The sequence below is a fragment of the Colossoma macropomum genome, unplaced genomic scaffold (assembly GCF_904425465.1).
Source record: "Colossoma macropomum unplaced genomic scaffold, Colossoma_macropomum, whole genome shotgun sequence".
Taxonomy (NCBI): Eukaryota; Metazoa; Chordata; class Actinopteri; order Characiformes; family Serrasalmidae; genus Colossoma; species Colossoma macropomum.
The window spans coordinates 28017913-28162091 of record NW_023494784.1 but is presented as its reverse complement, the minus strand read 5'-3'; the positions used below and the strand labels follow the sequence as shown (position 1 = coordinate 28162091).

At 38.6% G+C, this 144179-nt stretch overlaps 4 protein-coding genes across 9 annotated transcripts in view; 1 reads left to right on the top strand and 3 right to left on the bottom strand.

Annotated features, from left to right (window-relative positions):
* osbpl6 (oxysterol binding protein-like 6) overlaps positions 1-14425 on the bottom strand; it is a 60921-nt gene extending 46496 nt beyond the window's left edge. For both annotated transcript variants that reach the window (XM_036567031.1, XM_036567040.1), the window contains exon 1: positions 14175-14425. The gene's annotated coding sequence lies outside the window, so the exon portion shown is untranslated. The remainder of the gene's footprint in view (positions 1-14174) is intronic.
* Positions 14426-16371: 1946 nt separating this feature from the next.
* Positions 16372-22362, bottom strand: rbm45 (RNA binding motif protein 45). 2 transcript variants are annotated; one of them, XM_036567018.1, is made up of 11 exons: positions 22308-22360; positions 21837-22186; positions 21523-21645; positions 20993-21119; positions 20779-20898; positions 20087-20263; positions 19710-19839; positions 19468-19564; positions 19149-19312; positions 18485-18717; positions 16372-16699 (listed from the first exon to the last, which is right to left on the bottom strand). In XM_036567018.1, exons 2-10 carry the CDS (start codon positions 22104-22106, stop codon positions 18525-18527), a joined length of 1401 nt encoding a protein of 466 aa, XP_036422911.1. In that variant the 5' UTR covers positions 22107-22186; positions 22308-22360; the 3' UTR covers positions 16372-16699; positions 18485-18524. The 2 variants fall into 2 exon arrangements, with proteins under 2 accessions (XP_036422911.1, XP_036422903.1); XM_036567010.1 differs by having other exon boundaries at positions 21837-22362.
* A 4658-nt stretch (positions 22363-27020) lies between these two features.
* Positions 27021-97148, top strand: pde11a (phosphodiesterase 11a). The gene is made up of 20 exons (XM_036566997.1): positions 27021-28077; positions 30277-30435; positions 49005-49094; positions 50882-51022; positions 51130-51194; positions 56593-56725; positions 58587-58662; positions 63148-63215; positions 63336-63428; positions 69110-69160; positions 77456-77602; positions 78171-78278; positions 81548-81657; positions 83527-83617; positions 84898-84998; positions 85519-85596; positions 86005-86068; positions 86221-86295; positions 87929-88012; positions 95401-97148. The coding sequence occupies exons 1-20, from the start codon at positions 27295-27297 to the stop codon at positions 95593-95595; spliced, it is 2712 nt and encodes a 903-aa protein (XP_036422890.1). The 5' UTR covers positions 27021-27294; the 3' UTR covers positions 95596-97148.
* A 3210-nt stretch (positions 97149-100358) lies between these two features.
* agps (alkylglycerone phosphate synthase) lies at positions 100359-143553 on the bottom strand. 4 transcript variants are annotated; one of them, XM_036566953.1, is made up of 20 exons: positions 143363-143553; positions 134293-134382; positions 132061-132151; positions 131618-131738; positions 131415-131489; positions 127963-128034; positions 127742-127821; positions 126411-126491; positions 125852-125977; positions 124802-124910; positions 119476-119603; positions 118602-118653; positions 115352-115428; positions 115129-115241; positions 112272-112341; positions 112103-112164; positions 110904-110993; positions 108773-108872; positions 108525-108582; positions 100359-102557 (listed from the first exon to the last, which is right to left on the bottom strand). In XM_036566953.1, the coding sequence occupies exons 1-20, from the start codon at positions 143539-143541 to the stop codon at positions 102436-102438; spliced, it is 1896 nt and encodes a 631-aa protein (XP_036422846.1). In that variant the 5' UTR covers positions 143542-143553; the 3' UTR covers positions 100359-102435. The 4 variants fall into 4 exon arrangements, with proteins under 4 accessions (XP_036422846.1, XP_036422864.1, XP_036422872.1 ...); XM_036566971.1 differs by lacking the exon at positions 143363-143553 and adding an exon at positions 142483-142685; XM_036566979.1 differs by lacking the exon at positions 143363-143553 and adding an exon at positions 140383-140486.
* Between the last annotated feature and the right edge of the window lie 626 nt (positions 143554-144179).

The window sequence follows — 144179 nt, the reverse complement described above, 5'->3', positions numbered from 1 at the left end:
TATAACATATATAACCAGACGGCTACCTTGTTGTCTTTATTTATTCTGTCCCAGACAATATGATACATTTCTTGGTGCTTGTAATATTGCAATACTAAGGCTTCGTGTTTATAAAGACAGCATATGACAAATGGATAAATACAAGCTGGAAAATATGGCAGATCTGCGGTTCGGAAACTGCTTAGATCCAAGGCCAATAGTCACATAACCTGGTGGAAGAAGCATCAACCTGAACTGCTGTGCAACACAATTCAGCTAACACAATCTGATAAATTGTCTTTCACTGTTTTTAATACATTGGGAAATGTTTATGACTGAATAAAAAGTCAAAGCAAACCTTCAACTCCAAAGCCATCTTGTGAAAGCAATAATTCAGATAACTGCATGGTTGTAAAATAACTATTTGACATGATCTTACTGTATAAAATGCCCCTATATGTACTGCTAAACGAATTCAAGAATAGGTTAATGAACTAGACTGAGGTCAAATGCTTTCATAGCTTCCCTAAAGAGGCTGCAATATTCCTTATTAAGTACTTTGTACTAATAATATATTATTAGTAGGGCCGCTGCAAGTACTCGATTAAACAAGGTCACAAAAAGTGCATATTTAAAATTCTCCTATTAGTCTTATTATATGTTTTTATGTTAATTCAGTTAAATCTATTTTACATTTCCTATTTTGCCTTTTTAATTCTAATTACTTAATTAATTGCCAATAACTGGCAGATTACTAAATTACTAATACAGCATATAGCAACAGCCCTAACTGTTAGATGTATCTATGCACTTCCTGATAGTAAATGTGTTGAAATATAGCTGCCCACACAAAAGAGGAAGTTGTAGCAGTAAGCTCGCCACACTCTAGGAGAAACCCAAAACCCTAGCAAGCAAGATTACACACACTTTAAAATGCTTGAGTCATCCTGAGTCTCTACCCTTCTTAACAACACTAATTACTGTTACTGATACTATTCCTGTAGTCTTTATACACACACACACACACACACACACACACGCTCATTAGAGATGGCTGATTCTCTGAAACGAATGGACTCACACATCAGGTGGAAGGGAGACAGTATATGACAGAACTAGAACTCCTTATTAGAAGCGCAGGCATCAAAAACTTCCCCAAATGAGAAGGAGGTGTTACTTTTAAAGACTATTTACTTTCAAAAATAAGGTCTGCTATGTCACACTTCTCTGTTCTCCAAAGAGTGTGCGGTTTGTAAGGAACTTGCAACTGTTGTACGCTGCTCAATCATTCAAATATGGTGTTCTTAGCAAGCAAAACTGATGAAACGCAAAACACTATTGTGACATATAACAATATAAATACCAAACAATTCTTCATTTTTTTGGCTATTAAAACAAATTCATACTATAATGCATATATGAAGTGCAGTGTAACACAGATTTCAACTCTAAAGATGGGTCACTGATTAATTTTGCACAGCCTAAATCACACAGCTTTTTAGAGAATTATTGTAAACTTAACACAATATTTTTTTGTAAATACTTTATATTATTTAGCAGGCACTCTTATAAAGTAATTTATTTATATTGTCCTATATATTTATATACTTATATCCTATTATATTACATCCTTATATTTATATATTTTTATTTATAATGTCCTGGAATACCCCTACATATTTCAGTATTTTCCTTGCTTCTAATACATTCAATCCAACTAAGCAGCTCTGAACCAGCCCTACTTGAGTTGAACTGGGTGTGGTAGATCAGGAAAACACTAAATTGTTCAGAATACAGGGTACTCTAGGACCAGGGTTGGGAACCTGCAAAGCAAGTGAGTATAACATTGGAAGTCTTGCCCAAGGAATCTTATTATATGGTGTACTTCACATTTATAGTCATTATTGTACTCACCTGAATGGAAAAATAAAGTGTATTCTCCAGTGTGTAAACTGGTGGTGTTATGCATTATGCTGTCCATTTATTTGAGTTTAAATAAAGGGAAATTTCCACCACTAGTAAAAACACACGCATCAGTAACTGGGTGAGTTAAAAACAGGATGCCAAAAGAATCGACTGTAATTATCATAATACCAGCATCCGACAATACTGAATATCAGATAATATATTCGTTCATTTTTTTATTTATTTTGTGTAAGTCGCAGCAAAACAGCAGTATTCCCACACATCAACATAACTGAACTTTTAAACAATGGGTGATGTCCCACATTAATAACACACTGATTGTACCTAACACGTATGAGATTGCTTTAGAAATGCAGCTGCACTGGTTACACATGCTCTGTGCAGCAGGCAGAATTATTACCAATACCAAAAGCACTTCTATGGTATGGTGTATGTTCACAGGACATTTGCACTTAGAGTCTTTTTTACTAGAGGAATTACAGTTTTGTGGCCCTGCGCCCACTAGAGCTACATTCATTTATTGATCCTTATAACAATATTCACAATAGAATCAGAATGTTTTTTAGTTGCTGTTGTTTTTTATTATTATGTGCTGTGAGCATCCTGACCAACCACAGTTCCAGATGACTGTTTCTATTGCCATAAATGTGTTCATGTAATCCAAAAAAAAATCCAACATAAATACTGAGTACTTAATCATGCAAGTCAGCCTTTATTACTGATTACTAATTACTGATTCACCAATGTGTTTGTTGTATCAAATTCACAAGGATGTTTTGTCCACATAGTCCAGCCTTAGCCTGCACAACGACCAAGCTACCCACACAACAGCCCTATAGGAAGCTAATTCTCTCCAGAGAAGGATGCAGTAATTGTAATGATTTACAGGAAGACCTGTTCCATTGGTTGTTATAATGTAGATAATGGGGGCAGTATCTCAAAGTAATGTTACATACTGTTACATACTGCTTATGGTTACAAACACATACAGTGGTAGTGTTGGCAGCAGCAGTGCTGTTAGAGCAAAAGGAACTTTATGTGGCACAGAAACAAACGTCAGAGCCAAACTGGCAAATGGCAAATGTGTTTATATGAGTACTGTGCATTGCAAGAATTGAGGGTGTGCACTGTCAAAAGTGATGCATTGAATTTACTTGATTTAAATGTGCACATAATTCCCACATGAATAAAACATATGACATCAACACAGTTATACTTGTTGTACTTTTGGCACTAATTATGTTGATGTAATGTGTTTTATTCATGTGGAAATTATGCATACTCAAGGTATTTTTTTCTCCATGTATAAGGGAGAGTCATAGTTCTGTGTAGTTCATTGTAAGAGCCTTGTGTGTGTCTCTGCAGCAGTATTGATTAGTTATGCAGTGGGGAGCAGGACCCTGTCCAGCTTAATTAGACCCAGAGGAGCTCTCACACACTGAGGAGAAAGGCTCACATTTCTTACACACACACAAACACACACACACACACACACACACACACACACACACACACACAAATATAAGATTCAGGGTTCTTCACTCAACAGGAACTCTTTTGTCACTCATAAGCATGCTTGAAACTGTTGTAATTGCCACTGAAGAGTTCTCTAAACTGTTAGGTTCATTCTGGGCTAAGTGTGGAGAAACTTCTAATGCTCTTTCGCGTTTAAGAGGACCAGTTTCATAGAAGGGTATAATAATAGCATAAAGGAGATGCTGACAGCACTAGTAAGTAGGGCTGGGTATTGCTACCACAACAAATGGCAACAGTTTGACACTGATACCAATTCCTGAACAACACTTTTTTTTTAAATATAGAAAAATAATGCCTTCTTTTAAATACAGAAAGCTATATAGAAAACGTTAGATTGCTGTTTTGTTAACATTTTACAGGTTCAGACACAGCATCATACCCAGCAGTCTCGGATTTTGGACACTGTAGCTGTCTCAAAGCTAACAATGCAGTCAAGGAATTGAGTCAAGGGCATTTCTCAGCCCTTGCATCACTAAAGGTTGCCATTTTCTAGTCTAAAAAATGTTTTTGTTTCTGAGAATTCAAAGAAGTATCCTCTAAAACATTTATGCATGGAAAAACACCAGAGTTTGCAATGAGATGTAAATTTTAATTTAATGTGTTTATACATTAAATATTTAACAGAAGATTTAAATGAATTGGACTGATTACATTCTGTAAGCAGTGAGGTGTCAGTACAGCCTGCTAAAGCCGTGAACAGGCACTAAAGAGGGGCCTTTGTCTGTCAGTGCTATCAAGGTCTCTCTTATCTTGGTTGTAACCTTCACTCAGAGACAGGTCTTGTACTGGGGTACTGTTCAGAAGCACTGTTATTTGTATTTGTTCAATAGGCTGCTTATGTTAGTAACATGATACCAAATGCCACAGTGGTTTTAATACTGGTTTTCCTTTCCTCTTTTAATAAGTCACATTTCAACGTTACAAATATTAAAGCCTAAATATTTAGGGACAGAGTTACTAAAAAAGGCGCTAATTACCAACAGTTTACTGCAGGGATCAGGAAGTGGGGGTGCTAAGGGTACTGCAACACTCCCGGATTTTAGGACTGCAATTGCTAAAAACAATAATAATAACACAGAGATCTTAAAGTTTTAATAATTTGAGCATAGCAAAGATTCATCTGTGCTTGTTTTAATGTTTATATATTTATACATACATCACAGCGAGTCGAATCGTTTTTCTCAACAGCTGGCCACTTTGACATCTACTCTTGAGACATGGAAACAGATTTGTTGTGATGTTTTTGAACTCCTTCAGTTCTATAATGTTGTGATATAGAGCTGCTTGATTAACAGGAAACAAATAAAAAATTGATCACAAAACAGCTGGCCACTTTAGGAGCACGTCACCAAAACACACGCAGGAGTTGAGGTTCAAAGAGAGAAAATATATGCAGAGATAGAGGCCAGTTCTGAACCCCAAAGCAATAATACTGTTTTTAAACTTAAACAAATTAATCAACTAATGTAATAAGGTTTTATCAACCATTATATCTCCTGCTCAGTGTGCGTTCCAGTTAAATCTCACCGTGTTACTATGAGCACAACACGATCAGTTACGACACCACACTTCAAAAATCTGATTGGCCACCACTCAGTTAATTCGCATAAAGTTCAGAGAGAGCAGAAGATGAACATCAGTTTTCTAAATTGGTAGTCATTTTAACGCAGCATGACACATTCTGTTTGATGTGAAGTATCAAAAGAATTCAAAAGGAAAAAATAACTGCAAATAATTTAGCATGACTTCATTGTTCACATCATGTATATGATGCTTAAAATTTCATCATCCCCAACTGAAAACACCTTACTGTGTCCCTGGTTTACTAACAGCTTGTGTCTGTGGTGTGGTGGCATTAATAACGAGTTATTTAGTAAGAACTTTACGGCAAATGAACACAGGTACAACTTTATAATTAACATATGACCATTGCAACATAAAACCCTCTTTGAATCGCACACCTTTTTTGTGTGGAAAAAAGCTGTGTCCCAAACTGCATAATACAGCGTAAGCTAATATGTAAAAATTTGCACCAACTTTAGAAGTGCATTAACTAGTGTAGTATATAAAATATAAAAGCCTGTGCTTTGGGATGCAGCCAAAAATGTTGTGTTATCCTTCTGTAATCTTGTTTCTAATTGTGTCTCATTAGATTGAAATAATCACTTATTTTCATGAGATTTTGATAAGTCAAAATAATGACTAATGACTAAAGAATAAGTTATTACTCTTCGAGAAAGTATATAACAAACAATTTGGTTAAAGTTTTTACTTCCTTCATCAACTTAAGAATAACATGACATGGCAGGCATCCACAATTTTTTTAGCTGAAGTCAAAAATAAATATGTGTAGGACATTTTTTGTTCTTTTCTCTGGCTCTCAGCAACAACAATGGCAGTCACGTTACCACCTACAATAATACAAGCTTTTCTCAGGCGTTAAATGACTCACACACAGTATTTAATATCAGCCTCAGTAAATCAGAATAAGTGCTTCTTTATAATAATCTCCTTCCTGTATTTTGCGCTTCATGAGGGAAGATGGCTCAATACAGAGCAGTAACCATTATTTAGACCAGTAATTCTCAGCTGTAGTTCTCAAGAGTCATTGCTCTGCAAAGTTTCATGTATTCCCCAACACACCCGTTGCAGCTCAAGAAGGGCTTGATAACCAGCTGATGAGTTGGCCCACATGTGCTGGGGTAGAGAATAATTCAAACTATGCAAGACAATGGGTCTCCAGGATTTTTAAGGTATTCTTAGTTTGTGTATCAAAGGGCATATGCTTCTGAGGAGTAGAAGCGAATGGGGGCTGGAAAAGGTTATCAGACAATTACTGAAGAACAAGCATGACTATTGGCTCACTGACGCTGAAAATACTTACTTAGGTACTGAAATTTAGTACTGAACAACAGAATTTTGCAATATTTCGATTTAGTGCACAATTTCTTTTTATTTGCCAAGTTTAACATAATAGAAAAAAAAAAAATAATATTAAATGTACCATACATTTTGCACAGGCCATTCATACATTCAGCAAATAAACAGTAATTGTGCATTAAACTATGAAGAAATGTGTTCTCTGTAGAGGATGTGTACTTATTTTCCCTTAGAAAATCAAGTGATACACACCTCTTACTGAATTCAGATGTTTTGTTCAGTCCCATTGCCCAGGTGTATAAAATCAAGCAGGTAGCCATGCATTCTGCCTTTACAAACATTTGTGAAAAAATAGGTCATTCTAAAGAGCTCATTGAATTCGAGCATGGTACCGTAATAGGATGCCACCGTTGCAATCTGTCAGTTTGTGAAATTTCTTTCCTCCTAGATATTCCACGATCAACTGTGAGTGGTATTATGGAAAAGTGGAAGCGTTTAGGAACCACAGAAGCTTAGCCATGAAGTGGCAGGCCACATAAAACTACAGAGCAGGGCTGCCGAGTTCTGAGACGCATAGTGCATAAAAGTCACCAATGTTCTGCTGATTCAATAACTGCAGAGCTTCAAACCTCCTCTGGAATTAACATCAGCTCAACAAATGTGTGCCAGGAGCTTTATGGCATGGGTTTCCATGGCCGAGAAACCGCATGCAAGCTCTACATCACCAAGCACGATGCCAAATGTCAAATGGAGTGTTGTAAACTACACCACCACTGGACTCTGGAGAAGTGGAAATGTATTCTGTGGAGTGACAAATCATGCTTCTCTATCTGGCAGTCTGATTGACGCGTCTGGGTTTGGTAGATGCCAGGAGAACATTACCGGCCTGACTGCATTGTGCCACTCTAAAGTTTGGTGGAGGAGGGATAATGATATGGGATTGTTTTTCAGGGGTTGGCCTAGGCCCCTTAGTTACAGTGAAGGGAAATCCAACTTCCAACTTCGTGGGAACAGTTTGGGGAAGGCACTTTCTATTCCAGCATAACTGTGCCCCAGTGCACAAATCAAGGTCCATAAAGGCATGATTGGGTGAGTTTGATGTGGAAGAATTTGACTATCCTGCACAGAGCCCTGACCTTAACCCCATCAAACACATTTGGGATGAACTGGAACAGAGATGGTGAGCCAGGCCCTCTCATCCAACATCTATGCCTGACCTCACAAATGCTTTTCTGAATGAATGGTCAAAAACTCCCAGACACACTCCAAAATCTTGTAGAAAGCCTTTCGAGAAGAATGGAAGTTGTTACAGCTGCAAAGGGCGGACCAACTCCATACTAATTCCTATTGATTTAGAATGGGAGGTCACAAAACCTCCTGTAGGTATACTGTGTAGGTGTTTCAATACTTTTGTCCATAGCATGTATGTACATGGATGAAGGCATGCACTTGCAAACAGTGTCACCGGTGAGTTTTGTAAAATTTACTGTTGAAACAGTGTTTGCTTTTGTATTTTAAAAATAACCATTCAAATATGAGAAAGCTTTTTGTTTTGGAGCAGTTCTGCAAAAGACTTTAAGTGTCTTCCAATATGCTCTGTCATTGCAGCCATAAGCAGCCAACTTCCCAGGATGATTAGGTTTTATCTAATGCACACTAAAAAGGCCTTGACCACAGTAACAGGCCTAGGAACCCTGAAATCTAAGAAATCACTGACAATGTACAGTGCTATATATTGTTAACCAAACTGGGCCTGCACAGCCTTATGTTCTGTCTGCTGTATTTACTCAAAAGAATTAAATTATTATTAATTCATCTAACGCATATCCTATTAACAGGCCCCCCTATAAGTCACTCACACATACAGAAACACCTGTCAGGTTTACAGTTTATAATGGTAACCGCAGGACTGAAATGATTAGACTACTCCTTGGCACAGACCTCCAACTCTCACCTTTGTTGTGCTTCTCTTGTGTTTGTGTCCGTGCTTATTAAGTGTGGCTACTAAGGGGAACACTGTTTTTGGTACTCTGAATTGAGCATGACAGGTTTGGCACCACATTAACACTCAGTCTTTCAGCAGCTGCTATTATGATATAGTGTTATGCACTAAAGTAAATTCATGTCTCAGAGCAGTATAGTTTACAGCCCAATCCAGCAACTTCTAGTGCTTCTTAAACCCTGCTCTAGACTTCTAGACTGAACATAGGTTTAACAAGCACATTCTTACGAACATTCTTGGAAAAAAAAAGGATTTGCATGATACAATGTCGTAATAAAGCAATTTCATTATATGCCCTATATATAAAACACACCCTGTATGTTGCTGGAAGCACTGTCCTTCTCTACGTTGTCATCACTGTCTTCCCATATTTGCCTATATTTGTGCGTGTGTGTGTGTGTGTGTGAGTGTCTGTCTCTCTGTGCCTATCAGTCAGTTCTGTCTGCGTATCTGTGCTCATCCTATTGCATTATTCTCCCCAGTCTCTGCCTTTCTCTCTAACAATCATTGCATGAGGTCTAAGATGATCAATTGAATCAGTGATCCCTAATTATGCCCAGAGAGCAGGCCTCCTGCCTGCCATGTTATCTTCCCACAGCCATCACTAACAGTAATTAATATGTGGAAATTAGGAGATTATCAACCTTCTTGTACAATCAAATCAATCAAACCAAGAAGACCTGAGTTTCTTCACTCAGTGGTACCTGAAAAGGGTCTGCTCTAAAAAGGACCCACTAAACTCACACTTGTGAATTGCTTCATGCTCTATTCCCAAACAAGAGGATGCCATTTGTGCTTCTGTGTGATCTCCTCTGACTACATTGCTGGGTGTTGGCTCAGAGCTAGGAGAGACAGGGTCAGATGATTTAAATTATAGATGCGCATGTGTGTGCGTGTATGTTGAGCTGGCCATAGTATTTGCCATAACTAAGAGTGCTTAGTGAGCATGTTTCTTCTGGGGGAGACCGGTACAGATGTATCCTGTTGTTTAGATGGGTGTCAGCCTGAATCAGCAATTTTTCAAACCTCTCTGAACAGAGCAGGAAGGTAGCTAAAGCTTCACATTCAAGTATGTCTGCACAATTAGCCTAATTATACATTAACAGACACTGCAGTTTAGTCCATTGCAATTAAAAAGAAACATAATTAATGCATGCACTTTAGTGGTGTCCTACAGTACTGCACTGCTTTGACAGCTTCGGTGGCTCACATGGTCTGATGTTACACAATCACACAGATGATGAGCATAAACAAAGGTATTGCACATTATTGTGTTGTCACTGGTCTAAAATAATTGATTCATGATGGATGCCTCTTGATAAAGACTTATTTAGTCATCAGAAAGGGTCAGTGTACCTGGTCTCCAAGTCTGGACTTGAGAATAGCTGCTTTAGAGCTGCCAGACTCCCTGTCTGAATGGTATGTGTCACGCTACTGTAATTGAGCCGAGAACAATGTAATCAATACTACTGTCCTCAGAGAACAGTACACATACAACACTGCAGCAGCCACAGTGCACAAGGGAAGATGGTTACTAAATGGGAAAATGGCTACTTTGCACTTGTCTAATTTTAGTTTTCAGGACAGAGCGAGATTAGGCCTACGTGGTGTTGTAAAGAGCAAGGAAAAGTGGTTTAAAAGTGTTTTTTTTATCATCACACACAGGCCTACATGTTTAGGGGTGTCCTCTTATTACTATGTAATAACTTATTTTGGAGAATTATTCATTCTTACATTTTCTCTGAGTAGAGCATAGACTACTAGAAACGTGGATCAGTGCAATCAGTGCAAAGACTGTTACGCAGGACTTCAAGAACACATATAAGAACAGAGCTTTAAGAACTGAGTTTTCCATTGTCATGATACATTAATTTGTAATTAATAAACTGCTTTTCTAACCACAGTACAGTACTTATCAACTGTATGTTTCATGACGAAGACAGCATATTTAGTCATGTTTCACTGGATTTAGTGCAGCACATTATGTGAAAATTAGAAAAAATGAAAAAAGTATTTATACTGTGTTTATGTATTTATGATGTATTTATAGATTTTGATAGTATTTTTAATGTGGCTCCATTGGTTCAAAAACATACATTCTATACATGTTCAAAAACCTGCACATAGGTAGCTCAAACATGTATTGCATGTGTTTTTGACTTCATATTCAAAGTCAGACCCAAGTTCTACTTGGACCAAATGTAAAGCTTAGGTTAAAATCAGTGAAGCAACAGCAAAACAGGCCTCCAGACCAGATTACTGCCAACATGTTTAACTTTGGGGACCTTGAGATAGATCTGCTCTCCTTCACACATAAGGTCATAACTCCTAACCTTCAAAATAACCACAGCAATTTACCTTTGTGTGCCTTTGTGCGTGTGGTAAATGATCTGATAAATGGTCTTATGAGTTTAATTGCCCAAAGTTGTACTGTTGTATTTTGTGTCAAAATCTCTATAAAATTCAAGACAAAAAAAAGAAATTTAGAAACTCTTCTTGTCTTCATATACATGTCAGAACAACTTAACCTTTCTTGGTAGTGTAGCCCAAACAGTTCACCAAAAGTCAACATTATCTTCACTTCATTGATGCGTAATTTGTGCACATTCAACGGCTTCGGGCTTTTCCTTTCAGCAGTGTTAAGAAGCAATAAACCTTTTCCATGACTCAGCAGAATTTTACTGCCAATGACAAAGCCTCTGGAGTGACAGGAAAAGCCTATTCTGTCCACCTCAGTTTCCTTCTCATGTCAGGTCACTGCTCACACCTGCACTGCCCTAAGCTGTAAACGCATCACACAGAAAATGCACTTTCTGCAACAATCAACCATAAGCTGCATGATGAACAGACATTCACGTTTAGTGTAGTGATGTTCTGAGAGACCATCACTGATGTGAATGATGATCATGCATAGTCATGCGCACAAGCAAAACCCTCTAATTAGGCCTGTCTGTTAGCCTGTCCTTTAGAGCCTGATTTGTCTAGGCTCATTAAAATGAGCAACGCAGAAACACAGTCCTGCAAATAAGCTTCACAGAACTTCTGAAAAAGCACAATACACAGACATCAATGTCTATATGTCTGTTTCACCTGCAGATGCGTAGTCCACATCACTGACTTTAATATATGTATTCAGGTTAATGCATTCCCATTAAAACATTCACATTTCTGATAATGACAGCTTCCCTATGTCTATATGTCTGTTTCCCTAATGACAGTCTTCAAAGAACTCTTGACAGTCCTACTTTTTTAATCCACCATTCTAATGTACTTGAACAGGTAATTAGTGCTCTACAGAACTTGATTCCTAGACCAGGTGTGGGTGCAGGAATGCAATTAAAACATGGCTAGGTGACAAATCACTAGATTAGGAATCTTAACCTACTGACATCTTTGTAAAATAACAAGCACAAAAAAACAATATGCAAGGAAAAATGTCACTTTGATAAAATACACAAGAAATTAATATTGAGCTACTTAATGGCAGCACATGTGGAATCTTTTAGGCTATATTATAAGGAGAAGTGAAATGTCACTGTGGTCCAGGAGCTGAGAAAACATTTGTCAAAACTATAAGCCAACTATTCTGAAACCATGATCCCCTGATCAACAGGAAGTCATATGACCAGCAGGACGAAAGATGTAAAAGGTACTCCACGCTCCTTTAACAGTGATAGTAATGAGATATAGTTAAACTGCAATAATATTAATGAAACAATAATAGTTTTTGGAACACTTCAATACTTTTGTAAAACACACTGAGAGGTCAATTTTCCATTACTACTTTTCAAAACCAATAAAAACGGGTAGCAGCAAATTGGACAATCTGTTAATAAATGCTTTTTAGAGTCAGTAATTAACCAAGCAAACAATTAATAAAACTAATAAAAATCACTTGTTATATAAAATAAAGCACTAATCTATTTAGGACTGATGGTCACACTGGTATCAAATCTGTAGGAACAAGCTGCTGATAAATGAACATTAAGCTAAAGCTTGTGCTTCAGGACCTTGCTAATGGCGATGAGTCATGCATAGCAACAATCCCACCTCATATTCAGCTGTAATATCGTGTGTGCGCGTGTGTGTCCTTTACTACGGAAATCTCTGGATTAAAACATACGTTAACATCCCCCGGCAGTGGAGGAGGGAGGGCCCTGAGTGGCTCACTTAGAATAAGCACACAGCCGGTGACTGAGAGCATTAAGCAGCTTATACACACAGCCAAATGAGTTGGGGATTTCAGTATGATACTGAACTACTGCGGCCTGCTGCCTTCTACAAGATTTTGGCAACATGACCAGTGTTCAAAAAGCTAAACAGAATAAGAGGAAGTGTTTCAATATAAACAAACCTATCCTACTAGATTCAAACAGTTCCAAAAACCCTCTGTTTGCTACAAACAGAGCTAAATACAGTGACAAACAGAAACACCGAGAGTTTATTGTTGTATGTAAACCATTACAGGTGCTGGCGATTCAATACACGTGCAATGTGATTGGTCAGACAGCCTGTGTCCATAGCGACAGCGACACTGTCCTGTGTCCTATGGCCTGGCTTACTTTACAGTAGAGTGAGCACAGTCTTTATAGAAACTGTAACTTCACACCAACATATCATCCCTGCAACTGTTCTAATCTGAGGGAGAGCATGGTGTTAATAAGAAATAATTTGCATTGACTACATTAGGACTTTCAATTGCAAACAGCCCTCATTTAAATTAGGCACAGACCGTTTCTAATACATTTCCATTTTAAAAAATAATATTATTCAGTCTGCTATTACAAAAAATGACCCTAAAACACTTCTGAATGGGAAACAGCATCAAAGTGTCATAAGCTGCGCTGTATGTAAACCTGGGACAGATGTAGTTGTTAGTAGGTATGGCTACATTCGGAGAAAACTCTCAGTCATCTAAGGACAACAGCTACTTTGTGCAATCTCATCCTAAGCCCTCTAAGTCTTTCACTCTTCTAAATGTTAGTGGGGGAAATAAAACAGTAGCAATTAGCTTTGCTGTCCTTTAATGGGCCAAAAACAAACTGCCACACTGAAAACCACATTACACACAGTTCCTCTTTATTTGCTTTGCTACCCGCTGCCTTAAGATCTGTGACCAATGCTTGGAGAGGCAGTGAACCACTAAACACTTAGGTGTCTCTCAATCCTGTACCATCTCAAGTGCTGCATTAGGAAAGCGTGGAGTCTATATTAAGCCCACTGCAATGTCACTGTTTGACCTTGGTTTTAAGAGGCCAAAAAATGCTACTGGCTGGCCAGAGGAAATGTCCACCTCTGTGATGGTACACCCTACTCGGGCATGTACATACAGTAGGGTTATCATGATGGGGAGCATGTCATTACTCACATTCTGACCACAATGAATAAAAGGTAGATATGTACTTCATGCACCCCACAACACGATCACATCCACGAAAGACAACTGACGTTACAGAGGAACTAGAGAAGATACAGATGGGTAGCAGGAAGAAACACAGGTCACCTATTACTGCCCAGTTCAATGTTAACGGGCCCAGTGAACTGCAACATTCCTGATTAGACTGTAAGTTAACCACCACTGCAATACACATCAGCAGTATGGGTTGTTAACTACTGATAAAGCTAAAAGAACAATGTGCCATTGCTCCGGATGCAATAAAATGTCCATCTGCCGTTCATTTATTCTAATCAGCTTATCAGTAGCCAGAAGACACTGGATGCTGAGCACAGTCAAAGGTAAAAGCACAGGATAAATAAATGTGTATTTAAAAACAGGCCATAGACAAAAACGAAAGCAAACGTGGTGAAGCAAGTCAAGCATCACACGAGAGCAGAAGAGCTACCTACTAACCGTTAGCTCTATTCACCATCTTCTTGGCGCATAAAAGCGATGCTGCCAGTTCCGGATGCTGTAATTAGAGGCGATCGCTTTCTTTTCTCTGTCAGCAGATATCAGCGTTTCCCCGGTTATTCCCGTTGAGCCGCATCGTTAAACCGGCGACGCTGAGTTTTTTCTTTCAAATGAGCTGGATAAAGTGAGCAGAGCGCTGTGTATGGCTGAATTTGAACGCAGCTACCGAGAGCTGCTGTTCGACGCTCCTCCCTGCGGTAAGGATGACTTCAGGGCCGAGTGAAGGCCTGGAGTGGATCATCACTCCAGATCCGAGCGTGAAAAACACGGAGCCGGGCCCACTAATCGAGCTCATCCAATTCAGGCTCATCAATTCATTTCACACACTTCAAAGGCGTGCTGCTATAGTGACTGCCCTGTCAGAGGGTCACACATTGTCGCTTGTGGTTAATTCGATAAACACATTATATCTGGCTGATTGAACAAGGGGAAATAATAGCCTCTTAGACAAATTACTGACGGGATAATCAATCATATCCAGTTTCACTGTACGAGAATTGCGTCTAATTCCGCTTTTCTTTAGTGTTATAACACTTCAGTACCGTTGTAAGTGCAAAACTTCTTTCCATTAAACAAGTGCAGTGTATACTAAATCGTTCTCAAGCCTAAATACGTTGTTGAAAGGTTAAAAAGGTCTTTTTTCATTTGATGTTCATACATTTTGAACTAGTTAGATGAACACAGCTATACAAATAATACTGGGCTTACTGTGAATACTGTGAATGGTTATACGAAAACTGAGATATAAAAAAAATCAATACTTGTACTAAAGTTACTAACATTAGTACACTACCACAAGTAACACCTGTATTGATGTTATTTGCATTTATTATTTAAATGTTATTTTCTCAGATGCCTGGTATTGAATATATATAATATTGAATTTCTTAGTAATACAGACATTTTTAGTCACTGAAGTAATAAATAAATGTAGTATAAATAAATGTATTAACATAAAACATTTGTCATTGTCAAACATTTGTTTGACAATGACACCTACATAAATTAATATAAAAAATTAAACACAATTACCCTTCTGAGTTTTTCCCCACAAACATACATAATAATTAGCCATTAAAATAATGAACTGTCACACTGTGACACGTTGAAGAGTAAGCAACATCATTTAATAAGAGCCAAATGCCAAATTTTGTTAAGTTTTTTTAAATATATATATTAGACTTTGTAATGTCAGGAAATTATATTATATATATATATATATATATAATTTCCTGACATTACAAAGTCTAATTTTGGTAACAGGAAACATGGCATCCAGTTTTTCTACTCCATGACAACTTCAGTGTTATTTGACACAAACAAAAAAAGGGGTGGGAAATTCTGTTTTTCGGTAAGAGCAAAATCTAATTCAAACTATGGAGGAAGAAAAACTGATTTCTTGACATGACAAAAATTAGATCGTGTTGAATGACTCATAAGTCATGAGTCTGCATGCTCTATGAAAAATGTTCTACAGTTCCACCAAGAACACCATTCCATATTTACATTAAGCATGGAAATCTTGATGCAAATAACCTGAAGACATTTTTAAAAACATCTGCATGATGGTGAATAAATGAATAGATTCCATTAGAGGAATGAAAGCTCATCAGGGCTCTGATGTCAGACACAAGCTCTTCCTCATTATGGCTGCACAAACACAGCATCCATCAAACATCATTAAATGACAGTTTCAATTACACTGACTGTAAACCATCTGCCACCTGGTGGAGGGCAACAAGATTTACAGAATATGCTTTATAATCTATCCTGCAAGTACAGCTAGAATTGCATAGACTGGTTTAGTTTTCAGGTTAGATGGGCAGCCAGTAATTACATTTCAAGATATTCAAATTATTGGGTTGTAATTTTAAAAAGTTAGTTAAGTCAATCAATTAAACTAAAACTTAATAGTTGCTACAGTTTTGTTATCTTAGAAATTAATAATCTCTCCTAGACTATTGCTAGGTAACTGTCAATCCTTAATAAATCCAGCAAAAAGAATATGAACATAATAGATAGATACATACAAAGTCTCACTTTGCTTCCTTATTAATCACAATACTATAATATGCAGAGAAACACTGCTGTTGGAGTAATTATTCATGCAAACAAACTTAAAATAATCACAGAGAAATTTGAGTTCTTTTTAACTTCTTTATTAAGAGTAAGACCATCTACAAGAGACATGAATATGGGTTCAACAATGTAATATCGGTGTTCTCCATGTGGGGCCTGTCAAGTTAAGCTCCGTCTTCAGAGTCCTTAGAGTTAACAACGCACAAAGGAACACAATACATACATATGGAAAAAGAAATACTGCTTTTAAGGAGACATGGCACTTGTCCCCGTAGCAAAAGCATCACAAATTATGGTATGATAGTCACTGTCCGTAACTATGAGGTCGCGTCATCGTAAAAATCCGTCCAGTCATGTCGAGGTCATGGGTCATGTCACTTAAAACTCTGTAGGAACAAAGACATCATAACCAGTTATACAAGAACACGTTCCTGTAGGGCCTGCCTTCTGTGCGTATGTGTGTGTATGTGCTAATGTTTGTTATTACTTTCAGTTTGTTCAGCTTGTTCCACTATGCAGTAACAACATTTAGCTTTGAAAAGCTAGTGAATGTTCTCATGATTGTAGTTCATGATCAACATGTACTGTTATTGTTTTATTTTTTTTTCTTCTCTGATTGCAGACTCAGGCTCTCGAATTAGTAGTGATAAACAGAACTGGCAATTGGCGAAAAGGACCCAAAATATCAAATCACAAGTTTTGTTGATCTTCTATGTGTAAATAAGTTAACATATCCTCTACAGGTAACTTAAATGTGGAATTTTTTTGCAGCCCTTAGTGAACTATTTATTTGCTGAATTTAACATATTGCACAAATGACATTTTGATGATTTCTTAAGTGATAAGAAAATAAGTACACATCCTCTACAGAGAGCACACTTTTGCACAGGCCACATTTTTTGTTTTGTTTTCTTTCCAATATCTTCTACAGAGGATGTGTTAACTTATTTTCACTTAAATAAATCAACAAAACATGTCATTTGACCAAAGGAGCCCAAACTTTTGCATACAAGTGTAACTATGGAAGAGACAAATCAGTGTTATAACATCACTGAAAGAGAATGATACCTGTTACAAGACAGGTTTTAAAGACAAATCGCTTGATTAAGTCCATGAGATGAAGAAAATTATGTTAATAAATACTGCCAACAACAAAAAACAATACATTTCCTCTAGAGGTGTTGTTGTGAGTCTTAAAGAACCACCAAGAAAGGAAAAATCTATTTTTTTTTTATTTTTTTTTGTAACTCAAGTTTTCTCGATTTTTAAGAGTCAATTTCTGATTCCATCGGCTAGCTAGCCCTTCCCCCATCACAGTATACAAATCGTGTTCTATAAATAATAGTGCAGAGTTAAAATAAATGGCCACTGAATTTTGCCAAAGTTCTCCCCTTTGGTTGTTAACTGGGCAGCCCTAACCTTGAGTGCATTGTTCTTCACCAATCAAAAGGCTGATGTGGCTTGTCCTGCTCACATAGATTTAACAAAACTATGCCTTCCCCATGTTCACACTCTCCTACATTCTGAGCAATTTAAAAACAAAAACTTGAGAGCAAAAGCTAACCCAACCAGCATAACTAAGCTAGCAAGCTACCTCATCTGTCTGTCTGCATGTCTACTGTTCATTCATTGTCCACAGGGTCATGCTAACACTGTTTGTGTGCATGCCCTGGATGCTCATCCAGCAATGAATAAGAACCTTATCTTCTTTAAGGTATTGTCACATAAAAGCTGGACAATGCTTTTGGTAAGCCATGGACACAAGACATGGTCTAAAATGTGACCTTACATAATGCTTGTTTCACTCATTTCTCGCTGCTTATGCTGTTTTGTTTATTTCAGCTGGAGTGCTGTAGCAGGCTAAGAGCACTGGACAGATGGATGCCAACGAAGCATGCTCATTCAAATACTAGGCCACATCCAGACAGTTTCCAGATGATCAGTGGTTTTTAAAGAGTGTTATAGTATATTTCTATGTTTTTTCCTTTTGAACTTGGCTGAAAGACATTTTTCTTTTTACACTTTGTTCATTATTTAGTAGTATGCAGTCTGTGTCTTGTCTCATTGTGATATTGATAATATTTGTCATGAACAAGTTTCTTAGTTGATTGTTATGATACATGGATCATAAAAGATTCCCCATAAGAGTCTTACCATGAATTATGACCTACCTTTGACTATGGCTATTTGCCAACATGGAGGCTGAGAGGGTCAGTAGGTTCTCTGCCGTTTGTGAGATTCCTCTTTAGGCGGGTCAGCGAGCATGACCTTCATTTTCACACCATTCACCACTTTCCCATGCAGTGCTGCCATGGCATCGCTTGCATGCTTTCGGTCTGCATACTTAACATAGCCAACGTTTCGACCTGGGACCAGGTACACCTCCAACAGAGAGCCAAAACGACTGCAGCAAAAAATAATAACAATAATAATAAAATAATAATAATAATGATACAATAGGCTGAAACAATTTGTTGGTTCTAACTGATCTGTTGCCCAAGCAGTGGTAAATATACCATTGATAAAGCAAAGGTACACCCTACAGCCTGGAATCAGGACCAGGAAAAGGTACATTCAATGCAGCAGCCTTTACATGCCTCAGAAGCATTTCCTCTAGCACCGTTGTCATGCAGGGTTTAAGAAAGAGGCTAAATTAGACAAATGAAAAAAGATTTGAAATATCGAGAAATGTTTCCTTTGTAACAGTAAGAGCTGGTATGTTAAATGCTGTCTGTCCTTGATCTAACAAATGAGAAATCAAAGTGGCTTTAAGTTTTGCAATGTCAGGGTTGACTATGATAAAATGATGATGCAAACAGACAAAACGAGACACACCAGAACACATCTTCCAGGATGTCCACTGGCAGTGGTGCGGGGTTGAAGATAACAAACAGCCTTTCTTTCACCACACTGTCAGGAGGAGCCAGTTTCTTATGAGAGGGGAGGACAACCTCCGTCTGCACACGAGGCTTCTGGGGCACTGATGGTGCTGCATAGCCCTACAGGACAAATTTCATTCAGCTAAATGGAGGGCCTTAAAACTGGAGGTAGCCATCAATAATACACCATTTAGGTCCCTTGAAACCTCAATCAGGAACCATTCCTGACTGAGGCTTCTGAGGCTTTTATTTTTTTTTTTTTAAGTAGTGCTTACTGCAGTGGTCTTCATTAGCTGAGGTCCAGAGGGGCCATTCCACACCATAGACATCATCTGAGCTGCCACCAACTGCATGGCCATCTTTCCTACTGGGCTGTAGAAAAGGTCAATATAAAATGGTCTGAACCTGAACATAATCTTAAATCAGAGGTGTGAAAAATTCAAGCCTGAATAAAAGATCAGGTGTCTACAAACTTTTGGACACAGTGTAGTACTGGACTCTATAAAATTTGTCTAACCTGGTCCTGTCCTCTCCATCATCAATGTACGTAACAGACAGTCTGTTTCCAGGTGGATATTCAAAACCATTCAGCTTCTCTTTAGCATACACTGCTGATCCTAGATTATTGTACCGAATCATAGCTTGTCCTGTGGATAAAGATTGTTAGGCTGCTGTGCCCACAGAAAAAAAATATAAAACAATAGCATTTACAAGAACAAACTATTAATTATATAAGGATATGCAATTTCAAATTGAAGCAAATTTCTAATGAAAACATACTCAATATAATTATGAACAGATATGCAGGATACTATTATTTCAATGCAATATCAACTGCACATCTGCCTATCCTAAGTTAAGTCATGTGAGTGAGATTGCTGCAAGCTGTGCTACCTTTGCTGAAACCATACTGGTCTCTTTGCATTTCACAGTAGTCCATCCCAGGAATCAAATCAAACAGGCCAAACACCTGTTCTTGTGTAATGGCTGCTCGTGACGACACCATCAGGCACCTTGTGATCAAGTCAGAGTTCCACACATCTCCAGCAGTGTAGCTACTCGACTCTGCACCTGTAAGATAACATAAACTCATTTAGCACTGACTTCATGCTATCTGGTTTTGGTGATGCACCATTTCAATAAAACAAGGTTTGTAAATGTGGCAGCCTTATGTAAGTATGTAAGTACCACATCTAAGATATATATATATATATTACATATATAGCTGTCTTAGGTTTATTACTTGCATTTTTTATAGTAAGTTTTGATGATCAGGTAAGAAAGCCTTTGACAACCATCTCAAACTGACAAGCTTCTCTTTTTATCACTGAATTTTACTCTGCACACTTTATGGGGCACGGTTCAGATAAAAATTATAATGAGATGTGTAAATGATAGTTGCAGAAATCAATGGTCAATTGCTCTGCACTTATTACCATAAGCCCACACAGTCTAAATCAAGGAAATGCTCAACAATCCAAGCAAATGAGTGTGCTCTAGCTCTTTGGCTAGAGATAACACATTGATGTTATACTTCCCAACCCTACAGATAACCATGAAAGTTAACTCCAGAGTTGAATACATACCAAAAGGATAGCCACTTAAGCATGGCTCACTCGCTGCATGATCTGATCTTGAGTTGCCGAAACACTCATTCTCTGCTGGTGCATTTTTTGTCCTTGGTTCAGCAAGTATGGCTCTGAATGCTAAGCAGGAAGAAAAAGATTACATGCAAATGTTCTATACATGTCATGACACTACCATTACAGTTTGTTATGTACAGTGAAGTGGAACACTTACTTTTGTCACAGTTTTCTATTGCAGTAGCAGCCTGGGAGGGTTTGTGATACCTGACGTAGCCCAAGCCTTTACTCTCCCCTGTAGTTTTATTTTTTATGATAATAGCATACTCTATATCTCCATAGGTCTATTGGGGGAAAGAACCAGGAGTAAGACAGTGAGAGAACAAAAAGTGTGCTACTATCTACAATAATTTCTGTTGACTAATAACTTCATGTATCTTCATCAGTGTAGCTTTACACATTTTCAAAGATTTCTGTTAGCCATGTGTGCCCATATGAAACCTCTGCTACTGTGACTAGAAAACTGCAAAATATATTATAAGGACTTTTCTAGATATTTACATATACATTATGTCGAAGTATCATTAAAACTATCACAATTGAGATAAATCTTGATAGGAAAACAGAGAAAGCTACGTGTAACGCCTACACAAATGTTACATAAACCATTTGAGAGGCATCAAGTAATTTGTAAATGTCATCAAACCTGATAATTGTTTCATGTAAAATCAATTGTCTGAACGATACCTTGAAAGTCTCCTTCAGATCCTCCTCAGTGAAGGTTTTTGGAATCATCACAAAGATTCTTGTTAGCTCTTCGTCCTCCACATCTCTATGGCTCCCAGAAGACCTGGACTGAGCAATGAACACCTGTTCATGCAAAGAGACAAGAGAAACAGTGAGTCAACCAACCCAGGCATTGGCTATTTTAATGGTAAATTGTAGATGATTTATCAAATCTCTCTAAATCCAACTTCGCACAGCCACAGTGTAGCCTCTCTGTATAGTCAGTGGACCCCAGTGTCGTTTAAGGGCATACATATGCTGTGAAACTTACATACCTTAATGGGTTTGGTTCCTTCAGCGAGGCATCTGCCGTGCATTTCTTCCATGGCAGTGCACGCCTGAGAGGACTTGGCAAATTTCACAAAAGACACTCCTTTCGACTCTTTTGTCTGTTTGTCTTTCACAACCCATATATCTTGGATTTCGCCAAAAGGAGAAAAATGCTCCCTGATTATGTCTTCAGTGATGGATTTACTGGTAACGAGGAACAGCCGACTATTTGGGGGTTCATCCAGATACGACGACGGCCTGTTGTAGTCCTCCATATTTAAACGGCTTTAGGGCTAGCCTTGATAGCTAGCACTGTATTTAGCCGACTGACTGCGGTTTGTTCGTTCCTCTAACTCTGCAAAATGAAAACCATAGAGCTGAAAAAAACAAAAAAACCTTAGGTCTGTATAATAAAAATTAACTGGCTTCTCGTAAACTAGCTAGCTAGGTAATTCGAAAACACTGAAAATACTAACGCTGAAGCGCTGCTGAAGCGAAAACGCTCACTGTGTATAGCTCCTTATCAGAGGCAGTTACACCAGTCTCGTACTTCAAAATAAAAGTTCTTCTCGAAAAGGTCGGTTACGAGAGAGAAAACATTAAAGTGGAAAATAAACATTTCCTACAATCATAATAAATTAAACGAAGTCAAATTATATATTGTTCATCACATCGATGTTTTTGTTCATCACAACGATCTTAAATAAAAGTCTTGCTTACTTTGTTAATTTCTAAAGTTTTTAAAAGTTTTTTAAAGTTTTACCTTTGTGTTTTTAAGGATCTAGCTATAAAAATCATTTTTTTATTGCAAAAATTTATTTTCAAAATATGTTTATGAGAGGTAAGAGAGCACGAGTACTCCACTAATTACTGTTATTATCAGTATCTTCAATCTCCAGGCTTGATTTCCCCACAGTCAACTGCTGGTTGTTGTGTTTTATGGTGGGGAAGCTTTCAGCATGAAATCAGTTTTAATTAATAAGTAGCTGGCAAACTCCATCACTGACAGTAACAATCAAGAATAAAACTGAAAGAATTTTAATGGCTCCATCAGAAAGAGAGAGAGAAAGTTGTCTTTAGTGAGCACCAATGGCGAGGTCTGGAAAGGACTTCTATGGACCTAGTCTCTCTCTCTCTCTCTCTCTCTCTCTCTCTCTCTCTCTGGTTGCATGAAGAATGCATTGTCTATGTTGCATCTGTTATTAACTGTAATATGTAACTATATGACTTACATCTTCCTTTGAAGGGAAATTCACATTAAGTTTAATTTTCTAAATAGCATAAATGTGAAAAAATCCCAATTGCAATTGTAGTACTTTATACAAAATAATTTTACAGATTTTGCCTTCAGATAGTCAGTAAAGTGAGGTCATAGCCAAAGAACTGGATTATATTTACAACAATTAATCTTTCATTACAGGGGAGCTTTACAGATGTATTTGCACCGTCTTTTTATTGGGAGAGATCTAGGCACCTACAGATCCAGGCATATAGGTCCATTGGCTTTTGCAGGGGTCAAAAAACAGTTAGAGAGATGGATAAAAATAAATAAAAAATAAGTAAATAAAACAATCAGAAAGAGACAGGGAACTAGAAAAATAAAATAAATAAAAATAACACAAGAGCCAGGGATTAACAGAAAACAAGAAAACTCAGAATCACAAGAGAGATGTCATGAAGACAAAGACTAAAAACAAGACACACGTGATCATAATGAGATGGAATGATATGGGAGGAGATAACGGGAATGTGGAATTGAATGAAGGCTTAATGAGGTTTAGGTGATTTAATACAAAAATGGATTTTAAACACCTATATTGGGGCGATTGTGTTATGGCACTAGAGTGAATATATAAAATAATTAATGTGTAGTAGCCTGGCCTGGAGCAAAGCGACTTAAATTGTCTCAAATTGTCACACTGTTACTTGCTGCATATTGTCACACTGACAGGTTATCTTGACATCAGCTATTGTATAATGGCCTACAAACTGTTTCTTTAAACATAAAAAAATAACAAAAGCCTATAAAAATATATATAAACACACTGTTTTAAAACAGTCACAAGTCAACCTACTGGTAGTCAACTACCTGCACATTCTGCATTTCTTATGTCAGTCAGCTGAGAATCATGTCCTGTCAGGTCATTTTAGTAACATTCAAAGCCATACACCTACACATATGCAGAGCTTTTCTTGTGCAGAACCTCCTTATAATTTCTGAAGAAATATGCAGCCTTTACTATACTTCTACTGACCATCTAGTCCATTTCATTGGCTGTGTCAGATTTTCTATCAGGATCTTTTCTTCTAGGATGACTGAGATGGTGAACGGCAGAACCAACACACAACACAGCCTGAGTAACAGCCAGAGTAAATGGATGATATGATGAGTTGTCAATTGTACTACATCTATAAAGGCTTTTCTCTTGTTCATTATCATGACTTTACCCAGTTTATTCATATTCAGGTGACAAAATTGTCTTTCTCTGTATGTCTTGTTTGTTTGGATAGTTTTGGAGGATGGTCTCAAATTTCACTGACACCAGTTGAATTCTTTATGATGGAACTGTCAATACTGTTACTAACGAAGACCGTCTATGAAGATTTTATTTAAGGTCTAATTGTTGAAGACAGAAAAATATCAGTGTCATTTGAAAAAAAAAAGCTACTTGCATCCTTTGCCCTTTTGGTAGCAGGCTTTTAATTAAAGGAATAACCCAACACTTTCGCTCAAACACATTTTTTGTTGCAGTTTTAAAACTGTGTTTTCAATAAGTGTGTAAGATACGGTTGTATGCAAAAGTTTGTTTAAATTATTTTCTAAGTGAGGAAAAAAGACCCATATCCCACCCCAAGCTTCTAAAGGGAATAGAATAAGACCATCATGCTGTGGTAAGACTTGATAAAGAACACGACTCAGCTTGGACTGTTTTACTGCTCCATGCTTGTTTGAATATTAAAATGTATCATCAGAGGTGAGAAGCAATAAAGAATAATAACACAATACATATGATATTTACCTTGCATGAGTTTTTCTTTCTGTTTACATATTTTATATTGCATTTAAGCAGTATACTTGCATGAGAAAATTATGTACATATTTGAATTAAGTTGATTCACTACATTTCAGTGCACATGCAAGTGAAGCATCTTACAACAAACATAACGTAAATAGACAAGAGAAAAGACAAGGCAGTCTTATTTAAATAGCATCTTTCATATGCTGTGGTCATTCAAAGTGCTTTACAAATGAAAAAATACAAAGATAATTCAAATTACATTTGGAAAAGATCTATGAAATAGAAATTAAAAACATGATTTCAAAAACAGATTTAAAAGAGAAGAAATAAAATGTACATTTAAAAACAAAATTAAACATTTAATGAGGATAACAAAGTGTCGTAAGTGTAGCAGAGCTAGCCCTCTCTGCTGAAATAGGAACCTTTTCAGCCCGGCTTTACAATTGTCTAGTGTCCACGGTATTTTAATGCTCTCTGTCTTTGCTGTTTCATTTAAGAGCAGCATAGCAGCTAAAAAGTAACTAAAATGTCGGAAGAAAAGTGATAAGGGGACATCTCTGTATGGTGATGATGGCCTCCAAATGCATCAGTACGAATAATAATCAATAGTAAATCAGTCAATGTTGTGGAAACAATTGTGTTGCAAGGCATTCTGCATTCATGTTCATACTTCTCTCTTACATGAAGATGTGAAGCTCTTACGTCTTCCTATAAAAATACTCAGCGACTGCTTGCAATCGTTCACTAAAATGTCAATAACTGTACTGAACAGAAGAAGAGTTTTCCTTTTGTGATGATGCAGGTCAAAGTTCCCACCTTAGTCTAAAACGGCAACTTCATCAACATCAAAAGAAGAGAAAAAAATGTGAATGAAAAGATAATGAAGAGTTTACACAACACTTTACAACAACAACAATAATAATGATAATAATAAACAAAATAATTAAATAAATAAAAACGTAGTACTGTAAAGCAATGAATTCCTGTTGTAATGGCTGTGATTGTAGTTTGTGCTTTAAATATTTTATTGACAGTTCTTCTTTTCAATAGGGGGCCTGTTGACACACTTTGTCTGAAATTATGTTTCTGTGGCATGAGGAAAACACCTTGAAAAAGAAATTCTGCGTTTCTAAAGCTAGCTTTCTGTTGTCTTTATGGTTCACTGCAGGTGGAGATGCTGCAACTCTCTTTCCCTTTTATAAGCCTGTAAGACCAGTACTAACGTTCATACATAGGCCTACATCAGTTTTGCAGCGGCGCTTAATTGACCAAACTGCAGTATGTGTCGTGACCACTGGAGGCCGCTAGTACTTGTGATACAGGGAATCCTTGTTCAGGGGGTTCCCAGTGTTTGTAAGCACGCCCCCCCAACCACCACTTCATCCCTCCGCCATAAACACACATTTTTCTTACTATACCCTAAATGAAAATGTTTAGCAATGTTAAGGTAAAGCAGCTAAAGAAATTCTACTTGTAACCACAGGTACCAGACACGGCTTTAACACCAGGCATATTTAAAAACAGGCTAATACTGGAGCCCAAGGAACTGGCTGTCTCTGATCTGGCTTTGGTGCCCCAGTGGTAAATTTATTCTGGAAATGTTCACATTACGTGCTGTTCTGAGTCGTGCGCTGTCACAGAAAGAACTAGTCGTGATTAAAGTGGCTCCAGCCGGGAGCGCTGTTGGATGAGAGGAGCGGGGAACACGGCGACGGACGTGAAGCCGGAGCGCTGAACAGTAGCCGTGAACGAGTCGTTCTTTTGAACCGGCTCTTTAAATTGCTCGAGTCGAGTTCACAAGTAGCCTACAAACAAATATTTTTTCTTGAGTCCGTGTTGTCTGCTGAAGACTTAGAACGCATTTGATATGAAAAAGAGCATATTATTTTACAAATTAACCAATTATAATTTTTCTTATGCCTCCCTGAACTGAGCGGTGATCTTTGGGAAAGAGATCAGAATAAAGTTGTCTTGAGTTGAATCGATGAATCGAGTCTGACGTTCGAGGAAAGAGTCGGCTCAGTTAATTGACTCGAGCTGAGCCATCGCTCCTCCGCGGCCACATTCAACGTCACCGGTGGCGCCGCTGGGTTAGAAAGAGGCGCGAGCTCCGGTCCAGTCCTGCTCGTTTCTCTCCGCTCACACGTAACGGCATCGATCATGAGGAAGCACAGCGTGGGAAGGCTGGGAGGGAAAGAGAAAAGCACAAAAGAGGTGCAGAGGCATTTCGTGCCAGGTCAGAACGCATCTGACCCAAGCGGTTGCTGAAGTTGTATGGAGGGGGCTGGTGGGCTGGGATCAGGCTACTTCACGCCGAAGACGGACTAGAGAAAGTTGGAGGCTGCCTGAGCCGCATTTCTCGCGTTGCTCGCAGCGCTGGAGACTCGCTCGCTCCAGCCCCGGCGCCGTCTCTCCTCCGGCTTCCTCAGAGAGGACCGTAAACATGGCAGTGTCCAACATGGTCTTTTCTGACGTTGAAACTTTTCTTGATAACCACCCCGAGCTGTTCGAGGACTACCTGATCAGGAAAGGGAAGTACAGCATGGTGGAGAAATGGCTCAAAAACCACCAGGCGAGTAAAAGCACCGGGAATGCCAGCGCGGAGCCGGACAAGCCGAGCGCGTGCAAGGACAGCTGGGCGAGTAAAGGCGACGGGCTCCAGAGGCGTGCGTCGCAGAAAGAGCTGCGCAAAACTTTCGCCAGGTCCAAAGCCGTGAACGCCAACAGGACGTACGACGAGCACGTCAACTCGCGGGCTCAGGAGCCGCTGACCAGCATGCGGAGGCGCGCGCTGCTCAGGAAAGCCAGCTCGCTGCCTCCGACCACGGCGCACATCCTGTCCGCGCTGCTCGAGTCCCGGGTCAACATCCCACAGTACCCGTCCACTGCCGTGGACTTCAAGTATTACCTCAAAGAGCACAACGAGAGGGAGTTCTTCCTGGAGCTGGTCAAAGACATTTCCAACGACCTGGACCTGACGAGTCTGAGCTACAAGATCCTGGTGTTTGTGTGCATCATGGTCGATGCCGACCGCTGCTCCCTGTTCTTGGTGGAGGGGACGGCCAACAAAAAGACTCTCGTTTCCAAATTCTTTGACGTGCACGCCGGGACCACCGTGCTGCCCTCCCTCAGTAACTCCGACGAAGTCCAGGTTCCGTGGGGTAAAGGGATTATAGGCTATGTGGCTGAGCACGGAGAGACTGTTAACATCCCCGACGCGTATCAGGTGCGAGAGAGTGAGATACTTCTAGAAACCTCGGGTCTCTCAACTTGTGCTTGTAGGCCCACCACATTCCACTTCCACGCTGTTACTTTCAGTCTTTTACTCTTGCCCCAGGTTGATCTTTCACTACTCCCCCAGGGGTCTGTAATTATTTGGGTGTGGCTCTCTGTATTGATTAATGAATTGATTAGTCTATCAAAAAAATCTGCTCTCCATGTTTGCTCTCTACGATCCTCCACTTCTTCCAGACTCAGCTGATCTGTTTGTCAAGTAGTGTACAAATGTATCCAATGAAAATAATCATCAAAGAGTTTTGGCAGCTGTGACTCAAGCAGATGTGAAATATCCACATGCAAGGATCAAATGTGCAACAGATGTCCATCCCAAACATCAGCGCAGTGCATGGGGTCAAGATATTAAAGCTAGAAACACTGCAACACCATTTGCATTAATCATTGATTTTCACAAATCAAGCAATATTTTGAAATGTGACTGAAATGGTCAGAGAGATTTGGTAACCCATGGCAGCAATTAACATGAAAAACAACTATGATCAACACAAATTAGCCAAGGCCCTGAATGGTAGTACACTGAGCGCTCCACTCAACATTTGAGGGAATTTAGTCAAAATTCACCAGGATTAACATAATACTGCTCCAAGAATAATAATAATAACAGCAATTATTATTATTATTATCATTATTATTTAGTCGTTTGTTTGGTTTTTGTATTATTAAGTAATGTTTGTTTCAGTAAAGCAATGGCAGCTCAAGTTGGCCAAGTGACAAGAGAAAAAAATTCAGAAGTATTCAGGTCCTGTCTGCACACCTACTGTACATGCCTAAAAATAATGGGTCTTCAAGGGTTCTTTAGTAAAGATATCCATGATTAAAGGGTTCTTTGCATCATTAAATGGTTCTTCAGATTGATGGAAAATGTGCTGTAGTTGGTTCTATATAGAACCTTTTTGAAAATGGTTCTTTATAGCACCAAAAAGCGTTCTTCTATTGTAACAAGCCTGACATTCTTTACTAAAGAACCCTTGAAGAACCACCATTTTTAAGTGTGTATGAAGTGTAATAGATACAAAAAGTGTTATACACAAGAAACAAAGAAACACAAAGATTGAAGAGGAATTCCAGCATTGGAATTTTCTGCATAATTAAACCATTAAGATTATTAGGATGTGCACAAAGTCATTCAGAGTTATTTGTGTGAAATGTTTCATTCTAGAGAAACTTACAGAGTCAGAATTGTTCACAGTGGTTGCGATAGGAACCAGACATCCGAAGTGTTTAATGCCCTTTAAAACTAGATCACAGAAAGTTATTTCACAAAATGGTTATGTTGCCTGTTGGCTGTTTTATGATAGCTTTGACGTAAGGTTTATGCATACTTTTTTTTTTAATTCAGGGCAGGGTACATGCAGAGTGCTGTTTAGCAAAATAGTAGCCAAAAAACGTATATTTCCTTATATTTCTTTATTAACTTAAATGTAGCACTATTTTGCCATTAACATTACATATACAAACTCAGAAGACACCATTACTTTAACGTTAACTGGTCATTTTGGATAGTAAATAAAAAGGCTGTATTTGTGTTGTAGACATCACAACCCCTGATTCCACCACCACTGTAAAGAAATGATAGTTGGTAAGTTTCTGTACAGTGCACCAGTTCCCATCAAACCACTCTAAATGAGTTTGTTTACATCTCGACAATTGAATTATGCATGTCTTTGGAAAAAATGGTGGAATTCTCCTTTAAATGTTCAATAAGGAACTTTGGAAACAGCACCGGGGTAATTCCATATGAAGCTCTGAGTTTACTAACAGAGAGCAGGATAATTATTTAATGTATGTTTTATTGCTTGACCTGCTAGCAAGAGTGATTCCTAATTCTGGCTTTTGTTTTAATGAGTGCAGAGATTAAACTGGGATCATCAGCTCTATATAATGCTAAAGCATTTAACTTAGATTGTATCCTGTATCTGCAAAGGATTTGACCTACATGCAGCAACTCGACAAGAGTCATGGTTCCAGCACTCTCACTTTTGAGGTTAAAGTGTTACAGTAATGAAAGAAATATTCTGTAACACAAAACACCCATCTTGAGTTACAGGCTGAATTGCCATGTCATTTAACTACATGAAATTCTTTTATCATGCTACAGTAATATCCTGTAATGTGTTTACCTGCACAGGACCATCGTTTCAGTGATGAAATTGACAAGCTGACGGGTTATAAAACCAAGTCTCTGCTGTGCATGCCTATTCGGAACAGTGATGGAGAGATAATAGGAGTCGCACAGGCTATCAACAAGAGTCCCAGCGGAGCACTCTTCACTGAGGATGATGAGAAGGTAACAGCTTTTAATCTGAAAAGAGAACATTACATGTGCAATGAGAGTAAACTGTCCAGCATCCAGTGTTCCTCACTTGTATAAAGCTATGTAGAAAAATGATTTCTTACAAACACATGACATGATGAAGTGCTGTCACACAACATGAATACACACAGAGACAAAACAGCACTGCAAGACCCAGGCAGGTGCTTCATTTATATATGATAGGTGCAGATACAGAAAAAAAGTAAGAGAGCTCTTCAGACTGTGTATGGTTGGCGTTGCACTGATGGGCAGTTGGGAGAGGTGGCTGGTCAGAGGTGGTAATGGTTGTGGTTTTAGCAGGAGCAATTAGTAGTGATTCCACCTCCTGTCCATGTGTGTGGCTGCTGTCCAAGGTCCTGGGCAGTGTTTGGTTGGTTTGGCATAGTGAGTGAGTGAGTGAATGGAGATGGAACTGCTGGTGGCATGCTGTGATACACCCCTTAGTGTCCAACCTGCAACACCATAGAGACCTGATCATGGTGCCCTACATGTGTATAACAAGAAATGCTGGATTCTGAAGGACCAGTTCAAAAGGGAGGCAGTTCTTTAGCTTTTGGCAGGTTTCTTCTGCATCTGCTTGCTTATAGTGTGATGATTCCAATTCAAAACTACAAAGGACAAGCCATGGTTTCCCATTGCAGGGGATGTTCTATAGGCTGAAGCCTGGCTCCTGGGTGATCTGGTGTTGTTCGACATTGTTTCCCTGCAGGTACAACACAACAAAATAAGGTTAGAGACAGTTTTTTTGTTTACACACAACTCTCAATCTGAGACAATGTTCATGCTTGCATTCTCAAGCTCAGAGTAAATGCAGATGACCTTTCGGGACTCCACTTTCCATCCATGTGTTACACGGTTGTCCACAAGCATGGTACTGACTTGGCTGCCATCCAAGGTACTGGGTAGGGGCATTTGGGAGGTCTGGGATGCATTTGAGGGATTGACAATGGAACAGTTGGCAGCACACTTTACAGTTTGATTTGTATTGCCTTTTAATCACTAATGTGACTCCTGTCTCCTCATAGTGTAGTATGGGATACTACATGCAGTGTCCAATGACTTATACAACCCCTGACGCTTTTACAGCTTATTTATGACTAAATTGCAGATCATTTTGAAAGAGATGAATATGTAGAATGTTTGGTTAAAGAGGAATTCCAACGCAAACAAAGTCAAAGTGATGTAAAATAGTTTATTGTTAAGAAAATTAACAAAATATATAACCTATGGTCAAACCTTATGGCAAATATCCATTCTATTTACTATGCAAAGTGACCAGTGATTCTACACGTGTCTTCGGAGCTCTTATGTGTAGTGTTGATAATGGTAAAATAGTAATAAATCTAAAAAAGAGCTTTCTTCAGGGACTGTTTTGCTTTATATAGCTCTACATGTATCTTTCTGGCATGAATGTGCTTAAAATGATGTTTTATGCTAAAACCTTATCTTAAAACTATTACACATCAGTGTCTCAGGCATCAAACAGTTCTAACAATTTCATGTAATAATCTTCTGTGATGTAGCTTTTAGAGGCATTAAATGCTTTGGACATCCGGTTCCTATCACCAACACTGTGAACAATTTCTCTGTGTAAATTTCTCTAGAACAGTGTCTGCAGAATCTAGAAATATCTTTAGAATTCCCCTGTAAAACATCTACCTTAAATCCAACCTTAAAGGTAGACAGTTGCTACTCTAACAGTGTAGTTTAATAAATGTCCTCTTCAACTCTCTATGGTTTAACTTATGAGGACAGAATTTTAAAACAAACTTTTATTTCTGACTAACTGATATTTTGTAGCTTTTCAATTTGATGAACGAAGAGGGCAGGGAGGCCACGCCAGAGAAACCATACGTATTTGTCCAGCATGGTTATGGAATCATTGTTATGGCTAATAAAGTTTTTGGAAAGGAAGACTGTTCATGAGGCATGTAATTATCTGAGAGTTAACATCTGTGAACCAGGCTAATTGCTTTCCATATGATTTACCTTTGAAATGATAGACCTGCAGCAACATGGCACTCCACCTTCCACCCTTTCATTAAAAAGAAGAAAAACTGCCTTTCATTAACGCAGACTGATTTGAGGTTCTGTAAACTCAGAAGAGGTATTTATACCCAAGAGAGATTTATCAGCTTTTAATCTACCTGGTGTTGAACCCCCTCAGAGTGCAGTGTTTAGATAAGCGCAGTGCTGTGTCTGTACACATATTACTCTGATAGGAGTGAGAGTTGAGAGAGGATCTCTGTGTTCCACAGACACAGCAGAAAGGCATTGTTTTCATCAGTGACGTTAAATGTTTAAGGCTGACTTTCTGAATGCAAATTAAGCTTAATGTGAAACTGTATTAAGTGCTGAATGAGGATTTTAGTTTAAATAGGCTTAAATCGTGTCTGTAAAGGTGGCATTCATCATACTAATACATTCCTAAATCATGAGGTTTGGCGTGGCCTTCTTATTCCAAAATGAAATTACCTGTATTTGTTAAAATGTCCACCGTTTTCCAACTATATTTTGTTTTCTTAATTGGATTCAATTGTGAAATCCCACTTTGTATTGATTATTTCAAAGATTTTGTACCATACAGTATTCCAGTTGTATTAGTCTGGATTAGTTGGACTGCAGGAATACCAACTTTGCTGTGTGATTCATGTACACTATATGATAAGATGATAAGATAGTGATGATAACAAGCCACTGCAGTAGATGTTGCCCTAAAGAATCCTTCAAACAAATCCTGAGCTTATATAACAGAAACGTTCTATCTCTTGTCCAAAGCTAAGATCAGACCAGCTCATGGTAAGATTTTGCACAAATTCAGAAGTAAATCCCATCTTATTGTATTTAGAACATCTTATCTGAAGTTAGGAAATCAATTATCAGTTGTTTTGTCTCTTACAAAGCGACTGATGAGTAAAAAAGTATACTGTTAGAAATAAAGGTTCTATGCAGATGAACTGGAAGTTTAGTAACCTCAATCAGAGAAATTAAGAATATTTCCCATGTTCAACTTTATGTAGTGTGCTTTCCCTGTGTGTTATTTCTGTTTACAAACAGCCACATGTTCATCTCTGTTTCATCTTTGCCGCCATAACTATAGTATTTTGTTTGAAATGTTTTACTGACTTTAATATACATAATGACTGGGAACTGGGGAAAAGGTGTCTTGGATTTTTTAAACTGCAGAGCTAGAAAAAAATCACTTTGACAACTGAAACCACTGTTTTACAATATGAATAAAGTAATGACATAATTATCACTAGTGAACTTGTTATGCTACTGGTCACAGTTGCCTAAATGATATAATTCTCTTTTTACCAGAATCATTAAAAGTAGAAACAGAAGCTTAAAACAAAAGTAAGGACACTGAGGTCATCTGAAAGTAAGGACACTATTTAGAAAATTCTGGCAAGTTACGATGCTTCTGTAATTCTCTTTTCCTATCTGGAGATATACAATAATGAGCTTAGCAAATGTCATTCTGCAGTAGCTGTTGTCCTAAATTCCATTATATCTGAAGGTGTCAGTGTCTAAACAGATACTATTTTAAAGTCAGGACGTTTCTGTAATACAGCCCCTGAGTTCTAATTAGGAGGGGATGTGAAATGAATCTCCTATATCACTTATCACTGTTCTGATTGTAAGGTCTATTAACATAAAATAAGAACTCAGTTCTGAAATTTCAGTTAGTGCAGAATGTTAACAGTTTTTTTTATGTTTCACTTATTTGTTGATTTATAAACAAAATATGTCAAATATTTATGTTTGTGGTACATGTATAGTTCTATAAAGTGGATAAGACTAAAAAAATACTAAAGATTTATCATGATTTTGAGCACATTATTATACGTTATTGTGCTGTAAGGTGGATTTGTATGATTCATAGCTCTCCCCAGTTACAGAAGGTCCTCTTCCTCTTTGTCCGCCTGTGTGCAAGACAACATCTTTTAGCCCAGGCCAATACCAGCTATTGAATGCATTAAATCAAACAGACATTCAGGCAGTGGTAAGCAGAAGCTGAGTGTCTTGCTGTTGTTCCTGCATTAAGACCTGTAAGGTAATTAGATATTAATTGTACTGTAGGCACTATGAATGGACAGGAGATGTATTTCTAGTTTGAAGATGCTGAGCTAGACAGATTCATCTTTTCAGGGTACGAACGAGAGAGAGAGAATGAGAGAGAGAGAGAGAGAGAGAGAGAGAGAAAGAGAGAATGTGATGCAGAAGCAGATGAAGAAAAATAGAAAGTTATGCCATATGCTGTTGGGTTTTGATGCAAAATTTACAGTTATATAACTGATTGTTTACATCATCTGACATGTAAGCATAGTTAAAATGACAATACTGATCGCAGGTCACACCATAAAGGACAGGTTACTTTCCCTTTCTCTCTTCCTCCCTGTCTCTTTGACTTTTTCTGTCACACTTATGTTGAACAATACCTAACGCCATAAATTACATAAAACTTGTTACCTTGTCTCTAACTGCCATGCACAAATGCTGTGAAACACAGATAATTCACAGAACCAGTCAGAATAAAGTGAATAGGAGAGATTGAGGAATAGAAAGATGTATCATGTCATGATAGACATCACAACAACATATAGTGTGGCACAGAGCAGCAGACCAGATGTACGAAAACACGAATGATTCCAGACACTCCTTCTAATTAGTCAATTCAGCTACTTTAAGGTGCACCCATTGCTGACACAGGCATTCAATTGTGCACACACAGCTTGTACAATCTAATAAAAGCATTGTCAATGGAATGGGATGCTCTAGGAGAGCTGCACATGAGCCTAAGGACACCATGCCTAATGCCAAAGATTGACTAGAGGGGAATAAAGCCCCCAGCATTTGCCTATGGAACAGTGGAACTGTGTTCTCCTGAGTGATGGAGCTTCATTCAGGACCTTTGGGATGAAATGAAGTGCCGTTTGTACTCCAGAATTGTAGCTTACTGTGCAGCACAGTTTCTATGCATGATTTGTAGGCTGAATGTTTACATGCTGCTTTAAGCCATCCAGACAGTAATTTGAATGTCAAGTGTCGTCATATCATTTTTTGTGTGATTTGCTGGAGAAGATTGAGGCAAGTTTGAGACCCCTGTTGCTAATCAGATATCCAGAATACATGAAACTGTGCAGGGATTTGTGTAAGTTTCCCTGTTATGTTTGTGTATATTATACATGTTATAGATATTATATTTATATTAATTCCTACAACTGTAAACATGAAATTAGTTTACTGTTTGTTTAAATAATTACTTCTATATTGTCACTGTAAAAAAAAATGAAAACATAAACATTATGTATGCATTTTTGACAAATTTTATTTTTCTACATTGTTTAAGCACAACAGCTGCCTTTTATATCGTGTGAAAAATTTATGATAAATGCCCCAACAGAAATGCTTTAAAATGACTTAAAAAAAACACCTCATTATGCTAACTTACATTAAAAGGTAGGAATGTTTTTGCTTCTCCTGTGAAGTTAGTATTCTGAAGATACATCGTAATTTTTTGGACAGTGACAATATGTAATTTTGTGTTTTACAGACTCACTAGTATCAAATAGAAGAGAGTGGGGCTCAAAATAACCCTGGGAAAAATGCAACATGGATTTTTTTATGTAGTTAACCAGGTTGAAGTAAAATGTTCTTTAAGTCATAACAGACTCATCTGTGGTTTTTCACAACAATCAAAGGGATATTTCTCAAAATACACCCTTAAGACCATACCATAAAAGTAACTTTTTTCATCATAAGGCTTTTTTTGATCACTGAGTGTAAAAGTCGAAGTATTCACATCTGTATTATTTGAATCTCTCTCTTGGTGGCTTTATATGGTACTATTGAAGCAAGTAAACAACTGAATTACCCAGCCTAACTACAGCCTCCACATGGTGGTGTTAGTTTTAATGCTGTGCTACAACTAAGCCACCTAAATTAAACAATGCCATTGAAGTTTATATTCCCCCTTAAAAATTCAAACAGTCAGTTTTTTGGAAGTTTTCATAAGCACTATAGATAAATAAAAAAATATATTAAACATATTTAAAATATGAAAATATATTAAACATATTTTAATTTTATTGTGCTAATATTTGCTGTTCTACTTTGTGGTACATTTGCTCTTCACTAGTCAAATTCATGTTGATGAATATATTTTTAGGTTTTAGGGTTGGAAAGCTTTTCTGGTCCAAACAACAACTGTATTGAAATAATTTTGTTTTGCAGCAGTTTACCAGACTTTTTGTCAGCTGTTACAACAAGCCCCTCTGTTACAATTGCACTTACTCTGCTTTCAGCTGAATAGTTCATAAACGGCTGGAAACAAGGTTTATGTTTTCAATTGTAACAGAGGTGTTTAGTGTGCTTGTATATAACGTTCTTCAAATACAGTGAGAAAATTCTTTGAAATTTGTTGCAATTTTCCCCAAACCAAAGCCAAGTATGTAAAAACATTGTGAGGTTTATGGTCAGTGACAAGGGAAAAATAAGCAAAATTAATGCTTGGGTTTCTGAGGGTTAAATGAGAGCTTGAGAGTGAGAAGAGAGACATAGGGAATGAGAGTGAACAGGGTGAATGATGAGAAAATGAAGAGGATGAATAAGCTGGGAGAGTCTAGATGAGTGAGCAGAAACAGTGACCATAGATAATGACCTGGTGGACAGCAGTATGAGAGATAGAAGAGTGAAGAAAGAGGGTGAGCTAGCTGGTGATATTACCTGTAATGGGAAACATTGGTGATAGGCAGTGTTACAACAAGTCACTCTCACTGCAGTACTTCAGCTAAATTTAATTAGCTAACTAGGTAAAACAAAGTAAATATAGCTAGCTGGATAGAGGACTCACTGGAGCAGCTAAACACAAATGGCAAAATACCATGCTAGCTTGGTAGTACTATCACTCTTGACCATCTAAAAGAAGGTCCTTTGGTAAGGACATTAGGGAAGACCAGCTTGGTAGGAGGCACCACCACAGTCACCATACTGGCACCGAAATTTTGTGTTAACAGTGCAGATTGGCTGATGGCATTATCTTCTTCTTTGATAGTCATGACTCTCTGTTTATTCTTATACTCAGCAAAGTTAATCACACATTTCAGATGTGTTGCACAGTTGAGTGAATGATGTGATGAAGCTAGGGAAAGTAAAAGAACATGATTGTAATCCGTCACACTCTGAGTGAGATTTAGTCTCGGGATTTATGTGGCTTGTGTGCAAACCACCAATCAAAAAGTCCAGACCTCCAGCACGACAGCCAGAACATCATTATGCTTTTGATACTTGAGGGTAAACTCTCATGTTGGCTTTACTTTATGAGCTCTGTCCTGCAGTGCTGTTTCATCCTGATCACTGAGACACAGAGCAGTGAATGAGAGCTGATCACAGCACAGTAGGAGCCCTCATCTACATTGATACATCACATTACTGAGAGCAGCTTCTCTCACAGCTTTGGTGCGGTGCGCTGTGAATGGGTGCTAAGAATGCCATTAATGCAGTTAGTTCATTCAGAGCTATTAGTTCAACCAGTTATCAGCTGCCTAATGTCAGCTGGGCTAGTAAATATGTAAGTCAAAATGACTGACTGTACAAATTAGCTGATATTGCATTAAGCTTTTTAAAACATGTCAGACAGTGTGTGATGGTCTTTAGTGTATTCAAGCTTTATAACACTGACAGAGGCACTGGACAGGGAAACCAGATTAGGGGGTGGGTCTATGGGTGCTTGAGCATCTGCCCCTTTGCCCCTTTATATCTGAGGTGTCCTTTATGAAAATGTTTTGTTTGTTTGCAAGACACTTGTCATGAAACGAACTGCCCAAAAATGATGTCCATAAAGGTCAACAAATTAATTATTAGCAATTCCTACATGTTTAGCAGCTGCTTTCTTTGGTCCTCCAATCACTGCTTTGCAACTGTTGTTGTCTGCCAAGCTTTCAGTTCTTGATCAGCACACTAGCCTAACAAAGTGTTTTTCAAACCCAAAAGCAAATTTAACAAATATCAGCCGTGGATTCATCTGTGTGAAAAACTTCACCATAAATTGAACAGACATCATTTGCTCAGAGGCAGGTCTGAGGCTGTTCAGTTGGTAATGTAAGGCAGTTTGACTGAATTACAAGCAAACTGTATGAAACATCCTATAAAAAGTCTGTTGCAGCCTCAGATCCCAACTGTAATTTTAGTAAGCATGATAACAGTTGGCCTTTGCTGAACCATCCAAATCTTTGAAATATGTATTAACGGAACATTAGTTACCATGAGTTGAGACTTCTGTACCGTAAGTTGATACTTTGTAATTGACAAAGTAAAGGTAGCAAATCCAGCTCAAGCGTAGTAAACGAGCAGGGACAACTAATGGGCCTTTTCATTCCTCTTACAGTGAAAGCAGTTTGTTAGCATTTAGTAGGAATTTTACTCTTTGTTTTGTAGTCATCCATTTGTTGAAATGATTTACTCTTACTCTTATTTAGACTTAACAGTGATTTCCCTAAAATTCCTGAGGAGAAATAGCATTAGACAACAAAAGGACAGATGAGAGTTTAGTTGCAGATAAACATGAGTGTTATTGTCTTGACAACTCTAAGCACAATGTGTGACTTTATTGGGATCTCTACTAAAACTTAAGATGAGACATGAGATTATCTATCTATCTAAGCAGCAGGAGGCTTAAGTAAAAGTCTGTTTTTTCATCTGATCTCGTTGTCTAGGAGAAACTACAGAGATATTAGGGAGATTTTAAGGAGAAAGTCTTCTCCTTGATTTTTTTTTCCTATGGCTTATGTCATTTATGTTAGCCCTGCTAACAAACACTAAAGGCTTAATGTCAGTTTATGAAACTTTGAAATATCTCCTGATCTTGTGTCTCTTAGCTTGTCTAATCACATTTTATTGGCTCCCAGCTGCTATGGTGAGAATCAAGATCAAATAATCAGAATTAAACTCTGTTGTGAAAGTAAAGTCTGAAAGCCTTCAATCATTGTTAACTATCAAGATGTTTTAATATTTTAATCTGACACTAATGTTGTTGAAATTGCACAGTCAACTGATGATCTCTTGAAATAATTAGAATGATACATTTTAATACATCATTATAATGATGTAATATGATGTGGTTTTGTTGTCGGATTTCTTGTTATGTTCTTCTTGAATGTCAATTGTTGCTGTAGTTCAGCAGGTTGTGCTGTAGTTGGTGTTGATCCATATGCCCCTCTTATCTCCTGCCCCTCCACATGTCTCTGCATGTCTGTGGAGGTTAACATCAGGAATCATCAAAAGAGAATAAAAGTGTGAAATGAGAGAAATAAAGGACTATGAGTGTGTATATGCCCCTCTGTGTGTGTGTGTGAGAGAGAGAGAGAGAGAGAGAGAGAGAGAGAGCAAGAGTGGCATCGATCGTCCTGTCAGAACCTGCTAATGTCTAATGAGCTATTGTATTATTTGGCACAGTAGGTCATTTAATCCCCGGCACTCTGTGACAGGCTAACAGCATCACTCACACGCATGCACACACTCACGCACACACACGCTTTTAAAGACATCTCTTTTTATCTTTTAATACTCCTACAGAGAGGCAGGTCAATGTCTTAATTTAGTGCTGAATGGATGGCTGGGACAGGCCTGAACTATATGGGTTAGATTTGTAAGGCTTTGCTCTGTTGAAAACTCTGTTTTGGAGCTAAAGAGTGGCTATCACTGCTCTTTTGGCTTTTGCCTCATCTCATGTGAATTTACAGGGATTTCCCTCCCAAAGCGCAAAATACTAGGAGGAAAAGTTGAACAATTTAGGAAAATATCTTGTTGCGATTTTTCTGATCATTATTCCAATATTACCATTATTTTCTATAAATTAAGTTCTGTTATTTTTGGCTAAGAAAACCAGCATATCCACTTTCTTTGGCTTGAGACTTAAATTCTGCCAGTTACTGCCAGTTAGGTGTGGTTGTATTGTCATGTTGTCAAACAGCAAATGGCTGTTTGGTTTCCTTTGATTGGTCTAATTCATCAGGCACTTCCATGTTATGAAGTTAAATTTCTGCGCTGAGAAATTAAGACAACAGTGTTGATAGTAAGACCTATAATAAAAATGGCAGCTCCTGCGATTTGACAATTCCCCACTTTCAAATAGCCATTTTGATGTAAATCAGATCAGTGTTTGAACCCTACAAAGAGGAGATTATAATAATGAACCACACCCATTGACAGTGGCCGATAGTAAATCTGACTGTTTCATGTAAATACTATAAATTAAATACTGTAAAGTGAATAATGTCTATTTACCTCCTGTGAAAGGTTGTGTTATTGTTTGACACTAACAGGGCTATCATTGTTTGCGCTGAGAGATATAGAATTGAGAGTTTTAAAAATACGTTTATTTATTTTCAATTAAAAATCACGTCGCCTTATTCTTAATTTGATGAAGGAAATAAAAAACCTATAACATAAGAAAAACAGTATTTGAAACTGCTATTTGATAATATTTGGTAATACGTTGGGGATATTTTACAACACTATCAAAGAGCAGGTTTTGACTAAATAAACACTTGACAATTTTCTTTTCCAAGTGATTGTTAAAAGCACATACTGAAACTCGTTGGTGATGCAATTCTTGCTTTACTAAAGCTACTCAAGTGTGCTGTGGCTCCTGCGTGCGCTGTGGCAAAAATGTCACTGTTATTTGATGCACTGCTAGAATCTAAGAGGTTACGCTCAAAATCATACTGTTCCCAAAACGACCTGGGTGCGCTCAGCGAAGTTGAGAAAGGATTTTACATTATCGCACTGTTTTCACTTAGCACGTAACTCAAGTTCAGCTCATCCCACCAGTCAAAAATGAACTTTTGATTCAAAACAGAAAGTCAAAAAAATACATATTTTCTTGAATTTCTGACATATTATGTTAAAATAATGTTATTTTCCTAAAATGATTACTTATTATGTAACAGTCACATACTTCCTCAACCAGTAATAACTCTTTTTTTTACTTAGTCATTATTTTGACTTACTAAGTCCAGATCTTGAGGAATTTTAGTCATTTAGACCTAATGAGACCCAAAATTTCTCCTACCTGGCAGAAACATATTTTTGTTTCATACAAAACTCACATGAGCCAAACGTGATAATATTGCGCTGGTCATATGTTAATTACGAAGTTGCACCTGTGTTTATTTGCATGTGTGTTCTTGGTAGATAACCAGCTAAACTGGTCACCCCCACCAGCGCAAAGTTTCGGCAGTCTGTCTGTAATTAGTGTCTCTCTTAGTAAATCTGCCCCTATATGTGCAATGTGTTTTCTCTCAGCCTGCTTATAATGAATGGAACAGTGCAATGCAGAGCATTAGGAGGATAAACTGTGGTTTCTCTGCACAGAAGAGTATAATCCAGGCCAAGCAGTCAGCCTTTGGGTATGAGTTGAGTGTATATGTGTGTGCGTGTGTGTGTGCGTGCACCGTCCCTCAGTGTATCACAGGCAGAGCTTAGTGACGCTGCTGCTCCACTGTGTTTTTATGTGCTTTTCAGTGTGCATTAGCATCACGTTAATGCACGCACTGCTCACCACTGAATTAATGATGAAATTCCCAGTGTGTGTGTATATGTAAGAAATAGAGAAACAGACAGAAACAGAGAGAGAGAGAGAGAAAGAAGAAGAAAGAGAAATGATTCTCAGAAATAATCAGTATGAGTAAAAGAAAGAACTAGAATGCACAGCTTTGAAATTCTATATTGAAAACTTCAAATGTGTTTGATGTGTCTACACACTGATACTCAGCTTTGTTTGTACTTACTGGTATGTCTCAAATCCAAGATATTTTTCATGTTACAGAAGGAATCCCCCAATGTGCTGTGTATGTGCTGTTTCCTCTCTCATTCAAAAAGCAGTGTATACTGATATCGCTTTACTCGGTCATGAAATCGTATCCACATTGCACATATGAAAGCATTTGGTGCAGATCAAAGTGTGAGTACCACCTCAGAACCCAATCTGACTCTATGATGTGGATTTTCATTTTCATATTTATGATTACTCATAGACTCACAGTCCTGAGTGATTCATAGCTGAAGTGGTGAATGTTTCCCCAGCGTTTGTTCTGCACAGCTGCCACTGTGCTCTGAAATGTACTACATTAATTCTCCTCAGGATTAGCAGCCTGGTGGGAATGGCATTACAGAGGTTTTAATGTGTAATTCATACATAATCATATTCTCTCATTTCTTTGATTAGCAGATGAGGACAGGTTGCATATCACCTATGCAAATAACTGTACGACTCCGGCATCTCAGTTGTGTATATTTTTAATTAGTTCCTTCAGTCTAAGTTTATACTGAAATGACTTTTTGTAACGTGTCAAGTAATAAGAGAAATGTATGAATACACGCAGGGTTGGACATAGATAAAAATAAGCCCTGGATTTTTTTTGCCCCAGACTGGCCACTGCAACCATCTTTGTACCCCCTTAGCTGAATACTCTCTGATCACTTTATTAAAAGCACCATACTCCTACCTAAAAACATGTTATCCCAAAACATATTATCTCTATTGTTTGGTAAGTGGCCACTAAAAGTATAATATCTTCGCAACACATCTACAAAGTTAGGTTTTACTAACTCAGCTTATTGCTAGTTGACCTTAGCTCCATTTCATATGGGCATTAAAAATTACTGTAAAATAAAGCATAAACAGTTTACCTCTTTGGCTGTACACTGCTGTAATATTGGTAACACTGTGTGTTTATTTTGACTTTTTTTTACTTATTTTACTAAGAGCATAATGGCTCATCAATTTCAAAACAGTGGGAGCACCAGGATACCAGATCAGCAGCTTGAATAATATCATCTTTAGTGATTGAAATTCTTTCTAAATTGCTGTTAACATTACTCAGCTTTCAGGAGTAAATATGTAACCTGACTGACAGATTGGCTAAAGCCTTATGTAACAGGACATCCTGCAGTTTATTCGTAGTGGTAGAATGCAATAAATTGGCCAACTTGCTAGCTTGTTAGTGGGCTCCTTTGCAGATGTAGTAGATTAACTGGGAAAAGAACAAGTAGTTACTATTAGTTCGGTGATTTTTTCCCCTCTTGTTTAAGTGTTTTTTTCTTATTTCTCTTTTTTTGGCACTCCCTTTTTCTGGTTTCTTTAAGATGTACTTCTCTTCGTTTCTCCATTTTTTACCAGTTTTGTCTGCTGTACGTTTGATTTTGGTGGTGGAGATAGGAGATTGTAATTGGATCATGTGATTGGACCACTCTCATCCTCTCTCTCTCTCTCTGGGGACGAGAGCATTGCCCGCAGATAGAGCAGCCCCCTGGGAATTCTCACTGTAGTCCTGATGGCCAAGCCATCTCTGAATACCTGTATCTGGGAAAAACAGAAAAAATAAATGAAAACAGAAACATAACATACAGCATTGCATCAGGCTCATGACCCATGTTTGAAATTATATATGTAATATGTCTGTATCTGTTCAGTACTGAATGTTGTTATCTAACTGGGAGGCACGAGGGCATCACTGTAACACTAAGATATAATTGAAGAATCAACCTCAGAGACTAAAAAAGTCTTTGAGTAAGCAATCCTAACATCCATACAGACAGTATGCAAGATGTATTTCACTGTTTGAGTAATGTTGATATATTTCTCCTTAAGACTTTTTACTTCACCGAATGTCATCTGATCTTAAGTTTAATATGATGCTTTTATATCTGGTTATGTTAAAACAAAACTTATATGACCAATGTAATTGCTTTTATAACTATGGTTGCCTGAACGCTACACTGTTGACTAGAAACACACACACACACACACACACACACACACACACACACACACACACACACACACACTCTCACACACACACACACACACACACACACATTAGTCTTTCTGTCAGATGTCACTGAACTGAGTGAGAGCACTTCCAGCAGCACGGCACTGTGTTTGTATGATTGGACTGCAGTTATGGTGATGTTGAAAAGGCTGAAATGATTTTGTGTGGGCCACCTGCCCAGAGAGTGACCCCTACAGAGCAAATTAGAGTCATTAATGCCAATCAGTGCACCTGACTTTGAGCTGATGATGATGAAACCAAACCATGACAAAGGGTTGAGTCTAGGTGGGTGTTTTTGTCTTCCCTTTTCACATTTTGCTTTTTTCCATGAGAGAAAGTTAGGAATAAATGTGCCGGTATAGACTGGCAGGAGATACTGTCACATAATCAGGGAAAATGGTTAACAATAAACCACAAATATTTATGTTTTTATTCAATTATTCAATTATTAGTTTTAGACACTCACACAAAATGACACTCAGTAGTAATAAGAGAAGCAGTGTTTGTGTAAATTAGCCCTGGGCTAGGCTAAGCAGGAAATTAGTGAGGCACTCGTGTGTAGAAGGTTTCAGGTGGAGCTGTTGTGTGGGTGGGAGTCTGTCAGTCTGTAGCACTCATCTCTGGCCTTCAGCAGGTGTTCCACAGCTTGCTCAATTTTTTCCACGCTGTTTGAAACCCAGACATTCATCAAGGTCAAAGAGCATGTGTGTTCCTCTCATTCTGAATACAAAAGCCGACAAAACACCAATTTTTTATTTTCATGTTTTATTTAAGTTACATTTCTTAAAAAGGAGAGAGAGAGAAACAGAAACAAAGAGAAAACAATGAACACACACATAAAACTTCTGGTGTGACCTACATTGTCTCTCACACAAAAACACTTATTGCTGGCCTTATCAAGCTGTTTGTCTCTTGCTTTGGTGTGTGTATGTGTGTGTGCTGCTCTTTAAAAGTAGGGCATAGGGGCCCTGAGGTTCTAACCGGCTGCTCCGTGACTGCTCACCTGTAATAGCGGCTTCTCATTCTAAGGTTTAGTTCACGTGTCAGTTTAAAAACATGAAATAAAACTCCATTAATTCATCAAGGTTCACAATGAAAAGTTTTTGTAGTTTAGAGCATGCCAGTGGCAAACATCTTGTTTTGTAAACAGTCAGTTTGAGCCACAAAAGAGAGTCACCAGTTCTTAGGAAAAACTCCAGTTCTTATATAGTAAAGTGCTTACCATGTTTAACATGTCGCCACCTAATAAGACCACATTAGTATGCACTAGCGTTGCAGTACTCAAGTCCAGTCTTGGTCTCAAGAAAATTAACGGCCTCAGTGTTATCCTGGTCTCAGCATCATTTTGACTCGGTCTTGTCTCCGGCTCAGGGTCAAATTGACTTGTAAATCGCATGGAATTCTCTCAGTGTCAATGGAAATGTGGCAGAAGTCTGGACATTCAAAGTCTGATTCAAGAAGGCTTTGTGCAGCACTTGTGGCAGTTGTGACAGCATCATGGAATGGAAGGTCTTGTTCGATGTTACTGTATGAGTCTCATTACCAGTGTTCAGCTTGTCACTTTAGATGCTCATGTAAGGGATAATCATGTGTCTGTTCAAACTGAAGCACAACCCATGAAGCATGATGAGCAGTGCTCTCACATTTCATTAGCCACGGGGTTAAAATGACAACAAACGATGCCGAGGGAATCTGTCGATAGCGCTCTCCCCAGCCAGGGTCACTTTGTTTGGTTATTAACCCATCCTTCAGCCCAGTGTCAACACAGCTCTGTCCTGGCATATAGCCTCGTCGTCCATGTAGCCTAGGGTAATGGGCAAGCACACAGAATCCAGTTAGACCAAGCCAAGCTTTTCCTTGAATCCCTGTATTCATAGACAGAGAAATATCCACACCCAGGGTCCCTCTAGTCTGGCAGGACAATAAAACTGGCCAAGCCGGAGGACTGCCCAGTTCTCAGCGTCATATGACAAGAGCTACATATTCAGCTGTGCGTGTCTACAGGTTACTGAAGTTACTCAGAAGAGGAAGCAGAATCAGCGTGCACTCCACAGCCATCGCCCTCGGAGATCTCTGCCCTTTTAGCGTGTGTGTTTAAGGGTTGAGTTAATGCAGGAAAGCTTCCATGGGCCTGGCGGCTCCAAAGAATGAAATGGAACTGTGGCTTTGTTGACCTTTTCATGTTTTAAAATATTACGGTCCTACTCACTACAGCAGACACTCGTCTGTGAATGTATTAGTCCTCTGGGAAAGGCCCAAACAAACCAACAAACGGCCAAACATACAGGTTTGCATGCAGTTGTGAGCGGCTGTCAGCAGAAGTGGAGTTAAGTGAAGCTGTTTGCTGTTAAAGTGAGATGCAGAGTCAGTTCTCTGTCAGTACAACTTGTTTTAAGTGTCTCTCAGACAGTGTGTTCTAGAATGAGGAGAGAGTTCCAAAGCACATCAAAGATAAGGCATGACTTTTCTCCTCATTAAAGACAAATCTGTTTAGTTCTTCCCTCATCATCAGCCATTTAAAGTTCACTTGGACGGCTTCAGGAAAATTGAACAAGAACAAAACAGTTCTTGAGGTTGAAATGATTTTTTTAATTAAAAATGCGTGAGAGTGAGGACAATAGGCGAGGAGAATGACAGAGTTTTCATAAAGCATACATTGCTGTCAGCTGGAATAAAAGAGACTGGTTCCTTTTCAAACATTGACGTTAACTTTGAATTCATCCCACTAAACGGAACTGAATGTTCGGATTGACTTACATTTCTGCTGATTAGAATGTGTAGGGATGCATGCACCATCTAGTTCACAAAGTCTGGGAAGAAGACCAGTTTAATTTTTGCTTTGCACTTTCTACACAAGATTCAGCATTTTAAAATACAGCCAAACCTCCTTCAGACTTCTGCTCACTGAAAAAAGCCTCTGAAAGACTCTATTCTTTTGAATGGTGGTAGAAAGCCCTTGGCTCCAGATGTCAGGAGAACAGCCCGAACCTGGGTGGTGCTGAATAATTTGAATGCTGCTCTCTATAGCTCAGATGGGCTGTTTTTAAGCATCTTGTTTCTGATGCTGTCAGGGCCATGAGCTTTTATGAATTTTAAAGATTTTATTTATTTTCTCTCTCTCTCTCTCCCTCTCTCTTTCTTTCTGTCTCTCCTCATTTTTTCTCGTGTATGTGTATCATCATTATGTGTGTGTGTATGTTTATGACCCTGTAAAAACTGAAGGGCTATTGACACAATTTGTGAATAAGCTGTTAAAGGAAGGCTAAGCGGGAGTAGCTAAAGTTAGAAGCTAGATAGTATGCATATGTGTATGAGTTTGACAGAGAGAGAGAGAAAGAGAGAAAATTATGTAATCCTGGGAGATGTAAGCTGAGGTCTCCAGTCAGTGTGACCTGTAGGATAGGAAAGTGTGTGTGTGTTAGTGTGAATCTAACACTCAGTCAAAAGGTGCCACCACCGCCACCTTCACCCTTTTTCCTTCTTTCTTTCTCATCTCCAGCCCACGCTCCCCTCATCGGTCCCTTCTCAAGCACAATGAGGCAAAATAATGTCAGATGTTTAAAGAGACTTTTTAAATATTTCATAAAAAATGACTGAATGTATTGAATCAGCAAATAGGTCAGTGATATGGGCTGAAGACATAGTGTGCTAATGGAAACACACAGAAAGGGAAATGTTTGCTGTATTGATATATCGGTGCTGGCAGATGAAAGCTAAATAGAAAAGGCCATGCTTCATAATGTTCAGTCAATAGCTCACTGAATGGGTTATTCCACAATCAGAGGAGAGTGGCTGTTAAGATTGCACACATTCAATAGATATTTAATAGCATAAACTATTACAACATCTAGGCTACAGTGTGTGCCAGACAATCAAACGTCTTTGACAAAACAGAATGATTATTCATTTAAAGAAATTAAATCCATTATGTTTAGTTATACTTTACTCTGTGGCACTGTCGTTTATGATTTTTTTTTCTTTTTTTTTTTGTAATTTCAAAAACTGCAGGTCACAGGTGGCATTTGCATGCCAGTGGGGTCTTTCATGCTTCCATTGTTTTGCTGTACTATGTGTATCGATTGGAATATTGTTTTTATGTAGAGTCAAACCTGTAGTGGAGAAGTGATTTTGCATTGTATCCCCTCTTAATTTTTTAGAATGATCTGTGATGACAAATTGCTTGTCTAATTTTCCTCATAGAAACCATAAACGGTTCCACACGGCCAACGTTGTCACTGTTGATCTGTTGCTGCTCAGACTGTTTGAACCCATCTGCGCTGACCGACACAGGAAAGCAAAGGAACCACATGATGTTTTAATCGCTATTTTCCTTTTTTTTGCCATTTAAAGTATTGATAAAGTTTTAGATTTTTTTCCAAAGATCTTGGTCTATTTTTTGTCTTTTGTCTGAAAGAAAAAGTGCCATCTTTGACCATTCAGCTAAAAATTGTTGATGTCCAAAGTTTCAGTGCATCCCTAATAAATAGATGTAACGTAAGCACATTTAAAAAAAAAATTCTTGTACGCATCACATACTGCCTGACCATTTTTCACATGCTGTTGAGCTGAATTTATCAGCTGATCAACACAGTATGAATACAGATATACTGAGTGTACAGGTCACAGTTATGCTCATTTGTCAATCTTTGTTAAGACCATGTGGACCGCCTGAGCTGACGAATGCTGACCAGTCATCTCTCTTTGCAGGTGTTGCAAATGTACCTGCCTTTCTGTGGAATCGCCATTTCCAATGCTCAACTCTTCGCTGCGTCCAGAAAGGAGTATGACCGGAGCAGGGTAAGAGCAGGCCCAGTTTCAGAATAAAAAACACTGAGGGTACATTAGAAATAAAGAGGGTGCATACATCCATTTACTTATATCCTACAATAAAATTAGCAGCTATTCAGTGTTCTGTAAAGGCTGACTTTGCCTGTCACAATCATGAAATTTTAACTGACATAAATTACCTTATAAATAATTAATCGTAATATTTTATTCATTGAATACAACTATTAAAGTACAAACCTGAAGTGGCTAAATGACTGATAAGCTATCTCGCTTCCCAGCTGCCGATACTTAGCAGCTGCCATCTGATGACAGACACAGCTCAAACTCAAACAAACATTACTTACCGCTGCCCTCTAAATGTGTTGTTGAGGTCAGCTCAAAAAATTATGATCAGGTGAATATGCAACAATTCACAATATGACCAGAAAGCATATTATACCTCCATATGATGTTATTTAGCATGATAAAAATAAATATCATCAAATTGACCACCCTTACAAAATTCAAATGGAGGTTGCAGTGCATGCTTTGAAGAACACTGGAATACACCAGTGATGAACACTATAGGATAGTGAGGGAATAAAATGATCTGAATCGTCCATCTCATTATAAACCCAGTATAGCCATTCGCCCACTGCTGACAGTATAGTTGTGTGGGTGTGTGTGTGTGTGTATGTGTGTGTGTGTATTGATCTGTAACTGCCCACATACTCTCCTGCTGGTTAGACAGTTCTTGTTTGGAAGGGTTGGGGGCAGGGTATGTGTGTGTGGGGGGGGGACATATTTGGTATGTATATGTTGCATAGGACCAGAACCAAGAGATAGTGTGTATGCACTTTTATATATTTGTGTGTGTAGTGTGTTGGTTGCATAAGGCCAGGGTTATAATTCTAACGTCTGGCATCTTGAGAGAGTCTATGACATTTCACACGTTGTTGATCCCAGAAGAAGGAGTGAACTTGATGATAAGGGAAAATAAAAGGGGAGGGGGATTATTGAGCATAACTCATTGTTTTATAGCCACTATAGTATTTTACTGGATTGATGAAATGAAGTGGATTTTGTAGAAGTAAACATACCAGAGTGGCTAGAGCATAAGATCCTGTGCATAAGACCAAACAGAACTAAGACATGCTTAAAGACTTTTAAGCCAGAACTAGCACAAATATCACTTTTACCAAAATATCATTGCTGTTGTAACAAAGCTTCTCAGAAATGGTGACTTTAAGAGAAAAGGACAAAACATTCTTAAATGTACATTCATGTAAGATTGTGAGAGATCATGTGATTTTTTATTCCAAGTCATTTTGGACCATTTGTATTGGTCCATTCATCATTTGTTTTCAAGTGTTTATAAAATGAAGGGCAGCTGATGTTCTAAAAAAAGGGATTAGAACAGGTTTTGATACAACAACAACATCAATAGGGTACTTGTTCATTTTTATGATTATGAAGTTTGATCATAACTTTGATTCTACTAAGGGTATTTTATTCTCCAAATAAATACATAGCCATCAATTTACTGCAGCTCACAGTGAAGCTGTTTCACTTTTGAGTTTTTAAAAAAATATTTGGAACATAACCCATTCTACTGACATGCTTAGTTGGACATAAACCTCAAAAATGTATGTAAAAGAATACTCTCTTACTTCTCTACTGAACCCTCTTTGAGGTCTTGTGTTCTAACAAATGCCTTCAACCTGCATCAACTCTTTAAAAAGAAATAAAGCCATCTGTCCACAAAAGGTCAGAGTGATGTGTGTGTTCTTTTAACATGCGACTGCTTGTATGTGCAGGCTCTGTTGGAGGTGGTGAATGATTTGTTTGAGGAGCAGACAGATCTGGAGAAGATTGTGAGGAAGATAATGCATCGTGCTCAAACCCTGCTTAAGTGTGAACGCTGCTCTGTACAGCTACTGGAGGACATTGAGTCTCCGGTGATCCTCTTGTCCTCTCATCTTTTTCTATCCTTTTCTTTCCTTTCCTTTCCATAGACTCCATTAACTGCTGCCTCACAGCTGCTGAAACTTTTTATCTCCTGCAGGTTGTGAAGTTCACTAAGTCCTTTGAGTTGCTGTCACCAAAGTGCAGTGCAGACACTGAGAACAGGTAAGGTCCTCAATCGTTACTTCCACACTTCTGCACCCAAAACATTCTGCCTGATTCTGCGTGAATCCAAACACAACTGTAGCCTGCCAAAATCTATCCAAACCTGATTGTGGCCTGACAAAATTCTATCCAAACCCGACTGAAGCCTGAGAAAATTTTGTCCAAACCTTTCTATAGCCTGATAAAATTCTGTCCAAACCTGACTGTAGCCCAGGAAATTAGGTCCAAACCTGATTTTGGCCTAACAAAATTCTGTCCAAACCTGATTGTGGCCTAACAAAGTTCTGTCCAAACCCAACTGCAGCCCAACAAAATTCTGTCCAAATCCGACTGTAGCCCAACAAAATTATGTCCAAATCTGACTGTAGCCCAACCAATTTATGTCCAAATCTCCCTGTAGCCCAACAAAATTCTGTCCAAATCCAGCTGTAGCCCAACAAAATTCTATCCGAAACTGACTGCAGCCCGTAAAAATTCTGTCCAAACTCAGCCATCACCAAACGGATAAATAAAACTCCAAATTCCTCCTGATGGTGCAATTCTGTTGCCTTAGCAACTCTTTTCTCCTCCCTCTGGAAAGCCTAAAAGAGCCTTGTACAATGATCATTTGCTTCGAGCCTATAACACAGAGCACACCACAGCACATAAACATCCACAATCCATCCCGCCACACTCCCTCGGACTCAGTTACCAGCTCAGCTGGAGATGTGTCTGCTGAAGCACAGCTTAATGTGCCCCGGCTAATAGGAGAAATCACATCAGCCATCATATTAGCAGGTGGGACTTGCAGTATTTCAGTGGTTAGTGTTGCTCTCCATGTAACTGGAAATTCCTTTGTTATAACTCACACACCCACAAAGAAAGGGGTGAGAGAGAGAGAGAGAGATAGAGACAGAGAGAGAGACAGAGAGTGAGAGAGAGAAGCAAAAAAGAAATCAAAACTTCTGAACTGCTAATATTTATTTTACTTGTTGGCTTGGTTACAGTACTCTACCTTGCTTCTGTTATCTGAATGCTTTGACAGTGAATAGGCTTGCCAATAAAGCATGATTGAACAGAATTCAGCTGAACTGAGCTCAGAAAGAGCGTGGTCCCACTTTTGAGCGCTGAGCCCTACACTTTCTCTCAGCCTGCTGATGAATTTTTAAAGCTGGACATTACGAGGCTGTTAAATATTTCTTAGCAGAGTCATTAACACTCCTCAGTGACTCCTGTAGAATCATCTGCTCTTTTAATATAGCCCAAAGGTGTTTGTAGGCCAGTGCTCATCACTGCCTAGCAGGGCTGTATTCTTTTGCACCATGTTATGTTGGACCATGTTCTTCTGTGTTGAGTTTTAACGCATCTTGTTCATTTATTTACGGTCTTATGGTTTATGGTTTTGCTGTGCACATGCCGTGTCAGGTAGCGTTGCACTGTGCTGCTTTGCAGTGTGTTGTGTTGTTGCGCTGAGTTATGTCGATGGGGACTGCGCCGTGTGTGTTTGATTGATGAGTCTCTGGTGCTTCTGCACCACAAGCGTAAGGTTTCTCCCCATGTCAGCTGCTGCTCACCCCCTCCATTCTGCATTGCACAGGATCTTCAAACTCTCTCTATTCAGCACTTAGCAGTCCCCTAAACCCCTTACATCAGCTCCCCGACCAGCCACCACTATCTTACTGCAAACACACAACACGCCAGACCCCCACCTGCGAATTCACACTCCTGTTAGCTTCTGAAGGAGAGAAGAAGGTGGTGTTCAGAGTGTGAACATCACACCAGTGCTGAATGGTACTGATTACTCTCTTGTAATTGCAGAGGAGGGGGAAAAAAGCATCTAAGCGCTGTGATGTTTTTGTATGAGAAATGCCAGCTTAGTCAGAAGAGATGACTAGTGCAATTGTGTTGTGTTTGCGGCTCGTTTTTGGCTGTGATGGCGCTCACCGCAGGTGGAATCATTACAGCAACAGAGAGGACACATGCAGCAGGCCATGCGCTATCGAGGGACCATACGCCACTCATTCCCTCTCTCTCCCCACTACAAACACCTGGCTAATGTTCCATTGCCAAGCTGTGAAATCACACACGCTGCTGGCTACGTCTATTACAACAACACATTTTTCAACTGAATGACACCACTAAAGGAATACAGCAACATGGAGAATATTTTCTCATGAAGAGAAATGTTCCATGTAATTCTGTTTACAGATCCAAATCCAAAACAGTCATAAATCATGACCATTTTCCTACCTTCTTTTATCCCTTGAAATGAAACAGGGTGTTTTTGTTAATGTTTTTTTAAGACTAACATATGTATGTGAGCTTTGTTCTGATTGGTTGCCCTAGATTGTACGTCATTCAAAAAACTGGTGTTGAAACACTTCTTATAACTTTTAACATGTATGGGGGGAGCTAAACTGCTGTATACTGACTGTACGCAGACATATGTAAATGCTTGCTTTTCGTGACAAAAAACAATGAATAAAAAAAAAAAACTTTTTTGCAGCTTTTTTTCCATATATGGAGCATAAGGAGGTAAAAGGAAGAATGGGCCCTTGATACGGGCCCTTTAACTGTATTTGGTCAAATTGTGCTGTGATATCTGCAACCATGGATTTTTGCTAGGTTTCAGGATAAAAACAGCATCTCATGAACAAGCAGAAATTCTGAGTTAATATATCATCACTGTCAGGACAAAATCTTGCTGTTTCTTATTTTTTAATCAGAATTTGTAAACACTTTTACATTATGTGAAAACTGCATGATGAATGGACCAAATCAAGTGGTTCAAAATGACTTGGAATAATAAAGTGTTCGTATATTAATTTATTTTAAAGTTAGTTGCATTTTTAGATGTGAAACAACTCGGGGATCTGGCTTGTAGCTTACTCACACACTCAGTCACTCATACATGGTTAAAGTTGCTCCACAATGGGGTGCTATTCAGTAGCATGTCTGAAGGCTGAAGTGGCACACACCCACAGGAACTTGATTGGCCACTACAGGTGCCATTCTCATTAAAACTGGTTGTTAATAGGTTAGTAGGTTGTCAATTTTCTACAAACGTGGGCCTCATCTGTGGCTTCTTTTTAAAAATAAGAGAAAGTAGTTGTACCAGAGCCAATTTAACGTTTTTCTCTCGTTATATCAAAAACATGACTGCGGAACACTAGAGCATGCTTAAGAATGGGTCCTCAGTAAGTGTGGGTGAAATGAGCTAAATGGCTCATTCCTTTAATTTTGGAAAATACAAGTATGCATTCCATAAAAAAATAAAAAAGAACTTACCTGTATTTTCTGTTTTTCTACAGAAAACAGGTTTTGTTCAGTGGGGCGCTTGTATCTCTGCTACTCAGTGCTGAAGTGGATAGACATGGCCTTCAAATCAGAATGTTTCTGCAATGATGTGTGTTGTGTAAAGAAAACATTGCAGGGGGATTTTGTATGGTCCTAGTTGCTGCTCACAACAAGCGGCAAAAACAGACTGGAATAAAAATGTACTTTAAAGGCAAGCAGACTAGGCCTCATGATTTTGTTCACTAAATTACAATGTAATTGTTCTTGATTAACTAAATAAATATCATACTTAAACCAGTAATAGCGCCAGGACCGTTTCAGCATTGTCCAAACACTACAGTAGGAAATAAAACTACTGCTAGCTAAACAGAAAAAAAAATCTTTGCTTGCAGACACAAGTGCAATGACCAACATGACCTTAACATGCTGGCAATTTCTAGGATTTACGCCTTCAGTGTTAATAGGCTGGCTTATGATTGTGCCACATACAGAATTGGACATCTGTAATTACTGTCTATCTAATGTTATTAGATAGACTTAGAAATACTATGTTCATACACTTACGGTCTTTAAATCCATGTATTGGACTACCCTAGCACATATGAGCGATTATTTTGGATGGGCCAGTGCTATGAGTACTATACTATATACAGTACTATGGCCAATCAAACCACTGTTGCTTATCTAACCTATATCTAACAAGGAAACAGAAGTAGATTTTAATGGTTTGTATGGAAGATTATTTTAAAATAATTACAAAAAATTTACAAACAAGTTCTACTACTACATGCCAATTGCGATATCTCTTTCAGATGTATCAGAACTGGCATATACTGGTCCCATTTCAACTTTAGATAAACATTAACTACTACCACTTTCAGTTAGTTAGCTAGCTAGGTCATTCTGACTGAGAGAAAGTTGTGCTGTTGATTTTTAGTTTTAACCAGTGGGAGTTGACAATGGCAGTGATTTCAACTGTGGTAGTTATGCCGTTTTACCTTTTAGTCTAATAGACAGCAAGAGTATCATATTATCTACAAAGTCAAATTACACTATTCATAGATGCCCCCCAATCTCAAACTCAATTTGGTGCTTCACAAGAGCAGGGCTTTACATCAGTGACAATGTGGGTCCTTGTTCTTGTGTAAAGTTACCTTCTTGGACATGAAATGTTTTGTTCTGACGGTGGTGATATAGCATAATAAAACAGTTTTTTTTGTCTGTTTTTTTGCAAAGCATAAAGCAAAAAAGCTCTGAAAGAATTATATGCAAGCCTTGCTGAGAAAAACCCACAGCGTACATCTGAAAGTTTAAGACCACTCTTTAATGGGCCTGTAAGTGAAGCATACAGAACTTATGTGTTTAATTTACTGAATACTGCAGGGGCTAGGAGGGCTGGATTGTCTAAAGCCATTGCTGGAGCCATTATGTCCATTTGTGTGTATATGTGTGTATGAGAGATCTGTCCTGTTCTGCTTCCATAGGCTTGAGCTGCTCAGCAGTGAGCTGTAGAAAAGAACATACGACCCCGGAGAGACAGGCTTTTTGCACATCTTCAACTCTATGCTCAAATCTCACTCACTCTTACTGATGCAGTCCAGCGGTTACCCAGTGGTTTACAGGGAAAAGCGCTGTAAATTGTGTTACAGTCGCAGGGGTGTGATGTGGAACCATGATAGAGCTCCCTCTCTGCTCAAAACAAGAGACTTGGCTGATCATACAGAAAGAAAGAAAGAGAGAGCACCCTATGCCTCTTTGGTGCTTGTGGGTGGATATAACAATCAGAGCGTTAACTTTTCATTACTCCAGCAGGCTTGGGAGAGCCTTATTAAAATGCATGAAAGGTTCATTAGATATGAATCGCTGCTGAGGAGTGGCACCATAAACAATAACAACTCTGCATGAGGCCTGCTACAGCTACCTGCAAAGTGCTTGGTCCAGCTTTTGCTTCATTGAGGAACATTACATAAATGGCTAATAGCATCCCTAATACTTCCTACACATCCTGCTTTTATTTTGGACTACTCTGGTGGATGGATAAGTTCTGACCCCAACCCTCTGCCCTGATGCCTTTGATGTTAAATTTTCAATGTTCATCATAGTTTTTTCATTTATTTTTCAGTTTTAAGGACAGCATGGAAAAGTCCTCATACTCTGACTGGCTGATCAACAACAGTATAGCAGAGCTGGTGGCCTCCACTGGCCTGCCGGTCAACATTAGCGATGCCTACCAGGACCCTCGCTTCGATGCTGAGGTAGACACTCCTTCCCACTCCACAACCAGCATTCATATTAGCCCAGATTTTGGCCTACTATAATTATGAGCTTCCAACTGGGAAAATCTTGTACTTGTTTCACTTTGAGATGGAGTTAATAGTAATAAACTCAAGAAAGAAAAAGGAACCCAGGTTGTGATCAGTAATGACCGGCATGTACACACCATGTGCAACCAGGAAACAAACACAAGAGCTTTTCATATACATAATTTCATAGATTTTTAACAGTACAGCATCATACTATGATAAGTACACATATAATAATATATAAGTTGCTGTCAGAACAAAACCGTATATCTCGAAAATGGTGAGTTTTCAAGAGGTTCTTAACTTTAATATATGTTAATATAAAAAAAAAAAAATAATCTAAGTCATTGTGGAACCATGTGGAATCAATCAAAAATGTAATGTTCACACTATGGACAGCTAGCATTTTATTTATATATACCAAATATATTTATATATAGCAAAATAAACTAGGTAATTAAAGTAAGGATAGTATTTTGGAGAAAATATCAAAATAAAAATGTTTCAGAGTTTGTCCCTACTTGTAGTTTTACAAGCCTTTTTTAAGCTGTAAGCTGTTTTAAACTTATATAAAGTACAAACCCTGAACTGCCTCATATAAAACCTTATACAAAATACAAAATCCTGAACTGCCTCATATAAAAACTTATATAAACTACAAACACTGAACTGCCTCATATAAAACCTTATACAAACTACAAACCCTGAACTGCCTCATATAAAACCTTATACAAAATACAAAATCCTGAACTGCCTCATATAAAAACTTATATAAACTACAAACCCTGAACTGCCTCATATAAAACCTTATAAAAATGCAAAAACCTGAACTGCCTCATATAAAACCTTGAACTTTATACAAAATAGAAAAACCTGAACTGCCTCATATAAAATCTTATACAAAATAGAAAAACCTGAACTGCCTTTTTCAACTCCCATAAACAAAACGTTTAATGTTGCAAATAAATTTAAATGAAGTTTGTGCAAAGTCTACACTGAGTCTGACAGTAAGCATTGTTATAATTGAGGTACTGTTTCAGTTTTCCACAAGAGACAGCATGTCAGTATAGTTACATCAAAACAATTTTTGGGTACTGCTGTGAAATTGTTAGATCTTTTATAAATGGGTAAGTTGGACACACTCATTTCCGTTGTTACACTAGATCCAACTTCAGAGTTCCCTCCCCGTCCTACATTGATCAAAATGAATTATTTAATCAATGCAGGTCTATCTCAACAGTATCACAGAGTGAGTGGCATATGTGATATACTCTTTTGAAAAGACATTTCATAAAATTTCATGTCCTAAAACTGAACAAAAATTCAGGGGCCTGAAAACAAGCATCCTTTAAAAGATGTCCATGGTCTGTATATGAAACACCACATCTTCAGACATGTACAGGAAACTGCCAAACCACATATGGCAGTATGAAAGTGTTGTCATGTAGGGAAACATGTTATTTACCTGTCAGAGTGGATCTACTGGAGTGTTCCAGGTGCTGATCAGTGAGCACTACTGTAAAGGAAGAGTAACAGAGCAGAATGATGTGCTGCCCTATACCAGTCCAGCTTTGATCTCTGTCTGCTGTCGTGCACTGATGAATTATATAATACTCCTTTGATGTATCTTTGGCGAAGATTCTTTCAGATTCTCTCCTATTTCCTGCTGAAACATTGATGCCCATTTTATCAGATTGTTTTTATAGAAAAATGTCCTGTGCTGTGTATTTGACACAACCTATGAGACTGAGGCAATGTGCAGGTTTTGTAGCGAGTTACTAGTGCTTGTGTCATCTGTGTGTGTTTGCATTAGGCAGATCAGTTCTCTGGCTTCCACATCCGCTCAGTCCTGTGTGTGCCCATTTGGAACAGCAACCATCAGATTATTGGTAAGTTTGTAAATCCATTTCTGTTCTATATGTTTGTGTTGTCTCGTTTCTGCCCTGTGAGTGTGTTAATTTTGTTCTTCAGTGGTTTGTTTTTAAGTGGTATTGATAAGAGATTTATGTGCAGTTATGTGGATGCACTATATGGAAATTGTTGGCAAATATACATGTACATATCTGCTTATGCTGATATATAAACACATATAAAATGTAGTAACTAGGGCATAATGATAATAATAGTAATAATAATAGTAATCATAGTAATAATAATAAGTATAATTTATAAAGCACTTTCAATTTCAACAAAAGATATTGTCGCTGTCCGAAGAAAAGCAAGTATCTCCAAAATAGTAACTTCACAGGACAGGGCAAAAACATTCTTTACTTTCAATGTAAGTTAATGGAAAGAGATTTTATTCTAGGCGATTTTGGAGCATTTCTATTGATTCAAAAAAAAAATGAAAGACATTTTCACTCACTGCTGTGGAGGTTAGCTTGTTGCTGACTGAGAGGAAATTTCTCAGCCGGAAGGAGTTTTGAGGGGGGATGCAAGGTGATGCCACCCACTTGTTAAAAAATGACAAAAATCACCCCTCTGGTAAAACTGCCACCCCTTTCCATCAATTAGAGATTATTGTTACATGAAATCACATGCAATGTCTATTATACATACCTTAATTTCATATTTAAGATTATACACCAAGTTGCCTTGATGTGTTACACATGGGGTACACATGCTGTCCTGTACACAGGCTATGTTTGCATGCTTGTGTTTAGATATATATTGGTACTGCAACAAGGAGAAGGGGAAGCTGGCCCCTGACCCCCTGTATTAAAACATGTTCATTTCTGTGAGTGTTTGTGGATGCAGTTAAAGCTGATTGATTTCGGGGGAATATCTCATTGTGATTTTTCTGATCAACATGGCACTAATTTTTGTAAATTAAGGCCTGTTGTTTTGGCCGTGATGACTGGCATATTTTTCTGGCTTAAACACTGAATGTAGATTTCCATATAAAATTGATTAATCCCTACATGCGTCTGTGTGTGAGGGCAAGGGATTTAGTCTGTTTAGGTTTTGTGAAAACATTAATGCATAATACAACTTTATGTGCATGTGTGTTACTGGGTCTTCCTTGTGAATGTGTGAGAAGTAGAGGGAGTGTGAGGGTGAGAGTAAGTGTGCCTGTGCAGGTCATACAGCATGTGTGGGTGTATATGTGTGTGGGTGGACTATCAGGAAACAGACTGAAAATCATTATAACTGCACAACAGCAAGTAGAGGTGCAGAACAGAGTCAAGGATATGTTCATTCAAAAGGATGTTCTTTCTCTGACTCTCTGCTCCCTCCCTCCCTCTTTCTCTCTCTCTCTCTCTCTCTCTCTCTCTCTCTTTCTCACTCTCACTCTACTGCCTTCTCTCTCTTGCCACAAAACTTTCACTCAAATCCTCAGCATTTCTCTGCTTAAATACAGAATAGATAAGGTTTTCATTCTTAGTAAATGCAGCCAAATGAAGGTTACAAGAGTGAGGAATTTCAGCAACAGAAGCAGCATTTTTCACAGCTCCTGTTACTCTTAGATTTGCCTTTAGGTGGAATTTCATCTACTCTAGTCAGCATAGCTGATGAATACACCTTTACAAGCGTAGTCCCTCTCTGTCTGTAAAAATGGAATTCTCCATTAACTGTCAATTAGACTCTTGAGCCCAGCCCTTGATTTCTTTAATGTGTCAGTTAAAAGGAAGGAGAAGCGAAAGAGGTCGTTTTCTCTCTGGCATCCTGCCCAATCACAGTGCTGGAACACGAAAGCCGCTGAGGATACTCCCACAGCAGCAACACGACTACGAACTCACGATTACACAAGCAATATTCTTCGTCATCATCACCGTACACACACATACACAGTCCACGCCCACACACTTCAGCCTTTCATCCTTCCATTCGCACATACCTCTCTCTCATCTACAAAAACTTCTCCTTTATCTCTTCCTGTCCTAGATATTCTAGCAGTATAGAGTATAGATTGAGGGAAGATCAGTCTTTTTAGCAGCGTTCACTAATTAGGGCTGTAACATTTAACCCTCACAGCCATACAATTACATTAACCCTTCAATTTGAATTTCTTGCATCATAGATTCTCATCATTTCTCTATTTTGATTATTATAGCTACTCTATGCTTGTATTACTTTCTAATTCTTTTCTATTTTTATTCAGAATTACTTTACCAAAACATACAGTTTTCTAGCCTTATTCTGATGTTGTTTATTTTGTGTCTCATTGTTGGTTATTGTGTTGCCCTGTTATCTTTTATGCACTTCTTCAGGCTCATTGTAAGCCAGATGGTTGATCAGTGAACAGCTCTATTAAAGAAGTGTAATGGGCTGTATCTTAAGAGCAGTATCAGAAGGGCCATATCTCCAGGGTAGTTCTGAATATGCTGTAGGACTTTATCTGTCGGGAGAAATTTTCAGAGAGTTTTTACTATAGAGCAGTGGCCATAAAGTTATGTCTCTAGAGCATTATCTACAGGGTTCTAGCTCTAGAGAAATAACACTAGGGCTGTATTTCTAGTGTAAAAGATATAGGATTGTGTCTTTAGGGCATGAGACTATAGGGTTGTAAAATCTAGAGCAATAGCTACAGGGTTGTATCTCCAGAGCAATACCTAAAGGGTTTTGTCACTATAGCAGCAGCAATAGGGTTGTGTCTCTAGAGTAGTAGGTCTAGTGTTTTATGTCTAGAGCAGCAACTACAGAGCTGTGTTGCTAAAGTATATATGGAGTTGTATTGCTAGAGCAATAACTGTAGAGTTGTATCTCCAGAGCAGTAACTACAGCGTTGTATCTCAGGAGCAGCAGTTATAGTATCATATCTCTTATTCAATGTCTATAGACATGCAGCTCTCGATCAATAACTATAGCGTTGCATCTCTAGAGCAGTAACTATAGGGTTACATTTCTGGAGCAGTACTTATAGGGTCATGTGTCTAAGGTTATATCTCTAGAGCAGTGACTATAGAGGTGCATCTCTAGACCAGTGACTATCTGGTTGTATATCTAAAGCAATGACTATAGAGGTGCATTTCTTGGACCAGTAACTATCTGGATGTATATCGAAAGCAGTGACTATAGAGGTACATCTCTAGACCAGTGACTATCTGGTTGTATGTCTAAAGAAGTGACTACAGGGGTGCATCTCTAAACTAGTGATTATCTGGTTGTATAATTAAAACAGTGACTATAGAGGTGCATCTCTAGACCAGTGACTATCTGGTTGTATAATTAAAACAGTGACTATAGAGGTGCATCTCTAGACCAGTGACTATCTGGTTGTATAATTAAAACAGTGACTATAGAGGTGCATCTCTAGACCAGTAACTATCTGGTTGTATGTCAAAAACAGCAACAGTAGAGGTGCATTTCTTGGACCAGTGACAGCCGGGTTCTGTATCTAAAGGCAATAGGGTTGTATCTCTAGAGCAGTAACTATACAACTAGATCTATAAAGCAGTGACTTCAGGGTTGTACCTGTACAGCAGTAGCTATAGGGATGTGTCTCTAGAGCAATGGCTACAGGGTTGGATCTCTAAAGGAATAACTAGAGAACTCAATCTAGAGTAGTGACAATAGGGTTGTATCTCTAGAGCAGTGGCTGTAAGATTTCTAGGACAGTAGCTATAGGATTGTATATTTCGTGTCAATACAGTTGTGTCACTAGAGCAGTCACTATATGGCTCTAGAGCATAGGAACTGAATTAAACAGGCCAGTGTGGCTGCGGGTTTTCATTCCAAAAAGAAGAAGCAAACATGATATGCTGTTTGCAGACTGAGACCAACTGATTAAACTAGCAGAATAAGGTAAATTCCTGCTGGTTTAGAATGAAAACCATTCTAAACATGCTGCCACACTGTCCATTTGCAGATAATCTCAGGCACCCCTTCACTAGAGCAGTAACTATATGGTTGCATTTCCAGAGCAATAACTGTGAAGTTGTATCTCTGGAGTTGTATCTCAAGAGCAATAACTATAGAGGCATATCTCTAGAGCAATAACAATAAAATTGTATCTCTACATCAGTAGGGCTGTATCTTTAGAGCAGCAGCTGTAGCACTGTATCTCTAGCGCAGCAGCTCTATGCTCAGCTTTATGAATGAGCATAATGAGGGGATGCGTGGGAGGATGAGCAGGGGGCTGGGGGGTGAGTCTGTCGATAAAAGCACAAACCAGTTTTAATTGCCCGCCAGCATTTGCCACACTGGTGAGAGAGAGAGAGAGAAAGAGGGAGAGAGAGGGAGGGAGAGAAGAAGAGAGAGATATTTGACTCCTTCATTGAAACAGATAAAATGGTTGGCTTATTTTAATGATCATGCAGCCATAATAATAACAATAAAACTCTCATCTTGTATATATGGGCAGCAATATGAAGAAGTATGAGAGAGAAAGTCAGACATAAGCTGCATGCTGTGTGCTTGTGCATGTGTTGCAGGTGTGGCACAGGTCCTGAACAGGTTGGATGGGAAACCATTTGATGATGCAGATCAAAGACTGTTTGAGGTACGACAAATGCATTTGGTTTTGACGCTTTGAAAACTACAGTGATACTTTGTGTTGCCTGATGCTTTACCATATTTTCACTTTTTCTTTCACTGTTCTCTCTCTTTCTTTCTCTCTCAGGCGTTTGTGATATTCTGTGGGTTAGGGATCAATAACACTATAATGTACGATCAGGTGAAGAAATCCTGGGCCAAACAGTCGGTCGCACTGGATGTAAGTTTTTCTTGCTCAGACAGACGGAGAGACAGACACACTCACATGCATAGAAATCTTCATACACAAGCACACACATACACATAATAATGTGTATATCTGGGAGAGATATGCAGAAAGGATGAATTTGATTGGTGGACTGTTGGCCTAGTTTTGGAGGAACAGGGGTAAGGAGAGGGCGGAGTTTCGTGACTGCATGGCGGCCGACAGCAGCTATGACTCATACAGGGCACTGAACTGACACCCCGCCACTGCCCCCCCAAACTCCCACTTCTCTGCACTCATTTCACTCTCCTCTTACTCTCCCTCCCCCCCTTTCCCCCCTCTTTAACTGCTCTCTTTGTCTTTTTGCATTTCTCTCATTCACACTTCACTTCCTCCTCTCATGTCCTCTATCTCTGTGTATCGTTTTCTCTATCACCAGTGACCTCTGGACCACTGACCACTGCTCTCTCTCTCTCACTCTCCGTTGCTCTTTACTTCTGAATCCTCTTCACTTCTTACAGTGCATTCCCCATAAATTGTACAGTGACACATTTGTTTGTTGTGTTAGCTTTGTACTCCAGCATGTTGCATTTGTAATAAAACAGTGACTGTACAAACTGTCAACTTTGTCAATGGACTTTACATTTGAAGTAGGGGAACCATATAGGAATCACAGCCTTTTTATACAGGACCCAATTAAAATGAACATAAGTAAAAGTAAAAAATCTTAAATAAAATGATCACATTTAGTACTTGCAAATCATTTGAGATCAATGATTACCTGAAATCTGCGACCCATTCATCAGTGTTTCCCAACCTTAGTCCTGCAGGTACACTGCTTTTCATATTCTAGTGCTTTTCCTGCTTTAACACACCCACATCAACTCTGTAAGGGGTTGTAATCAGGGTTGGCCAAAATACTTTGTGTGAAAAAATAGTGATGGCTGAATTCTGAATATGCTGTCCAAATGGATTCAATAATGTATACCATTGTAATACATGAAAAAGTAAAGAATTATAAATAGAATAAATTTAGTATACTTTTTACATTATATCTTGGTAAGGCAGAGAGGAAAAACGCTGTACCTCACCTTACTGGTTCGCAGTTTTCTGCATATAAAACATGTAAATGTCTGTTAAAATATGTATGTTGAAAAATTCCCTATCATTCACTATCACTGCTGCTCCCACAATCCCCTGAGCAGAAGTCCGGTACAACACCAATGCTGATCACTTGCAAACATGTCCTCTTAGAATATTAGTTTAATCATTCCTTAAAAAGAGCTCAGTAACACTGAAATTACTAACTCGTTCATCACAATGATTTATTGGTCTACTCCGGCTTTAGCAGAGCTCAGCAGCACTGAGATTAATAACAGATCATCACATTGCAGGAACTTCAGTATTTGTAAACAGGCTGTTAACTAAGATCCTGTTTAGAGTTCGTCTAGCAAGCATGTTTGCTAAATGTTGTGTGCTGATTCTAAAATAATTCATAAACACGTACTGAAGGTGTTTCTTTTGAATATTGTAAGTTTTTTATTTAGTGGGTAAGTATTCTAACAGTATTCTACAAATGTAAAAAGTAACTCTATTCTGAATACTGCCTTTACGCAGTATAACTTGGACTGAATATAGATACTTAATGTTTGTACTCTGAATACGTATTCCCAATATTTGTATTTTTATCATTTGTATCATTACTTCTAGCCCTGGTTGTAAATGAGCTGATTAGTTGGATTAGCTTTGTTGGGAGCAGGGAAAACACTAAACACTGCCATAGACATGAGGAGACACTAATCCTGTGCTCTGTAATGCAGCAATTTCCAGATCCTTCTTGTTTTGAAGACTTTTTGCCTTCACTCTTCTTTTCAGCAGGTGAAATTAATGTTTAATGGTGTTCAGGCTGAGTGTCATGAACATTATTACTTTTACCCTTAAAAGCTCCATAGCTACTTTACTCTAAAAAAGCATGCTTTGAATTTACTTGAATCAAATGTGCACATCGATTCCTCAGGATGAAACTACATTACATCAACGCAATTCTTCCCAAAAGTAAGTAAAAAAGTCAATAATTGCATTTATGTAATATATATTTATTCATGCAGGACCAATGACTTTAAATCAATTACAATCAATGCAACATTTTTGTAGTGTAGTATGTTTCAGATTATTGTACTGCTGCAAAGACGAGCGGTGTCCAGTGAGTTTTGAGCCATTTGGTTGGATCTGGGCATTGCAGATGCCTCTGTATGCCTCAGAACAGTCCGATGCTCATCAATGAAAACAAAATGAGTCAGTTCCCTTGGCAGTCATACATGCCTTTGCCAGGTTAATCTTCATCTAATCTGTCCATATGAATTTGTCCCTGAACACCACAGGTTATGTAATTACTTTTTTAGCAAGCTGCAGCCTGTTTGTAGTTTGTGGGCACCTGTTTGTCCAATGTTTCTTCTGAAATCAACATTATAAATAGGGAGTGTGTCCCCCCTTAACAGCATCTTCTCTTTTGTGAAGTCTTTACATTGTTGGAAGATGGCTGTGAGGATTTGATTTCATTCAGCTACAAGAGTATTAGTGAAGTCAGGTACTGATGTTGGATGATTAGTTCTGAATCACAAATGTCACACCATCCCATCCCAGGGTCAAAAGTATTTGATGGTACTCCGTCATTCCAGGGAATGATGGTGACTTGTGCAGCAATAGTCTTTTTATGCTATACAGAACTATTCTTTAAATAATATATCGTTTACCATAGAAACACATGCATCTCCAAAATGGTAGCTTTACAGGAGATCTTTTAATGTAGTTTTATGTAAATAGGTTTTATTCCAGGTGATTGTGGAATATGTCTATTAGTCCATTCATCATGAAATTTTTACACCATGTGAAGGACAGCTGCCATGTTCAAATGATGTAGAAAAATAAAAATAAAAAACAAATACATAGATACGTGTTTTTTTGGACAGCAGGTTCGCCTTCATGGATATCATGGAAGTATCAAGAATTTTTTTAAATAAGCAAAGAACTTCTTAAGCATTCAAATGATTGATTGACTTGATCTTTCAAATTTTTCAGCGAACAATAGTTTTCACACCTAAAAAGGAGTTATGCTGTAATGTAAAAACAGAAGTAGTCAGGAATAACACAAAAAATCTCAAAGCAGTATTAACATTATTAAAAGAACTCCCTCTTTAAGGATGTACCTTTGAATGAAAACTGATATTCTGCATCTTCACATTTGAAATCCATTGTGCTGGCATAGAGAACAAAAATTGTGTCACTGTCCAGTTAATTATGCACAGTATCTCTCTCTCTCTGTCTCTGTGTCTCTGTCTCTCTCTCTAATTCTGTCTGCTTCACTGCCTTTCTCTCAGGTGAAAGTGTACATTACATGCTGGTTATCTGTGACCTCCACCTATCTATGAAGCTCTGATCCCATTTAGAGAACTAAAGCTTCAGTCAAAGTACCTATAGATTGTCAGTGAAAGCTGACATATACTTTTGTGAACAAAGGAACCTTTCACAAGGTGAGAGAGGGCAACCTGATCTCTTGAGTCTAAATGTATTTCCTGCAAGTGGATTTACTTTCAGTGGGTCAGGCTCTGTGCATAAGCAGGTTTATGGTTACAAGCTATGACTCAGGCATTGTATGTATTTACTATTAGACAGCACATCAATGCAGTGGATATACAGTACTACGTACTCCTCATCGAAGAGGAGTGCACATTCACTGGCTACACAAAGTGTTTTTTACACCATATTGGTCATAATGTGATAAGTACCTCTGAGAAGGCACACACTGAGGAATGTCTTTGTGTGTGCAGGTGTGTGTAGACAGTACTATAGATTATAGAGTGTGGAGATGTATAACCCTTGGCGGTGCTGAATAAACATGAGCAAGCTTGATCAAATAAGGAATTGAGAGAGTAAGGAACTGGAGTTTATTTCTCAGCAGATGCATACACACACACACACACACCCACACGCACACACACACGAGTGGCTTGGGAGCAAAATGTGCCGCTTCAGTGAGCACTGAGGGAGAGAAAGCGGGATGTACCACTTTATTATCTAGATCTCTGCATAAAGACAGGGGCTTTGATGCTGTTGTCTAAATTAGTGTGTGTGTGTGCACCACTGGCCTGTAGAACAAAGTATTGTAATAAAGCGGGTTCATTGTATTGGGTTTGTGCTGAGAATACATACATATTGTACTTGCACTCACCCCCTATGACTGTGTTTGTTTCAGAAAGCTTGGTTCATTTGTATAAATTGTTGTAGGATGGGTCTGCCATAAACAGACCTTTTTCACAAACTGAGTATTGTTGCTAATGCTATAGTACATTAATTAATTTTCACGCATTAGTAACACTGCATTTAAGTCAGAAACCAGCCAAAAAGCTTCCAACACTCTGTGTATAGCACTGTCCACTCTCTACTTTTGTGCACCCTGCTTTCACTTTAACTCTTCTATCATTCCAATCTTAAAACCAGCAAGATACAGCTGTTTTCCCAACAGAAGCTGTTTCCACAGGTGTCACTAAAATGTTCACCTGCAAAGAGACACTAACATTCACACAAGCAGCTACCCAAACACACCTTAGCTGCCCTGCCAATTTCTTTCTCATGTGCGTGATGGCTAAAGGAAATATTTCTGAGGAGACAGAAATATAAGGATATAACGAAGGGGAAAGTCGAAAGAAAAGAAGTGAAAAAATGGAATTTCCAAAACTGGTGTTCAAGAAATTATTAAAAGATATAGAGAAAGTGGGACTCCTAACAACCATGCAAGACCTGATAGACCATCAAAACTGTCTAAGTTTTAATCTTTGAAAGACGAAAAAACAAGAAAATTAGCACACAGAAACTGAACATCTGATATATGGAGTAAGGTTTTATTGACTGAAGAGTCTAAATTTGAGATCTGTGGCAGTAACAGAAGGCAGTATGTATGCCATTGGAGCAAATAGAGACACTTTGAACCATGAACCTTGTCTACAACCATCAGTCAAGTATCATGAATGTTAATAAGCACAAACAAATTTTAATACATCATTCAGTAAGCCTATGAAAAAGTGTATTTTACAACAAGATAATGACCCCAAGCACACTGCTAAGAAGATCAAGATGCACATATTAAACAAAGGAGCTTCATTTTTAGTTTTATTTTTTTCCTCAATATGTTAAACTCAGGAAATAAACACTTATTTTGCATTAAAATCATCAGAAATGTGTTCTCTGTGGATTAACTTATTTACACTTAGAAAAGCAACAAAACTTGACAAAATTTGACAAGGGGGGCCCAAACATTTGCAAACAGTGCCTTTTGCACTGGCTCTTTTCAAGCAATCTATCAGTGAATATGTATCCAAGTAAACACATTCACAAACACTGCAGTGGAGGCAAACTCACACCAGAACCTGCTTAACTCAATTATTCACACCCTCTATATCAAGGTTGTCAACTCCAGCCCTGGAGGGCCACAGCTCTGCACAGCATGTTGCTTTCTTTGCTTTAGCACACCTGATTCAATTCAACAGCTAATTGGCAAGCTCTTTATAGGCTGAATCAGAACGAGGTGTTACACATTACTGTGCTGTTTGTGTAGAAAGTGTTAAACACAAGCTGCAGTGCTAAATAACACCTCACTGTGATTAAAGAGTGTGTGTGTATCTTTGTTTCTCTCTCTGCAGGTGCTGTCGTACCATGCCACCTGCTCCAAGACAGAGGTGGACAAGTTTAAGGTGAAGCATGTTGGAGAGTCACGAACAGTGATTGTACATTGCAGAACTGAATGACCCCTCCTTGACCAAAGACAATTAATTTACTGACAAATTAGTGGCAGGAAAAGATCAATCAGATCATTAGTGTGTGCACCTTGTAACATATCAACATTCCAACAAACAAGGTGTCAAACAGTTGCAAATGTTTTACCCTCTAAACAAGTTCATAAATTATAAACGAGTGTTAAAAAAACACAGTTTCCATTTTTAACCATGAGGTTAATTGAAATCAATAATTTAAAGAATGAAATATGATGGCAGCACACCGATTCATGTACACATACTTTCAGATTGAGTTTATTGTACCCTATTTATTAATGATTAAGCTAGTCAATAGCTCATCAGTGTTCCTGCATTATTGATACCATCACTGACTTTTCACTCTTTTCCCCCGTTAGTAACAGCACAATCCATCATATCAGACTTGTTCCACAACCGTTTCTGCTGGAGCTCGGAAGCCTGCATGTTTCACGACATACATTAGTGCCTGTTTCATAGACTAGTGCTCATTTGAACACTTGTTTGTTTTTCTTTCTTTTACATGTAGGCTACTCTCTCTTTCTTGGCCTCTGGGCCATATGTATGTACATGCACAGGCTTAGTGCAAAATGTGCCCTGATGCGACTGGAGTATGGCCTCACTGAGATGCATCTGAGATGAAAGGTCATTGTGCTAAGACTGCGCAGACGACTGCAAACTGCACACAGGACTGCCTACTATCAGCACTCTCATGAGGCGCAGGGTTTAAAAAGCACAGTGAGGAAAAAACAGAGATAGTGGTGTTAATAAATGAAGTTTTCCTACACCAAGACATTCTACAGGGGTGTAATTCTACTCCAGATAAAAAAAAAAAACATATACAACCCCATTTTCAAAAAAGTTGGGAAATAAAAATAGAATGCAATGATATGCAAATCATGTAAACCATATTTTTTAAGGAAAATACTACAAAGACAACATATCAAATGTTGAAACTGAGAAATTTTATTGTTTTTTGAAAAATACATGCCAATTTTGAATTTAATGCCAACAACGCATTCCAAGAAAGTTGGGACGGGGGCATGTTTACCACTGTTTTCCCATTCTTGTTTGATATAGGATTTCAGCTGCTCAATAATTCGGGGACTCATTTGTTGTATTTTTCATTTCATAATGCGCCAAATGTTCTCAGTGGATGACAGGTCTGGACTGCAGGCAGGTCAGTTTAGCACCCAGACTTTTTTAATACGGAGCAATGCTGCTGTAATACATGCAGAATAGGGTCTGACATTGTCTTGCTGAAATAAGCAAGGCCTTCCCTGAAAAAGACGTTGCCTGGATGGCAGCATATGTTGCCATCGTTCAGCATTATTCACAGATGTGCCAGTCACCAATGCCGTGCGCGCTAATGCTCCCCCATAGCATCATGAATACTGGCCTTTGAACTGTGCACTGATAACAAGCTGAGTGGTCTTTAGTCCAGAGGACACAGTGTCCATGATTTCCAAAAAGAATTTCACATTTTGATTCGTCGGACCACAGGACACCTTTCTACTTCCCCCAAGTCCATTTTAAATGAGCTCGGGCCCAGAGAAGGTGGCAGCGCTTCTGGATCCTGATTATATATGTATATTATTATTATATTATTTCCTCTACAGAATCATGTCTGTTTTTTTAATGCAGTGCCGTCTGAGAGCCCAAAGATCATGGCCAGCAAATACTGTTTTTGGCCTCGTCCCTTGCATATAGATGATGAAAAGCAAAAGTTCTATGCTGTTTTATGTTGCGAAACGTTATTCTTGAATTGTTGCACTATTTGCTCATGCAGTCTTTCACAGTGGTGAACCCCTCCTCATCTTTACTTCTGAAAGACTCAGCCTCTCTGGAATGCTCTTTTTATACCCAATTATGTTACTGACTTGTTGCCAGTCAACCACCAGGTATCTTTTTTAGCATTACACAACTTTACCAGATTTTTGTTGCCCTGTCCCAACTTTTTTGGAACATGCTGTTGGCATCAAATTCAAAATGGGCAATATTTTCAAAAACAATACAATTTTTCAGTTTCAACATTTGATATGTTGTCTATTTTCAATAAAATATATGATTTGAATGATCTAACCCCAAATATGTGTGTGTATATATATATATATATATATATATATATACACATATATATACACATACATATATATACATATATATATATATATATATATATATATATATATATGTATACAAACAAGAAAAAGACCTCTCAAAAGTTTGGTCACACCTACCTAAATATGTATTCTGATCTAAAGACTTATGCTTGAATGTAGATACAATTTCTTCTAACACAAATACAGGAAGTAACTGCCTATGTATTAAAATGATTTCCCAAACAAAATATTCAATTTAAGTAATAGAAAAATGCCCCCTAACAAGTCGTTTTCAGTAACAGGTCTCAGCAAATGTGTATCTTCTTCAGTCCTGTTGAAAAGCCTGTTGGCTTCACTATTATTCTAAACAATGAAAAATAGTAAAAAAAAATAAAGAAAAACTCTTTATGAGTAAGTGTGCCCAAACTTTTGGAGGTAGTGTTTGTACAGTCATATGCCCTGGCCAAATTCCTTGTTTTGTTCATTTTGTAAATGAAAATAAGTTAATACATCCCTTACAGCAAACACTTCTGCTCATTTTAATGCAACATTACTCTTTATTTACTGAATTTAACACACTGGAAAAAAAAATAAAACCTGTGCCCTATGCAAAAGTTATGGCACATTTTTGTTTCATGTATTTTTTACAATGCGTTATGCTCTGCCAGTAAATAGAAATTGGGCTCTATAAATGCAGAAAATTGCCATTTTTACATGCGTTCTTTGTCAAGGATGTGTTAACTTATTTGCACAAAACGGGGTTGTTCTTTTGCACATGGTAGTAATTCTGAGCTGAAATGATGTTATTTTGAATGTAAATATTTTTTCAACACATTTTTGAGGCATATCTCTATCTGGTCACTGTGTCTGCTGCAAAAGGAAGTCTCCCAGCAGCACGCTTTGAGACACTAACGCAAATTTACAGCTGGTTTTAAAAGGCAGAGAAAAATCCATGATAAATTGGCTGCTGCTAGTTGCTCAAACTTTAATAAATAGATTGGAATATGTGATCTGGCACCAATATGTAATTACTTCCAATATCTCTGCCCACTTTCTATGCAGTCCTCCCACGTTTTGCATAATGCCTATGCACAAGGGAGAAAAGTGCATTTTGCGTGGTTCCATACTCACGGCCTATAAATTGCGCATTTAAGCTTGTGCACCAGTTTGCACATAACATGCAGACAGAATGCATTTACATCTGAAACTGGCTCAAAAGGCTTAGTACATCAGACCCTCACTCTTTTTCTCTCTCTTTGTCTTTCTCTCACTCACTTGCTTACATATTCACTCTTTCTGTCTTTCACTCGTACAGTCACTCTTTTACATCCTTGTTGTTCTCTCGTACATTCACTATCTCTCTCACACATTTTTTATCTTTATCTGTTTTTCTCTTATGCACTCCCTCTCCTACATTTTCTCTGTATCTCTCCCTCCCTTCCTACCTCTCTCTGTCTCACTCACGCTGGGGTGCGTTTTAAATGTCACTGAAACACAAGCTCAACAGCCATTCATAAAGTCAGCGCTGCAGCAGCGCTAAAGCACACACTGACCTTACAGGCTTAAAGACAAACACTGCAGCAGAGCTAATGCGACACACAGGAGCACCTCTCTCTTCTCTCTCTCTATCTCATCTGTATATACAGGAAACGTACAGCACACAGTGTATTGTAGAGTCTGTGGATGTAGAGAGAGGGAGAGATAGGAAAAAGATACAGAGAGAATGTTGGAAAGTTATTCATTTCCGTTCTCATTCTGTCTGGGCTCTGGGGACTATTCTCCGAAAGGAAGAAAAGCAGGTTACAACCTGGAGCTGTGATACTGACACCACAGCATACAGCCCATGTTTGAGTAATGTGGAAAAATTCTTCAATTAGAGTCAGAAATAACCAGGGGTGGAGTGCAAAAATGTCCCCATGTTGAACATTCTTAGTACAGGGCCAAAAAGTCCCCAAAATAAAAGAATAAATTAGTGTGAATAAATGTCCTTTTTGCACCAATGAAATGGCCAGAACTTTGTGCAGGGCTGCTGCAAAGACTCAAAATTCAATTCTCCTCCATCAGTTCTTTATTTTTTCCCAAATAATATAGAAAGGAACTTAATCTATACTTTGTGAAATTTGTAAAATGTTCTGCTGTTTCAGATTACACCACTATTCTGATTAAATTAATAGACTTTGGTTTTGCCACTGAGGCAAATTAAGAGGGTGCAGGGAGGACATGTCCCTTCCATATAGAAAATACTCTCATAGTTAGATCTAACTTCAGCACCCATATGAACTACATAGTGCACAATTGTTAACTCAGGGATCAGCCATCGTCAGTTGCTGATGTAAGCACTGATGAAAGAGGTTTTAGTTTTTTTCTGTAGGATGAAGGCTACAAGCTTCCTCCGCATCATGTAAAGCCAGGCACCGTATCACGTGAACTGCCACTAACACAAAGTGTTAGGGCGTTGGTGGTGTAGTGGTGAGCATTGCTGCCTTCCAAGCAGTTGACCTGGGTTAATTTCCCTGCCAAGGTATCGTCTTGGGCTGGAGGTTAGGGAACCAGCCTTGTGACCGTAAGGCCGCCGGTTCGATCCCTTAAAACCAACAGTATGTGACTGAAGTGCCCTTGAGCAAGGCACCTAACCCCCAACTGCTTACCAGGTGCTGTGGATAGGGCTGCCCACCTAGTGTGCTCACTGCCCCCTAGTGTGTGTGATCACTGGTGTGTATGTGGTGTTTCACTACATGGATGAGTAAAATGCAGAGGTTCCCTGTTGTGGGATTAATAAGGGTCACTTAATCTGAAGTGTTGGACACCTGAACATGCTTAATGGAGAACGCCACACCAATCAGGCATAACATTATGACCACCTCCTTGTCTCTATGCTCATTGTGCATTTTATCAGCTCCACTTACTATATAGGTGCACTTTGTAGTTCTACAATTACAGACTGTAGTCCATCTGTTTCTCTGCATACTTTGTTAACCCCGATTTACCCTGTTCTTCAGTGGTCAGGACCCCCATGGACCCTCACAGAGCAGGGACTATTTGGGTGGTGGATCATTCTCAGCACTGCAGTGACACTGCCCTTGTGGTGGTGTGTTAGTGTGTGTTTCACTGGTACAAGTGGATCAGACACAGCAGTGCTGAATAATTTTCTCAGAAGAAATGTACTCTGTTGATAGTCACTTGTGGTTTTTCTGGAAAGGTTTGCTTTTGTGACGTATATTTTGTTTTGTGCAAGTTTGACCATTTTGGAAAGAAAAAGTGTAATTTTGGCCAGCAAGCCCCTATTGTGTGTTAGTATTTAGTATTGTGTGTTTTAAATGTTTGACTTCTGAATGAACAAGTGTTCCAACAACTGAGAAAAACTGTAATTATTATCATATATATCCTAATTGCTGCATTTTGCTGAAATATTTATACTGTAGATCACATTGAGAATTGTAGTGTCACAAGGAAAAAAATGCCATTGTAATTCCCAACAAAACTGAATCTCTTTACTGAATATATATGATATTCATATTATTTGTTTTTGTGTTTTACTATTGTCATGCAAATCATAAACACAAAGGTATGAATATGATGAGTGTAATTTTAAATGTACTTGCCCATTTCTACATTTGCAGTGATAAATGTGAGGTATAGCCCCATGACCTTCGCCCCCCACCCCAACTTGTCAAATTACATTTGCCCCACTGGGTTTCGCGGACCGAGATTAAGTCTAGTTCTGGACTGCATTTCCTTTTCAATAGAGAATCTTCATTCAGAATGTTGTGGACAGTGCCAACCCTCTATGTCCAAAAGTATCCAGACACCCTTCTAAAAGTAGTTTGTAAAGCAGTGAATTCAGCTATTTTAAGGTGCACCCATTTCTGACACAGCTGTTTTACTGTGCACACGCAGCTTGTATAATCTCAATAGAAAAGCCAATAGTATTGCTCTGGAGAAGCCACACATGATCCTAAGGTCACCATGCCCCGTACCAAGTGTCAGCTAGAGGGGTATAAATCTCCCCACCTTTGGGCTGTGGAGTAGTGAAACTTTCTCCAGAGTGATGGACCTCCATCCTATATCGCTGGGATGAGTTGGAGTAGCGTCTGTGATCCAGAACTAATTACCAGTCATTTGTGTATAGAAATGGCAAGTGAACTCAGACCGTGAGGGCAAAAAAGGCCCCTTAATAAGTATGATTTCCTAGCTTCAGTCCAAAGGCCTCAAATATATAGCAACAATATTAAACATCCTTTGGACATTGGACTAGCTGTAATCCTCACTTAAACCTTCACCAAAGTCTAATGAACAGACTACCCTAGCTGCTTCCCTTTCCTGTTCACCATTGATATTGATATAATTAGTAATAGAATTAATGGATATCTACAATTAGCAGTTGTCAATGACGTCACTGAAACACAACACCAAATTCCCTTGCCAATGTTTTCTCATTAGCCTCTCTCTCTATCTCTCTGCCTCTCTCACTCTCTGTAAGCTCTATGTATAGCACCCTCATTAGCAGTTTATCTGTGTGCTGTTAAGAGTCTCAGCCATCCAGAACGTTCTCAGCTTTAATTGGGGGTGCAGACGCTGTGGAATCAGAAACATTTTGAGGAGCAAGTAGTCAGTGAAGAGCTACAGCGAGCGGCTCCATTCACAAAGTGTCTGAATGGAAGTGAATGAGGCTCAGGAACATACTGCAGCCTGCTCGTATGTTCTTTTCCATATCCTGAGACACTCCCTCTCTGCTTTTCCTCCTGATCTTTTAGACTCCTCTTTTTTGTCTTAGTGTTTCTGTCCCTCTCTTTTGTTTCTTCTGTGTCTCTCTGCTTTGTTAGCTCCAAGAGAGTAGTAACGTTCCTGCCAGCTCTCTGTGTCTCAAAGCGTTAAAGAGATTTGCATTGGCGAGTTTCGTATTGAATTGTGCCCACAAATCAGTTTGACTCAAGGTATCTCCTCTGTGTCCTGCTTGTACAAGTATTGGTACAATCATTCTTTCTTTTATTTTTTTCCTTTTATTTATTGTGTTTTCTTGATTTTTTTTTTATTTTTTATTTTGCATGCTTGGTAACAACAACCGTTTCCTAAAAACAGTGCTTATGTTCTGCTGTAAATAAGTTTGTTATGTACAGTACTGTGCCAAAATCAGAGATCTCTTTATTTATTTATTTTCCAGGCAACAAGACCAACAAGTACAAGTTATTTATTTTTTGGGAGAAAAATCTCTTATATCTGATCATGAAGGAGAGTAGATATAAGATAATCAACTTGCATAAGAAAAGGATAAGTCAAAGGAAAATATGTGGAAAACAGGAGTGTCCAAAGAAATTCAAAAAGATATAGGGAAAATGGGACTCCTAGCAACCATGCAAGACCAAAACTGTCACCATTAGGTAAACTATATTAAGAGCTTCAATCTTTGAGAGAGAGCAGAAAATCAAGCATCACTGTTGCTTCAGATCTGAAAAAATCCACAGGTGTTTCTGTCCATCCTTCCACTGTGAGAAGACAACTCAACACTATGAGTCTAAAGGATGTGTAGCTGGTAAGTCGTTACTGAGAAAAGGAAACAGACAAAAAAGAAGAATATTTGCAGATCAAATAAAAAAGCTGCTGGTGTTCTCAAAACAATGGACCAACCATCTCAGAGTCCAGACCTCAGCCGTCACTGAATGTGTTTGGGATTATTTGGATCGTGAGAAGCAGGAAATGCAACCAACTTCTAAGACTGAACTTTTGTGGAAAAATATCGCTGAAGATTTTTTGAAAAGGTGAAGGCAGGTCTGCACTAAAGGCAAAGCCTGGACACACTGAATACTAAAAAATATTATCTTTTTTAACAACAACTTGTACTTATTGGCCATTTGGACTGGAGACTAAATGAAGCTGGGGGAGGTCTCTGACTTTTGCACAGTACTGTACTTAGAACCCTTTCTCTGGCTAAGCTAAACTCGTCAGTTTTGGAGTCACATTGAAGTGGACATTGGTGCTTTTGCCTGTGTCCCATTCAAAGTACCACTCAATTTTTTAAGTACTCCTGCATTTGGTGGCAATAATCAACTCTTTTTGAAGAAAGAAAGCTCTTTTTGACAGCCAACAATAGTTGATGAAACAGCTTTTAAAACTCACTCTCTCTCTCTGTGTATTTCAGGCAGCTAATATCCCTCTGGTGTGTGAGTTGGGCATTGATAAGCTATCCTTTGATGACTTCTCTCTGGATGTGGATGCCATGATAACTGCTGCCCTGCGCATGTTCATGGAACTTGGGATGCTGCAGAAATTTAAGATAGACTATGAGGTGATACACGCTTCTTAATGGTGGTTTTCCAGCATGTATTATTGTAGTTTTATGTGGATATGCCTACACACAAACCTGACCCTAACCTTAACCTTAACCTCAGCAAACGAAAGGCAGTTTTGTGAGACTGCTGCATTCTGCATAAAAAGCATATTTTGCACCCCATTTTTAACTTACAGAGTGATTGAAGTACACACAGATCCTCTGCTAAGACCTCGTATTTTTTCATACTTTGGCATTCTGGGGCCTTTTTATTGCATCTCCCAGTGCTTCATTCAATAAGAGGTCATGCTGCTCTGAATGACAAAGTGAAGGACTCAAATGCACTTTTTTCTTTTCTATCTCTGCATAACTTTGCTTTTATCTGCTCCTATTCATCTCCCTTTATCACAGTCTAGCTGAAAATGCCAAGGTTTAAAAACCTTTCCAGCCTTTTACCCCTCACTCTACCCTTTCACTCTGTGTATGAAAATGCTGTAGGAGAAAATTCTCTCACATGCTTGTCTCCTTCTGTTTTTCTCACTTTCTCTTTCTCTATTTCTGACATGCCCTCTTCCTTTCTCTCTAGACTCTGTGTAGGTGGCTGCTGACTGTAAGGAAGAACTACCGTATGGTTCTGTACCATAACTGGAGGCACGCGTTCAACGTCTGCCAGTGCATGTTTGCCATGCTTACTGTGAGTCACATACGTATGCATGCACACACTGAGAGCACTTTGGCATTGATTACTGGCTAGCAAGATGATACTCTGTGTGTGCAGGCGCTGAGCTGGCTTTTTTAGACACCGCTGATACAGTCGTGCATGTCTCCAGGGTAGGTCTCCTTCTCACTAGGCTGGACTCTAAAGATGGATGCAGAGTGGAATCAGTAATGTCTAAACAGGCACTAGATTTTAACCAATTAGGTGATTAACATCTCAAAAACAAAAATAAAAAATAGTCCTTTGTGGAACTGCAGTGTTTACAGCACCCCATCTGTTAACCTGGAATGGTTTCCATACATGTCAAGTATTAAAACAATTAATTGCATGATAAACTTCAGTGTTCCCACAAGAGCCTTGTAAATCGAGAGTCTAGCTTTCCAGTCATGCAAAACACCTGGAAAAATGGGGCAATTTCTTAAATGTCCTGGAAATACTTGGTGAGGTTTTGGAAAAGTGTAAAGTTGTGGTATTAAGCCTCTGAGATTTAATTTAGCTGCTGATGCCCTATTTATTAATTTGGGTGCTGCAGTGTCTGATGTGGACAGATGACCTCTATATTGGAGCTCCTCATAGAACAAGACCTCATAAATGCACACCAATGTATACATTACAACATCTTGTTTACAGTGTGTAGCTTTATAAGGACATTCACTTCTCATAGTGAGCAACCAAATGACTGATAAGGCTTTAAGGGTTGTGTTGTTTAATGTTAAGGACGTCAGCAGAAGCAAGTCTGTGAGAAGCAGCTATGAGATGTGTAAGGCATAGAAAATGTCCTGGAAAAGTCCTGAAAAGTAATTTTCTAAAAAGAGTGGAAATGTCTTAAAATTCTACAATGATTAAAAGTGAAAAACAAAATAGGCTGGACAGAAATTAATCCTACTTCTGGACTATACATTACTCTGAATGGAAATTCTTTATCTGTGCGTGTGTGTGTGTATATATATATATATATATATATAGTTGTATTTGTGACATTGCTTCTATTGTATCCTTTTTCTGGCCATACGCATGTTCTGTATCCCTATTCATGTTGTTTTTCTAATTTTTACTTAGTTCTCTCCAATTTAGCATTCTTCTTTAAATGCATTGTCCTCTGCAGTGGCGTTGAGTTAGTGGCAGCTTGAAAAGATGCAGTGGCTAGCATCTATTCTACCTCTAGCTGTCTCCCCCGTCAGATGATACTATCAGGCTGAGAGGGTGAAGGCTAGCACATGCTTCCTCTGAGACACATGAATCCAACCACCAATTCTTTTCAAACTGCTGCTAATTCAGCATAATGACAGCTCAAAGCACTTGATGGAGAGCCCTGTCTACTAATTATGTTGTGTCAGCTAGCACTGGCTAGCATCGGGGTGGCGCACCACACCTCCAAAAGTGGTGGAGCAAAAAAAAAAAAACCTTGCAATAGTAACTTCAACTTCCTTTCATGTCTTGCAATAAAAGGCAATAATAACCTGTCTCTATAAACCTATTAATGAGAGTTTTTTCATTTATTGGTCAGGACTTTTGCAGGGATGTGATCACTGTTACTCTCACATTTACCACCATGAAAAGATAAAAATTTAAATATAAAAATATAAATATAAATAAAGACGTTTGGTTTACCAATTTGTATTTAACCAATCAAGTCGCTGATGCTTGGCCAAAAATACATTCCATGAGCCAAAGTTTAAAGCATATCTTGGCTATTAATTTATTGCTTATCTGCTGTTATTAACAGCAGCTTGTGCTGAAGGAAATATGACAGTGTATAAAGAGTAAAATATCAAAACAGGCAGATTATGTCGATAGTACAGCGTTGATGTGAACTGAGAAAAGCAGCCTCTGGGGGTTGAATTCTGTTGTTTGGTGTGCACCATCATAAGATGCATTCCCACCAGGAGTGACCTCAAGCAGAGGGTCACAAGTCCACAGTTCAGTTATTTGGAGCGCATCTGAATACAAGTGGAGTGCTCACTTGTCAAAACGGGCTGAATTATAGAAAAAGTTCAGTGGGTCTGCACCAAATAAGGTCGACATGAAAGTGACCTTTGTGTAGTAAGGGAGCAGAAATATTAAAACTGAAATTTAATAAAAACACATGGTGTAGTAACACAAACTGTGACCCAGTGCATTAGTTCATTTTGATTGGTTCTACCAAGGAGTTTGGCTCTTTCCCTGTTTGTGTTGGTCAGCGCTCCATGTAGTTTAGTTTCTATTCAGTGTAAGCGTCTTAAACTCAATCAAAAGTGGTGGGTCCTCGCCTGAGTACTCTGAAAAGTGGTGCGACGAATGCCTGCTCCCCCTGTGGTTTTAGCAGCTATGGCTAGCATTGTGCTGAATGATGAGTGCTGTCCTATCCAATCAAGCAGAGTGTGGACTTTTGGCCAGGGATGGTGGTGGTGTTGCTGGGTATCGAACGTGTAATCTTCCAATGATAGATGGTTAGATGGTTGTTCCACTCTGGAGCCCCTATCTGTAGAACTTCTGTAGATGCTGAACAGTTGTCCACCAGCTGCCTAGGAGGGCAGTGCCTCTGTTTTCCTGAAATTGTTCCTTGTCCTTGTCATACTTGCTGATTCTGAGAATGAAAATGCCAGTGAAATACTCTACACATGGTGCACCTCAGAAAAAGTCACTCGATAAATCACATTAAAATGTTTCCGGTGTTCAGTGCAGTTTGTGCCTCAGGCAGACAGCAGTGCTGTATTACTGCTACTGTAGTTACCCATACATCCAGATCCATTTTTTGCACCATGATATGTTTTTCTAAGACTTTGAAACACATACTGGGCCAGATTTATAAAAAGTACTACTTGATTTACATGACATTAAGAGCAAATAGCATTGCTTGTGTGATGTGGGGCATTGCCATGCTTTTATCTCATTTTATATGCCAGTGATTATTAACATTCCTTTTATTTCTTGATTAAAAGGTAAAAGCATCTTTACCAAATAATTTACTATTATTTGTCAGAAATAACACCCTTAAAATTCCTAGTTCTTTTTGTTTATTTTTGTTTCTTTCATTGTGTCCATTTTTGCAGCCAACTGTAGCTTCTCATGGTGAAGGTCTTTAATATGTATGAGCTCATTTACATGTTGAGACTGACTGGCTCTTGCTTAGGACACAGTGAAAACAATGTTAAAAAGACACCAGTGTGCTAATCAAGAGTTTTATAAATCTGGCCCATATTGTTATGTGTGTATTTGTTTCAAGGTGGATCTGTAGTGACTGTGTGTGCATATGTGTATCCCAGACGGCAGGATTCCAAGAGACACTGTCGGAGTTGGAGATTCTGGCTCTAATAGTGGGCTGTGTGTGCCATGATCTGGATCACAGAGGAACCAACAATGCCTTCCAAGCCAAGTGAGAAACACACTGACTACACTGTGATGGCCTGTAACCAGCATGCAACAGTTCCCTCATAATGAGCTCCCCAGCATTAAACCCCACACCTGCATCTCAGTCAGTTCCAATTCTAGACCTGAGTAAATGTAACTGACTGTAAATAAAAAGGTCAAACCTAATGTCACCCTCAGCCCAGTATTATGCAGTCATCAGATTGTGCCTGCAGTGTGAGGTTCTGTGTTCTACCTTAAAATAAAGAATTTTGCTTTTGTGAGGTTTGATGCCTGGGACAAAAAATACCAGTACCCCTTTAGAACCTTAATGTTCAATTTAATATCGGAGTTTACAAAAATTGCTGCTTTCCTACTGAACCCCAGTTCAATTGAAAATGGAAGCATGGAGGCAAACATATGCTTGAGTGAAAGTAAAGCTGTATCAACATTTAAAAATACTCAATTATATAAAGGTGGAAAAGTAAATGTTTCAGGCAAATTAATTAAGATTTGTGTTTGTTTGTTGGTGTCTGCTATAGTGACTGATTGGCATAACTAGTCCTCACACAGACAGATTAGTGTAGTTAGTTTCATTTAATAGTGAAATTAATTTGGTTGGGTGTTTTAATAGAAACAATAAATTGAAATGTGCTGAAAATCAACTGCTCGGCAAGAGAAAAAGGTCTTTGAGATTTGAGTATTTGAGTACTTTGAAGATCTAAATTAAAAAAATAAGGAGTAAAAGTATATATTTTTCTGTTGGGAATGTAATCAAAGAAAAGTACAGGAATTCAGTGTCAATAATACCCAAGTTAAATACAAATCTTCCAAAATAATAAGCATAATAAATTACAATTACTGCCAGATATTCCCCCCCGTCAGGATTATATTTGAAGGGAATTACAGCATAAATGTAACACTAAAAGGGCATCTGGCTAAAATAAAGCTATAGTGTTGTCACGATAGTCTTTAGATTAAGTTTTTCCAGTTTAAAGACTAGGAAAATGCTTCTATGATGTATTTTGAAGGTGGGAGGAGTTACCTACAACTGCTATGGGTTGCATAATTTTTTATATTAGCTGGCTGATGCAGAAGGAACACTAATGCTATGAAGCTGAGCATCACATGTGTATTTATTAGCCTCTACATCAATGACTAACTGTCAGGATTTCTTTATTGCATTTGGAGAGGGGTATGATGTATTTGCATAATACATGCTGGGTATTATAGTGAAAGAACACTGATGGATTAAAACAAAAAGGATAAAAATCTGTGAATTCTGTCAGGGGGATGCAATGTTGTGCAACAGAATATTACAATACACAGCAAATAATGTATTAAGTGCTGGTTTTAGAGCATAATACCATTTTATTGGGTTATATTTGTGTAGCTAGCTAAGTGCTTTAGTTTCTATGTGCTAGCTAAGTTAGTCTTACTAACTGTGATCACTGATGTGGCAGTAATGTATTTTTTTCTCAGGGGTGGGGGTTGGAAGGTTCAGCTAGTCACTACTGACTAACTGTACTACTCATGTGTGTGTGTGTGTCTGTGTCTGTGTGGGGATCCATGTGTCTCCACTCCACTTCTCTTGCTCTAGTGAAGAGATAGAGAGAGACTTGCATAAGGATTGTTGCATAAGAGAGACGGAGAGTGTGTTGGATAAGGAATCCATAAACACACATGACCCAGTCAGGGCAGCACACTCAACTTCTGTTCCAACTCTTACTCACTTTTACCTGCACTCCACTGCACTTACTATCTATATTACCTTTACTTTGGCATCACATAAAGCACGTTCTCTGGTGGGGTGTAAGTGAAGTACCATGCATCTCTCTCACTCTCTGTTATTCGCTCTCATCTCTCTCCCCCTCTAATCTCTCCATATTCCTCTCAGGACGGGTTCTGCGCTGTCTCTTCTTTATGGGACCTCAGCCACACTGGAGCATCACCACTTCAACCACGCCGTCATGATCCTGCAGAGTGAAGTAGGGTCACACACACGCACACACACACACCACAGATTCATTCAACATCATTACAGGTCAGGACCCTCTAATAAGAACACAGACTCCTTATTTTAATAGTGGTATTGACAGCTGACAGGACTGTTGTCTTGGTAACACTTTACTGTAGAACAGTGTTCATAAGGCTGCATGACAACTGACATAAACCTACATAAACATTTATAAACAATTATTCCAATGGTCATCATTTGTCATAAAGGTTGCATTTACCAACTTTGATGTCAGGTTGACACAACATCTTTGTAGGCCTGTGCCCTGTAACAGTTAATTGATTTACTGTACTAACAGCCCCCAGTGGTGGGAAAAACTCATTTACTGGCAAAAAAACCTTGTTCATTTTCTAAATTATTTCATGCAAACCATAGCAAGACAGCAATATTATCACACATAAAGATAACTGACGTTTTAAATGCTGGGTGATATCCCACTTTAATAACACATTTATTATGACATTGTTCTAGAAACACAGCTGCACTGGTTAAACATGCTCTGTGATGCAGGTGGAATGGCTTCAGAGACGAAGGCAAAGGGCTGGACACAAATGTGTCCAGTGACCCCTGCTAATTAGTGAGTTCAGCTACTTTAAGTTGCACAGAATGATTACACGTGCCATTTGCTTACACACAGCTTGTATAATCTGAGAAGCACTAACCAACAGAATGGGACTCTCTGAAGCAGCCAAACATGAATCATGTCCAATTCCAAACCACCCAGTTTTAGGCTGTAGAGAAAAGGATTTACATTCTGTGGAGTGATGGAGCTCCATCAAATACCTTTAGGATGAGTTAGAGTGTTGTTTGTGATCCAGAACTAATCATCCAACATCTCTTACTCTAAAAATCAATAGCTTCTCCTTAATGGCCACTTTGACTGAAAGTTAAGTAAACAAAGAGTGGTCTCTGACTTTTGCTTAGTACTGTACGTCGACATCCGTTTGCTTCTGGCAGTTACACCCCACTCCCAAACTCTGCGCTGCCAAATCTGTTCTTTCTGATTGGTCAAGGTTAGGATGGCGAGAGGAATGTGGACTTATAGCTCATAAACCACCTCCTCTAGCAGAAGAGCTGACCTCAACCAGCCCACCAGCCACTCTCACTCTCAGACTAGTTAGAGACTGCACGCTGTAATTCATTTCACTGAAAACCTATTGACAAACAATTCAATTACAAAGCTTCTGTTAAGTTTTATAACGCAAATTCTTTTCCAGGTCTCACTGGTCTTTTGCTCTTTGCTTTTTCTAGGGCCATAATATCTTCTCCAACTTGTCATCAAGGGACTATGGAGACCTGATGCAGCTGTTGAAACAATCCATCCTGGCTACAGACCTCACACTCTACTTTGAGTGAGTGCTGCTGTGTGTTTGCATATCAAATACACAACTCTGTCCCACACATCCATGTAAAATCTTCAACCTCAGAAACACCAAAACAGTTAACTGATCCTTCTTTTTATATTGCCTGTTCATGATGCCTTTGCTGTTTAAGAGCAAAAGTGTTCTTGGAGGATCAAAAGGTGGTTGTGTAAAATGAGACTGTTTTGGAATGTTGATAGTTTCTTGTTTCCTGAGCCTCTACTGCCCCTATGTGGTTGCAGGGAGAACTAGGATAAAACGTCTGCACAGACAGCCTAAAAGCTTCCACAAGTGCTATATTAAAGATCTAAGAGGTGCTAAGATGTAATTGTCTGCACACTGCATTTTTATGCAAGGAGAGTTATTAGTACTTTATTGGGGTGAAAAGTGAAGATATGGAAATGTTTTGAAAACAACTGCTAGCAAAAATGAACTTGAAAGAATTCTAGCTCACAGCTGTCAAAGGTGAATTATGACATCATTAATCTTACTTAATTTCTACTTTTCACAGAAACAGAAGCAGTTTCTTTGAGCTGGTCAATAAAGGAGACTACAACTGGAACGTTAAAGAACACAGAGATATGTTCAGGTCAGCCGGTGGGGCACTTTACATCTAGCTTCTTTCATTTTGTAATGCCTTTGTATTAATATTTGCTTTAAACGTTAATGAATATGTGTATAATAACAATGTTATGTACTATGGCTACATCATATGGACAAAAATGAATTATTGTAACAAAGGTTAGCCTGCATTATTGTGGCCAAAATGATTTTGTTTATTGGACCATTATATCTTAATGCATTTAAGCACTTGCAGTACAGTCTGAGCTTGGTTATGCTAAGAATATTGTGATTTTTTTGGAGGGCTCATTTACATATTTCAGGCTTTTGCTCTATTGATGTTGCAAAGGCCAATATTGCAATAATAATTAAAAAGACAATATATTGTGCAGCCTGTCTACATACCGTGCCTGACATGATTCTCTCGGTATGTTAGGTCAATGTTGATGACAGCATGTGATTTAGGAGCCGTGACCAAGCCGTGGGAGATCTCTCGCAAGGCAAGCGTGACTCATTCTCTTTCTTTTTACCCTACAGATAAGCATGGGACCACAGTCATTGTAATGGAATTTTGGCTACTTTGTGTGTACACATGTGTCTGGGTATGTGTGTGTGTGTGTGTGTGTGTGTGTGGGAATGTGCACTCCCACAGGTAGCAGAACTGGTCACCAGTGAGTTCTTTGAGCAGGGTGACAGAGAGAGATCCGAGCTGAAGCTGACTCCTTCTGTAAGTCCAGCTGCATCATACTAATACCTCATTCACATATTTTTTTTTCAGGTAAGAAGATAAATAATATTATAATATGAAAATGTAAAGATTAGGTTACTGTACTTTATTTAACTTCTCAAACTGAAGATATATTTATAACTCTATATATGTATAACTATACAAATTAATCAGCATTTAGTTTGTTACTTTTATGGCACTTTCACATCTCCATCCTCCTAGTCTTAAAACTACGAGTTAGTAGGACAGTCAAATCCATCCCTCCACTCTGAGAAGACAACTGAGCGTTATGGGTCTGAAAGGATGTGTAGCTGTGGCGTTAAAAAAAAATGGACAAAAAAAACAGAAGAAAAATTGCACTAGAACTTTGGAACTGTAGTGTGGTCAACATACAGAATTCCTCATAATATATGTGTGTATGAGATGTTATGGTCATATCAGAATGAAGCTCCTTGACCAGATGGCCAAGGACACACATGTAATGTGACTTAATAAGACCTTTTTACTTTGACTTAGATTCACAAGGCGAACACACAGCCACACTCAACAAACCCCACACAGCTAACAAAGCAAATAGTCAAAAGCTTCTTCTTGTCACTCTCGATCATGGTTGTTGCTAATTAGGAACAAACAGGAGCACATTAGCGAAAGAGGCAGCTCTTCAGACTCCAGAGCTTTGAAGCTCAGATGCTTTTGTGCACCCCCACAGTAATTATGGCCTGGCACATAATCCAGGCCGGACACATTGCCTTTCACTCTGAAGTATTGCTAGCCTCAGGTTGAGCGGCCAGTCAAAGTCTTTAGCACTGAGCGCGTGGGCGTTCTGCATTATATATTCAGTTACAGCGCCTCAGCCTGGGAACTATCTCTCCACCACAGCCTCCGCTCAGCCATCCTCTATCGTCATACCCACAGAGAACTGAGTCGCAGAAACAGAGGACTCAGTGAATCAGTCTGTGAAACATTCTCTTTCATTCCTCACTCTATTTATATGAGCCACACATGCACATACACTACACATGCTTGCATAGTGCCAATGGTGTGACCAGTGCAAGATTACGAGAAGAAAACTGGTGGTACCTAGTGATAATGGAAGTAGAAAGAGATGAAACGGCAACACAATTCACATTACCTTCAGAAAATGCATATTTACTGTTGAGGCAAGGCTGGTATCTTTCCAGCAGGTATGCTACTGCTCAAGAAATTGGAATCACATATCAGATACATAGTGTTATTTATCTAATACTGGCTTAAACAATGGATAGAATAAGCAATGTCAGAAACTAAAAGAGACAATTCAATTTTTATTCAGTATGTAAAGTATTTTTGGGAACAACAATACATATATAATGTAGTGTAATGCAATTAGCTATGTATAATCATTTCTTGTCAAAGTAGTTTTCTTGATATTTGATCACCACTTTGCAAATACTTGGATATACTTTGTTATTCATTGTAATTCCAATCATAAGCTAAATGATTAGACATTTCTTTAATGAAACCTTTCACCTCATCTTTTTGTGCCCAATGAACGCTCACTTTGTGTCTGTCCAGTTGCCTTGACTTATTACTAATAGACGATTCAACTAGCTAAATTAATGAAAACTTTCTCATACAAGTCTCTGTTTTCCAGGCCATCTTTGACCGAAACCGGAAGGATGAATTACCAAGTTTACAGCTGGAATGGATCGATGGTATCTGTTCTCCACTGTATGAGGTAATGACATTAAACAATGCACCGACAACTGATACATATTTACAAATGAAACTGATAACATGTGCAGTGTTGATGTGAAGAAACGTACCAGAATGGGATGTGTCTAAATTATGTACCAGAGGAAAAATTTTGGATGTTGTTGTGGTTGAAGAAAAACGCCAGCTTCATTATAGTCAGTTTCTGAACTAGTAAAACCTTAGGGCTGTCGTGTGATTAATCAGTTTTACACCTTTAAACCTTTAAAACGACCTTCTCAATTAATCAGCAGTCATAGTTGGAAATATGCATGATGATTCATGCACATTTTAAGTTATCCTACTGTTCATTCTTATAATAGTAAAGAGCACGAATTGCCTGTTATATGCATTTTTACCACAGTGTCTTTCTTTTTTTCCTCTTCTTTTTTAAATGAAGTCTCTTTCAACGGCCCAGATTATGGAAAGTAGAGAACAGCATTTTATGGCTATTCAAACTGAACTAGCACGTCAAGTGGTCCTTCTTCATCCAGTACAGCCTGGCTTCACACATCAGACATAGAAATTTGGCACAGTGTTGTAAGCAAATGCTTTGGCTGCTGGGGCTGTAGACTCGAGCAGGAATTAGAAGCCACACAACAGCCTTCCTGAAACAATGGCGTCCTCTACTGTTAGCACTGAGCAGTACAACCCCCTTCCCCATTAATCATTCCACGGCTCAGCAGGACATTAAGAACAACCAAAACAGAGAGAGAAAGAGAAGATAAACAACCACCAGCAAACACCAGAACACAAATACCAAAACAGACCTACTAATGTTCCCAGAACACAAAACAAGCCCATTACAAGTGACAAAACATTTAAGTACAGTGATGTACAAATTAGGATACAAGTTCATAATTGATAGTTACTCTTAGTTCTTTTGGGGAATAAATCTTTTTTTTGTTGTTGTTGTTAAAGCCACTAACAGTAGGAGTGACATTGTCTCACATTTGTTTCTTCTGCCAAAACTGAGCTCACATTTTTTTCACAGTAGGGATTTTTTTCAGTGATGTACTAGATCAGCCAATTTAGATGTTAATATATCTTGAAGAACATACTTACGATAACTACAACAAAAACTTAGATATGTCAATTTCATAATTAGATGTCAATCACATACAGGCTGCCATTTGAATGAACATGCAATATTGAATGTATCTAAATGTTTCTTCGCTCTTATCCGACATTACATATCAGTAATAAGATTTATTATTTATGTCATTATGACTGGTATTGTGTGTCAGGTTTCCTGCTGGGTTCATCAGAATGCTGCAGTAATTAATGTAATTGGATTAAAACTTGATTCATTTCCCTGAGTATAAAAGAAACTCAGACTGCTTTGCGCATTTACATATTTGCTTCTCTCCCTCTCTGTCTGTCTCTCTGAAGAGAAGACAAAAACAGCAGGGGTGACGTTGAAGGTGGGATGGACGTAGAGGTGATTATTACCACTGTGATTCATGTGGGAGTCCCATTTGTGCTGTGTCTTATTTATGACCAAAACACATCTGCTCCTGTTCTTACTGAGCAGCAGGATCCCTCTGTCCCACATTTGCTGTGAACATACTAGTCTTTTGGGTTTCTACATGGCTGTGTGGCATGTTGTGAATCAGGCTTTTAGCGTTCTCCTCTGAGTGTGATAAGGTGCTTAACAATATTAAAAGTCGAGTAATTGAAAATGATTTTCTGATAGTCTTTATGTGGTTAGGTAGCTCTTGGGATGAAAGTGAATATGTAATGGCTAATGTGGTGCATTTAGTTGGAAAGTTCAGCTCTACTTTTTCTGCTCACTCTCCAGGCAAAGCATTTATTTCTTTGGTTGACAAAGTTATTTATTGTACAGGTACCTAAAAGCAGGCTTAGGTGTTGTTCGTTAATGGTTCACAGTAATTTCTGTTAGCATGCCCAAAACTGCAGATCATATACAGAGTATCTGAGTGTCCCATTGTAAAGGTGGGTGATAAGGCAAAAATATAATATCATGATACTAAAGGGAATTTTCATGATGCACAATATGTCACAATATTTATTTTTTTAGACGTCAGTTGGAACTGAGTAAAAAGTACCAGAAGTGGTACATTCATACAGAAATTGTGAACACAATAACACAATGGTTTTAATTTTGCTCTTTGTACTGACGATATGCATGATATATTCAGAAAAGCATATTGTATTATATTGTGATATAATTTATCACAATAACAATATATATATTGTCATACTTCCTGGTCCTATCCCATGGACTAAAGTTTTTATTTTATTTTATATTTTATATTTTGCTTATTTGCTTATTATCTTTCTTACTTCTAATACCAATCTGACAGTTTTTAAAAACTACACTATGTAAGATTAGGTGATTTGGATACCTCTCTGGTGGAACTTTTGTACATTTTATAATGTCGGTTGTACTTTGTCAGTTGTCCTCCCAAGGCGGATGAATTTGATGATGAGTGTGTTGATGTGTTGAAAAAGTAATCAATGTGAACTCAGTCAAAACTTGGTGAAGGATATGTCTTACAAGGCTGTAAGTGATATCTTCATCAGGATAATGTTGATTTTGCATCTGAGGCCTAATCATCGAGCACTGAAATATTTCCAGGTTTACAGGGTGACTAGCAGCCGAGCACACACACAATATTTTAGTGAGTTTTTTCTTCTGACTCAGTAATTCTTTCAATTTTAACAAAAAAAGACATAATGCAGCTTTAAAAGGTGCTGTTTTCAATTGAAGTACTTCACTTAAGATGGCCATCTAAGAATGCTTAAACTATCTCAACTGTTTTACTGCTCAAAAGAAAGAAATACAAAGTCAGCAACATGCTTTTTCAACTCTTTCACCAAAACAACAAAACTAAACAAAACAAAAAACAAAAAAAGAAATATCCCTCATCACATGCACTGCAAAGGAGTTGTAATTCAAGTATAATACATAGCTAGCCACTACTACTAGCTACGTTCTCATTAACAGACGGCAACATGTAGACTTGCATGCATGTGTGGGTAGAGCGTCTAAGGCTGAGAACAGGCAACATGTAGCTACTGTTATCACGTGACCTACCTTACACTGTTTATATGTTATGTTGCACTGCACTCAGTTCTGTGATATTTCAGGCTACATTTCTTAAAGAATCTGATCAGATTTTCTCCTCTGATATCTGATCAGCCTGATACCGATACTGGGTATCAGTGCCATTGGCACCACTCTATCCACTTTACCTAAAGTTTCTATTGTGACTCTCAGCTAAACTCAGTTTTGTATAAACAAGAGTTGAAAAACCAGGAGGGGGATTGTGTTCTGTGTGTGTGTGGAAGGATCAGAGACATGGTGGGGCTTTAGAGTGTGGGTGGAAGAAAATCCCACATATCTTTCTCTCTTTCTCTCTCTCCTCCCCTGGTGCTGCTGGTGCTGTCGTGTAGAATATTAATCTCATGTTACATAAACTCCATCTTCAAAGCCTTGATAACCCTGTCTTCTCTCTCTCTCTCCCTCTGGTTGTGTAACTCTGTTGGAATACTGATGTGCTGCTCTCGTCTCTACAGGTCTCCCTAACTCACACCATGTGGGGAAATAGCTGCAGCAGACGGTGTAACAAATCCCCCTCTGTTACCCCCCACACAGTGCAAGAGAGACCCATTACATACATTATCACAGAGCTTTAGTCTTTCTACAAACCTCTGCTTCAAGTTTCTGTGTATGTGTGTGTGTGTGTGTGTGTGTGTGTGCGTGTGTGTGGTTGTTTTTGTTTATTTACAGCACAGGGAAATACAGGACTAACCTACAATGTCAGGATCAGGACTTTTTTAATTGTTGAAATCTAATAAAGACAAACAGAAACAAAACATTTTTGGTAACTTTATAGAGTTGGGCTTTCTTAACACATGTGTGGGTACCTATGTATAATACTGCATGTATGTAAGTTTGGACACCCCAGCCAAAGTATATATTTTTGGAATTGCATATTTTCTGTTGATTTTCTAAGTGAAAATAAGTTAACATCCTTTACAGGAAACAAACTTGGATATGGCATTTTTCTGTAAATTTTAGTGTACAAATGTGGGTTAATTAATACCCTGTGAACCAGGGAAATTCACATAACACTTAAATCAGCCCAACTGTCACTAAGACAGTTCAATCAGAATGGCCAATAAGTACAATTTATACTTTTCTGAATGCCAGAAAAAAGCAGAAAACAAGAAGAAAAATTACCAAAAAGCTAAGATTTTCCAAAACTTTAAAAAATGTATGTCAGTGTTGCACAAAAAACTTGTATCTCCACTTTCACTTTCTTAGCTGCACAAAGTAAAAAAAATATTTCATGTGAATTTATTTTCTTCTGAAAATAATGGTGCATGAAATTGCAGTTACTGAAATACAAAGACTAATTTTCATTTGAAATATCCTCTGCTGGCTCCTCCCCTTCTGTGGCAGCCTGTGCTTATGGAGTGCAAACAGTGTGTAAGCTTTCACACTTCTTATTTTCAGAGGTTGTAGCACATCATATGGGTATTTACAGTACACAATGTCCTGCTTTATTTTCCAGTGTGAACACACTATTTTCATTAAAAATAGCTTGTAAAGTACAGAAGTACTGAGTTTGAGACAGAGGGTGTGTGTATGTGTGCACAGAACTGAGAGACTGTGGTGTTACACGTAGCATTTCAAACCGTACTGCACTGCATTCAGAGACTAGTTCCCATCCATCTAGTGTGCAGTGCCCCAGTGTGGTTCTTATGCTGTGAAGAAATTTGTGTCAACAGAATCAAAAGTGTGCACATAACTGATGCATAAAGTCAGTAGTGTACAGAACCTACCAAACACAAATGTTCCTCTTTATTTCTTTAATTCTGCTTCTTATAACACACCAAAATTACTCTGTTCACTGAAACAGGTGGGGAGCTAAGTGTGGCTGTTTCAAAGTTGAAAATAATTTCTTTCCTGTCAGGATTCTTCTCACAAATGACACGACAAAAGAAGTGGTTTCAACTTTGAAAAAGACAAAACGTTGTACACGAATAATACACAAACCCTTCACGTGAGCTTTGCCTCCACCTGTTAATTACAGAAGGGGACATATACACGGCATGCAGAATCATACAAATAAGCTTATCTGGCAACAAAAAACAGCAATTCGCCTGCACTCCTGAACAAATGTGGTTGAGCCATTGAGGTGTTTGTTTATTGCTGTGTTGCTTGCTGATCAGAGCCATGCTGGACTGAGCAGTCAGAGAGATTAGCCATAAAATGGCTTCTTGTGTTTTGCAGCAGCATAGTTAGCTCACAGTTATAGAAGATGAAAGGCTGTCATTGCTCTCATTGAACAGAATTAACTCCTTCTGCAGTTATCAAACATGGGAGGTACAGAGCTGCTCCAATAAGAGAGAGGAGATTGGGTGGCTATTATTGAGCTGTAGATGTATTAAAGCAAAGAAGACTGTGTGGTGTTGCCCTGAGGATAAAGAACCAATTATGTCTGCTGGCATTTAGGTGTAAATCTGCAATTCTGTCCCTGCAGTTAGACGAAGTAGACGAAACAAAGAATGTATAGTAATCTCTCTGTCTTCTGTGATACTTTAATGGTCAATTGTCCCATTAGCAGTAAAGTGGGGAACTGATGTGATATGTGCTTTTGAATTGAGGCAGACAGTTGCTTTTTTAAAATTAACTAAAATGTCTCTTTCTTTGAGAGCAATTCTGGTGCTGAAGTAGTAGCTTGGTAGCAGCTTTCATTTTGTTGTCGTATGTATGGTGTAACACCTTCTTCTTCAAGTGTCTGTGTGTGTATGTGAGAATAGTGTGTGAAAGATGTCATTGGTGTGTGTTTTGCAGATACAGGGATGTGAAATGTGGTTTAGTTAATACACTGTGTGAACCTGAGAAATTCACATAACACTTAAATCAACCCAGCTGTCACTAAGACAATTAATCATTCATATATACTGTATACTGTATACATGTAATGTGCAAGTCAGATCAGCTTTTCGTTAATTTCATTTTCAATCAAAATGGCCATTAAGGACAAGTTATACTTTTTTGGATGCCAGAAAAAAAGCAGAAAACATATGTTTAACAGAAAATTACCCAGAAAAATGTTTTGTCAGTGTTGCACAAAACCTTGTATCTTTTGTCGTTTTTTCTTTTTTTGCATAATTTGAAAATGCCAGCTGTCATTTTACACTATATCAAAATTTCATGACAATTGGACCAACAGAAATGGAGAAATATTGCAAAAATGAAATGTTGTTATATTGACTTACATTGAAATTTTAACAGGGTTTTTTTGGAGATACGAGGTTGGTAATATATGACACTAATGATACATTAAAAAATATAGAAAAAGTATGCAAAACCTAGTGGCCTAAAACTCAACTATAAGATGAACAGTACTTAAAGCTAGGAGAAATTAGGAGAAAATAAAGTTCCACTCGTGCTTCACATCTGAAAAATCCACAGGAGTTTCTGTCCATCCTCCCACTGTGAGAAGACAGCTCAGCACTGTGGGTCTGAAAGAATGTGTAGCTGTCAAGAAGCTCTTACTAAGAAAAGAAAATAGACAAAAAGCCAAAAGAGAAGAAGCAGAAAATGCAAACAACTTCTAAGACTGAACTGTAGAGATGTGGACAAAAATCCCTCTAGATTATAAAACTGAAAGCTAGTCTCTCTAATATAATAATATAAACCTCAATTCCAGACAGTTGGGACAGTATGTGAAATGGAAATAAAAAACAGAAAGCAATGATTTGTAAATCCACTCTGACCTGTATTTAAATGAAAAGCATAGATGCGTCGAAGCTCGCCAGTTTGCCAAAAAATGCATCAGAAGATAATCCATCAGTTTAAGAACAACAATCCTCAGTGAGTGCTAAAATTTTAAGTTTTCTGGTGGCCTCACGAGTGAGCCTTTCACACTGTGTATGGAAATACTGGAGGAGGTGTTCTCCAACCCAGAGAAGAAAAGGACCATCCAGATTATTACCAGAGTAAAGTTCAAATCCCAGGGTCATGGTGTGGGGGTGTATTGATGCCCATGGTATGGGTAACTTGAACATATGTGAAGGCACCATTAACACTGAAAGATAAACGCAGCATGGCTTTCTCTTACTGTGACATCTTTTTTGATATTGAGGTTTGTAATAAAGCAAAATTATGTATTTCTTGCCACATTCTTTGGGAAAGAACAAAAAATAACACTGATGCAAATTTTCACAGTCCTTCCCAGACCGTTTACACCAAATCAGGGCCACTGGTTCACGCTCAGTAACTGCAGTCTACCAAATAACCTCCATTAATTCAGTTGCAGCAGCGTGATTGTTCTCTCACTTGAAATGCTACCAGAGTACTGTAATTTTTCCTTACTCTTTTTCTTTCTCTAGACTCTTGCCAGATTGAATCCTAAACTCCAGCCGATGGTTGACATGATCCAGGCCAACCGCGCTAAGTGGGACGAGCTCCATCAGAAGAGGCAGCGCAGCCAAGAACTGGTGAATCCTGACATTCCCTGCGAGGGCTTGAGCGGCTGCACCTGTTTGGGCTCTAGTGACAGTGACGCCCCAAAACCAGCCAGTTAGCTCTCGTCTCACCGCCTCTGCCCTTTGACCTGTAACCCAACCGCAGCGCTGTGCATGTGGGGCGTTTTGGCTCTGCTGTGAGCTTCCAGCCTCTGGAGCACTTAGGGGGCTTTGATCCCACTGCGCCCCCTCCAGGGTGCATGTATGAACTCTCTCTCCACTGTGAGGGAGAACTTTCAGGCAGCTGTGACTGATCCTTTCTGTTTGGCTGCAGTGCGACTCCTGCACGCTTAGCTAGCACTGGTTTTCTCAACCCAGAGGAGTGGCTGAGATATGTTCTAGACTCAGGAAGAGACAGTGTCTTTAGAGCTAGGATGCAAACATAAACGCTACATTGTATCAGCAGGCCTGTTGTGTTCGGTAGCTCTATTGCTAGGATTGAGTATCGCCACTGTTTAAACAAGTATATTGTCATTGTGTAGTTTCTTAATGTTGCTTTGATCATGTTAAATCAAGACATTTTCAGGGGTGCGTGTTTGGGGGCTTCATCTGTTTTCTATTGTACATATTTAATTTGAGGTAATGAGATATGAGAGAGTACTGCATAGTATGAGTTTTGATGTTGGGTTTGGCTCTGTTTCTCAGCTGATGTAATTACTACTGGATCAGGGGTTTGCTGAGTGTCAAGGCTCGTGGCAATGCTTGCAATGCAAATACAATACAGTGCTGCTCTTTGTGCCTTGGTTAAAAATCCTTCATAAAAGATGCATGCAGTCCTCTTCCAGCTTCATAATTATCTAGAAACTATGTTGTATATCATTAAGAGTTGTGCAGCCGGTATGATGTCTTAAACTCCCTCTGGATTTGTGATGTTGCTGCTTGTGCCTGTTTTGGCTCCATTAATTAACTCAGGCGTGGTGCGAAGAGGTCCACGCATTACCATAGAACATTTACATTAGCTCGCTCATCTATATTCACACCTTACCTTATTAGGTTTGATCCAAGCATTAGTCATACTACTTTGCAAACTGAGGTATAGAATTATCCTTTTGTTTATTGAGTTTTTATTAGGCTTTTGTGTAGGCTAAACCGCAACCATATTATTGTCATGAGCCCAGTCTGATATACAGAAAGTACATGTGCCTTTGTAAAGACTACCAAACTACAGAAGAGTTTATCTTACACATAAAACTGTTTTTAATTCAAACCAAGCGATATCAGAATTATTGAAATATTTAGCCTATTTAGTATGAACCTGCTTTGACTCTTTCTCTATATGACTAGTGGAGATTTAACAACATGGACAGTTTTGCAGCTTCTTTCTTACAGAGATCATAAATCTAGCAGTACTACTGTCAGAGAAGAGGTGGGATGTAGTGTGAAGAGCTTATTACTGCTACAGTTTCCGCCTCCACGTTCCTGATCACATACATAAGCTCAAAGAAAGGAAAGGGGGAAAAAAGAGTAAGCACAAACTTTACTATGGAATCCGCCAAACAAACTGGGCTAACCAAAAATAAGTAAGAGCCAAATAACTGATCTTTAAACCTACAGAGTTCAATATCGCTAGCTGCTATGTGAAGCTTCTCTGCTGCCCTTCATGCCCGCTGCCATATGGTCACATGCACACATAATCCATAATCCAGTGGTTGCACTGATACTCAGGTGTAGGAAATGTCATTCCACCTGAGCTGCATCTACATCCAAACAAATTTCAGACTGTTACTCACTAATACAGCAGTTAGAGTTCCAATGAGCTGATCAACTCAGCCTTCACATGGCTTTGTACAGATTTTTGTTTTTAACAGCCAGTTTGTTGTGTGTAACATTTACATATGAAACAAAAGCACATAAATATATTACTCATAATGATTGTCCATAGAAATGCACTACAGAGGAACACTAAAAGAACATGTTTAAAATACAAAAACAGTACTAGACACTTTGATCTGTGCTGAGGAATCTGAGAATGTTAGCTAATTTAAATCACATCCACTGAAACCCCTAATTTACGTTTGTGCGTAACTACTTTGAACTCTTTTGCTGTATCTGTTTTCCTATGATATCTGGTTGCAGTTTGAAATTGTGTTGTGGCATTGTGAAAGTGAAGACTGAAGCATTGCAGTTCTGTTTGTGGCATGGGTCTTCCTGCTCTGGGGAAATTAAAGTAAATAACATACTAATTGATAAAGGGACAAATAAAACTGCATGAAGAAATAACTGCTCTAGATGTAGCAATGAAAAATGACAAATGAATTACCTCTAATATTGAGATTTATAGATAATTTCATCACAGTCTTTTACTTTAATGTGCGTGCATGGGTAATGATATTGCACCATAACAGAGAAAATACTCTCTTGCCATGTAATTAAATTCTGTAAGATTATTATGTTTTTTTACCTGGCCTATGCTTTTTGGGTAACTAGCATTTGAATTACTATTCTCTGTTGACCTGAGTAAATGCTCAGTCTGGAGTCCTCACATTCTTTTGGTTAAGCACTTTTTTGTTTCAAGGGTGAGCAGAAACTGGAGGTGTCTTGGAAGCATGTTATTTGAAAATGTGAAGCATTCAATTCAAATAAACGTGCTGCTGGTAAAGGGTCCTTGTGCTGGTAAATGCGTATCTGAGTGTGTAACAGTTCTTCTCAGTTGGTCGAAATGATCAAATCTTTAAATACAGTCACCACATCAGTTCATAAATGTGCAACAAAATATTTCACCCTATAACTCACTCAAAATGCTTGTGTCAAAATTTTAAAAAAGTTTGTTAATGAATGCGATGTCACCAAAGTGAAATGACCTTTTATTATTGGATAAACCAAGACTGTGGACATGCTAAAGAACAGATGTGACGGAGCACTGTGAAAGTGTTTCTTTACCTCTTTTCTCTTTTAGACAGTTGACCACTATACAGTGTGGTTGAATTTTCTCTGTAGCCTTCAGATCACAGTAATAGCACTGTTAAATCAGTTGCCACACAATGTAAAATTAGGAACTAATGTGGAGAAAAGAACATTACTGTAAATTTCCTCCACCTCATTACTGCTCATCCAATCACTCCCATCTCTCTGATACACCTGATCTTCTGCACTGCTGTAAAAAAGTGGGAAAATGAAACAGCTATCCCTGGCATGTATCTGCTGTGATGTCCTCATAAGCAGCATCCAGAGAATCTAGCAATGACATGTGGTCATGAACATTCCACTGCAGAATGGGCAGTGGGGTGAGATATACTCCTCAAAAATCCTAAAAAAGCTAGTATTTTCACAAAGTACTATGTAATTAAGTAATTTTTGTTTGGTCTCTGCCCATTGTCAGATAAACATCACTACCTGTAAGCTAAATTTAACAGTGTTTGCTTGCTTTATTAGTGTTACTGAATCTCGAGATTCACCTGTTATCAATTCGTTTATTACATGTTACAGTAAACAAAACAATATAATTGTTTTTTTTTGTTTTTTTTTTGAAAGAAAAACAACAATATATATTCCAATGATCCTTGATGCTATTACAGGCCCAAGCACAAGTATTGCAAAGATAACTGGTTTTAAATAAATAATGTGCTTAGTTGCCTACAATAGTGTGTTGTGAAATACAGCTTGACAGTTTGAGTTGGCTGGAGTTGGCTGCTCCATTTTGCCTGTAAGGATTTACACAATGAGCATATAGATAAATGAGTGTAATACAGTTCAAATGAACTGCATTACTTACTCAGCCCCCCTCTGAGCTGACTGTATTTATCTTTTGAAATAATTTAACATTAGAACTCTTTGTGAAAGTGATAAATGCATATGGACCCAAAGCAAATGAACTACTGAGGTGGAGTATTTCACAAATTTTAACACAGCAGTAGTTATTTGAGGTTTGTGCTTTAGCAATTGAGAAAAACTGTAAATTGCCATCCCACAGATGGAATACAGATCCTGCTCAACGCTGACCCCATGTGGACTACTTCAAAGCTGAATAGCCCCGAGTCTATGTGAAAAAACGTTTTTTCAACAACAAAAAAAAGAATGATGCTGCTGAACATGAACTTTATTACATACAAAATGTTGTTTGCAAGATGTTGATATGCTTATATTTACACTCTGATACAGCTATGATCCAAATTTGACCAATGCCTATTCTAGGTTTCTTTAGAGCATTGCAATATTACTGTTACAGTATAGTTGTGGGCTAGTAAACATAAGCATGACTGATGTAAATATAGCATCTATTTACCAATTTAAAAAATATATTAAAACATGTTCAGTAAGATAGGGAAAAATGTCCGCTGGAACTAAAGTCTGCAGGAAAATAGATCTCCAGGAGCAGTGCTGGTGACCACTGTTCTACCGAAAAGTTCTAATAGTCTTAGCTTTGGAAAGACTGTGTCCTACTTCACAAAAATATAAGTGCTTGAAAGAGAGGTTAATACAAACATTCTACATATTGAGCAGAATAAACAAGTTCTCAGTGCTTCTTATGACCTTTCTAAATCAGGACTAGGGTTAGGCTAGGTGACAAATTAATGAGCTCAATTGGTGGTCACTGTGGTGCTCTGTGTTGTGGAAGAAGAGAGGGAGGAGACATGGAGTGCTAGTTAAGTGAGTTACCATTACCTCCAGACCTCATGACGGTGCAAAATCATTTTGTGTCCCAGCCGCTCTAACTGGGTACAATATTGATTTTATATGAGAAACAAAATCAACACTGTCCTTTCAATCACCCACATATCATGTGAAGAACACATTCGACTAGAGTCACTAACTGTTGCAGATAACACTACATGTGATTCATGACATATGAACCTCTAGATGGAAACAGAAGACAAGACAACACATTATTTTTATGTTAATTTATTGCACAAACAGCACTGACAAAATGTATTCTGATGTTAAACACGTTACCAAGGAAACCGCAGAAAGACAAAAGGAGCATCCAGAACATATGTAGGTTGTTTTAGTGAAATAGCATGAGCAGACTGCTGTGAATGAAACTGTTCAGAAAATGTTTAGAAGGGCAAACAAGGCCCGACATTTCCTTCATTCAATGTTTCACAGAGCAAAGCCGGAGAAGTAGACAGGAGGGCTTGCATGAGGTTTAGAACGTCCATGAAGACTTCCATACTGCCTTACTCACTGAGTAATGTCTTTTTCAACAAGTGCCGTGGATCAGAGGGCCAGGAAAGCAGTCTGGTGTTGCAAATGCTTTAGTTAACATTTGTAACATGAATGTGATACCTACAAATCATCACAGGATGGATGGCTGAGATTTTACAAGATTCAGTAACTTGACATCAGTAATGTTGCATCTTACTCTAGCACCATACAGCAGTATACCATGGTCTAGCAAGGCTTAGGTTCGGCTTAAGGGTTAATTAATGGCTTAATTAAAAGAGAGGACAGGAAGCAAAATAAACTAGATTCAGAATTAAAAAAAATCATAAGCAACTCTTATGAGAACACAAGACGTAGACTTCAGGGATTATTAATACATTAGGGGAAAAAAAACAAGACAGGCACCTTTTCAAAGAGAAACTGAAAATCCACAAGTATTCACTTAACGTCCACACCCAGGCTTATCTTCATTTACGTGGATGAACATTAGCATTACATAAAGTAACAGTCACTAATATTGACATGTTTGAGATCCACGTCAAGATCATCTCTGGCTTTTTGCATACGTCATGTTGAAAACAAACCAGACAAAAAAAAAACAAAAAACAAAAAACATTTTGTCATGAGGAATCTTTGATGGTCAGATATTAAATATATTAACATGTATATGCGTGTGCTCCTTATATACACAATTTACAGGTGTATGTGTGCATACAGTCAAAGTAATTTGGCCTGCAATGGATAGGTTGGAGAAGCTGAGAGTCTTTGGTAGGAACAAGAGAGGGGTTTCGCAACTTCACACTGAATCGCTAACAAACTGAATCCAAACGATTCCATCCAAAGACATCATGTTCTGATAAAGCTCATAGTGAAGAGAGGAAGGAGTTCATGAGATATCACTTCACCATGCTAGGGGAGCTTCTCCTACTTTGCAGTAGCAGGGTAAGAAATGTTACCCTATACATGTGTTTTTTTCAGTGCACTAAACAGAGGCACGTCTACAAAGATTTAAAAAAGAAATCTTAAGGGGCTTTAGAGAAAATGTCAAACCCTGGCAAAACAGTTCATGTGGACTGTTAGAAAAGGCAAAAGGTAGGTTGTAAGGAAACACTGGCAGATACAAAGGGGCTGTTGGAAGAGACAGTGAATGTTTTGGAGTCACTCTTAAAAAAAGGATTGAGGCAAAGGAAGGCAAGGCAGATACCCACACACAGACAGAGCAAGAGAAGGCACACTGCTTTAGAAAGCGCATTTCGATCAACACACACTATACAGGAATATCCTTATATTTACTATATCAAAAGGTAAATCAACCCAATGTTGGCAAGATCAGTGAGAAATGAAAAAATAGCTTTAATATAGAAATGAGTAACTAGATTCTCTATATAATAAGCTTTTCTTGGTGAAGTACCTTGACTCAACTCTTTCTGAGACAGTCCATTCCTCTCTGGCAGTCTATGGGCTTGTGAAATGGAATTAACAGTAATAAAAAAGAATTTGACTCATCTTAACTTTCACCTTGCTCACCACATTTTACATGAAACAGCAGATCAGGATGACAGGAGAGGAGAAGTGAGGAAAAGAAGGGAGTAATCTGACAGGACGGGAAAGTATCAACCCTTTTGATGAGTTCTGCAGTACAGTATTGGAATGGAATCTCCATCAATGAAAATAAATCACTGCTTGTTTTTATATGTGTAGAAATTAGCACATATTAAGCCTTAATCCAATTAATCCAGTATGGCTAAACGTGGTTAGAAAAACAGTGAATAAAAGGTTTTTTATTACAGTGGAGTTCAATTACAGGAGGTTTCGGTTTCCAAATATGTTGCTGGGGTCCACATACTCCTTCACGGACTTGAGCATGCCCAGACCCACAGTGGAGACGGCCTCCTTCATCCACTCCTTCCTCAATTTACCCACTGAGAGAGAGAGAGAGAGAGGGAGAGAGAGAGAGAGAGAATGAGAAAATGAGAGAATGAAAAAATGAGAGAGAATGAGAAAATGAGAGAGAATGAGGGAGGGGGGGAAGAGGGAGAGAAAATAAGAGAAGAAAGAGAGAGCGTGAGAGAGCATGAGAGAGAAAGAGAGAGAGAGAGAGAGAGAGAGAGAGAGAGAGAGAGAGTGTGAGTGAGTGAGTGAGTGAGTGAGTGAGTGAGTGAGTGAGTGAGTGTGCATGGCTTGGTGGCAGACGGTAGCGAGCACATCAATCTTGAGTGAGTGAGAGTAAGCAGGGCTTGATGGATGTGTTTATGGGGGGGCTGCAGCTATGCTGGATCTGGTGGAACACTCCTGAAACGCTGCGAGATGTTTTGCATGGTGTGATTTATGGAGAGCAGCAGACTATCAAACTCATTAAGCTGCCAGTGTTCCCTATGGAGGGAAGCTCGCCACGCTCTGACTCCCTCCCTCTCTCCCTTTCTCTCTTCTTTCTGTCTCCCCACGTCTGTCTCCTTCCTCTAAGCCTCTCTGTTTCTCCCTCACTGTCGCTCTCTCTCGCTCTCTCTCTCTCCTCTCTGTCTGTAAACCCCTGGTTGTCCCTTCACAGCCACTGAGTGTGGACAACTAACACTCACCCAGTACTGTTATGGTAACGGCTTAGTGTGAAGTCAAGGTCCTGTGGCACACGCACACACACGCACCCACACACAGGGCCCTGAACAAAACCTGGATGTCCGCAGTGCAAATCCCATCGGCATGCCATTCTAGGAACATGAACTATATTCAGCTTTCAACACCACCATGGGAGGAAGACTATCATAGCACATAAGTGGTACAATGCCTATTAAAAGTTTTGGGGCAACTTGTTCCAAGAAATGTTTATTTTGACTTTTACTTTTCAATTATGTACGAAAAAATGCATAATTAAGCATGAAAAATACATGCAAAGGTTTTGTTGAAAAAAGTGTTAATTACTAATACTTTAAAACACTCAGCTTCATATTAATTGAGCTTGCTTTCTTAGTATTCTTTAGTTCCTCAGAGCAGATTTTGCCCAAATGATTTGACAGTTCTGTTTTCCAAACTATTGTTAAAACACATATTGTCCAAATTTTTGAACTATTCCCAAGGTAGTACTGTTTCAAATATTTACATGCAACATTGTTTACCTCAAAATAAACATGGTTAAACTTTATTAAGTCACTGCAAACCAGCAAAGAAAACTTCTTTTAAAAAAAATATAGAAAAAAGGTCTCTGTAAACATTTGATGGGCAGTTCATAAGTACTGGTGCACAATGTAATGTAAGCACAGTGCTCACAAAATATCATCCTGAGATTATACCATTATGTACTGTAATTGTGATATGACAACAGCCCTGATATTCCAAGTATCTGGCCAACTTGCATATGTGCCTGTGGTTTATCAGAAGGTGAACAGCACACTCACCAAAAATCAGAGGGCTTAAAGCACATGTGAAAAAATAACCTATACTAGATTATTCATAGACAAGCTCAACCTTTGCTGATGGTCAGTGATGAAATAAAAAAAGCAATGTATTATGTAGCTCTAGTGAGTGCAGTACATATGTTGTTATATTTATAACACTACATTTGCTTTTGTGAGGTGGTGGTGAGATCTTATAAACTGATTCACTAATGATAAACATTACTTGCTTGCGTGTTTCAATACACTTTTTTGACACAACGGAGACAATATGCACTGCATATTGAATACGGTTTGTAGTTTCTACTGTTCTATCAGAAAACACTCCATGATATTCCTAAAAAGACACCACTAAAAATAAGACAATAAAACTGCACCTGAAACCATTTATAATTTTGTACATATTTAATTGTATTTATCTTCAAGAAAAGAAATAAATGACTTGTTTATGGTAACTGCGCTTTCACCAGGTGCAGAATGTTGACTTTTTTTAATGTCTGGTCCATAAAATTTGCATATCCTTACACCCCTATCATTTCTTCAATATTGGCATGGCTGACAGGGTAACGTCCCTCATCTCACCTGACATTCAGTTATTTGAAAAAGGAGGGGTTAAGGACAGAGACACAATGCTACTGGCAACGCCCAAATCCAGACACTCATACATATTCATACATATGCAAATGCACAACAGTACCTCACACAATAAGATAGACTGCTGTTCCAGCCAACCAATCAGGGTTTTCCAACCAGAAACAAAGTAACCTGCTTTATCTACTACTTCCCCTCTCCATTTCTCTCACCCCTCCTTCTTCCCTCCGTCCCTTGGTCGTCTTTAACCCTCGTTCCTCAGGGAGAGAAAGAGAAACAGAAGGTGCTGGGGCTGCATCATTGCCTCCATCACAGAGATAATTTACACATCTATCATGTCACTTTCTCACCATTCTCTCTCTCGTCACTATCTATCTCTCACAGCTATGACCACACAGCTGAAACAAGCAAAAGTGCACTGTCAGGAGAGAGAGAGAGGGAGAGAGACAGAGAGGCACAGAAGAGAGAGAAGTGTTCCCCAAAGCTGAAAAATGCCAATGTGCTTGGAAAGAGTTGAAAATTGTGGGTGTTTGTGTGTGAGCACATGCAAGAGAGACCGAGAGAAAAAGAGAAAGAAGGGAGAGATCTGATTTGTGCCATTTTTTGCACATTTGAGCTATATAAATGATCAGTTCTTCTCTAACCACAAGTCTGAGTCTCTCTCTCTCTACTCTCTCTCTCTCTCTCTCTCTCTCTCTCTCTCTCTCTCTCTCACACACACACACACACACACACACGAGATTTTGTTCTGACCGTGAGCATATCTCTCCAAATGGCAACTTTTCAGCAGAAGGAAAAAACATTCTCAAAGCGAATCTGACATGAATTGAATAAAAAAATAACGCTACATTTTTCTTCCACACTGTGTTGAACTTCTGAGCAAAACACTGTATCAGGGAGGGTCTCTGAGCTAGCTGAGCCTTTTCACTTGAAGACAAGAGGGGGTGGTGGAAGGGGGAGTTGAAACATGATATTATTGGTTAATATTATTTCTCCCCACCTACTGGTGCTCGGTGATGAAATCAAAAATCAGATGTTTTGCTGGTAGCATTTCACTGAGGACTATATAAAAAAACAAATGGTGATAAATTGTTCTTAACATGAAGTAACTGAGGTTTTTGACCAATTATGTTTCATTTTCTCACAATGTAATGGGCAGCTGGCCATAATAAATTAACAGACAATAAACAACCTAAAAGAAATTTGTAGTTACAAAGTTTTGATCTGACAGCAATGTCTTAATGTCTAAGCAAAAGCCAGAACCTTCTACTGTTCTCTAACTGACCCACTAAAGCACTAAATTCCTTTTGTTTTCTCCCCCCCCCCACCCGGTTTCCCTCCTCCACCCCAGCAGCCTGTAAAGCTAGAGTGACTATTAATCCTGACATACTCACTTTCTATTTAACTGCTTCCATTAGATGAACCAGTAAGAGTTCTCAGGTACTCGACTATATTGCCATGTGCATCTACAGTTCTAAAAGTGTTTCATTTATATATTGTTCATTTTGACAGGTTCAGACAGGGTGGATAAAATGATGATTATGTCATGATAAGATTGTCTGAATATAACATGGTATTGTTGTTACTTCTAGAACATTAAACTGCATGGACCATAAAACTCAAATTTAGAGAAACCTATACAGGGCCTATAAACAACAACAAAAACAACAACAAATGTGTAATAACTGTAAAAACTACATCATAACAAGTAGCTATGTCAACTGAATGTCATTAGGTCATTTTTTGTTTTATTGATTTACGAATACATTTTGATGAAGTGTGATTTTTCCCCATTTCTTCTTGACCAGTTTCTTTTTTTTTTTGCAGACACTGTATTAAAAAATAAATACAGTTGGGTGCAAATGTCTAAGAACACTAGTGAAAATGCATCTACTTTACATTCTTTTCTAATTAAATACAAAACTTTTTATACTGTATCATTTTATAACAATAAGTAAAAAAAGTAGAATATTTCAAATATTTTCATGAATTTCTTGTATTTGGTGTGCCTTCCCTTTGCTTTAATGATGGCGTGTACATAAGCTGGCATGGACTCCACATGATTGTGCAAAAGCTTCTGAGGAATAGATTAAATCTGCCCGAGAGACTGGACACAAGCTTCAATGGAAGGGATAAGACTAAAAAATTCTGACCTTTTTTTGTACAAATGCCTTATGTTCAATATCACAAATTTGCTTTAATTAGACTGGTAAGCTCTCCTTATCCCTTAAAATGAAACAGGCTGTTTTGTTACTGTGCCTAATTTATATAAATGACCTCTGTTCTGTTTGGCTGCACTGAATTGGCTTCATTCAAAAAGCTGAAATACCTCCTTATAACTTCAACTTGAACAGGCTGAACTGCTGTAGGCTGAATAGGTAGATATGTGTAAATGCACTGGTTTTTATATTATCAAAAAAATAATTAATTTAAAATGAGCTGTTTTTGCAGCTTATTTTCCATAGGACTGGAGAGTGGATGGTACGTTCTGAAACTTTAACAAATATTTAGCACTAAATTTAACTCTCACTTCAAAAAAACAGAACAGTTTGGTTTTCCATGTAATGGGTCTTGTGATGTGTTATATTTTTGCCCACCTTTAGGTTCATACCATGTAAATCCTAAATGCTCTGTCTGAGTGGTTTCAGAGTTAAGTTTGAGAATGGCCTACTTCTGCTGCTATGAGCTACACGGACCCTTTATCACACCGGCTCTAGCAAAAAGCCACACAACTAACACTCTGTTACTGAGCCACATCGAAAAACCGTGTGAAATTATAAGGATAAAAGTGGTTTGGAGTTGATTTGGGCTGTGTCTGTCCATGCAAAGTAGTGTGTGTGTCTTTCTCTATTCACTGGTCTGACCTGCAGTAAACACAGGTTGGTAAAGTGTGCATTTCCCTCGTGTGCCCTCCCACCTCACGGGTCCAGACAACATCTGTTTTCTCTGTCTCTCTCTCTCTCTCACACACACACACACACACACTATTTGTCATGCTGTGATTGTGGGCAGACAAAGCAGGCTGTCGGCAGCCAGATAGCACTGTGCTACTGCTATTAATCACAATTACACAGAACTGCGCACACACACACAGCATCAACATCACACTCAGATCTAAACTCTCCTTTTTTCCTAGCTCCTTTTTTCAGCACCTCTGTGATCCCCTCCTCCTCCTCTTGTCCTCTGTGAAGAGGTCAGTAAACTCCATTTAAAAAACAGCCTCCTAATTTTCCTTCACCTCACCAGCAGCTTTTTATTAGCCATGTTTTCTTTTGGCATCTTCTCCCCTTCCTCTTTTGGAGACATGAGTTTGATATCGAGGAGGCAGCCTGAGTACGAAAGCCTCATGTGTACATGTGTGACGGCTGTGATTAATGCGTTTAGTGATGTATGGCTTGCAGCAGGCGGATAGTAATATAGATAAAGCCTCTGTTTCGGCTGCGTCCCAAAGCTTCATGAGGTACACTGCCCGAGCCTAACATGTTTCCTTTCAGCTAGCAGCAAACTGGACAATTTCAGTGAAAATTGTAAACTATTTTATCACAACTCTTTCACTCTCATTCTAATCCATTTACAAGGCGTTACGTAGCTTTGAAAGCAACCTCCTACTTTGAGGTCTGTATTATTTAATAAATGTGGTTTACATTTAATATAACTACTTACACTAATAACACTATACTAAAGCTAGCAATTCATTGCTTTCCAAACAAAAGACCAATTTGAACCTCAACAGTCTGAAATACTAACTATAGAATTATTTATTAAACTGTTCAGTCCAGCAGCTGAGTAAAGTTAAAAATGGAAAAAAAAAAAATAATAATAATAATAAAAAAAAAACTAAACTATTCAGTTCAACAGTTAAGAGAGGTCAGATCAAATAGCTACTATGCATGTAATGGTGAAGAATATTACCTCCATGGTGGTGGGACAGGCTTCCCCCATTGGCTAGAATCTCCTCTCTGGCTGCATGCTGCACACAATTGTGAAGAAACATCTCAAACACATTTATCCTTTATATTTAAACCTGTATAGAGATCTTTGAATCAAAACCCCATGTTACCAGGTGCTATGCAGGCCACTAGTTTCAACAGTTATTTTGAGATGAAACATTAGTTTTAGAGCAATGTAAAATTCAAATTGTCAAAATGTTAAACTTTTACCTCCACTTTCTCATAGACATGTATTGGATCACTGAGTCCTCTATAGTTGAAGGCAAAGTAGAAATACACACAGGCACCAGCATCATAGGTCTGTGTTACTCTGTGGGAGAGGGTGGAAAGAGAGAATAGAAAGAAACAACAAATGTATAGTAAATCGAAAAAAATCAGACTTAAAGTCATTGACTATCAACAGCTATCACTATAACTACAACCCTCTTTTGCACTTTTGTTTGACTAAACTGAAGTATCATTTGGTCAGGGGCACATCATCTGACTCTCATTTCCTCTCTAATAGCAGAGTATTTAAAAGCACTAACAGACACTGGCTCCATTCTGGTCCATCAGCCAGCACTGATGTTAAGATAAATGTAGCGTGTATGGTGTGACTGAGGCCGGGGTGGGGAGGTCCCTGTCACTTTCAATCTCATCACATTCATGTGATATTAAGCACCCACCAGCCACACCAACACCCCACCGGCACATGGCCATATTCTCAGTTCAGCACCGTCCATCCACATAATGCCCCTTAATAAAATATCAGTCTCACACACTGCGGCCATCTGGACACACACCAGTCGGTGACATTACAGATACGTAACACCACGGTACAATACTTTTAAAGACCTGCTAAAGTGATTTTGATTACTCAGCACAAAAAGGATGCACAATGATAATTCTAATTCTGGTGGCCACATTTAAGGATTTTTCAGAATGTTCACAGAGTGAGTTAGGATGACAGAGTATGAATGGCAGGAATGATATCATGGTAGGCTGAGGACCACGGTTTGTGCTAGCGAATAAACAAGCAGCCACAAACTCATTTTTGTGTCATGTGTGAGGCATGTCAAACATTTTTGTGCAAAAATAATATCAATAGCCAATGACTTGAATTTTACCCATCTGTTGGGAAGACAATCATTCTCAGGCATCAAAATGTTATAGCTGAAAATCTGCTCATGCATGCTAGTTTGCATTTATAACCAAATGTGCATCATATATCAGCAGACAATATATTGTTTGATGATCAATTTGAAAATGTGCTTATTATCATGATTCCAATACCAAAATTACAGATATTATCTGTAAATGATCTGTAAAATAAATGAATGAAAATGTATTTATTGTCTCTTTTGTTTTTAGGCCATGCACACACAGGAGTCTGCTTAAAAATGTAAAATATCATTTTACATAAAATTATGTAAATGTTTACAATAAGTCAAGTCTAACTAGCTGTGACACGGCTCTGTACAATGAATCAATGACTTAACCTCTCTTATGCTTCCTACACTTCATATACAGATTATAACAGAAACATGTTTTAAAATGGGGGGGCAGTAAGGTTGTTGGTGATTGATATTGGTATCGGCCACAACAAGATGTTAGATTCCGTTTATTGTTATCGACTCAGAAGTTTAATATTAGTGCATTCCTATTTTTACCCTGTATGTTCCTCTTTTCGGCAGATTCCTCAGCCTGCTCTGAGACAAACTGAAGCTGTGCTGATTCATGTCTTGTTGACCCTGAATCAAAGTGTAAAAAGTGTGTGATCTGAATGCCATGTCTCTCTTTTGAGCATGTTAGGGTAGAGGGGTGTGTGTGTGTGTGTGTGTGTGTGTGTGTGTGTGTGTGTGTGTGTGTGTGTGTGTGTGTGTGTTATCAATAGGGGCACTGGCTTTAGCAGAGGTTAAATGGCCACATCAATCACGTCACACACAGCTGCACAGCAACAGACAGGAAATGAATGGCTAAGGTATAATCAAGTTTCAAACCTAATCTCTCTCACTCTCCCTCCTCATTCTCTCTCACACTCACCCCACCAATCCAACCCCCCACTTTTCCCTTTTACTCACTTCTTTTCACCTCACTCTCTTTCTTTGTTTGGCAGGGTCACAGTGAAGGTGGACAGAGTTGTGTTCAAAGACTTTGTAGGTCACTAGCTTGCAGACAAACCCATGCCAGGTTAAGTCTCTTCAAAACAAAAGCTGTATAATAGATTGAACAAAGTCTAAGCTTATTTGCTGTCTAATTGGAGTAGACAAAAGTCTTGGCCAACTGTCTGCCTCACTGGTGTTAGTAAAGCAGGCTTCCAGTAGGTAATTAACAAACTGAAGGGAATTGCAGATGATCATACCTGCATGTAGATAGCGGGGGGAACTGCACTCCTCGCTCTTTACACTCTCTCACTATCCTCTCCTTTACGTTCCGGCACAGGTCCAAAACTCTGCAAAACACATGCACAGAAAATGGCAAATATTAATACTCAACACACACAAACAAGGCTCAAAACTACCAGAAAATATCCTGTGCAAATCCACTTAACTAAAGAAGCCATCTCACACAGCAAGAGTAGGGTCAGTATAGGCAGTGACCAACACTCTCAGTGTGCAGAGAAACTATAATGGGTGTCATTACCCTCCCTCAGAGGGTAACACACGGTTCACTGGCAGAGTTAAAGGAGAGAAATCAAGGCAAGTGTAGTGATTTTCTCTTAAAGACCCTCAAATGGCAATGGTAAGAAATGCAGGAACCCAGTCATAAATGCAGGTGGCTCAAACCAAATGAAGCTCTGCTAAACTGTTGTATTTTGTTTTATGCAGTACAGAATCTGCAGCATGAATTATAGCACAGCATGAAAAAGGGAAGAACAATAAAAACTCATTTCTGTGTTGAAAGGTGAATGTTACGCAAGAAAGATTGAAAAATTCACCAACAACGTAGCTAAAGCTCTTCTAAAGCCTGAAAATATTAAAGTTTGACAAATCATGATATAAAAAGCAGACATTAACAAGACAAATTTATTCTATTTACACCATTGACCATTCACATTGATTCTAATATCAGAATTACAGATCAATCTATGATTATCTGTAAACGTTCTGTAAAATAAATGAATTAACAACACAGATTTACTCTATTTACAACATTAACCATTCCCAACAGAATAGGGAAGATTTCAGAAAGCTGAAATGAAATTCTTTTCTAGCCCATGATAAACAGAGCTTGGCTACCACAATCTCCATCAGTTTGTGTAGGCCAGTGAAGAGTGGATAACACTATGACTTCTGTGTTTGGAGCTTAAGTGAATTCTTCCAGATTGTTAAAGAGAGGGTCTGACAGAAACAAAGCCAAGTACAACTCTTAGAAACATTAGAATATCTGTTTTCCACCTTGGCTGCACAGTGCTTGCAGCTGAGCAAGATTATGTAAATTTAAATGCAGATGTAGTTCTACTTTGCAATGTAATATACAATATGACTTTAAAGAACTGTAAAACTAAAAATATGTATTTTTGAGACATACACTGATACTTCAAAGAGTCACAGTTCTTACCTGTCCCAAGGCACTGATGTTTCGAATGACTCGCCTATCACATAGTAATCCATGCCCAAATCCTACACAAAGACAGACATCTGTTACTGTAATGCAGCATTCTGCACTGGTTATCTGGTTTCAAGCACTAAAAGGAAGATGAAGTGTATTAAATGAAAGACTATTGTACCCGCAGGTAAGCAATAACAAAGGTGAGCATGTATCCTCTCTGCCCGTTATCCTCTCCTGCTGCCAGACCCCTACAACATACACGGACACACAGACACACACAATTAAAAAACAAAAAAAATCTGTTAATATCAAATTGGCCTTATCAACACGAGCTAAGAGATTTCTTTCTTCAAAATCATTCTTTCTCTCTCACTGTCTCTCACAGACACACACCCCAATCAAGTGAATCAGCTCTTAGTTTTAGCCCTCTATCAATCATAATCATCATCTAATCAAATATTCATTTGCTACCCAAACTAATCAACATAACCTCGTTAAAGATGAAATCATGGATCGATTTTCCCATTTTTCCTCAGAGCACAAGCACAAGCATTCCACTCAAGTATCAATCAAATCCATCACTACCCCAATGAAAAGGGGCCATGATGAATGTGAAAAGATGAAAAGAAAACAGCTTGTGTCTTAAAGAGGAGTGATATAGTGAATTAGAATGGTCACAATTAGGGTTAAAGGTTATGCCTCTGATGACCCATAGTGATCCACACTGGTTAAATAGTTACTATGATTCAATGGAAACAGCAGGCAGTACTGCAACACACAGACACACCAGAGGTTAGTAAGGGTTCTCTGCAGATGCACAATATGGAAAACACTGCCACAGTTAAACGGAGGGCCTAGGTATTGGAGCTGAATGATACTGTGAAAAAGAATCACACTGTGACTTTTTTTATTTTTGCAGGGGGAAAAAGCCCAGCTAAACCGCTCACATTTACAAGTAATTATCACTCTTGTGATGTAAAGGTTCATTTCTGACCAACATCATTCACGCTAGTTGAACCATGTGAGTGCCTGGATTCACCTAAACACCCAAAGAACATCTGTGATTGGTGAGGATGCTCATAGCACATGATAAAACGTTCAGAGAGCAGTCAGAGACCAATTTTCACATTGTGCACACTGCACACTTGTGAAAAAATGTAACTATTACCAGGGCGGTTGTTGCGATAATGATTAAAAATAACAACGTAGCCCTACTAGATATGTGTAGTTTTAGGAAGTGCGGCTGAGCTATCGATGTGCTCCTGGTGTGAAATTACAAAACAATTAAAGCTATTACCACTACATTATATAACTACTACCCCACAATAGTACTACAGCCCCTGAACACACATAAACAACAGATCTGGTGGCTCCTTCAGGGTATTTTCACTCTTGGAAAGATTCTGCATTTCAAGTGGTCTCTGTTGGCTGAGCCATGGGTTTCTGTGCATATGTGAACACGTCAAATGAACAGTGTGTTAGACTGATTTTGCTGTGGTTAAAGGTTGAGGCAAGGCACAACGCAACATACCCACTGTAAAATTACTGTAACACACAGACTCAACTGGCTTACTGTTTTTTTAGAAAACAGCAAAAAATATAATATGTAGTAAAATAAATAAAATAAAATGCACAAAAGAATATAATACAATACAGTACATTGTTTAATAAATGACTATTTAAAGAAAGGATGATTTCATTAACAACGGTAAACATTTAACGGTTTTTAGCAGCTTGGCACTATTGGAATATTTTCTCACAGCTTTAAACAGGACTCAGTCAGTCAAAACTGTTATTTCAGATTACTTCAAGAACACTACCCTTTGGCATTACTCAAGTTTTAAAAGAGTTGAGAAGGGAACAAGAAGTAGTGTGAGACTTCATCAATGCTGAAGAGAACCAGAAAGAGATTTGAGTTCCCTTCAAAGTTTGCTTACACCGAAAGCACTGCAGTCATTTGCAGCCGGTTCCTTTCAGGTTCACTTTAACAGAACTGAGTTTGTTTTATTTTAAAAAAAAAAAAACTATGTGAAAACAACCCTGCAATGGACTGGCGACCTGTCCAGGTTGTATCCTGCCTTCCGTCCAATGACCACTGAAACAGGCTCCAGCACCCCAGAAGGATAGAAAGATGTGATTTAGAAAATGTGTGTGTGTGTGTGTGTGTGTGTGTGTGTGTGTGTGTGTGTGTGTGTGTGTGTGTGTGTGTGTGTATGTGTATGTGTATGTGTATATACGTGAAAACACCCTTAGAGTCTCCCTTGAAGAAACCAAAGGGCACAGAGGAAAGACTTCAGGTGATCCATCACATACACGTACACACATACACACACACACGTACACGTACACACACACAGCAAACTCAGTAATAGGTCCACTAAATAGAACAGAGAGTGTCCTGAAGTACCCTCTTAAACTAGTGCCAAGTTCACAGAGCAGTGAGTGAATAAGTGAATAAGTGTGTGTGTATGTGTGATGAATTACTTAATAAAACATAAAAGATAAAGTACTAATGATACAAATTAATGGCTAAAGGTGACCAGTATTGTGGTATTATTTTTCATAACAGTAAAGATCATTCCAGTTTCCTTTAGGTTTTCTCTAAATTGTCTCAATATCTCAGAGATGCTGGCTTGACAATGAGTATGAGTACCTTATATCAAACATTTCAAGCATTTTGTTCTCATTTTATTATATTATCTACTGTTCTCTGTTTTATATACCACCTTTTTAGTTATAGTGTGAAGCACTTTGAGCTGCATTTTATGTATGAAAGGTGCTATATAAAGCTGCTATCATTATTATTATTATTATTAATAATAATAATAATAATAATAATAATAATAATATTTATATTATCATCATCATCATTATTATGAACAACAGTCAACAACAAATATCACAGCCTCCTTATAACTAGAAATGGTCATATCTATGCTCTGAATTGGCAATGGTAGCATAAATTATTTACTCTGCGAAGCGTTATTAAAATTTGCAGGAAATGTATATAATGAATTAGAAAAAAAAAGTCTTACCCAAATTTGGCAGCGATGTCATAAACCTGTTTCTCATGCTGCAAAACCTTTTCCCGATCTCCTTCAAACAGCAGAGTGGCCACACACAGGTGATGAGGATCAAAGCCTTTGAACTAGAAGAGAAAGGCAGTAAAGTGCGTTTATAAACAGGCAAGGTTCTGTGATGAGGTGAATACATGGTCAACTGAACTATTTCTGGTTATAACTATAGTATGACTCTTACTTTTGTGATATAGAATTTTTTCAGCCCATCCAAAAATGATGTGAAAATGGAGGACACTTGAGGCTTAAGTGCATGACCTGGAAGAACATAAAGCATAAAACAAAATGTCAACACAATGTCAACTAAACAGGGCATTAAAATCTTTCAGTAGTCCTGTATCTCACAAGTGGGCTTCTGACTCTTTAAAAGCAAGAGATAAATGAAGGTCATATTTTCCACCACCCATTTGTGGCCTCTTTCCCCAGTTTATCCACACAGGCTTGGTGCAGCAGATTGATCCGCTGGTTGAACAATAGCAGTGTAATGAATGGGGGAGAGTACAGAAGCAGATACTTTGAAGCTGAGGGCCATAAATCAGCCTCTCACTGAGAGGAAATGCTTTCTACACTGCCGTATCCGTCTCTCTGACATACACTGTCTGATTTATTCCAAACGGACAAACAAAGCATAGCACACAAACGAAAACGAGTGGCCACAGCCAACGGGGCGGCTATCAATCTCTTACACACTCACGCAGACGGGGACAAAAACATCATCAAATAGTCCACGGAGAGTTTGCATGCCACTTTTCTTCTGTGTATTTCAGTTTCCATCCTTTTCTTTCATACACACTGCATAGTGGAGGGGTGGCTGTCAAACAACCAGGTGCATGCTCGCTCTCTTTTGACTTTTTTATTGTTTCCATTTAAAATATGTCTACAGGTCACCAACAACCTGTTAATCAATGAGGTCATTAATTTCATAGGCTTCTAACCAGGCAATATAATGCATTTCAAGTATTAACAGAAAATACTTTCCTTTTTTCCCCAAAAAAATTTTGTCATGATGGGTCACACGATGCTACCAAGCTGGGAGGATGAAGGCCAGATTATGCTTCCTCCATATCATATGAAGCCAGCCACTGTATTTTTTCTAAATGCCATTAAAGCAAGGTCATCTGACAGCTGAACATGCTTGAAGGAGAAAACTAATAGCCAATTCTGTTATATCAGCTAACAGCCAGTAGCGCTGGCTAGCATTGTGCTGAGTTTTGGGTGGAGAGGGAGGCCAACCTACCCACCCAGAGAGTTTGAGGAGAATTAAGCTCCCTTGGATACCCACCTACGGACGGCACTGGCATTGCCGGAGACTGATCCTGGTGACAGGGCTAATGCGGTTACACCATTCAGAAGGCCCAACTGAAAATACTTTTAAAATACTTTAGATTATGTGCTACAGTAAACACTTCTCTTTTGGACTGAAACCCCAGTCTTCAAATTGGAATGAAACAGTAAGTCTAACAGTAAGTTAGAGCCTTCAGTAAACCTTCTTTATGTGGCTTGAACTTGACACTGAGTGGCTTGACCCGATATCAGTTTATCAAATGTACAAATGACACATACTGACAAATCGGAAAGCACTTTTTTATACTTCATTTAAGAGAAGGAAAGAAAAAAAAAAAGAGTTTAAGCAATAAAACTATATTTCTCTACTGTATGTCTGTAAAGACTGCATTTGCTTCCTCATCGTGTTAAGAGGGTTGTGTTACTTGTGTTAAGAGTGTGTATGTGAATGATGATTAAGAAGAGAGAAGCCTTTATTAATAAGAATGTGTATCTCTCTGTTTTAGGTGTTACCAAGAGTCAATTTCTCTCGCACTGAGGCTGAGAAGTGCATCGTCGGTGAAAATGTGAGACTGCACGAGAGCTAATGAGGTCCCTAGAGACCAGGGGAACTTTCCCAATGATGTCTGGCAACCCCTCACAGATTCCTTCATATCTCCAGATATAATTTTATAAAACAATATGCTGTAAGCTTTGTTGCCAGGGCTATTTTTCATTGTTCCTGAATTGTACGTTGGTTTGTTCTGCTGCTCAGCTGGTGAGATAATGATCAATTTAACTTTAGATGAGACAGCGAATGGAGGGGGCCTCTGAGATGAATTATATCATGCAAAATTAAACCGCTTGATGCAAACAACACAGAAAACATCAGCTACAAGCAATTAAACAAAGAATTGTGCACATACAACAATACTTTGTCTCCATAAACAGACAGGAAGGCCAACAATACATACTGAGCCCTTGAATCATTAAGACAAATCTATGAACAAAGATAGTTGTACTGCTCATTTTTGCAGGATTACCAAGCCTCAAAAGCCAAGTGGGGAAAAAAACAAAAGAGCTGATTAGAGGTTATACACATAGATGCTCAATCTCTGAATGCTGTGTATTCTTGATTTACAGATCTATACTAAAAAGGTTCAGAGGATAGTGGTACATTACACTACACTCACTAGCTAAGCCTCAACTAGTGACTAATAAACCTGTGTCCATATGCGTCAACTTCCTTTATACAAAACAAGCCTTAAATTCTGTGAATGATGATCATAGCAGGTTGGAGACTGGATCCGTCCATTAGGGGCGGGGTTCTTTAATAAGACCTTTAAGGAGCAATGTAACCATGGCAACAGCTACGCACTCCTACGTCTGCCATCATGCTCACCCTCTAAGTTTATATTTTTATATCAGCTCAAAAACCTTTTAAAAAAATAATAATAACTTAATGTAAAAAACGCCAAATAATTCTGCAGAGGTTCTCCATGTTTTGCAAGATGGAGCTTTTTCAGAGACAATGGCAGTTTTGGTTTCTGGCTGTCTAAAATTAGATTTGTTTAGTAGATATTTATTACCTTGATTTACTTTGTTTTCATTTTAAAAAGGACACTGCATTTATAACTGGTTCTGCAACATCAACTGAAATGTCAATAACAGTACTGTCAATAACCAAATGCTAGGTCTAATTCAGAATGGCTGATTTTACTTTTACTTTTTTTTTTTTTTTAACCGATTTTCTCCCCAATTTAGTCGTCTCCAATTCCACCCGCTAGTTAGGACTCCCCCAATCACACGATGCTATCAACGCTAGGAGGGTGAAGGCTAACACAGGCTTCCTCCGAGACCTGTGAAGCGCCACCGCTTCTTTTCGAACTGCCGCTCACGCAACGTCATCGGACAGTTGAACGCGCTCGGAGGAAAGCGCCAACCGCCAGATCTGTTACGTCAGCTAACAGACGCCTGCGCTGACTAGCATCGCGCTGAGTGATGGGGGGAGATGATTTTACTTTTGATGATAGAGTCTGAGTTTCTAAATAAAAAGAAGTTATTAAACAGTTTTCATCAACCATTTAGAGGGTGGGTCACCATGCATTTGCAAGAGGTAAAGCACAGTATTTATTTGTTGTTTCTTTCTGGTGTGGGAAAGAACTTACCAAACTGAAACTGCTCGTTGTCCATCAGTCGAATAGAAGCAGGGGCGCATCTCTATAAAGAAAACACAAAGAAACTGAACATTGATGCATTTATGGTTTGAAAAAGTCAAGAGCAGTGCAACAAAAGCCTTCAACAAACAACAGTATTGTTTACAAACCTCTCTGCTTTAGTTCGTGATTAACCTCTTAACCCCTAGAGTGATTTCAACTTAGGATGCTACCAGACTAGGATGCGAGACTGAGGAATGGAAGTCGAGATTTAATGATGGGATAAAAGAAAAACACTCTGAGGGAGTCTCTGCAGGAAACAGGCTCACAATTCTCTCTTTCTTTAATTTGCCCTTTTAATGCTTAAATCAATAATGACAGAAAAACAGGGCTATGCATTCCCCAAATGGCACAGTAAGAGTTGTACTATTTCACTGTTGTGTTGAAGAGTAGCCTTAGGCACTGAGAGTCTGGGGGAAAGTTTGGGTCCGTAACTCTGAGATCCTAAACATCATGATCAATATCTTAATTGTCTGCTGTGTTCTGAGTTCATTTATGCCCTCATAACAAGCAGAGCTCCACAGTGCTAACACATAAACTCATCAATAACACTGCCATCAGCACAAGTCAATGGTTAAGTAATGAGCTAAGGCCTACACAGACAGAGTCTATGGCTGTTATCTGAAGCCTGAGCCTAGAGTTTGAAAAGGATGTTAGCACCCTGAATTCTGTTCTTGAATTCTTTCTTTTATACAGTGATGGAAAACAATTAACTTGTTAAAATAAGTTGTTTTTAATGAGTTAAAGGGTCCTTTAGGCAGACATTAGATATTAAGTGAGGTAAAACAAAAGATTAAACAAAGGACTGAAGGATGTCCATGCTGACCTGTTTGGCCACCTCTCGTAGGCATGCAACTCCCTGCTGAAAGTTTGGGAAGACAATGGAGCCGTATTTCTGATACTCAGGAACAGGACGGATCTTCATAGTAACCTCAGTCACTACACCTAGTGTGCCTGTGAAACACAGCATACCACACGCATAGTTATTGTATAGTTACTGTAAGATTGTTCATTTGTTAAACTTTTCTCTATTTCACATTGTGGGGAAAACACTGTAGAAACATATGCAATAAAGAATCAGCTTTTGGCTGAAGTTTGTTAAGGGTGCAGCTGCATGCAAACACATTAGCATGCACACATACAGATGTAGCACAGTCCCTTCTGTCCAGCGGGGGGTCTGTGTGCACATTTTCACTTCAGTGATCTGGTTTCATCCAGCACAGGGGGAGCTATGTGAGATTTACTGGTGCTAGCTTAGCTGAAATAAAGCAGGTCTGTATCAAAGGAAGTGTCGGGCCAACACCGGAGCCCCAGAGGGTTTTAACCCACAAATCCCAGCATGCTCCATGACCCCTGAGAGCACAACTGCAACTGCTGCTTTGAGTCTCATGTTCCCATTTCATTTAGCCAGAGATGACCAGCTCTCTGCCCTTAGGAGGCATGTCTACAGAGACCAGCGGTGATAAATACCAACACAGACGTTACAACTGAAACTCTGGATCAAAGCTGGACCAGTTTGAGTTTAGACACTGAAAACTCTACTAAAGTAGAAAATAAAAAACAAGTTGGAACAGTGTACACAAAATGGTTCTGAAATTCTGAAGCATGCTGAAATAATTAAAAAAGCAAGAAACTACACAGAACCTCTAATCACAATCTTAAGCCGGCAGTATACTTCCAACAAAGATCGGACTTAAAATCAAATATGCTGTCGTAAGTATGCTATACTTAAAAGAACTTTGTGTACATCTTATCATCACTAGAATCCTGCTTAGTGCAGCCAGGGAGAGGTCTCAGAATGTATGATGTAGTGATTGGAAGTTCTGTTCAGCAAGTTTTGCAACAAAACCCTTTGATACTGACAAATTAAATATCAACATCACACACATTTATAGAAAATGGATTCCAAATCATTTTAAGTAAAATATGTGAAGTCGTACACAGTATTAATATATCGCTGCTGTCAGAAGAAAACCTTGTATCTCAATTTGTTGTTTTTCAGTTTTTGACATAATTTGAAAACAACTACTATCCTTTATATTGTATGTAAATTTCATGATGAATGGACAAAGAGATACAGCCCAAAATGACTTGAAAAAAGTCTGGTTCCGTTGACTTACCTTATAAGTAGGTTTCTTCCTTCTCCTGTAAAGTTATCATTTTGGAGATATGAGGTTTTCTTCCAACAACAGCGATGTGTAATAATTCAATGCTGTACACTACTGTCTAAAAGTTTGGAATCAGTATTCAAATGTTTGGAAATCACACTTCAAAAACCTGAAACTTTGAATAAAACATCTAATACATCTTTGCGTGACAAACTACACCGTATGAGTTATTACTGAATAAAAGGCCAACAATTAACAAGATAAGTGATTCCAAATTTTTGAACAGTAGTGTAGGCTGTAATATTTCAGAGCTAGAAGCTCAACTGCATTGGCCAGCACCACCAGTGTCCAGCGTATTGCTTGGGAATGAATAAAAGATCTCTGTACACTGTGTGAAAATACAGCATCTGTGCAGAACAGGGTGAGAAAGAGATGACAGATCTCAGAGCCAACTTTTTTCTGGCCTGCAGTCAAATTGAGCAAAATACAACCAACAAATGGGCCGAACAATGCAGTAAACATGCCAATAAGGCTGTTTACTACCACATACATACAGTACACACTCCCTAATAGCCTCTTCTACAAACACTCAGTCACAGGACTGACGTTTATAACACTTTCATCTTAACCAGATGACAGTAAATACTCATAAGCTCCATCATAAAACCACACCATAATTCTGTCATCACTGCATTGTTTGTGTGAAAAGGAACTGGAATGAAGCCCTTCTTTAGCGTCTAAACGCCCCTGCCATTACTAAACTCATTTTAAAATCCAGATGTCTTCTTAATGGGATTATAAATGTTTATGAAAGACTATTAATTTGGGAAAATTAACCACTATAAAGAATTCACTCACACACTAACTGTAAAAGCTAGCTCTTTCAGATTTGCTCCAAATTTATGTTTAGCCTCTTTATTCCAATTGTACCAATTCTTTTTGAATAGAACTAAGAAACCAAATAAGTGATAAACAAATAATCAAATTGATTAATGTATAAATAAATAATTAAATTCAGTATACATAATACAAAGCAGCTTGATTGTATTATATATTTTAATTATCTTTTTTGTACTGTACAAACGTCTTAGGAACCTAAGCAGTTTAAAATAATTTATCTAATCAGTAAGGGTGTTTTAGATAGTAAAAACACAATACCACATTAGAATAAATTCATAACATAACATGAGAATTTTTTGTTTTCAAAAAGGTAGTTGATATCTGCAAGTTAGTTTGCAGAATTAGCCCCAGCCATTGCATGGATTCGTTAAAAATCATCACCAGCTCCATCACCTTATTTAACATAGTGAAGCATTGAATAGTCAAGCCAGGTATTGGACGTTAATTACAAATAATATTGGGCTGCCACGAGTAGGGTTTGGAACACACACTGACGTCACTGTTTGCCACACATAGGTTATACTTTGGCGGTGCGCCCAGGTATATAGACACCCACCAAAGTGTATGTCAACTATTTAAAAAAACAAAGAAAGGTAAAACATTGACTATTTTTATTAATCAGTTTTTAAAAAACAACTTGCATTTATTTTGACCGCTACACAAATGCAGCTCAGGTCGGTGGGAGGGAGAGAGCATCAGAAGAAGGTGAGACTCCAGCACACTAATGTGTATTAATTCAGAAAGAAGTGTTTAAACCTTACTGAAATACAGTCAAAACAAATAGTTATGTCTTAGAGAAGTAGATTTTGGACATTTGAGTAGTTGATATTCCAGTAAAACACATTATTCGAACCTACAATGTGTCTTAGTTTATGACGTGTTTAACCCTTTTTTGCCAGCAATGACGGTTTATGCTGTCAGTCATAAAACCACTGAAGTCACCACTTAATGTCACTGTTATTCTACTGCCAAAGTGAATGGCTGATAGGTTGTACTCTAACCTTTTGGACCAAAAAGGCTCAGAAGCAGATCTAAATTATTATTATTTTTTGTAAACATTACTCATAAAGATGCCAGGTTAAAACTGTGCCAGGAAGCAGGCCATGTTATCCATTCTTAAATATATTTATATGACAGTATATAGTTTCACAGGGGAAAACTACACCACTTGTATGTAACTGACATACCCACATAGTCTTGTAAATTACAAAATGTATGTAATCATAAAAGTTGAGTGTAATCTTTGTTAAAAAAATAAATTGAAAAATAAAAAAGTAATTTTAAATTTTGTTATTTAATTATGCTTTCTTTTCCACACACCCCACCCAAAGAAATGCATAAAATAACTTAATAAGTTTTTTTCAATCTTTTGTATAGTACTGTAAATGTATTCTGGAGATGACTGGTGGTTATACAGAGGTTCTGTTTTACATTTTCTGAGCAATACTCATGTGTAGTATGTTAACATGGCGGCAGCGGATCATGGCATGCTGCTCTCTAGTGGTTTAATGTGGAACTTGTGTGTCTATCATCAAATTTCACCACACCCAATACTATACTATGCACCACATACAAGGAATGTGAGGCAAAAGAACAGAGTGTTTCAGTGTGTAAAAACCCTATGATCACACTACACTGCTATGGAACAGTAGCAAAATATGAACACCTTATTTGACTTCAGTCTATCTGTCCATACTATAATACTCTCACCGAAGGGGTAAAAAGGCTGAGAAAAATATCCTAATCTTTACTTAGATTATTGTTTTGAATTTAATCAAGAAAGCAGTTTCCTATCTATTCTATAAAAACCAAAGATCCCACCACCACAACCAACAACAGAACATAACATGAAAAATAGAATTTTATATATAGAGAACTAAGCATTTTCTATGGAAAGGCAAAAAAACAGATGCTGTGCACCCAAGTACACCATTTAGAACCATTTATCTTGGCAATAAGTATGTTTGTGCTTGTAAAAACATCATACAACATAATAATAAATGCTAATCAACATAAATACAATAAAAGTAAAAATAATTTATTGTTTAAAAATAAATACTCAATATCTTCTGACATAGTCTAGAAAGAAGTTTGGTTCCAGATTTCTACTAGAAGTCTCCAGCCATCTAATTGATGGGGTGATGGGTTAACACCAGTGGTCTCCAGCCCTGGTCCTGGAGAGCTACTTTCCTGCACAGATTATTTCCAACCTGCATTTAACATACTGTCCCACCCCTTAATGAGCTGGAACAGGTGTGGCAGAGTGTGGTTGGAACTGGACACTGCAGGAGGGTAGCTCTCAGGGACCAGGGTTGGTGACCACTGGGTTACAATTTCCAGAAACTTGGATTGGATATGCCCACAGCACAGGAAAAAAAAGAAAGGACATCAAGAAAATATGTATCTTCCTTTTTTGTTATATTAAAAAGTACTTAAATCATACAGAAATGCACCAGGAATATATTTTCCACATCTACCACCAAGTTTACCATTATACACTACATGGAAATCAGATGTACCACCTAGAATCCTAAGTTTTCCATTTGGAAATACGCTTTTGTCGCCTGCTTGAGTGCAACATACAAGCAGGAAAATTGGTATTTCTTGACACTACGCGAATGCAGTTTCAGCAGAACTTGCTCAGAGGACACAGATATTATAGCTGCTACTCTGTAACACTGACTAAGACCCATCTCACAGACAAAGAATTCCTGTTTCATGCCGAGGCAAAAATAACCCTGCGGCAGCAAAAACTAAGAGCAGAGTTAATGCAACCCAGTGAAAAGCTCAGATTCACAGATGTACAACAGTCATTTATAGTCCCATGGCCAATATAATGGGTACAAATGCGCACTCCAACACCAATCACTCCATCTCTGAGCAGACTGCTGTGTGCCTGCACACTTTCTCAGTGGGCCTGTGTGTGTGTGTGTGCACGCACACCAGCAGATGTTGAATGCTGTAATGCCAACACTGCCTGTATTTGTTAATAAGGGTTGGCATATGGTTGTGGTATTCTCAGTGGGCATTTACAAGGACAGGACACAGAAAAGAGGGATTGTGGGGATTTGTCTGTGTACGCGCATGTGTATGTGTATTTGATTCCATCTCTCTCTTACTCAGACACAGTAAGAATGTCCATACCTTCAGAACCCATTATGAAGTGGTGAATGTCAGGTCCAGTGGACATTCGTGGACCCTGACAGCTCTTTTCAATCACTCCTCTAGGGGTCACCATCTTTATATGCACCACCTAGAGATAAAGCAAAACAGTTCACAAATAATACAGTTCACAAATAATGCCCTGGTAAGCAGATAAGAGCAGGTAACAGCAAATATCAGCTACACTGAAGAAACAACTAATAAAACAAAATGTTAAAATGGGTTTGGGTGCTTATTGAAAAATACGCCCACCACACAGAAAAAGAAAGCATGGACATTGGGAAAATATGCATCTTGCATTTTCTTTGTTATATTAAAAAGCATATAAATCATGCAGAAACTCATCAGGTATATTTTTCCACACTGCATCTGTCTGAATCACTGACTCCAGATCGATGCATCACAATGCATTTTTTCATTCCTATGAACAGGAGTGAAATAATGTATTGAGATGCATCGATTTAAAGTTGGTGATTTTACTGCATCAAATTTGGAATTTACACCTTATAAGCGTTTTGGCATCTGTATCTGCTCGGCAGATAAGTACAATTAAAATATCATATTTAGTCATTGGTAGATCTCTAATATACACCTACTCATGAAAAACCACATTGAATTCAGCATGAGGTCTAAGAATGAACGACGTTGTGGTTAGGCCCAATTTGGAACAAACAATGCAGTGGATATGAGTTATGTTCCGCAAGCAGAACACTCAATACTATATGGATTGAAACCACTGTGTCATTTTGGCCAAAAAGATGTTTTGCTTCAGAAATGTCATTTTGGTTTGAAGTATACTACTGGCTGTAGAGTGTTTGAGTAGTTTGAGCATGATACACGACTTTTAGATGCTCATCTTCAGTGTTTCTATTCAAAAAGGCTTATTTTAAAGCTGTGCAATTTTTAAAAAAGAAACATCAGATCACTCTCAGACAATCCTAAAGAGTACAATATCATTATGGGGAAATAGTTCTATCTTGCCATCTCTAAGGTGTTTGTTGTGTCTGTGATTTTAGAGGGTTGTTTGTGTACCAGGTCTTCGATGTTGCCATAGATGTTCTTCTTCATTCCTGATGCACGTGTGGCCACCCAGCCTCCAAGAGAACTGAACTCCATCGAATCAGGCTCATGGCCAGTGCAGTAACCACTTTCATTCAGCTGGGTAAAAATCACACACACACACACACACACACACACACACACACATACACACACACACACAGAGATGACATGGATACACATAGCTTCAGTTTTATTACCAAATTCCCCAGAAACACACTCTTTAATGGCATGCCATCTGCGCACACACAATATCCCACATATCCAGACATACACACGTGATAGGCTTGTTAACATGTCTCCCCCCGCCGCCCACACACACACACACACACACACACACACACACACAACTACATTATAGCACTACACTGCCATTTTTCTGTATTAGTTTGATGGTACCATCTGCTCTGTGTGTGTGGTTAATAGTATGAGAAGTCCTTGCCAATCTCTGCTCTTCAATCCACATGTTGAAGATAAACCTCATTATAGCCTCCTCATAGTCTCAGTATGAGCAGGGAGAGGTGATACTAACCTGTCTCTCCAGGTCCTGGCCAATGATTCCAGCCTCTACATGGGCAGTTAGGTTCTTTTCATCGATCCACAATATTCGGTTCTGCATAAAAATAGAAAGTCAAACTCAATACATCATCAACATCTTTCCCTTAGAAAATTAAAAGCAGACTTCCAATGCAGACATCTGACGCAGGTGTCTGTATACTGCATAGGAAAGAACAAACACTGAAAGGCAGACGAATAGGGAGGGGTAGAGAGTGTGTAAGGATGTGTCAGTGAGACAAAGGGAGTTCAGAGAAGAGAGTGAAAGATAGAGAAACAGATAGAGTCTAAATATCAGGGTTCTTTAACTCCAGTCCTGAAGGGCCAGTGTCCTGCTACAGTTTGTGCAGGTGATTGCTCAACTACACCTACTAAACTTGACTATTAGCAGATTTTTTCCCCTCTTGCTGTGTTAATATTCACACACTCCAATTGAAATCTGTGTTAATCTGCAGTTAAGTCCACTTTATTATAATTCATTGTGCTGCTCATGGAAAAACATTTGTCTTTTACGTTGCTTGGCAACTATAGCCTACTGGTAACTACACTGCTTGACAGAAGAATAGTTTATTGCACATTGGTATAATTTAACTTAAAGTGTTTTGTCGCTGCCTCACCTCTGACCCAACACCCTTTGACCATGGTAAAATTACTGTAGCACACAGTCTCTTGTGCCTTATTGCTTTATTATGGAATAGTTCTATATAACACAGTTCTACTCCCAGTGAAACCTCTGATTGGATTCTTTTACAATTTAAGTGAAACAGTCTATTACAGGAAATAGATTTGTTGCATGTGGTTCTGGAATTCTCTAATGCAGTTACACAATCTGATTTTTAGCAGCTTTAGAAATTAGTAGGAACTGTTCTATGCCATCATAAAATAGAGGTCTCTTGACATTGTAGTTACAGTATAACGGTCTGGGTCACAGGGTTAAAAGTTAACTTTGTTTCACCAGTTAATCCCATAAGTCCCTGTCTGGAGTTGGTGTTTCTCACGATATGGAATACTCTCGGCACTTCTGAGCCATCAATCATCTGATTGAGCTCATAAACCAGCCGTTCCTGGCATCCGCTGACTTTCATGTCCCACCCTTCTAACCTCATGACCCCTACCAGAGGTTAGCAGCTCAGAGAGAGATGGAGAGATAGAGGGGAAAGAGAGAGACAGCTAGAGAATGGGACAGATAACTTCTTTGGAACTCTGTATTTAGTCTTTACAGGCATAGCATAAGTCTTAATCAGGCTACTAAGAACACCTTTAATTGCCCTTTGTCTGTGTGTGGACAATGCACATGTGTGTGCCCACCATCTGAGAGGTGTCCAGAGAGACAATGGATCGAGTCTCCTCCGGGGGGCATTCTAGAGCACTAGACACACTTGTCCCACCTGACAGAAAGATAGAGACATTTTATCTGTGATTTGCATGTCAGTGGTTTAATGAGTGGGTACAAATGAAAAAAACAAAACAAAAAGAATGACAACAAAAAAACAGGAAGCATGGTTATATATATATTATTTTGTTCTCACCTCCATATGGTATCAAACAGACATTGTGCTTGCAGGCCAGCTCCACAGTCTTCACCACATCATTGTGACAACCTATAGGAGGACAAATACTTTTGAACTGTTTTACATATTATAGTGACAGTGGGACACAATGAAAAAGACGCACAATCTAATCTTTATGACAAAGAGACATTGTGACTCTTGTCTTGACTGTGATGTGTGCAGTGTGTGCAAGGAGCAAAACAGTGAGAAAGAGGGAGGACAAAGAAAAAGGAGGAGCTCTGTCCCTCCTCCTTCTCTGTGGGTGGGATGAATATTTTATATCTACAGCCAATAGGAGTTTGTGTCTCCACCCACACTGAGCATGTGTGTGTGTGTAGAAGAAAGTAACATCCCACACAGCTGCAACAGCGTGAGCACAGCCCCCCTTCATTAGCACTGATCATCCAACAGCCTGCAATGGAATGCTTTTTAGGTACAGCTTCAACCTTTTTTGATCTAGCCCATACATCTAAGAAGGGCAGCACTGATCTTTAAGAGTGCCGGACCTCCAGAGCTCTTAAAGCTACAGCCAATTATCTAACATATGCTCTGAGCAGCAGACACAGAACAGCCAACTCTGCTATTCCATTAGACAGCTGGCTTTTTCTGCAGACTTATGGCTTATGTAACCCTGCCTAATGAAGGACTTGCTCTTTAACTCTAATGGGACAAAGATACACCTCGAGTGAACCCAACTTTAGCTGGAATACAACTTCACTGTACTGTTTCTCAGCAATTCGTCCCATGTACTGCCAACGTCCTCTCTGGACACGGGCATGATGAGACAAAGAGGGAAAGCAAGAAATAAGGACAGAAGTGAGGAAAGAAAGAAAGAAAGAAAGAAAGAAACAAGGAAGGTAAGGAAGAAAGAAGAAAAAGAAAAAGAAAAGAAAAGAAAAGAAAAGAAAAAGAAAAGAAAAAGAAAAGAAAGACAAAAGACAAAAAAGGAAATGGTATAAAGAAAAAAGATGAAAGTGAAAAAGAATAGAAAGAAGGGGTAAGAAATAAATAAGGAAAGAAAGAAAGAAGAAAAAAAAGGAAACAGAAAAATTAGAAAAGTAAGAAAGACATTAGGAAAAATGAAAGAGAAAAAGAGAGAAAGAAAGAGAGACAGAGAGAAAGACAGGGCAAACAAGGAAAGAAGGAAGGAAGACTGGGTCACTGCTAAGATCAGCTGTAGTCCAGCACCCCCAGGGCAGTTCAGAGGTGAAGTGCTTTGCTCAAGAGCACAACAGCAGTAAGCAGCAGAGGTTAGGTACCAGTAAGCCTCTAACTCTCTCTGCTCTCTCAGTCTGCACTGAGAGTTGAGAAGAGTTTAGAAAGCACACTTGCAAGAATCTTTTCCTGCATGAGCTGTGTGATAAAGGGAGAGTGATTTTCTGCCCATTTGGGACCCAAGTCTTAGACAGAAGCAGAGCATTTACATGGGGAAACAGTTGCAGTCGTGGTTGCACCAATCTGAGAGCACTACCTCAAATGACCACGGTATTACTGAATGTCAAACTTCCCCAGAGACACCCCGATAAAGCAGTAGCTCATGAATAATAATGAGCAGTGTACCTGCTGATGCAGCGAGTTGAACATTAACCCATTAAGATAGCCTGTGTGTCCACAGCATGCATACACACCACCACACACACACAGGTTAAGCACACACGCACAGACCAAAACAGATGTGCAGTGCCATCACACATTTAGACCATTTTGTTCACGATTACACATCATTCAAAGATTCAAAATTATCTTTGACCCTAAAGAAAGATGTTTTCTATTTAAAAAGCAGTGCATTTTTACAGTTTTACGATTGGACAAAATACGCTTAATCTGAATTTATTACTTTCGATAAATCAGTAACGATCCCTGATTGCAGCCCACTGTCTGCCAATGTCTGAAGGTATTGATTTAAAAGCCATTTAAAAGCTGTATTTATTAAAAGGGCTACAAGTGTGAATTCTATCACAGAAACATACAGTGTGTGAGCAGCTGGGGTTCAGCCTGCAGTAAAACAGATGGTTAAGGGGTCAATATTATTGTATTATTAATGAGACAATGTGATCGCACTAATATAGAATTTTGCAAACCTCAAAAGTGTGTAAATAATATTAGCGCAAACAACATATGCAGTTAATTAACTATTAAAGTAAACATACAAAATGCTCCATACACAATATACGCTCAGTAAATTTCGACAGAACACACTTTAGCCTGTGGTTCAAGTGGAAGTTGGCAGACGTTGACAACTGCAGAACTTTCATAAGTATTTGCACCGCTGGAATTGTGATGGTGATGGCATGAGAAGGCATCAGCTCAGCTGAAGAAGACATTCAGAGATGATGCGATAACTCCTTCAAATGACAGACACACAGACATGCACCAGAGTGAACTGGGCGATTCAGAATTCGGTCAAATCTCTAGTGGAAAATGAATTGAGTTGATAAAATATACCGCCATTATGATGGGAAAATATTCCCTGCCACCCGAAGGTGTTATAGAAGGTGTCCTGGAGACGTGTTGTCCTGAACTCAACCCCACATAACCAACTAGTAGAGAAAGTGATGTGAGCTATCTGCAGAAAGCAGTTCTCATTTCTCAAGTGGAGTTCTGCAATGCATGGCCCTCATGCTTGAACCAACCCTGAACCTTCTTCAGCTTGTTTAGAACTCTGCTAGTAATCACTTCTGTAGCATAACACTGACTGCAGGTGGGCAGCATGATAATATTTATTGTTTATTTAATGACATTTATTTATTGTTATGATATCATAATATATTTTTCTGAGCATATTGTGGATACTGCTAGCAAACCTCAGAAAAACTACATATTGTGATGCACATCATGTATTGTGATGTTATATCTTTGCCTTATAGTCCACTCCAAGCTGTCAGTCAGTTTTAGAATTGATTTAAAAAATCTAATAATTACTTATAAAGTATCACATTGTTGGATTATATGTATATCAAAGCCTCCCTCCAAAGATGTTTTAGGTCAGCACATAAGGACCAATTCAACAACGCAAAGTTTCGGAACAACTAAGTCAAATTCTGCAAGGTCAAAGCTGCAGTAGAAGGAGATAAGGTTGCTGGCATGTTCAAGAGCAGATATTAATTTTCTTATGCTAGTGAAAACTTATCCTAGCCTCTGTAGGTTAGTAAACTGTTGGTCCAGTTCTTGGTGCAACTCTCACAGCTCACAAACTTCATAATGATACAGAAGGGAATTTAGGCCTATGTTCAGAAACAACTGAAGGGCCTTAGCTTAAATATCACAAGTTTTAAACAGTTGCATTAAGAGCTGATAGAATTAGGCTTTTGACTCAGCTTAGTCGTTGCAACTTTGCAATATATGACCAGGATTTCAGTCACACTACAGGGAGTTGGGGATAATTTACAGACAAAACAAACAAGCATATACAAAATCTCCAGAGCACTCACTTGGCCAAACTACCAGGTCTGGTACTCTTCCGATTTTCCCCTCTCTCAGAGCGAAGATTTCATGCAGGCAGTGTCCTGTACAGAGAGGAAAACACCATCACCATGTTCCTGCTACATCACTGAATACAGGAAGTAAACTTTTAACTTAAGAAAAGAATCCACTGCATTAGTGCCCCAGAATGCATTGCTTATTTAAACTTTACCATGAGATCGGAACACTCTGTCCTCTGGTTCCTGTGACAGGGCCACACCCGCTGCCTTTAGCTCCTCCACAAATGACTCGTTCAGATTAGGAGGTGGGACCGTACTCACATTTAGAGCGGGCTATGAGAGAGGATAGGAAGAAAGTTATACTGAGTGAAGGAACACACACACACACACACACACACACATACAGGTGTGTGCACACACTCACACGCTGGCACCCGCTCACTTGCAGGTGAACACACACGTCCACACACACACACACACACAGGCCCACGCGCACACACACACACACAGGCCTGCGCACACACACACAGGCCCGCGCACACACACACACACAACCCCCCTTCACACACACACACAGGCCCGCGTGCGCGCGCACACACACACACATACACACACACACACACAAAGTAAAAGAGTCAGTGAGACCAGCACTTACTGTAGCTGGAGATTTGTGCTGTAGGTTGGCCCCAAACGTGCCCTCAAACCAGTCCTTCAGACTAGGCAGAATAAGCCCACTTAACCGATACCTGCAATTACCACCAGTGTTGGTCAGTGACTAAATTTAATTTGCCTTCTTATGTGTGAACAGTAAACCTATTCTTGCTTAAAAATGAGTTGCTCCCTATAAATCATTTCAAACACATTCAAAGTTAAAAGACAAACAAACCAAACAATGCCAACATGGTTAACAATGAATGAAACCTAAATAATTATCTTATATATATATACACACACACACAGTTTATTGCATTAGTTCTTCATTACATATTTCTCAATTAAACTATACCATGGGAATGGAACACTCAGTCTTCTCTGTCATATGACAGTCACCACCTAGCATGATGTGACTTTCATTAACTGTTAACTACATTGAGAGTGTTTGGTTTAAAATCAAACTCCTGACACAAGTGAAGTCTGACACCAAAAGGCCAGTCTAAAGAGTTCAGCACAGCAGAAAGTTACCTCACACACAGCCTAATAAAAAGACCGCTGTCAGAGAGAGGGAAGATGGAGAGAGGGAGAGAGACAGAGAGAGAGAGAGACAGAGAGAGAGAGAGAGAGAGAGAAACACAAATTAGCATAAACCCTCTGTCTCCCATTAGTCTGTATAAAGAGAAAAAAGGCTGGAATGCGAGAGTGACTGTCTCTGTGGGGAAACTAAAAGTTTAGAATAGTATGTGGATACTCTACTTCCTTTGCCCATGTCTTCTACACATGGTCACTTTATACTACTACTACTCACTGCTCACATTAGCCTATCTGGGGTTGGAGTGAGTACACATACTTATTTTAACCTGTTTAAAGTTCAGTAATGTGCTCACATTCTTAAAGAAAGCACTCTGGAAAAAGTATTCACAGCCAGAATAACATTCTCAAAGTTGCAAACCTCCACTCATGTCCCTCTCACCACTCAGGCACCTCTGCCCTTCAACCTTCTAATGTTCTCTGTTAAAAACATTAAGTGCAGTGCAGACAACAACCACTAGATGGCAATACCACACCACTCTGCACTGAGGCATGAATGAATTTGAGTGTTTGGTTATTGTGGTAACTGCATTTTCTGACAGAACTAAGAAGACACTGTTCTCTGTTTTAAGGTATTATTTCACACAAACTGCTAATAAAAAAAACTTTTCAGAATGGCTGCCTGCATAGTAAATCCACCAGTCTTATTAGTCGTACATTCACCGCTCTATTTAAAGTGTCCACATTATACATTTTTCTTGTGTTTTATTTTTATCCACTTATAACATTTGTCTCATTTCATGTAACAAGAACTACCACAATTCATTTTACACAATCATTTTCCAAGCTCCCTTTATTCTTTAGGATTCAACATGCAGTTTTTGTCACTGTGCCTTTAAGACAAATATAGCCTATGTCAACCTCCGTTCTGATTGAGGCACAGTACAGCACAGCCATGCAAACACTTCTTATAACTTCAGCATAAATGGGCAGGGCTAAACTGTTGTAGAGGGAATAGTAAATGTAAGTATTTTGGTTTTTGTGACATCACAAAACTATTCGTTAAGATTAACGGCAACCTGCAGCACCAAAATATACTTTGGTATATATACTTTGGAACAAAAATGTTCCCATAAATACCAACAGTTCCTCGGTTAAAAATTGTTTCTTCAACTAATAAGAGTAATGTAGTAGAAGTTCAAACTTCCATTTAGTTTGATACTCAGAGCTAAAAGTGCAGCTGCAGCTTCAAAACAGGGGAGTAGGGAGCTGAAAGCACAGATCTGAAAGTGAGGGGTCTAAAGCTGCGACACTGCAGCTCTGTAGCTGGATAGAACTGTGAAAATTCAGTTTGCCATGATATGCGCTCTTTAAGAAGTGTTAAAGGAATACTCAATTTTTTTCCAGTCGATAATGATGGTTAATAATTCTAACTTCCTTGTGCCTAGTCACAACTTGTTGACTCAAAAAACACTTCTAATAGAGGCTAGTGGGCAGGTGCTGACTTAACCGGCCCTCGACTTCTACAATATACATCAAGCATGTTTTGAGTGAATGCGTTTTTGCCCTTTTCTAAGTACATAATGAAATAATTATCCCTGGTAATTGATGGTATGACACAGATGCAGCAGATAGAGATTAGTGTGAAAAACACTGGTGTATTCTTTTAAGGGACATTCATTCACTGGCCTGTACTACTCACCTTTTGCCTGTAAACTCTGCTTGGCCTTTTTTGTTGAAAAGGAACCGGGAATCACTGTAACCCCATCCATTCCATTTCATTATATCATGTCTAAAAGAAAGAAAAAAGGAGAGAGAGAACTGATGAACAAGTTTCTGTTCCTTTCTGTTGTCTACACCAGAACCTCTGTCTCTTCACTGAACTGTAATATTTCTCATCCCGCATGCTTAGTCCAAGTCTAAACATGTCTGAAAGGCTTATATAGGATATAACTACAGTTGAGCCAGTATGCAGTTAAGTGCACCAAGTTCTTTGGCAGTATCACTTGTTCAATTTTCAATACTATGTGGCCTTATGTAGACCTTTAAGTAAAAATTCAGAATCCACCAATCTACAGAATCGACAGGGTAACTTAGGGTGGGGGCATGAAAAGTTCACATCAGTACGATCCTAAATATAACAGTGATCTCAGTCCGAAAGCTTTTCCTTACTAATTTTAGATCCATGTAGACAGAGCACTTGAAGTTAATTCATCAGAAGAGTGCTACCTTTATTTAAACAAGATGCTTCCCCAAAATTACAGACAACAAATTCAGTTAATCTCATACCTGGGTTACTGGGGTATATTCATGACTGTGTTCACTTTTTTATTCAGTTCTTGACATTCCTACCCAACCTGTTCAGTGTACTGTAATGACAACAAAAATGAGGAGAACTTGCTAAAAGAGAAGTTCTGCACATGCTTCTCATACAGCAAACTCTAAATTGTCCTTTTCTCTTAAGAGATGTTGATTTACGAGTATGAATTACTTTCAGGAACATGTAATTAACCTCAAATACTTCATACATATAAATAAAGTTAACACATCTTCCACTAAAAATAAAATTTATGTTTAAATCTCATTAACAACACAAAAAATAAATTTTTGAAATATTGTGAACTTAATGTATTTCCTGAAAGGCGTTTTTTTTTCCTATTTTAAATTAACGTTATTTTCATATAAGGTGCTGTGTAAGTCTTATGCACCTAAGCAAACAGCTTAAAACTGTTCAGCAGTATCTCAGCAGTTACTATGTTTCTGCCAAAAACCATGTAACATTAGAATAAGTGTAAATAAACATAAATGCATTGAAAGATTGATGACACCAACCATTGCATAATTTGTTCAAATCCACTGCCAGCACACCTGAATAATTAGCCAAATCAGGTTCTGGACTACAAATAATACCGGGCTTCTTCAAGAGCAGGTTTGGAAATGGTTAAACAAACAAATTGACATACATAAAATCACTCTTTATTGTGTTGATACTATTAAGAATAATGTTTACTGCTCAATTACATAGCTTTTTTTTACAGTATTGTATGTTTATTTCTGAGAGACCTTCTGCAAGTGCAATCTCTGCCTAAAAAACACTGGATATGTGTTAATGTGCGGAGAGAGAAGGAGAGGAAGAGAGAAATCGCACAAGGTGTGTGTGCACGTGTGTGTGTGTGCGCTAAATCATAGTGTTCAATCTGTACGGACACGAATCAGAGAGCAGAATAAATAACCTACATAACTCAAGATTTTATCTCACTCCTGTGCCATAACTCATATGCAGCATGTGAGGCGACAGGCATATGAATCAGTGATGAACACAGGCCGTTCTGGATCAAGGTAAATAACAGTGGAGAGGTGACAGAGACGAAAAACTACCCTGCTTCAGCCCAGTCTATAATCAGTCCCCACCAAAAAAAATAAAAATAAAAAAAGCCTAAAGCAAAATACTCAGATAATCAGAACTAAACCTAAAAACCTTTTCCAGTACATTCCCTTTAAAGCAAAAAAAATTCTAGTTGTGGGACCTGATTTCACTTCCCACTGATTCACTACCGTCTGTGGCTGGGATTCACACGGTCTCACTGGGCGGGAAGCTCTCACTCCCTGTGGATATAGAGTGATGCTGGCCACTTGCAGACATCTGTTAGGAGCTCTTCTCCAAATGTGGTAGCAGTAAAATGCAATGTAACACAATTTGGAAGATCACTGGTAGCTTCTTATGACCTTATGACTTCATTGGGTGTATAAGTCACACAGGGACAGTTTTATTTACAATGGCAGTCTAAGACATTTAAAATTAAGGTACATTAGAGAAAGAAAACAGCACTATATACATCCTTATCAACATCTCAGTGTTTTAGCAAAGACCAATATTATTAAAGTCTGTAGCTCAGAATCAAATAATGGTTAAATTTAGCTCAGATTAATTTAAGTTTGTTGATGTTGATGCAATAGAAAAACAAAAACACCTAATTTGGGGGTTGCAGGTGTAAATATACATTTTACTGATTATAGTAGCTTGCTAGTAGGCCAGGTAGCCCGGTACCTAACTAACGTTATTTAGCAAAATACAAAAATTTGCTTTATTACAGGCAAATTCAACATATGTCCAGCTAGCTCAAGTACTGTCGCCAGTAGGCAGCAACAATAATATTTTGGCAAATTTTTATTAGCTCCCTTTTTTCTACCTGAAGCTCCAGTACCTTCCAAAACGTACTATTAAATGTGATATAAGTAACATTATTTTAATAAGCCATGCTGCCATTTTAAACCTATAAATAAAAGATAAAAATAAATCTATAAATCTAAAAATAAAAAAAAATCAGCTTGTATTTAAATAACAAGGATCAACAGGCAACTGGCTCTTTAGCACTTTAGCAATAAGTCATTCATAATTACAGTACAAAGTGTAGGTATAGTTATACAGTAGCATTTAAAAGAAGTGCGAATGCACTTACCTGGCTCACATTAATTAAGCCATAAAACTGCAGCACAGATCAGCCAAAATAATAATAAAATGGCCGACCACTCAGTTAAAGCAAAATTCTGCCGATTCAAATCTTCGCTGATTCCGATCATTCATCCCTAGTTCCTAGCCAACATCCATTTCCTAGTTAGGCTGCCCTTGTTTTCTGCTAGGCACACATGTATTGTTGAGTTGAAGTGCACAACTTTATGTTCCACAAAGCATCATAAAACATTTGATATTGTCCCACGAAGTTAGGATGGCTTTAAAAAGCCTTTAGACAATAGTCACAATCAAGTTACATAAGTTACGATGTTGATTCAGGGGAAGATAGAAATCTCTTACTCGGAAAAACTAACAACACTGGGCACCTTCAGCTTGCTTTGTCATATAAGACCAAAACGGAACTAAGAGAGCTGGTAGGCCCGGTATGTACTGTAACTGTATCAGTATGTCTGTTGTCAAAGAAAGGACCCATGCAAGGACTGTACATCACACTTTCCATTGAATATGGTGGTATATCACTGACGCTTTGAAGCTGTTTATTTTAGTGACCACAAGCTCTTGCTAAGATCCATCGCAGAATGAACTGCCAGAACGTTTTTGTTAAAAACCTGTTTGACTCAGCCAAGAAGCCGAAGCTGTAAGTAGACCTTCAACAGGACAATAACCCAAACGCACTATGTTAACTACTTTCAATATTTTAAAGACAGATGGCTCTAAATATATGCTTTCCTCTAACTCGTACACACCGTATCAAGCTTTACAAACTATGTACATGGCAGGTGATTGTTTTTTTTTGTCTATTTTTCCAATGTTGAGAGCAAAAGTGCAAAACCAATTTTAAACTTCTAAAGTCTTAAAGTCTTCTTATTTCTCTATCTGATTGAATTTTATGTGGTTGCAGAGAACTAAACTGTTGATTGGGGGGTTAATGTGTGTATTTGTGAGTGTATCTTAAGGGGTGTTAGTGTAGCATTAGAATGCATTCTTACTTTATTCTTAGTCCATTCATAATTCTTATATTAACTGTTTGATAGAGTAAGAAGATGGTGTTTATACAATCCCTGTCACTCTGCCAGACTCAGCTAGCCTACACAGTCACTGTATATCTTCCATCTCTTATCCAACTTATGTTATTTACATAGTCATGTTCAGTTCTTAACACTGACACTGTAAAACAAATTCTTTCATCTAGTCTTTTCTCATTCTTTTCCACCATATTACTGATTGGACTTCTACTTCATTGGTTCTACAAAGCAATGGTTAGCCAGCTAGTAGGCCAAATGTGCTTTCAGCTAATGTTTTTGTAGAGCAACCACCCCTGTTTATTGTCACAACTTAGGTTGGGAATAAGTAAGCTAGGCCTCCAAGTCAGGTTACAAAGTCTAGCTATTACATCCAGTAAATTAGACAGTGAATGTCTGGATTATATTAGTTTATAACCAATAAAAATCCATAAAACCATGCTGAGACATGAGTAACACCTGAAAACCGACTTTATGAAAAGATGTTACTTGTATATGTGTGTTGCTAGCACTCCCTCTGGGCTAACTCCTAGCTAACCATGGGCTAACCATGTAAATAATGCCAAATGATACACAACAGACAAAAGATTCTGTCTAAGACAAAGTGATAGAATGCAGGAATAAACCAAACATTCGGCCAGTTTTACTATTTTTATCTCAATAATGTATTCCAAAAGCAACAAACTTTTTTTAAAAAAATAGGCTACTTTTCCTATTCATTCAAGTCTTCTTCATGTTAAACATTCAAAATTCACAGAGTTTGTAGATACATATAGTCTCAAAAAAAAAAGTCCATTCCACATTCATGACACCAATAAATTGCTGTGTCTCTGTAATACTGAAATGCATATGAGTTCTGAAGATCTGTCTACATTCTCCTAAAAGGTAGCAGGACAAATATGCACATTTTTTATTCGTGCTAAGTTTGAGGATTACAGGTTGATGAATATGTTTTTTTTTCCAGGGCTGATACCGATTATTAGTAATCAGGGACACCAATAAACAATATCTGGGGCCGATTTTCATTTATCATAAATTTGATGTTTGTAGTGTGAATATTTACAAGAATAAAGCTCTTACTCACAATTTGCATTACATAAATATTAGAACATTATAAGAAATAAAGTGCTTTGAACTTCACACAGTATACACTGCAAAAACAAACAAACTTATTAAATAAATTTAAATAAAAAATTGGTGCAACCATCTAAGCATTGGTCCTATCATCAGAAGTTCACTGCCTGGCGATGCTACAGCCATCCATGGCCTCACTTTCTCCAGGTGGGTAGGATGGCCCTCCATCTCCCCAACTCACTCAGCGCGATGCTAAGCAACGCATGCGTCTCTTGGCGAACATAACAGAACTGGTGGCTTGAGCTCTCTCTTTAAGCGCGTTCAAGCTGTACAATGACAATGTGTTAGCGGCAGTTCGAAAAGATGTTGGTTGGCTTTACATGACTCGGAGGAAGCATGTGTTTGCCTTTGTTGGTGGTATGATGTGATTGGGGAAGTACTAACTAGTGGGTGGAATTGGATATGACTAAATTGGGAAGAAAACTGGAAAAAAAAAACTAAGAAAAAAATTAACTATATTATATTTACACTTTTTTATATAAAACAAATACTTGGTATGAGTCAATGACAGTTTTAAAAGGGCACACATCAGGAGTGGAGCTTGCCTTTTCAGTGTATGGGTGCAAGCGAGAAAGCCTAAATAGAGCTTAAAAATGGTCTACACTAACTAAACACAAAGAACTGTAAATATATTACAGTAAAAATATTACAGTAAGCATCTGAGCAATCATGCAATAAAAACTGTCACTACTTTGCAGAAGGCAACAAGTGTGTATGAACATTACCATGATTTTTTTCTTTCTGTTGTTCAACCAAATGTGTATTTCATGTGAGAACAAGCCATAGTTGAATGTATAACATGTATTCTGTGCTGCATGATTCAATGGAAACAGTTTAATTAGCCTAAGCTGAGCGGTTGAAGTAGCATGCTGCCACTGTCTGTACTTTTAACAAGAGAAATCAGAAACAAAAATGAGCAGAAATTGTGTATAACTTATTTATTACACGTAAGATGATACACTGATATTAGAAATAATTTACTGATTTTAGGAGGCTTGTCTGCATAGGTGGCCTCGCACTGAAGCTCTGCTATAGGCACACGTTTCAAACACATTCAAACCACTAAAGAAGCAGTATGAGTCTGGCTAGAGTGAGCAAAATTATATGACCTATGCATTGTGCTTTTTGCCAACAGCGTCGTTTAAACTCGACATGTTCCTACCTTTCCTCTCACTGCGGCAGAGTGAAGGCAGGCACTTCTTCATTCCCGTGTTTCTCGCAAACACTGAAAAGCACGTTTGACTGGATTTACTTGACACCTGGTCCTTGTTTCTACCAATCCAATAGTGCTGCCGGCAGGACATAGAATCAAACTACAGAAGTGCTGACTGGTTGTACTCGATGCATCATCCACATTTCACACAGTCCAATAACCCCGCAGGCGGGACATTATGCCAAACTACATAAGTGTGGTTTTAATCATGGTTGCATCAGACATGCGCACACATAAAAGAAAGCCCTTTTATCGGCAAGGAAGCTCATTCAAACGCAGATTCTGAATGCTGAATATCGACTCCAATCATCATCAGGCCGATAATCATCCGAACCCTGTTGTGCATGCTCCGAGACATTGTATAAGTCAATCAATTTAAATGTCATGTGCACAATGCTCAAGTTGGACAGGTGCTAATAATTCTGAAAGCTTTTTAAACACTAATTTTTAATTTAAAAAAAAATAGCTGTTTTGGCCAATTCCACTCAATTAGTTATTATGCCCCACTTCATTCTACATGTTGTAAAAATACATATTATCTCAATAATGGTATTGCTTGTTTTCTTTAGTTAACTACACCTATTTTTACTGTGACTTCAAATCATTCTAAACCTGTATGCATCTAAGGAGAGATTCGACCATGCCAGCTCTAAAGATGGCTGGATATTCTATAAATTTTAAAATATAATAGCCTTAAGAAGCATGTTTCATTTAAAGTAAAGCCTATATTTTGGAAATGTGACAGAGGGCAATATACTGCAAAAATATAAAGGTCTTACTTATTTTGTCAACAAGTTATTGTTTGAGTCAAACAAAACGATAACACCATGACAAGTTTATATGAAATGACCCGATAAAAGGGAACATTATGACCACCAAACACCGATATTCAAGGAACACATGCTTTCACCTTTACTCTATTTCACAAGCCACAGTTAATTTAGTTGTGTATTAACCATCATTAAGCCCTATTCAATGGATAAAATTTACAAAAATGTTTACAATGTCACACTAAGGACATAAACCTGGATACTTGCAGCCCACCTCCAAATATACACCCACTTTAGCTCATAAGAAAATAAAATGATGACCTAGATTTTGTCTGTGCCATATATATGGGTCAAAGACAAGCTTCCCTCAAAAACAATGTTTGTTAATGCTAGAAGGCTTAAATTAGGATTTCCCCAATTTAGGTAGAGCCCTCAGACCCAAGCCTAACATTCTGACATGTCTTGAAGGGCATCTTTAACATCTCAACCCTCACACTGACTTCAACCTGACCTCATTACAGCCTGCAGCAACTCAGAGCAATGTAGTGGTTGTACTGTTAACAGAAGTACAAAGGCATTGAAAACAAATGTTCATTGATTAACTAAAAGAAAGAAAAAAAGTTAAACCCCATAATCAACAAAACAAGGTAATCCCTAAATCTACTCAAAAATAAAGTAGTATATGAATAAGGCAAGGTGGACATTTATTTAGCTTTCCTTAGATTTCACAACAGCAAGTCACAGAACCACCCTCTGAACACACAGGAAATACTCCAGTGTGTTATCAGTGGCCTACGCCAGGAAGGCTGTGTTCTCGTCACAAGTTTGCAAAAGAGCAAACATGAATATCTTACTGAACTTTCTTTAGTCCTCATAAATGCTTAACAACTGGAAAACCGAGATATGACATTCAAGAGGCATTAACCACTATGACTGACATATGTGATGAGAGATTTTTTCACCTCTGCTCAATGGCACACATTCTGCATTGGCATAGTGGCCCACTTTCTGCAGTTCTTCCCTTGTGTCTCGCTCAAGAACCCACAGAAAAATTGATTTTGCAAGAATGAGGACTGTTTTAATAGTGTCTGACACTAGATGTCACTACAGAACGATCCCTACAGGAGGAAACTTGTCTTTCCTGTTACGGAATCTGAAGTCAGACCACCACAGTCCTTATCCAATCAGAGCAAAGGATTTCTGTTGTAACTTCTGTGTACAAAATTAAAGTTACAGATTGCTGTTACAGTAATGACAGGAACAGCTTTGGGCTACTTACCGTGGAATGCGTCAAGTAACGATGTCATTAATGGCTTTCAGTAGTTCAGAATTTATAATAAATAAGCGCGCTTCTCTTTTTACAGTGATTATGCATAAATAATAAAAATCAGCTTAGAGTAAACACGGCGGAATCTCACAGCTTAAAATCGTTTTACCAGCTTAGATCCTTCCTTCCGTACTTTTAAACTGTCTGTCAAACGCACAGCAGATCTGTCATTAATCGAGGCAGTCCTCCGTTTTTAATGAATGAATGGGCTTGGCATGACACGGCTTTGCTTTGCGCGGCTGTGGAGTTAATCACTGCACTTTACGCGACTGCTGCTATTAACGAGCTTTACTTAGAGGTATTTCTGTGCCACCAGAGCCTCCAGCAGCCAGTTCGCAGGAATAAAGGGAGACTTTGTTTAGAAAGAAGAGCCACATTCTGAAGTCAGCGCCTACTACTGCACGAACAGAGCTAACGGCACACTCCCACACGGCCTGCCTTTAATAATAAACTAACGACATTAACGGGTAGACTTAAAACGTAAACAGCTGCCTGAAATCCGGAGACCTGCTGTGTAAACGCCGCTGAAGACAGAACCCATGTTAAGGTGGCTAAGCTAGCTAACTAACAGACAGTGAATGGAAGCTGCTGGTACTGCCCGCCCATTAGCATGCTGTCATTTGCCACATGCTAACTGGCCCCGCTTCTCTGTTACGGGTGTTATTCTCGAGGTTTCTGACCGCTCTGCTCAGGTCTGCTCCTTCAGCAGTACTGTTGGCTGACGTTAGCTGCTGTAGCCGGTGAGCTAAACTGAACGGCTCGTTCTGTTGGTTCATCCCCACAGCCTCCCCCTCCTCACTCACTCCCTCTCTCTCTGCTCCACTCCGCTCACCTTCTCTTCGGCACCGGGGTGGCATTAGCGGGGTTGGCTCGGGGCGCCTCGGCTTTGCACTCCTGCGCGGATACGGCTGCGTGTCCATCCTGGGCCCGCAGGTGAAGATGTCCGCTTATAACTCTCAGTCTTCTCTCTGCAGCTCTCCTGCGCTCACAGATGTGGCCGTCTGACGCCATGCCGCTTCCGCGTTTGAGGGCCCGGGTCAGCGGCGCGCGCCGACGGGAGGGAGGATGTGAGGTAGTGAGATCGCGCGCCGTCATCCACACACACACACACACACACACACACACACACACACACACACACACACACACACAAACGCGCGTGCGTGCACAGAGATGCACTCTCAGAAAAAAGGGGTACTTGGTCAGTGTCCCCTTCTTGTCACTTTAGCTCTCACAACATTGACAAGACCACCCCCTAAACACACACAGGACTCCCAGCGTGTTATCACTTTGGTCACTGGGGTGGGTACGTTTTCAGTACTTTTAGTTAGTGATCATAATTGTACAGTTTTCCAAAAAAATTATATTTTGAAGTTGTATTGACTCCAGGCAGCCTGTCTTCACTTCAGGCTTTTTATTTTATTGTTCTGTTTTAAAACATTTAGGTTATGAAAAGGTACAAATAAGTTCCTGCCCCGTGGGGAAAAAACTACACAGGTACACAGCTGGACCTTAAAACTATTTTTTGAAACTTGATGAACAAATTGTACCTGTACAGTAACCTTTTCTCTGATAGTGTACACATACAGAGCTATATACCCAAAAGTATCCAGACACCCTTTCTGATTAGTTTATTCAGTTGCTTCAAG

What these genes read in the sequence shown, in the direction of transcription:
- rbm45 (XM_036567010.1), bottom strand. Translation starts at nt 22,106, where the DNA reads ATGGAGGACTACAACAGGCCGTCGTCGTATCTGGATGAACCCCCAAAT. An exon ending in ATCTGAAGGAGACTTTCAAG is followed by an intron (nt 21,120 to 21,522) that starts GTATCGTTCAGA and finishes TTCCCCCAATAG; the next exon opens with ACCTATGGAGATATAGAGTA. An exon ending in ATCCTGGAAGATGTGTTCTG is followed by an intron (nt 18,718 to 19,148) that starts GTGTGTCTCGTT and finishes TTTTTGCTGCAG; the next exon opens with TCGTTTTGGCTCTCTGTTGG.
- agps (XM_036566953.1), bottom strand. Translation starts at nt 143,541, where the DNA reads ATGGCGTCAGACGGCCACATCTGTGAGCGCAGGAGAGCTGCAGAGAGA. An exon ending in GCAGAGTTTACAGGCAAAAG is followed by an intron (nt 132,152 to 134,292) that starts GTGAGTAGTACA and finishes TGGTAATTGCAG; the next exon opens with GTATCGGTTAAGTGGGCTTA. An exon ending in CAACGAGCAGTTTCAGTTTG is followed by an intron (nt 115,429 to 118,601) that starts GTAAGTTCTTTC and finishes ATGTTCTTCCAG; the next exon opens with GTCATGCACTTAAGCCTCAA.
- pde11a (XM_036566997.1), top strand. Translation starts at nt 27,295, where the DNA reads ATGGCAGTGTCCAACATGGTCTTTTCTGACGTTGAAACTTTTCTTGAT. An exon ending in TGGAGGACATTGAGTCTCCG is followed by an intron (nt 51,023 to 51,129) that starts GTGATCCTCTTG and finishes TATCTCCTGCAG; the next exon opens with GTTGTGAAGTTCACTAAGTC. An exon ending in GAACACAGAGATATGTTCAG is followed by an intron (nt 85,597 to 86,004) that starts GTCAGCCGGTGG and finishes TCGGTATGTTAG; the next exon opens with GTCAATGTTGATGACAGCAT.